The following is a 109639-nucleotide window of genomic DNA, read 5'->3' as shown; positions in this document are numbered from 1 at the left end:
ACTAATTCTAGTTCCGTAGTTATTTGTAGGTCTGTATATCTTGCAGTTTGAATGAGTGCATTTGTCTCGGTAGTCTCCGGGATCGGAAGCTATCTTACTTCTACTTGCTTGTCGGTAGATGAACAGATAATGTTCATGATTGTCCCACAGTCCGATTGTGTTCCATGAAATCTTTGGTGGCCAGAGCGTGATTTTGCGGACGGGCCCACAGAATATAAGATGACTTCAAACACTTTCGGTGTAATGTTCTCATCTTTTTGTATGAATTGAGACAGAAAAGACTTCCGGAAATTTCTCTAACGACTACGAAAACAATGTAGTAGCATATATCTTGTACAAATTTTATATTCGCGACTGTCCGATACCTTTTCCAAACAATAAAGATGCAACAAACCCGTGAAACAATTAGACTAATAATTGGCTCTGGGAGGCGTCGAACGAGGAAGTGAGCAACCAACTCAACACAAATGATGGCAGTTTTTCACACTTTAAACAGTACAAAAGCAACAGTTGATATGTCTTGAAGCCAGAAATCCATCCATAGAGCTGTAGGCAAAGAATGAGACGCACTACATAAAATGTTTTGGGTGTCAATTTGATACGGCTCAGAAAAGTCTATCCTTTACTTTTTTGTCCTCAACCCACTGAGCTTATTGCTTTTTTATTATTCCTTGCCAACCAACTCTTGCGGTTTTTGCAAGTTTTATAATGGTTTGGACCAGCCCCCGAGCACTAGTGTTAAGTCTTCAAGTGAAGAGCGGATTAATTTTGTGTAGAGGCTGAGGAAAAACACCGTTAAAAGGAGTATAAGGAGTGAAGATGAAGAGTACATTGAGGAATCTGAGTCACATTTTTTGCAATTTCTCCGAGATATGCTATGTGGAGGCTGCATACTTGTGGAACATCCCTTATCTTAAACACCTGTTTAATATATTGTTCCATATTGAGGCAACAGTTGGACACATAGGACCAGTAAGTGTGCCAAAATTAGAGTTAGCACCCGAACTCTTAAATGCATGGATCGACAACATTTTAAGAAGGAATCTTACACTTATCTTAGATAAAATCTGTTTCCGCACTAATCCTATGATAGCTTTACACTATATGAGGAACCTGAGAGAGAAGTATCGTACGTTTGTGGGTAGTCGTCTAAACACTATTTACCAGCTAGTGTCCGTAGACCAGTTGGGACACCTTGGTTCGGCAAAAATCCTACCAGCGTCAAAAGACACATAGAAAGAGTTGGACTTAAAAACCTGACATGTTTATTTATTTAAACGTATAAACATTGGTACAAAGAGGCACCAAATAAATATGCACCACATAAATCATTCGATTTGTGTGAGGGCTAGGACACTACCCGGGTGCCCAGACCGAAGGAGGTGTTTTTCATAGAAGGTCACACCCGGAGCCTTTGACCTAAAGGTCTCATCCACAAGGCAGTGGAGCAACGTAGGGTATGCAGTCACATGGTCGCCGGTGATCAATGGTCGGTTCATGCGCAGTTCATTCCACCAGGATCCTGGAGAACATGTGCACCATTTGTTTAGAACTAGGGTTTTCCAACTGCTCTAGGTGGGTCCTCCATACCCACCGACTCGGTTAAAGCGCCGGATATTTGGTTTGGTAATAAAAACCTGACTTAAGAGTTCTTCATTCCAAAGAAATAGAGTCTGTCAAATTCTTCAGTTTTTAGTGAAAAGACTGTTCAGAAAGCACGGAATTTAAAAAGCTACATGTAACGTTCATGGTCTACACGAATCGTATTACGAGTGCGGTTTCGGTTTGTCACTCAAAATGGATGAAACCAATCAAAGAGGTCTCACAGGTCAAAAGAAATACAGCCTATACAACTCATGTGGATCCGTCACTGGAGTTGGACTGTCTGACACTGAGCGAAATAGATGCAGCCGAACGTACTTTTTTACACCTGTTACTCCCCGCTGAGAAGCATAGGTCGCCCACCACCACTCTCCATTCAACTCTGTCCGGGGAAGTACTTTGCACTAGTCTCCAGTTGCTATTTACCTTTTTTATGTCTGCTTACTTTTCAGCTGCATACAGTAGCACTGTCTTAACGCTCGTATTAAAGATTGTGATTTTGATATTGGTTGACAGTTGATTTGAGTTCCATATGTTCTTAAATAGTAGGAATGTGGCCCTTGATTTGCTAATCATCTCCTTACGTCTGCATCCGATCCTCATTGTTCACCAATGATGCCTCCAAGTCGAGTGAAAGGTTCCACATCTTCCAGAGTTACCCCATCAACTGTGATTGTGTTGGTGCTCTCCGTGCTGTGCATCAGGATATTGGCTTTTTCCTTGTGTATGTTGAGGCTGAAGATGCTACAGGCATTTAGAGTTTGACAACGCTTTAACCAGTAACACCTATTATGAATCTTACCCACCATGTGAAATCAAAAGACAGAAGCGAAGACGTTCGAAGGTATATTTGATAAGCTATCCATATATCGAAGATCGACTGATCTAATCTGGCTAGCGATTGTAGGGGATGTTGAGCATGGCGTTCCCACTCGTGATCTGGTGCGGATGCATGACCGAGCGCCTTCAGCTAGGTGAGTCCATTAAAACTAATGTGGTCAGTGTAAGATCCATTTTGAATGTTTTGTGTGTTGGTGAAAATCCCTCCATGTATATACTTGTACTTTGTTCCTATTGATCACCTTAGTTGTACACTGTTGTCTTTTGATTACATTTGAATTGTTAATACTTGTATTTTTTATTATAGTTTTTGTTTTTCTTACGCATTCACTAAGTTTGTGTTTCTTCCTGAACTGCATCTGTGTTGTTTTACTTGACACTTGTTCTTGGCGGCAGCCATATTGATTAGCTCCTCCTTTTGTGTGTGTTCTATCCAGTCAGGATAGAATAATGTTCATTTGTTGTGACCGGTAATTTTCCCTCATCTTCTATCAACTTCTTCATTTATTGTAATTTAGATTTGATTGATTGAACAATTATTGGTTGAATAGCCGGGTGGTAATATTTGTTTAGGTAACGATTTACATTTAAACTTATTATGAATTATAGAACCGCTATTTACCCGATTACTTGTTTTGATTTCGACGGGAAAGAGCGCGTCTCTAAAGTACCCGGACGGCTATTCTTCTATCCAAACCGTAGTTTGGATTCTACAGTCAGCATCCGATATCGAAGACTTACAGAGCCATTTATTTTGGGGATTCATTTACCGCTACAAGGCCAACTGGTGCGTAAGCTGTTGCTACACTGATTGTTTTCATCTGCATTTGCTCGCACGTATGAGATAGGAGGGCTAGGTCACCTGTGAAGTCCAACTCTTCTAATTGATTCTGAGTTGTCCATTGTATTTATTGCCTTCCATGTGTTGTTGAGGTCTTCATAATTCAGTTGACCACCAGAAGAAAGAGGAAGGTGGAGAGTAGGCAGCATTTTCTGTTTCTGGTCATTACTTGGGATGGATCTGTCAACTATTCTCCATGAATGATTCGGAGTGTAGTTTTTCGTATGAATTCCAGGTGATGCTGACGATTTTCTCGGGTAAATCATAGTATCCAAGAAATTTCCATAAAGTCCTCTTATCTGTACTGTCAAACGCCTTTTCATAACCAAGGAAATTGATGTATAGTATCAAGTTTCATTCACTTGATTGTTGAACGATGATCCGTAGTGTCGCAATTTGATCTGTACATGAACGATCTATACGCAATTCAGCCTGTTGATCTCGAAGCTGGACGTCCACCGAGTCTTTCATCCAGTCCAGCAACAATGTTGAAAGCTTTCCCTGGTACTGACAATAGTGTGATACCTCTGCATTTCTCACATTTGTTCAGATCTTTCAATGATATTTCGATGAGGTCTTAATTCCGGTCTGCAGAAATCTATTTTTCCTCCTAAATCTTCCCGAATATGACGTGGTGCATCTTTGCAGTTACTGCTATATTTAACTTCAGTGCTTCGACTGGTATATTGTCAGGTCATGCTGCTTTTCCACTATTGATATGTGAGGTGGCCATCCCGAGGTCTGTAGGTGCTGCTTCGATATGCAGTGGATTCAATGGAGCTGACGTATTCAAGGGTTCCTTGAAATGTTTCACTTACCTGTTCCTCTGTCCCTGAATCTCAGCTTCTCAATCATGTCTAGAGAGGTCAGTAGTGAAATTATGATATACGTTTTCAACTACTTAAATATTTACAAGTAGCCTCAATAACAAAGGAATCAGATAAATGACGTGAGCACTTTTTAAAGATATGGGCAACTATCGACTCACTCTACGATGTTGGAACACTCTCTAATTTTCATGTACTTGCAAACAACTCAGTCAGCTACTTAAAGAGAAGGCCGCTGGCCAGAAAGAGGTTGTAGTTTGTGCAAAGTTACGGTAGACACACTGTTATCTGACCTGTGATCAACAAATCTCAACTGGCTACTTAAACGAATCTTCTCTGTGACTAGGAGCCTGACCTATGCGTTCAATTCTCTAGATAGTACTAAAATGCCTGTAGAACACTTGTTCTGTAAAAGGATACTTAACTGGTGGTAAAACTCATCCCTGATGGCATTCGAGCTGCGATCTGTCGTAGCATAGACGGGAATAACGAAAAGATATCGTTTTTCATGCTGGTTTATCATTACTTTGCTGGAACCTTCCAATCTAACTGCAAATAATTGACTGTTAATGGGGACTCGATTGATTAGTAATGCCTCAGCCCTAGGGTTTGGTGAGATACCAGTTAAAGCTAAACCGGACGATGTCACAGTGCCCACGGGTAAAAATACATGGAAGAAGTTTTTCGAAGCGGCAGGTGGAGAGTAAACTTGGTAGTGAGACTAAAATAAAAGAATGGAAAAGTGTGATAATAAAGAGTATTCGAATTATAGTATGAACTCGGAATCCCAGAAATAACGCAATTGGATCAAGAAGTACTAGATAAACACGAACGAATGTACTGTATTTGGAATTTGAAATCAAGCACTTAACAAGTACAAAGGCATCATGATTTCATTTATACATCACAAAACCTTTATCTCTCATACTAAGTAAAGGATTGCCTTGTGTCAGCAGATGATCAAACAACCTGGACTACCCATCCTTCTCTAAGCCCTCAGTGAGTTTACTTGGTTATCACTTCATAAAAGGGTTGATTATATGATACTTCTACAACCTAGAAGGTTATATCGGCACTTTACAAACATTAGGCATCATATACCAAGACTGCTGCATTGTCGATAGTATCAGTGGCACGAGACGTGTGATAGAAAATTACGTACAAATACGTGAAATTCACCTTGAGTTACCAGATGACGCTACTCTCCTCAGTATGGTTCTGTTTCTTCTTCCTAGGAGACGATCATTTTGGGAAGCTAGTTGTTTGCCAAAGCATTAGTGGGGAAAAATATGAGACCTGGACACTTTTATTACATCTATCTCGTATCGTACGTAAGAATATTGAAAGAGATCCTCTAACCGGATCATGTACGGTTCACCAAACGCAAAACGAAACACAGTCAAGATAATTTTACTTGGTGAGACTCATTCCGAGTGTCAAAAGCCTTACAGAAACTGTCTTCAGAGTTCAAATACATCACAGATAACAGAGAGAGAGAGAGTCATCACAGTGATAAATATCAAGATCACAGAAAAGGTCATGACAGCTCAAACAATCCAGACCGTTCTGTTGGTGCATCAGGAATGTGCAGTTAACAGCGCTCCTGATTTAAACGGACTCCTAAGAGTATAGAAAACCAATAAACCCTTCACAGGTTGTAGCGTGGTGTCGAGTTGAGATTAACTATGAACACCGCTACCACGTGCCAAGTAAATCAGAAGGCGAAGGTTGAACGTAACCAAATAAATCCATAAAATCCCCGAGAAGCCAAATATCAGAAGTCAGTTAATGGACCAAGTCGAGATATATTTTCTGGCGATCTCGTGGTATTGAAAGGATACCGAGATCGTGCCAGGATACAAGCTTGATTACAGAACGTAACCGAATTCGCGCGAAGTCACAATCAAAGTGTGTGAATAAGAATGGAAGCACAATATAGCTGTGATTAGCACAGTCAAACAAAAGCACATTAAAACAAACACTGGTACAGTTGGTTATAATAATAATTGTTTTTATTAAACCAGTCGTGTTCTCGTGATAAATGTGAGTCACTACAAGGTCGTGAGAACTGAGTAAGGAGACATAAATATTTGTATTACGTTACAGTCACAAATCCTGACTTGAAAATTCTAGTGGACGCAGGTATCTGGCTCAGCATTATTTTCATTTAAAGCATATTTATCACATTGACTAGAGTAAACATTAGAAGTGTTTTTGTGATAAGGATAAACGGCAGTTGATATGAAATCATCCGAATTGTAATCAAAATCGAGCTTATTTAGTACTCGTGCTTTGCATTGGACAAGTTTTTCACTAGGAGCACATGCATTGTGAGGATAGGTTATATATGATATGACATCAGGATTTGATTCTTCTGAAATATTTTCATGAAATTTATTAAGAATGTCACTGCAGAATAATGGATCATTAGAAAAATCACCATCCATCAAAACTACATCAGGTTTTTGATCATAATTATGTTCACTCAACATATTTTCTTCAGATTTGCAAGGAATTTCATCAGAAATATATGAATAATTAAGAAAAGCCATATCTGGTACAATGACATGAGAAATCTGATAAGTCGATTGATTAGAAACTGTTATCTCGCAAGAATTCTGAATTTCACTTAACTCTGAACGGCTATGTGACTCTACACTGTCTTTTAAAATCGTTGATAAAAATAAATGATCATTATGAATACTCGGCTCAGTGGAATCAGAATTACAAGACTTAATATTAGTTGCAGTAAGATGAACATTAGTATTATAGACTGACTGAATATGTCCAATATCACCACATTTAAAGCACTTGGAATTAAAAAATTTACATAAATTAAAAGACTGGAACTTGCCACAGGACAAACATTGACCAAACTTGAGCCCATCTTCGTGAAATGCATTGCACCTCCTCAATGAATTATCTGCATAGCCTTGAGTATGCACTGGGTTGGGATGACGTAGTAATGTAGTGGAATTTTTTATATCCTCACGAAATCTTCCTTCACCACATCCAAAATTTGTATACTTAACATAGTATTGCAGCAGTTTCTTGAGAGTTGTATAAGGAAGCGAAATGGGCTTTTCCGACAAAGCCAGAGTTCTTAATAAGCTATATGCTTCTTTTCCGATGAATGTGAGGAAATATGCCACAATATAAACATTCTCAGCATCTTCCTTGATCATAGCCCAGATTTCGAACCTTTCAAAGTAATCCTCAAAAGCACCAAAATCTGAATGTATATCCAACAAATCCATCACAGGATCCTACTCGCGACACCAATTTGGTATTTCGAATTATTTGAATTGTAGTATGAACTGAGAATCCCCGAAATAACGCAATTGAATCAAGAAGTACTAGATGAGCACAAACGAATGTATTGTATTTAGAATTCGAAATCAAGCATTCAACAAGTACAAAGAAATCATCAGTTCATTCAAACACCACGCTTCTCCTAAAGATGCCACAGTTATTCGGGGATAGATAAAGCCTTTACACGTAATACATTTAAAATCGAAGTATATCAACTTAAACAAGACAGTAGTAAGATATGAGGGGGAGGTCTGCTTCGGTATTAGTACACTTATCTTTGCGACTAAAATAACAGACCTATTCCTAAAACTGTGGATATGTAGATATATACTAGGGTTGAAGCTATCACGAGTTCACCCAATCTGCGAACGAGAACAAAGGCTCGGTGACCAAAGACCAGTAAGCTAGCTGTTTGATGAGTCCCAGCCCCGATAACTAGAGGAAGAAGTCCAAGCTTGGAATAGGGAAGTATATTCTACAAACAGCCAGAAACGAGCGATACCAACAAACACAATCCAAAACGTATATATACAGTACAAAACCGTCCTTGGGGAGAGTCACTAAATAGCATACTAAAAGACGCAACGGACCAATAGCATTTAAGGTATCCCCCAGTGGGAAATATGACATGAAAGTGACAAGAGCACTTTTGGCGCGAAAACAAAGAAATTCAAATTTTCTAAATAAAATTACAAAAATAGGTCCTTTCCTAAGTGAGTTCTGGAAATCTAACGTCCCCAACAATATATGACGACCTAATCTATGAGATTTGACGAGGAAGTCACATTATTGTTCACACTGGCTTGTCCTATCGTAAGAATCAGCAATATGATGTCAAATACTTCTGAAGAACATGTTCGAGCTGGGTAGAAAATAATATATTTGATGCAAGATGCAATAGGTTTTACATAGAGTGGCCACGCCTGCATGGCTGAGTCATGCCGATTCGGACCATTGTTCCCGCGTTCACCATGACCGACCTCCTCCAAGTGTTACATGTTGAATGCCAATCTTCTCAATAACTATATGCTCACCTTCGAGAATCGTGTGGTATGGAACCAATACCACTGCAAGGTTACGCAATTGACCGATAAACTATGCCTGCCCATAGTAGTCCTGACTGTGATTTCTCCTTACACTTATTAGCGATACTATGACTAATAGGATATGCACCTGTGTAAGGTGTGAACCAACCCAGTTTCTAGGTGACTTTAGGTAATTTAGTCTTACCATAATATGCACACTAACATCAAACCAATCAAATAGTTAATCTGTAAGACTCCGTTTATGTCGCTGGCCCTAAGAAGACTATTCGATTCCAAAACTCTTGATATTTTCATTGTTTTTTTCTTAATCTTATGTTCAAATTTTTCTAGTCAGTAAACACTTTCTGTATATCCGCTGAGAAAATCGAACCGACATGTTCTTGCTTGAGAAGTTGAGTGAACCGACATTCCTGTGGAAGTCGATTCTAGGGAAAAGCTGATGTAACAACTTAGGCCAACTGTTTAAAAGTTGGCCACAAACATCTTAGTAGTGTTAAAACATTATAGCTCAATTATTTATTCTTTCTTCATTTTGCATAGGCATTAAATTTATTATTATTTTTTATTGAATGTTGAAAAACTCTGTGTTTGAAAAAGATAACCTCGCTCACAAGCTGTTCTGTTTCACGATCTACGTAGAGACCTGTTCCCTACTGGCCTAATTCCTTCTATCGATAGATCGAGGGGTACCTACCGGCACGAAAGTTCTACTGTGTCCACGTAAGACTCAGGAGATTATCATTTTAATAAATTTGAAATCAATAAATCCAGATTCGATTACATGCTACAGTTAGTCATTATTCGTCTGCCCGATAACAAATAAGCATCTGAACACGGCTAACAAAAAAGGTGACTGTCGATCATGTAGGAAATACAGAGCTCTCAACCGTCAAACTGTTCGAGATAAGAACCCACTGTTTGACATCCAAGATTCCACGAACGGGATATAGGGTATAAAAAGATTTGTTGAAGCTGTCTTTGGAGATGTCAGATTGTGACACTAGCCATGGAAGGCATTTCTAAGATTGCCATTATCATGACTTTTGGGTTTTTAGAGTTTGCGTAGATGCCATTTGGTCTGAGAAACGTGGCATAAATAATCCAAAGGCTTGTGGACGATTTATTCCAAGGTATAGATTTCACACAAGTACAATGACAAATTATCCTGATTTGTAATCACATGAACAGCGTGTGAGAATCGTGTTAAAAAATACATGAAAACTGAATAAAGGGCGATGAAAGTGTGTTGGAAGTCGAATTTTCGAAAATTTTCGGATACAATAGACACAGAAGGCATTGCTCCAGTTAAGAGAGAGGTGGACTCCTTCAACGATATATCGTACCGATGTTTTTAACATAACATAAATATTTAATAAACGTTTATCACTGATTAATACCCGGTTGTTTACGACAATTTTAACTGTTGGAAGATGGTCCTAGAGGAAAAACAAAATTTGATCTACCTTGGTACGACAACAGCGATGCCTTGAATCGTCTCCCTTACAAATATGAAAAAACTAATATTTGGCCCTCTTCATACTTTGTCTTATCCTAGCACGAAAGCCACTACCAAGCTAATTAATGGTAGGCATATATAGAAAAACTTACAAAATGATATGCACAAGTTGATAAGAAAGTGTTTGACATGTCAGTCGTCAAAAGTGAACCGTTATATCAACTCAATATTGGGGTTTTCTCACAACCGGACCCACGTTCAATCTGTGTCTTTATAGAATTAGTAGGACCTATACCTCATTCCAATGATTTTAATTAATTATTTACAATCATATACAAATTCAAGAGGTTTTCAGTGAACATACCAATAGTTGATATTATAGCTGAGATAGGGTTTGGTGAACATTTTTGGCACATCTGTCATAAAAACAAGTGACACTGGAGCCTAATTTTAATCTGAGTTATTCAACAGCTTATCGAAATTTATAGGATCTAATAGGATATTTTTCATAGCATATCAATCTCAGGCTAATAAGGTGGTAGGAAAGTTTCATTGTCAGTCAATAGTTACCCCAATATCACAGTTAAACCGCACTGAATGGGCAGAATTTTTACTATTAGTTATATTAAGAATAAAAACATCTATCAAAACTGATTCATAGTGTTGAGTATTTGAACTGGTTTTCAGGACAACAATAAGACTTCAAGGTGAGTTTATCAATCTTTGAATTCAAGGTGAAAATCTCAATCGATCAAGTTACGCGAGGATTGTGGGTGCGCACTGCCACTGAGGAGTGCCATACTAGGACGAAACGTCCGTCCAGTGTTTCCAGGTTTTTCATGATGATCTAGCTTCAGTTGACTCATGATTTCAACTATCGAAATTTCTAAATATCTCCACAAAACCCCTTCTGATAATTAAAGAATTGACAAATAACTAAAAAAAGTATCCCCATACGTTATAAAATATGAAGCGTGTGCAAACAATTATTCATTCCAAAGTACAAAGATCTTTAACTTGATCCACAAAATTTTCCTGTATATTTTTCAATGAAATTTCATTTATTTTTCTCCCCCCACATATATATAATAGACAATTCCAGAAATCAATAAAATGGTAGCTAAATAAAATCAATCAATCAATAATTGAAGATCAATAAATCAATAATTCGAAAATCAATAAATGACTATTTCAGAAACCAATAATTTGAAAGATCAATAGATGGACAATTCAAAATATTATTATTGATTTTATCGATGATTGAATTGATGTTGTAATACTTTTTTTGTTTTGCCATAAACATTATTGACTTATTTGATCGATCAATTGTGATCCTTTTATGTTTTTGGGAATGATGCTTGAATGTTATAAGACTTTTGATTTGAAAATTACAAAAAAAATTTTGTTTTGACAGGATTTATCACTTTGTAGCGTGGGTCGAGTCGCGAATGACTATGAACACCACTACAAGAAGACTACGTGTCAGTTAACCGATAAAATCCTCCGTAAGCCAAATATCAGGAAGCATTTGATGGCTGTAGTCGAGATGTATTTGTTGGCGATCTCGTGGTATCGAAAGGATACCGAGATCGTGTCAAAGGAGTACAAGCGTGGTTACTGAGCGTAACCGAACCCATGCAAGGTCACAATCGAGAGATAATGGAGCAGTAATATAGCTGTCTTTAGCACAGTTAAACAAACGAGCACAGTAAAACAATCACTGGTACAATTGGCTATAATAATGGCTGTTTCCATTAAATCAATCGCGTTCTATTGATAAAAGTAGGTCACTACAACTTTTATATGAGTTTCTAGATCAATTTACTGATAGTTTTTAAGATCAAGAACTTGAGAAAAGATAGTTGGATCCAATCATACCATGGCTAAATGATCTAGAGGCGAGATTATAACTTATGGATAAGCCAATCAGGTAGAAGATAATAGGTCTTGAATATTGGCGAGAAATTCATTTATCCGTTTGGCTAAATAAAGTTTTGGCATTATAGCTGATATCAGTTTGTGATGAAAACCCTAAATCTAATTCCTAGCCTTTACCATCAACTGTAAATCATAATTCGAATTCTTCACACTGGTTTATAATCCTCACTTGGTTCTAGTTATTAACTAGGACCCCTACTTCGAACTTGTCACAAGATTATTTCATTCAGACATTCAGTGTGGAGCAACAAGACCAACGTAGAAGAAGTGATAGCCAGATCCCAAGAATATTATCAACAAGAAGTCGACATTTCTCTCAACGCTTCCAGTTATATCCAAGAATCAAAACTTATTTTTAAGGAAGAAAAGGTGATGTAGTGAGTCTTGTAAGAAATAGCCAAATTCAGAGGTCAATCGATGACATTCAGAAGTGACCTGAAGAATAAGCACATTTCATTGACTGAGAAATCGATTGATTCCCTAAAGAGTAGAGTAATATATGTATAAATGAGTATTTGTGCGGTATATTCGGTAACACAATACACTTTCTTGTCCACTCTTGTGCTCTCATTCAAGTATTCAACCGAGGAGGGAGGGTTGTGCTTAGTACGTTGTGTATCAGTATCAGATTTCGGACACCACCTCGTCATAATAGATAGACAGAAAAATAAGACTTTTAAAACAATATTGAGCACTATATACATATTGACACTCAAAACTTCTTCATCATTTTCATTATCTCATCCATATACGGTTGTATAACACATTTTGTAAATAAATAGCGAGACTATAATTTATGAATGAACCAATCAGATATAAGAAAACAGCTCTCGGATTTTGGCGCAAAATTCACCCCTCCGTTTGGATAAATTGAGTTTCGGCATTATAGCTGATGTCAGTTCGTGATGAAAACCCATAATCTAATTCCTAACGTTAATCATCAACTGTAAATCATAATTCTAATTTGTCACACAGGTTTATAATCCTCATTTAATCCTGGTCATTAAGTGGACACTCTCAAGGTCACTTTGACGTCCGTAAATTATAGTCTCACCGGTCTAGAGAATGTTTCGAATCATTCCTTAAGGTCACCATCTTGAGTATCGAATCAAACTGTAGTACTTATGATCACTTCACAATTTAATCTTATGAGGTTGATAACATATAAAAAAGATAAGAAATGTATGAGCTACTGACAGTTAAACATAAATACACAGTGAATAATAGACATAGTCAATAGTTGAAACCATTAATGTTTCATCCAGTACTGAAATCTAGTTTTTTGGGAGTAGTCCTCAAAATCTCATATGTATCAGTGGATTTCTCAAACGATGTCCAATTACTAATATACGAATAAGTTATCTTAATGATAATGATGATTGCTGCCTGATTTACTGAAATCAGTATTAATTTCCCAGTAAAAGATTATAGAGGTTAGACCACTGTTGAAAACCTAGGAGCATTAAACGACCAATTTCACAGTTCCTGCTTGCTGGGTTGTGGATGCACACTACTGAATTGTCTCATTCTATGGACGAAACAGTCATCCAGTGATTCTAGGTTATCAATAGTAATCTAACTTTGATCGGTTTATGATTTCAATGAAATAATAATTTCGTCACTATGAGGATTTATAGAAATTGCAGTTATTTAGTGGTTGAATTCATGAGTCAATTAAAGTTACACCACTGTGAAGAACCTATAGGCATTGAAAGGCCGTTTCATCATAGTGTAAAACTTCTCAGTACTATGCATCTACAATCCTACGTGCGAGAATGAAGATCTTGGTATTAGATGGTGGTTGGAGGTAGTCAACAGGAAACCCTGGACCCGGGTTTCGTGCTACTTGGCACTCGTCAGCAAGGTGTACCTGTAATCTTGAGGGAACTGGTGCTCCCTGGCGGATTCGATCTCGTGTCACCCAGCTTCACAGTCAGAGACGTTACCACTGAGCTATCCGAGCCGTGACTAACCTCCTGTAGGACTGAGGTGTAATCACAATTGATTGATCACTGGGTGGTGATCAATCTCATGCTTGTCTAGTCCTTCGAATCCGCCAGGGAGCACCAGTTCCCTCAAGATTACAGGTACACCTTTCTGACGAGTGCCAAGTAGCACGAAACCCGGGTCCAGGGTTTCCTGTTGACTACCTCCAACCACCATCTAATCTCAATACATAGTGCCCGCAGTGTCGAGTCACCTAGACTGGTGGCCACATTGCAACATGATCGATAGCATTCGATCTGCACTATTAAGGACTAGACAAGCATGAGATTGATCACCACCCAGTGATCAATCAATTGTGAAGATCTTGGTTTCGAACAACCTGTTCGGAATTTTAATGAAATCATAATTTTGTCTAAAGCGCTAGTTTTCGAAAGTTCAGATGTTTGAATTTATACTTATTCTTTTACATATAGACTACTACTGATTGACATCATGAACCGATTGATGTTAGACCACCTTTGGAAACCTGGAAGCACTGGATGACCCTGTCTAACATCACTATCACCATTGGATGCCGGCTCAGTGGTCCAGTAGGTTAAGCGTTCGAGTGCGAGACCAAGGGCCCAGGGTTCGAATCCCGCGAGCGAGATCATGGATGAGCGCTGCTGAGGAGTCCCACAATAGGACAAAACGGCCGTCCAGTGCTTCCAGGTCTCCAAAGGTGGTCTAACATCAATCGGTTCATGATCTCAATCAAAAACATAATAATCTCCATAACCACTATACTAGACTACTATTGTAAATCTATTTATTTGATTCATTGTTATTATAAAGTTGATTCTAATATGAATCTATAATGAAAGCAGATTCTAGACACTTGAATAATTAACTAAGTTTTATAGACAAATGAATTAACCAATCATTAAAGTGTTCTGAATGCTTATCATTCTATTCTATGTACTTAATCACATTGAAGTATATGGATAAACGTTTGACAAACTATTAAGATTGATGCATTAAGATTTAGATCTATTTACGGATCGTATCAACACAAAACTAATCAAAGTAACACTATCATCTTATTCATAATTAATGACTAATACAATTCAAAATGTATCATTATGTGTTGATAATATACAGATCCCTTCAATGATATCGGAATTATCATGGATGAATCAATCGGATTTATGTTCAGGAATAACAACTATGAAGATGACGGAGATAGCAGAAACAGCGACGACAACGATGACAACAACAACAACAACAACAACAACAACGTCATCATCGTCAACTTCATCTACATCTTGTAGTGATTATCATTTTGATGGATCACATCATTTACATATGTTATTTCGATATCCTCATAAATATATAGGAAAAATTCCAAAAAATATACCTAAATTAAAACAGAATCAAGAATCAGGTAAATACATATACTAAGATGGTGAAAAAGAGTTTTTTTTTGGTTTAATTCATTTTGGATTTTCTATGTGGTGTTTCATTCTTTGAATTGAATAGTTTGGTGTTGTGAAGCTTTCATTGTGAAGAAATTCTACCTGATGTTTGTGATGATGATGTAATCGAAGCTCTACAACTAGACTATCTAACTTAGAGAAAGAAACTCCACCAAAAAAACACACACACATCTACATTAGATTGTTCGAGGATTGGTTGAGGTTAGACATTAACATCGTTGGATACCGACCCGGCTCAGAGACCGAAGGCCCTGAGTTCGAATCTCGCGAGCTGGGATCGCGAATGCACACTGTCGCTGAGGAATCCCATAATAGGACGAAATGGCTGTCCAGTACTTCCAGGTTATCAATCAGTTAATGATCTCAATTATAAACTTAACCATCTCCACAACCCTATACTGTTAGATTGTTCAGTTCAAATAATCAATCGATTTGGAATGAAAACTTTGGTAAAAGTTTGAAATGTCAATCGATTAATCAGTTGTTATGGTTTCGACCATTATTTAGAATAATAGAGGATAAGTCATCCAAAATTGTGAATTCTATGAATGGTTGTTTTAATAAAAGAGAACAATAACTCGGTTGAATAAATATTTTGATATTTCTGGGTATAAGCGCAGTTGTTTAGAGGGAGCATCGGTTTCCGGAAGCATATAGGTATACCGTATTGTTAAATAGTGACAGATTATGAGATTTAATTTATGCTTACCATCACTCATCACTTCAATAACTTATCGTGTTTAGGGATTTATGATTCATATTAAAGTTTACTGGAATCATGAACCAATCTAAGTATGAGAACTATTTAAAGTCTGGATACACTGAAAAGCCGTTTCGTTCTAATATGAGACTACCTAACAGTAAGCAATCATGACTCTGAATCCAGGAATCAAATCCAGGACCTTTAAATTCATGAACAAACTTTTAACCTATAAACCTCTTAGCTGTTATCCAATGGTTTACAAGTATAACTTCAGTTAATCTACAATTTTGTGCAATAATTTACCATGGCTTTCGGTGGTCATATTACTCACATGCAACTCGATTGAACCCAACTAGTCATGGCTTGCCACTAGAACTTAAGGAATTTCCCTTAAAAGTTAGTCGCTAGTGTAAATATGATAACTGTTGTATGCGAAATGATGAAAATCGACCTATAATTAGATCTCTTTTTTTAACGAATTGTTGTCATTTGACATAAATTACTTATTTCTGGTTAGCGATTTTTTAGCGAGTTAGTTTTCTACGGAGTTGAGTCACTAACCCCATGTCCAACCCTCCTCCTTTATCCGGGATTGGAACCGGCAGTAGACCCAGAGTGGCTGCAGGTGGAGTCGTGACATAAATTCCTCAAAATATATATCAAATTCTATGGATATTTATTTATAATTGAATTCAAAGGATAAATAAATTTTGAAATGAAGAAATAAAATCTAATGATTGATCAGTTTTGATACATCTTGACAAGTACTGCCGGATTGGGGGGTACCTTTGTATGACATTAAAAATTGACTGATCACTTATTCTGGGATGCCCTCTAAATGGGATATCTTCAGCTTATTCTGAGATTCTTAGAACTTCCTCAAGTTCACCTATAGGCTGTCCTTACAAGTTTACTTCCGATCAAACAGTAATTCATTATGCTAAACATTGTGAATAGAAGTTAGAACATTCCTTCATTTCTAGTGTCAAAGATGATACTTGGTGATACATGATAAATAAACATTATCATAGATTTTCAGTTCTTATATAATGATGATTTGAATGATTTACAAGTGTACATCTGTTATAAGTTACAGTAGACTCGAAACATTCAAGTGGTTACAAAAGAGGTTTCAACTAACAATTGAATGCATTCTATGAATGAAGTTAAATAGTCTGTGTAATAGATTGACTTATTATCAGTGAAAGAAATAAGATTTTTATGTAATTACCTGGTCGTTCCGTCCTATTATGGAACTCCTCAGACAGTATGCATCCACAATCCCGCTCGTAGGACTCGAGCCCAGGGTCTTAGGATTACGTTTATTAACAGCTGACACTTTATAATGAAGATGATCTTCACTCACTCACTCACTCACTCACTCACTCACTCACTCACTCACTCACTCACTCACTCACTCACTCACTCACTCACTCACTCACTCACTCACTCACTCACTCACCACCACTCACTCACTCACTCACTCACTCACTCACTCACTCACTCACTCACTCACTCACTCACTCACTCACTCACTCACTCACTCACTCACTCACTCACTCACTCACTCATATACTCACTCACTCATTCACTTAATTTTTTACTTACTTACTTACTTACTTACATACGCCTGTTACACCCAATGGAACGTAGGTTGGCGAAAAACATTCTCCAGCCCACCTAGTGGTTCAGATGCTAACGGTTTATCTTTGTAGCACTTGTAATCGTTTATGGGTATCGGTCTAGTAGTTGATTAATTCGATCTCTACGACCCAGTTTACCGCTCTCGCTAGTCCATAGGGCAAGTCCTATTATCCAGGAGGCACAACGAGGACGGTGGGTCTAGCTTTACCCAATTTATTCAGTTCTATATCCTACAAAGACAGAGTTATCCATTACTTCTTGATATTCAATGATAATCTTATCAAAATCAATTATCAATGTCAAATCTACATTATTTGTTTATCTTTTCTTTATTCATATTCAGACTTAAAATATCATCAAATACAATCCAATAATGATTTACGTATAAAACTTGAACGTGAATTATCTCAAAAAGTACGTCAAGCTGTAAAAACTCCACCACGTGAACGTATTATTCGTAGACGTTTAAATGAATTTCATTATGAAATAAATAAACGTTTAAAAAATGAAGAAAAGAAAAAACAACTTGTCATACAAATGAATGATAAATTAAATTTCAACGTAACAACAAATACTACTAATACAAATATAAGTAGTTTAAATAATATGAATAATATAAATGAAATGGATTTACGTATGCATCCAGAATCATATTATCAACATTTAAATTGGTCTAAAAAATCTAATATAAACATGAATAGTCAAAGTATATTATGGAATAAAAAGTCTGGATTATCAAAGAAAGAGATAAACAATTCAACATTTGTGCCTGTTACCGAAAATAATCATGAAAATAGTTACTGTGATAATCAAATTTCTTTAGATAGTAATGAAGTGCATAAGAATGAAGTAAGAAAGCTCCTTTTTTCTAAAAAAAGATAATTTTATAGATATATTGATGAGTCAATTGAAGTTAGATCATCATGATAAACCTGGAAGTAACTGGACGGTTGTTTCGTTCTAGTATGGGACTACTCAGTAGTGCGCATCCATGATCCCGCTCAAGGGATTCAAACCCTAAGACCTTAAGTCTCACATGCGAACACTTAACCTATAGACCACTGAGCCAACCAGTATCCAACGATGTTATTGTCTAACCTCAACCAATCAACAGATTGTGAATGCGCATTGCCACTGAGGAGTCCCACACAATAGGACGAAACGGTTGTTCAGTGCTTCCAGGTCTTTAATGGTTGTCTAACATCAATCGGTTCATTGTTGATAATTCATTGAAATGAATCGCTCTTCTTTTTTTTCTCTCCTCATAGGATAAATCTGATAGTAATCAATCATCATTATACTACTTAAATAACAATTCTATTAAATCCTATTTACATGATCATCATTCATTTAATAAACCGCTCAATAATGATTCATTTATCAATTGTATATCAAATAATACTACTTATTCAAAATATCTAATACATAAATTACATAATTATAAAAATACCATTCTAAACTTAAAACAATCCTTATTACCTATTTCATCCATTCATCCATCAACTTCTAATCATTTAGAATATAATCATGAATATGATCAATTATTAAATGATACATTTACATTTGATTGGAATATAAATGAATCAAATGTTGATCGGGATCAATCTATTGATAATGATCATAATGATGATCGTAATGATGATGATCTGGATCATACTATAACTAATCATATACATAAATATTATCAAATGAGATCTAGTTATTTAACTGATGAAGATATACAATTAATACATAAATATTATGAGAAATTATATAAGAATAAGAGGATATTAGATAGAATGAATAGAAAATTAGTAAAGAATCATTTATGTACACGTCAATCTATTATGGAAAAATTTGGACGATTAACTGATGGTGAAAAACAAGTAATATGATTGTTATTTTATAGTTGAATTCATGAGTTGATTGAAGCTAGATTACTATGAAAAAAAACCCTGGAAGTAAATGGATGACCGTTTTGTTCTATTGTGGGACTCCTCAGTGATAATGCGCATCTATGATCCTGCCTCATGAGATTCGCGCGTGAGCACTTAACCGTGGAAGTACACTGTTGAGAAATCATACACTAGGACGAAACAATCGTCCAGTGCTTCCAGGTTTTCCATAGTGGTCTAGCTTCAATTGATTCATGATCTCAACTATTAAAATTACTAAAATCTGCACAGAACACCTGATAATAATTGATATTTTTAGATGTGTGTATGTGGGTGAGGGGGTGTTTTGTGAAGACTTTCAGTAATTTTTTTTAGTTGGATCCATAAGTTCATTAAAGTTATACTACTGGTAAAACGTTTTTAAACGAGAGACAAATAGATTCTGGGTTGGAATTCTACGGGTGGTATTGTAAATGTGTATCTCTGAGGAGTCCCATATTAGGATGAAACGACAGTTTAGTGCTTATAGGTTTTCCATAATGGTCTACCATTATTAAATCATTAAAATCTCCACAAAACCCCCTTTTTGATAATAATCATCATCTGTTCGCGAGTGACTGACTTCAAGAGTTATTTTCTGGAGTTCTGGTGACCAGTAAAGTTCAACAGGGTTTGTTGTGAGATAGTAACACACTGAAGACAATGGTGGACGGTGATGTAACTTATATTTGTTTATTCTTACTTAGAATATATGCGTTTTTTATTGTTATTATTATTATTTATTATTGGGCCACGTGTTACGTATGCCCGAACACCGATTACCACGACGTGCAATGCTAACGAGTGTTGGAGATGGTTGGAAGAAAGTTAGGGGCTGCCAAACCAAAACGTGGCATCATTGCTTGAAGTCACTAACTTATAGTCTGAGCCATGTTGGTAGATGCAGACTACTTGGTTGGGGTCCGCGTGACTATAGTAACCAATGGTTGGAGACTCTTGGTGACATGGCTGAGAATCGATCACAATAGCGTCGGTGTATACACTCTCTGTCTTCCCTCAAACCAAGAGATTAAAATCGCTTTATATCTTTCTTTCTACGAACGAATTCTTTCTTCCTGTATTATATCCTCATATGCAATCTTTCTTTTATATATTACCGCCTCTGAATTAACTACTTTTATGAGTCCGGTGTGTTGTGTTAATGAGGTATAGCAACTTGGACCGATGCATATATGTGCCTGGTCCTACGTTGTAGCTGACTGACTGACTGACTTGAATGAATCTAATAAGATTTTGATTTCATAATAATTATCCGATCATTATCTGTTCCATTACACATAATCTTGAATGTTTTTATATAATCTGAAATTGATCAATTACATAGAAATAATATTAAGTGATTGACAGTTTTAATGATACTTAAAGTCACTAATAACTTTAAGAATATCTATAGATGAGAGTTAGATATTTGAATATTATAAGTTTGGTATTTATAACTTCCAGTAATATTTTATTCAGATAGAATAGTTTACATAATAAGCAAAGATGGATAGTGGCTAGCAATAGAATCCAGGACACGCGTTTCATCCCATTTGGGACTCATCAGCTGGATGCAACCGCATCTTAGAGTTAACTTAAACTTCACCCGATTGAACAAGCAAGTGGCTATCAGGACTCAATGGCTAAGTGGATAACTCGATGGAGTTTGAAGCGAATAGTATTGGGTTCGAGTCCCAGAGTGAACATCAACTCTGAGATACAGGTATATTCGGCTGATGAGTCTCAATGAGGAAGAAACGCGCGTTCTGGACTTCAACGTTAGCCACTATCCATCTTTGTTTATAATGTTTGTGAATTAAGGGCAATATCGAGGCAATACTCACAGCATGCACATATATCAATAAGAGATTGTTCAATTGCAGTGCTAAACATTGATGGGAAGATTCAAGTAAGCAATACCAAGTGAGTTTACATAATATATTTAATTTAATTTATAATGGTTTGGATTGTTGCGTTGTTAAGTGACTATCTGTGAATTAGTAGCTAAGTGGTTAAAGTGTTGGTGTTTGAAGCGGTAGTTATTGGGTTCAAATCCCTGAGTTGTAGGTACATCTAAATGACGAGGTCCAAATAAGGCAAAACACAAGTTCTGTATTCCAATGTTAGATACGGAATCGACTGGTTCTACAACAAAGTAAAGCATATAGACTATCTTGGATCACTTCTTAACCAATTAGACGTGTTTTTTTGGTTATGACATCCGTTAACTAAGAGTAATATGAATAATAAACCTTTACGCATAAATTATTACGGTTTTTATCACGAAATAACATCAGATATAGTGCAGGAATGTTTTGTAGATGTGAAGTCTTCCATCCGTTTATTTACTGTTCAAAAAGTGTACAGTATCCAAGACTTTCAGATCTATTTCCTGCATATAAAAGTGTAATTTCCACAAGAGACTTCATTTTAAGAATTTGAAGTTATCCACAACTGTCTGCCATGAATACGTCAGTTTAACTCAATCCAATATGTCAGATAAAAAACTAGAATTATGAGCTTGAAAATCTTCAATGCAGCTTTCATCACCTAAATGAATGAACAGATATCCAACAGCTCTGGACACTGAAGAATGGCCCTGGTACGACCGACAGTGAGAAGAGTAAGTTCCCTCTTTTCAAATGCTCTCAAATGCCCACGTGTATACAGCCATCGATAGGGAAGTCCTACTCACTACCTTCTCGCAACATTATTGTTATTTACGAAGTTGAGAAGACAAAAAGCAAATATCCTGCGCTTTAACCGGTTTGACGGATATAGAGAATCTACCTACCTGTAATCTTGGTGATCTGTCCGTCGTGGTGTAATAATAAACTTAATCAATATTTTGTATTCACCTTACGATTAATACACCGTTGAAGTGTTATCTAGTGACGGTTATCAGAACGAATAGTATATAAAGTTTAACGATTATATTGGTATACCGACCACCATACATTCCAACAGCTGCCTTAGTAACTTAATAACGAAATCTCATCTTTGGTTGTTCTTTTTTTGTTGGTTTCTATGATATTCAACTTTAATCTTAAATGAGTTGTACTTCTTTACTTTCATTTAAAACGTTTATTATCTTTGTAATGGTCAAATGAAATTTTAAAAGTACAGTTGAAGTACTCATTAAATTATTGAACACAGTAAGGGGTTTAGACAGGTTACACAAGTTTATAAATAAGTAGACTTTAATTCAGATCAATGTGTAAATGTAAGGTGATTCAACTATGAACTCAATATGAATAGGTCAGATGCTTTTTTTGATGAGGGGCGAGGGAGTTAATTTCAATATTAGATGAGAACTTTCACTTTACTACTTGCGTAGTAAATGAGAACACAAGAGGGGACAATCAAATGTATTTGAATACAAAGTTACAGAATCTCTAATTAACATCTGAGAACTGTACAGTGAACAAAGATGGATAGTGATTAGCAGTGAGATCCAGTAAGACGAGTGTTTTGTCCTATTTAGGACGAGTCAGCTGGATGTACCTATATCTTAGAGTTGATGCTCAGTCTGGGACTCGAACCTAGTGCCGTTCACTTCAAATGACATCGTATTATCCATTTAGCTACTGAGTCCTGATATCCGCTTGCTTGTGCAATTAGGTGAAGTTTTTATAAATTCACTTGGTACTGTTTACTTCTACCTTCTTATACAGTAAAGAATTCATTTGCAAAATACCCATTAATTGTCTCAGACTTTGTTGTTTCTTCGTCTTCACACCAATCACTCTCTGTTCTCGTTCTATTTTCTTCGAACTTCTTAATCTTCTGCCGTCAGACATTTTTGCTTTCGATTAATGGGTGATACATACTACTTATATCTGTCGACATACCACATTTGTAAATGATTTGTTCGAATGACTGAATTTGTTATGTCCCGATAAGCATAATGAATGGTAACTTTTGGGATCCATTTGTGAACCAATACTATACGTATATTTTTTATTGTATAATTGTTAAGTAACTAAACTATTCATATTCGTGTTCTTCGTATTACAAGCTTTATTTTGACCTATGAACTATTATTATACAATTTACCATTCTTGAATTATGCCCCGTCTATCAATTACTATCTCCCATATTCACAGCCACCTTTGGCTAATTCTTGTACAAATGTTGTTTCCTATTTTATGGAACGAAGTGGTCTGTTTGGTTGGTATATAAACCCAGTCTGTTTGAAATAAACGATTCATATTGCAGAAGCTCCGATTGGTGTTCTGGACTTAGCTGGCTGGGCAAGGCGGAAAGCGGGACCAATAGGACTCTAGAGTGCTCGTATGGGGCTTTATGCATCATTGGTCCGATCGATAATTCACTACTCTCTAATTGGGGCGATATCATTATGTTATACATTAATAGGACACAGAACACAAATTATAACACAATTCGATACTAGAAACCTGTTAGAAAATTTTATTCTAACTAGGTATATGACTTGACTTTTGTAAGAATGAAATACACGTATTCATTCAATTGAAATACACAAGATTCTCTTAGGAAGCTGAAAAGATGATCACACAGCATAGTTCATTGATTGTTTGACAATGTGATCAATGTGAGGAATATAAGTTAAAGATTATTCATATGAATTGGTATTGTATGGTAGTTAAGTCAAGATGATATGACCTTAATATGAGAGAATGAAGGAAAGAAAAACATAATAAGATATGCTTGAGTTTCTGAGACAATTCAAGCTAGACCGCCATGACAAACCTGAAAGCACAAGATGTGCACTACTGAGGAGTCCCATACTAGGACGAAACGGCCCTTCAAGTGTTATAACTTCAAAGTACTCGATAACTGTTTGTTCCCGTTCGAAGTTTCTTCAATACTATAAATCTCGTTTTAAGATAAATGATTAGAGGATAAAATATCTTCTCTTATTAGGTAGCAAATCAACTAGGAAAGTAAATACTGAGATTGCTAACTGATTTAAATTAAACAATCATCGAAAAACTAAGAATCATTCGACACGCATTTCGTTTTATTATGTCACTGCTCAGCACAGAGAGTTCACAATTATCAGGTGTAGTTTGAGGCGTTAAATCTTTTGACCATCGAGTCGGCATTCAATAATTTATATGTCTAAATTCAATCAATTTTCAATATTGAGCAATCATCTTCCATTGTCTTTGGTCAACAACTAATTTACATCAAGGTTGGTTGAATTCCACTGCTAGAATGACCCCTCGAAATTAATTACTAATGAGCACATAAATATTCAAGACTGTTGGATTTTCATAATTTTTATTATAGTTTGATCTCAGTTAGACATTTAAACCACTGAATACTGGATCAGTGGTCTAGGGCTCGAGACCTGAAGGTCGTAGCAACGAACGTATGATAGAATGATAAGGCTGTACAGTGATTCCCTGTTTTTAGTAGTTGCCTAACTGAAATTGATTCGTGATCTTTATTACTTTCAACAGTCTCCATAAATCACCTAAGCGAGACTATAATTTATTTACAAATCAATTAGATTGAGGATAACAGAACTTGGATTTTAGCGCGAAATTTATTTATTCATTTGTCTAAATAGTGTTTTGGCACATTAGCTGATGTCAGTCAGTGATGAAAATCATAAACCCAGTTCCTAACCCTAACCACTGAATGTAAATCGTAACCCTATTTCTTCAAACTGCTTTGTAACTCTCATTTAGCCCTAGTAAGTATGTGGACATTCTCAAAGTCATCAAGGCATCACTCAAAGGTTGTCCATAAATTATAGTCTCACCGTCACCTATACTGAAAGCAATAATTATTTCCATGTAGTCTAAAGTCCCTAAGTGCCCTGGTTTGACCAAGGGTGGGAAGAGTCAGATCTCTCTCTCCAAATGCTCTCACATAGCCATGGGTATACAGCCACCGACAGGAAAATCATACTCGTGGCGGGGGTGTTATCTACGAAACTGAGAGAAAAAAAAGCGAATGTCTGGCGCCTTAACCGGGTTCATGGATAGGGAAGTTGGAAAACCCTGATTCCAAACCATTGGTGCAAATGAGCTCCTGAATCCTGAAGGAACAAATGGCGTATGAACCAATCGTTGGTCGCTGGTTCCTGATACTACTTCACTACCTTACCGATTGGACCTTTAGTCCAAAGACCCCGAGTGTGCCCCCACCCCACTTAGAAAACCACCTGCTTGGATCTGGTACCCGGAAAGTATCACAGTCCACACACAAATCAAGTGACTTGTGTGGTGCATATTTGTTCAGTGCCTCCTTTATACCAATATTTATGTGTCCTTTTTTTAATTTTTGTTTTCAATCTATACAGTTGTTTTATTTCAGTGGTACTAGAGCAGCTTATCTAATGGCTACAATTCAATCTCAATATAAATTACCTGATGGTACACAATATCGTTTAATGAATCAATCAACTAATAAACCATTAGATTATGTAATAATCAATAATTCATTTATTGATCAAACAATAAATGATTCTTCTTCTTCTTCTAAAGTTAATAATTTTAATAATGATAATACCCAGACAACAAATTGTTCATTCAATACACTTCCTACATTGATCGATTGGAATGCAGTTGTTCGTGATAGACATGGACCATTTTGGCCACAAAATTATGGACCTATCTGTCAAACATTATCTAATTTACATATAGAAACAAACAATTCGAATGATTCTAATGGTAAGATTAATTTTATAGATATCAGATTTGATGTGAATATTACTTAATTTTTGAAGACTAGGGTTGCAGACGGCCGTTTCGTCCAATTGTGGGGACCTTTCAGCATTGTAAATCCACGATCCCACTCAAGGGATTCGGATCCAAGGCCTTCAGTCTCGCGCGCAAACGCTCAACCTACTGGACCATTGAGCCGGCATCCAATGGTGTTAATGTCTGACCTCAACCAATCCACGAAATCACACGACCATCTTCCATTGTACTGAGGTAGACACCTGTTTCTACCCGACATGGATTAACTCCACTCGTCACGGTTTCTCACCAGAACTCTGAGAATTTTTTCATGAAGCTAGTCACTAGTGATCACATGGTAATTATCTGTTTAAAGGTTGTGGAAATTGTTACGTTTTTGATTGAGATCATGAACCGATTGAGACTGAAGGCCCTGGGTTCGAATCCCCCGAGCGGGATCGTGGACGCGCACTGCTAAGGAGTCCAACAATAGGACGAAATGGCTGTCCAGTGCTTCCAGGTTTTCAATGGTGGTCTAACATAAATCGGTTCATGATCTCAATCAAAAACTTAACAATCTCCACAACCCCTAAACTGATAGTTTATACATCATTATTCTTTATGGGGTTCTATAACTTGATTGATACAAAAATATTGGGTTGTTAAAACTTACGACTAGCCCGGTATGAATTATTCTAATCCAATCTTATGTACATCTAACTTAAGGTTCTGAATTTGAACGATGTTGTGACTGATCTAAGGATTACTCTCTTATAACTTAATACTGGATCACCGAAACAATAATCATGAAAACAACTGAAATGATCCACATCTATTTAACAGAATTACATGTTGATTGAAATAGGATCCAGGTTGTTACAGTACTATACAATAAAATGCTCAGTTTATAAGATTAGTTACTTCAAATACATATATATAATTGGTATCTCTAAATATTTATATGATATGATTTACAATTGAGGCTCTGAGTAACGTTGTTCCAGAATGTTTCAGGGATAATCCATTAACCGAAAGAATCAAGTGTTGTTAGCAGAAATGGATAGTTGCCAACAGTAGAATCCAGGACGCGCGTTTCGTCTTATTTGGGATTCGCCGATTGGGTGTACTTGCATTCCTCAGTTGATGTTCACTCTGGGACACAAACCCAGTACCATTCACTTAAAACGCCATCATGTTCTCCACTTAGTCACTACCTTGCGCAATCGGGTGATCAGTTGCAGTCCTAAACATCAATGTGAAAGTTCAAACAACCAATACAAAAATCAATTAAAATTTCACCCCAAAGCACAAGTTAGTAGCTATCTAGACTCAGTAGCTAAGTGGATAACGTGAATGGTACTGGGTTCGAGTCTCGGAGTGAACATCAACTGAGGAATGCAAGTACACCCAGTTGAAGAGTTCCAAATAAGACGAAACGCGCGTCCTGGATTCCACTATTAGCGATTATCCATCTATGCTTATAATGCTTTTGACTCAAGTCAATTTTGTTTACCGTTTGTTCATTAACTCATTAACCTTTTTTTATTCTCTAGTTAATAAACCAACCATTCCTGATTATACTGAAGAGATGAATCAACTAAAAAACAAGCAACCTTATTTCAAAGAAATACGAGTTATTTTCGATTCAGAATGTAGTCCTTGTTTATCAGGAACATTGAGTACATCAATATCATCTCCCTTAGATATAAAGCAGTTAGTTGAAGAGTTAACCAACGATCAACAATGGACACCGCCATGTTTAGTCTTTGAATCGAGATTTGAATCAGGAAATCTACGGCAAGTTAGACGAATGTAAGTAAAATGACAACAATGCTTTTATAAAAGAATAGAATAATTGATCTAATTAAAGTAGTTTCAAGTTCTGTTATGAAGTGAGAACAATTGTCATCTGCCGGTTGTCCAGACAATGGAAACATAATTCTTAAGGGATTTTAAAACGATACTCGATTATTAAGAAGGTTTTGATCATTTGAAAGAATGATGGTATAATCCATTGGGCAATTATTTGGGGCCAGCCTAATTCACTACCTTTTCTTAAGTTTTAGATGAGTTAGCCCTGTACGTATAAGACCTTACTAACAATGACGGAAGTCTGTATGTCAAGAAGACAGTGTATTCTTTCTAGATGAGTATATCTTGAACCTCTTCCCGCCATTGTGAAAAGGCAGAGACACTGCAGACTCTATTTTTCTAGAAGAAACAACAATTGAGGCAAGAATCATATGAATGCATTATATTTCGTAAGTTTCTTATATATTTTGATGATGAATTACTTTCATGAAGAAGCTTGAACCAGAATGAAGATCATTAAGATTCTTACTAATGAAATTTCTTTGAAACTATTGATATTGATTAAACAAATTGATGTTTTTATGAAAAAAATGAACTTCAAAAGTACATTACACTTTGAAGAATATAAGATAACTGATTTAATTACTTACCTTTCAGGTCAGTTTGTTTTTTTGCGGTAGCACAAAATGAACTCATTTTTTGTTGTTGTGAAATTCGTCAGGTCAATAAAAGGACACTAAATCTTTGTGATATTTTGTAGTTGGGTAATCTCTGTGGTGTGTGATCAATATTTTCAAGGTCAGTTATATTCACTTACTTACTTACTTACATACGCCTGTTACTTTTCGTGGAGGAGCATAGGCCGCCCACCAGCACTCTCCATTCAACCCTGTCCTGGGCAGTCCTTTCCAGCTCTTTCTAGTTGTTATTAATCCTTTTCGCATCTGTTTCTATTTCCCGACGTAATGTGTTCTTTGGCGTGAAAGAGAAAGAAATATGACATAGCTATGAAGGAGAATATAGTAAACCAGAGAGACTGGTAAAAGACAAAGAAGGCAAGCCGATCAATGAGATTCAAGATCTGAGGAACAGATAAGTAGATCAGTTTGGGAAACTCTTGAGTAGGTCAGCTCCATTGAATCCACGAGACATCGAAACAGCACACCCAAACCTTCCTATAGATGTCACTGCATCAACGATCCTAGAAATCGGGATGGTCATCAGACAAATCAAGAGTGAGAAAGCAGCAAAACCTGACAATATACGAGTCGAAGCACTGAAGTTAGACATAGAAGTAACTGCGTAGGCGCTCCACATTCTATTCAGGATGATTTTGGATAAAGAGCTAATGCCGACAGACTGAAGAGAAAGACACCTTATGGAAATACCAAGGAAAGGAGATTTGAGCGAATGTGAGAACTACACAGGCATCACACTTCTGTCAGTACCAGGAAATGTCTTCAACAGAGTGTTGCTGGATTGGTTGAAAGATTCAGTAGATTCCCGAAGTTGTCATAGATGTACATAAATGGAACAGCTGTACAAAGCTTCATTTTGTTTGATGTCAGTGGATGATGAAAACTATTCACAAATAAGCTATTTCAATGAAATTTTTCTCAAAAAAAGTTGAACTAACCAGTGGTTTCTTTGTATAAGCATCTAGAAACTTAATCTCACTACTGTGTATATCTGAAGTAGGCTATTCAGTTGAGATACGAAAAATATGAGGAATGTACAAAGCTAATTATTATTAACAAATCTTCAGTTGGTTCAAAATACACGATACTATCGGAGATCAAACAGAAGACTTCTAGTCTTTTAGTTAGGGATTAACCTAATAATCTCTGTAGCGGCATCTGACCGGTTGATGACTGGTAATTATCATGAACTGATTGAACTTAAACTTTAATATACTTACATAGTCTAATATTGAAAAGAAAAACACTTACAATTCACATCTTCTTTCTTGTTCCAGTTTATGAGAACATGTTGGGAAGATAGCATTAAGTGTTTCCATAGTAGACTTAATAGGTTGTCAACAGCTGATGAGAACCTAACGAGTTAAATCCATGAGCTCTAATTATTACTACAATGTTCTGGAACTTTCTCTCCAAAACTTTACTAATTCGAAACAAACAATTTTCATATTCTTATTGAACTCTTCACCACTTCATGATACACATATTCCTATCTAATCACCTTCGTATGTATAAGTATGTCAATATCTGTGATCTTAAAATATTTTAGTTTGTAAGTAGCTGATGAGAATCTAACGAAATAAAATGAATCCACATTATTCTGCATTAATCTTCGTTCTTGCTTTCTTTAAGACCTAATAATGTTCATGACCTGGTAAGGCTGAAAGTGGAAAGAGTTAGCTCTCCCTCAGGAAATGCTCTCATACGTCTACGCGTATACAGCTACTGACAAGGAAATCCTACTCATTGCCTTCTCGTGGCATCATTGTTGTTTAGGAAATTGAGAGGACGAAAAGTGAATGTCCGGTGCTTTAACCAGGTTGGTGGACATGGAGAGTCCACCTAGGTGAGTCGGTAAGCTCTGATTCCAATTGTTAATCGCTGGCTACCATGCGACTACATCGCTTGACGTCGCTCCACTGCCTATTGGATCGAACCATGAGATCGATGGCTCAGGATGTGACTCCCTAAGAAAACCACCTGTTTCCATCTGGGCACCCAGACATTATCCCAGCCTTTATACAATTTGAATGATTGATGTGGTGCGTATCTATTTGATGCCACTTTGTACCAATGTTTATGTATTCAAATAAATAAATAATATTCATATAAATAGACAATCTCCATGGATACTGTAGAAAAAGTTTTTTTTTTCCCATTTTTTTTCTTTCTTTTTTGAATCATTTTCTTTTTAGAGGACCATTTCATTATGAATTATTATTAAAACCGGATCTATATACAAAACGTCATGTACAATGGTATTTTTTTCGTGTACAAAATATACTTCCTGGTTTTATTTATACATTTCTTATTGTAAATTTTACAAAACCAACAAGTTTATATTCACAAGGTTAGTTGAAGAAAACAAAATGTTTTTGATAAAGTTTTATTGTTTGAACTAGATAGTTTGATTGTGGAACTTTCATCAGTTTTGTGAACGATATCATCAGGTAGAATTCTAGAAAGAACAAAACTCCATGAGAATCATTCACCTGAGCTACAAATCTTCACCATTTAAAATGTTTCCTTAATATATGATAATCTCATGAGTGAATTGATGTTAGACCACTATGAAAAACTTGAAAGCACTGGAAGGCCGTTTCTCCCGATTGTGGGACTCCTCAGCAGCACGCACTCACAATCCCGTCTCGCGAGATTCGGACCCAGGACCTATTAGTCTCACGCGTGGTCGCTTAACCTCTAGACCGCTGACTCGCTCAGTTACATAGATTAGTTGAAGTTAGACATAAACACTGCTAGATACCGGCTCAGCTTTATTTTGACTTATAGACTATTATTATGAGACTAACTATTCTCAAGTTATATCTACCCTATTGTTTTCAGTCTCCCACATTCACAGCCAGCTTTGGCTAGATCTTTTACAAATATTATTTTCTATTGTATGGTGTGATGTAGTCTGTTTGGTTTGTATATAAACCAAGTATATTTGAAATGCATGATTCATGTCATGAAGGCTGAGACTGGCGTTCTAGACTCAACTGGCAGGGCTATACAGGAGGAAGGATCGATAAGGACTTTAAACTGCTCGTACTGGTTTATGCATCTTTGGTCTAGTCGATAAGCCACTGTTCTCTAATTGGCGGTGTCATTATGTTATACATTAACACTGTAGTGAACGAGAACACAAGTGGGGATGATCGGAGGTATTTGAACACAACACCACAGAACATCTTAGTAAAACCTGAGAACCATATAGTGATTACTTAATTTGCATGACATTAATCAACTGTTTCAAACTTGACTGTTCCTTCTGAAAATATCGGTCAGTCGTCTCAGACGTCAGTGTCTCTGTATTTCCATACCAATTGCTTTCTGTTCCCCTTCTTTCCTCCTCGGTCTTCCTGAGCTTCTGCTGTCAGATATTCTATTCCTGACTGGCGTTATGCACTACTTACATCGATATAAGTAGCTCACACCACAATAGGGCACAAAGCCACAAGTTATAACAAACCTTGACAATTTTAAGAACTAGATATGGATAATGTTTACTTATTTCGCAGTAGGATATATATTACCCTTTATTGTGCTTTGAGTCTTGCCCATAAACCTAATTGGTTCACTCAAAGTCGCCAGTGTGTTTTCAGTTTCAGCTTTAGTTTTGAAAGGACTGGATGATTGTTGGCCAGTGTAAGTCATGGCAATGATTGTCTCACAGTTGGTTTAACTTTCTTTTGAAAGTATTGATAGATGAAGCTTCAATCACGTGTTGAGATAATAAATTGCACCCGTTGATGATTCGATGGGAAAGTCGATAGTCAGCTGACAGGTAACTGCTGTGGGGTCCCACAATATGACGAAACGACAGTCCAGTACTTCCAGGTTTTCCATGGTGGTCTAGCTTCAATAGACTGATGATCTCAACTATTAAAGCAACTATAATATCCAAAAAGAACCTTCTGATATTAACCAACATATGCGAAATAGTGATCGGCTTCAAGAGATATTTCCTGGAGTTCTAGTGAGAAGCAGTGACCAGTGGAGTTCAATCGGGTTTGTTGTGAGATAGCAACTCACTAAAGATAATGATTTACGGTGGCTCAGTTCCGTGGATGAGTTGAAGTTAGACATTAACATCGTTGGATACCGGCTCAGTAATTTAGAGGTTAAGCGATCGTGCGCGAGACCGATAGGTCCTGGGTTTGAATCTCGCAAGGCGGAATGGTGGATGCGCGATGCTGATGAGTTCCATAGTAGGACGAGCCGGCCGTTCAGTTGATTCCAGGTTTTCCATGGTGGTTTAGTTTTGATTGATTCATGAATTCAACTAATAATCTCTTAGATAGTTTGTACCAATTAGGTGTAACTTTTGAAGAGTATGATAGGTCTAAAATTTCGTCCAGTGTGATAATTATATTCGTTATCTTCTGTATAAACTTCGTATAGATTTTTACAGTAATCTTGTGTATCTTCTAACTTATATGATATTTATCAACTAACCATTAGGTGTAGGTATAGAATCAGTAGATCCATAAGTGTCTTTAGTTTAATGATGACATGTTTTTGGAGACATGTATCTAGGCGGTCATTAGTGTGTAATGGTTCCCATTTCTACGAATTATAAGCTGTAGGATCAAGATGTAATTAACAGAGGTCATGTCAAACATAACAAAAACAGTTGAAGAATAAATTCCACATTTTCTCATTCCTAATTATTGACCTACTCATAACAATAAATTATGGTTATCAAATGATGAATTGATTGATTCCGGACTAAGGTCAAACGTTTATTCAATATATTATTAAACTTTAAACGTTTCCTAAACTATCTAAGAGTTTATTAGTTGAGTTCATGAATCAATGAAACTAAATCACCATGGGAAACCTGGAAGCAACTGGACGGCCGTTTCGTCCTATTGTGGAACCCTTCAGCATCGCGCATCCACGATCTCGCCTCACGAGATTCGAACCCAGGACCTATTGGTCTCGCGCGCGAACTCGTAACCTCTTAGACGAAACGGCCGTCCAGTGCTTCCAGGTATTCCATGGTAGACTAGCTTTAACTGATTCATGAATTTAACTAATAGCAATTACTATAATCTCTACAAAACTCCTATTTAAAAGTTCTTTTAACAAAATGTAAGTTATTTGTCAAGGCAAGTTCATTTCATAGAATAATGAGACATAAATAACTGAATAGTTTATTTTCCCTCAAATAGGTTTACAACCTTTATTGTATTCAAAAATGAATTATCAACAAAATGGTAAGAAATGGATACGTGTTGGAAGAAATATCAAGTAAGTATGATATTTGCCTGTTTCTAAATGTATGAGGAGTTGATTAAGTATGAAGACGTTTCCATTCGGGAATTTTACATAGATTTGTTTACTATACTTACTTACTTACGTCTTCTACTCCCAATGGAGCAGAGGCTGCCGACCAGCATTCTCCAACTCACTCTATCTTGGGCCTTCCTTTCTAGTTCTATCCAATTGTTGTTCATTCTTCTTATGTCTGTCTTCATTTTTCGGCGTAATGTGTTCTTTGGTCTTCCTCTTCTCCCTTGGTATTGAGGATTCCAAGTAATGAGGGATTGCCTTATGACACAGTTGGGTGATTTCCTCAAGGTGTGTCCTATCCACTTTTGTCTTTTTGAAGGTAATTGAACCTGAGAGGTATTTCTGAAAAGTTATTATTTCCTTGTGTTGGCTTAAACAACGAACATATATTATTCCTGGTGATATATGTAATTTGCAGTTCTGTTTGTCGTATAAAATAATCTAATCACTAAAACGGTAGTTATGTACTACTGATATCGACAGATATAAGTAGTATGTATCATCCACCAATCGAAAGTGAAATGTATGGCGGCAGACGGTTAAGAAAATCGGAGGAAACAGAACGAGAACAGAGAATGATTACTGTGAAAATAAAGGAACAATGAAGCCTGAGATGATGGATTGATATTTTGCAAATGAAGAATTCATTGTACGGTCCTCAGATTTTACTAGGGGACTCTGTAAAATTGTATTCAAATACATTTGGTTTTTCCCACCTGTGTTCTCGTTCACCACAAAACGAATGTGATTAAATTGATATGAACTTCCCCGTAGTTGAAATGCTAAAAAACTGGAAGACCTCACTTTGCTACAAACCAGTTTTGACACTGATTGTAAATCATCGTAAGTACTTCTGATTGTTAATATAGAGGCGATCCAACTACACATTGGAAACCATTCATTCTTTGATAGTGAGTAGAGCGGCTGGCACTATGTCAAGCCAACATAACTTATTCTAGCTTTCAGATAGACTAATTTACTCATTCTTCTTCCGTCGCATCTTGACCTTGTTAATTATTCTCTTCGTCTCTTGTTTCGATTTAGTTCGCTTCACCTCGCTTCACTTCGATTCGATTTGACTATAAGTGAATTAGCTAACCCGTCTTCCCCGATTCCCTTCGCCTCGGTTTATTTTCCTCTTTGTTTCGTTTCTTTGATTGTCCATCTAGATCGACGATTGTCAGAAATATACTTATTCAAAATCCATTCTCGTATGTGACTTATTCAATTCCGTTATTGGCTAACAAGAGTTAAGTCGATAATCATATACGAGGATCTATAATATGTCTACTTCAATAACAATCAATCATACGATATTACTGGAGTCAGATCTGGGGCCATTAAATTAGAAGTATCCCATGATAAAATCGGCAAAAATTGGTAAATATTTATAGTCTGATACGATATTTCGACAAATCGGTTAGATTTCTATAACAGATCTGGTTGGCGTTTTTTAGTAAGGTTTTTTCTACGGGATGGGGTTGCCGACTCCATGTCCAACCCTCCTCCTTTACCCGTGCTCGGGACCGGCAGTAACTGTAGAAGAGTTACAGGGGGTTTTTTGAAACAGATGAGGTAACTGAAATAATATTTTGCTTATTGATCAAGTTTGAATCTTAACTAATTTGTTTGCAGAAGTCAGGACCGTTGACTGATTATCTGAATATATTCACAATGAATTAGATCTGTTATGTTGGGAGTATTAGAGAACTCTTTGAAAAAGTCTACAAAAGCTGAAAAAGACAGAAAGCACTTCGTCTAATTAGCCTCCAATGGAAACTTTCTACATTTCGTTACAATGTGTGATATGTTTCCAAAATCTTTTACAGTATCAAGGTCATTCGTAGACCTGTATATCCTTGTAAGCAGAGACGAGGCTCGTTACTCAACGAAATACCGAGGCAATCTGCATAGGACGTACATATGTTAATAAGAGATTGATCAGTTACAGTCGTATACATCCATTGGATGAACTATAAGTATGCTTGCTTTCTTCATTTAAGCAACATACTTCTCACCTTTTGTCATTCATTTGTGATCCAAATGTAAGAGATTTTGGGATATTAGGGAATGGTTAGAAAGTCAGTAACAAGCGTTCAAGCACCAGCTATTCAAATAAATTAAAATGTTCAACGTAAATACTATGATTATAAGATTATCGATTAGAGAATAAATAATAAGGGATTGAAATTAAGGTCATAAGTCGACCAATGATCATTCACTTCTGTGCCATAATTTTAAATATCAACTACAATATTTGAAAATCACCTAGGTAATTGGACCCCTTTCCATGCACACACATGTATACTTTATTCATTACGTAAAAAATTATAAGCTAACATCAACGCAAGCAATGATAAACACTTGTAGTCAATTAAGTAAAAGTGCACAACGTAATAAATATGTAAGTACAATATTGAGGAGCGTCGCATTTCTACAATTGAAGAACGTATGGAACTCAAAATAACTGTCTTACAACAAAAATCAAAGTGAAAATCTTCAATACGAACGTCAAGACAGTTCTACCGTACGGGGCTCAAACCTGAAGAACTACTACAACCATCATCGAAAAGGTACAAGTATTTATAAACAATTGTTTACGTAAGATATTCAATACCAGTCGAACAGATACCGTCAACAACAACCTACTATGGGGTAGAACAAACAAGCTTCCATTTGAAGAGGAAATTAGGAAAAGATATTGGAAGTGGATAGGACACACATTGTGGAAATAACCAAAGTACATCCGGAAGCAAGCCTTAACTTGAAATCGTGAAGGTAAACAGAAAAGAGGAACACCGAAGAACACGCTACATCGAGAATTGGAAGCAGACATGAGAAGTATGACTAGCGGCTAGAAAGAACTGGAAAGGATTACCCAGGACAGAGTTCAATGGAGAATGTTTACACTCAGAACTATTTTCTACATGTAAATGAATATCATATGTTCAACACATAAACTAACGCAGAATACAGTATAGACACTACGGTACTCGGACGTATGCAACCTCCACAGTCGCAAATCAAAAAACAAAAGAAGACTGGAGAAGTGTTTGTTGGGTAAAAATCAAAATGTACAGAAAATCATGGGTATTTATAGATATTAGCGTTTGTTATATCAACATCATAATTTAGCCAGTCCACAAAGAGGCATGTCCATTAGTAGCATACCACATTGATATTTTAGGAAGTTTCATTACGTTCTAATTAAATGGGAACTCTTTGGCTCATTTAGGGAATCCGGAAGCTCCGTTGTATTTCTCGGAAACTACCTTAACATAACGAAGCTTGAAGGTAATCAGTTTAATCTCTATTGTAGTGATTAATTCTCATTATTGAGTAGTTCGATACTAAAGATGAAACTACTACCCACTAGTCTCTAATATACAATTAGTTATCTAACCAAAGTCAATCCATTCTATCAATTATTATTAAACTATTCTGTCCCTACTTTGTATATTCTCTCAGATATACACGTAATACAATGAATTTATCCAATCACTTACTTGATACAAATAGTGAATATTATCAATTGGAATGGGAAATGGTTAGTTTAAATTTGGTAATATGTTTAATTGATGATACATTATTATGAAATCAATAAATTAATGAACCTCTATCAGATAATAACTCCTCCTGTAGCCCCTCTGGGGCTACTGCTGATTCCAAGCCCGGATAAAGGAGGAGGGTTGGGCATGGGGTTATCGACGCCATCCCGTAGAAAACTAACTCGCTAAAAACACGCTAACCAGAAAAAAATTATTTAAACCACCATCAGATAATAAGATAGTTTTTAGATTTGATTTCCAACATATTTAATACAACAATAATTATACCTTGTCAAACGTTTTTATATTTATTTATTTATTTAAAAACACATAAACATGAGTACAAGAAGGCACCAAATAGATATGCACCACACAAGTCACTTAATTTGTGTGCGGGCTACGATACTGCCGGGGTGCCCAAACCGAAGCAGTTGGTTTTCTTAGGGAGCCACACCCCTAGTCTATGACCTAAAGGTCTAATCCACAAGGCAGTGGAACAACATGAGGAGATGCAGTCACATGGTAGCCCGTGACCAACGATTGGTTCATACGCCATTTGTTCTCGCAGGATACTGGTGCCGATGTGCACCATTGGTTTGGGATCCGGTTAAAGTGCCGGACATTCACTTTTCGTTCCTACAGGATACTGGAGCCATTAATTTAGAATAAGAGTTTTCCAACTCCCCTGAGTGGATACTCCATGTCCAACAACCCGGTTGGAGCGCAGGACATTCTCTTTTCATTCTCTCAAGTTCGTAAACAATAATAATGCAGCGAGCAGGTAGTGAGTAGGACTTACCTGGTAGTGGCGGTATGCACGTGGCCATATGAGAGCATCTGGAGAGGGAGAGCTGACTCTTCCCACCCTCGGCCGCACCAGGGCATTTGGGGGCACCTTTTTAGTAACTATCCTATTTGAGAATAAACAAATCTTACGTAATAGGTCTAACTAGATGAAATTAGAGAAGATAATTTTGGAGCAATAAGGAATTCTTATATAAACACGTCTACCAGATGAATTCAGAGTACTTTGTGCTAGTAGATTAAAGGAGAGTTAAGCAGGTTAAAAAATTTAGTAAATTTTAGGGCAAAACTAATATTCTAGCTATTAATAAATTAAACCAATTCTGAGGACAACGGAATATTTTGCAAAGAGTTATTTTTGTCATCGTTACTTCAAAGGCATTATGTTATGCGGTTATCCTTGTCTCAGATGGTGGTTGGAGGTAGTCAAGAGAAAACCCTGGATCTAGGTTTCATGCTATTTGACACTCGTCAGCAAGGTGTACCTGTAATCATGAGGGAACCGATGCTCCCTGACTGATTCGACCCCGTTTCACCCAGCTTTACAATAAGAGACATTACCACAGAGCTATCCGGGCCGTGACTGACCTCCTGTAGGACAGGTACACCTTGCTGACGAGCACCACGTGGCAGGAAACCTAGGTCTAAGGTTTCCTGCTGACTACTTCTAATCACCATCTTATCTCAACATAGTGTACTCAATGTCAACTCACCTAGACTAGTGGCCACATTGCAACTTGGTCGATAGTATTCGATCTGCACTAAGAAGTAACTGACATACATGACATTGACACTACCTAGTGATCAATTAATTGTAAAGTTATCCTAGTGTGATATTAATCTATGCACTTCCTATCCGCGAACCCAACCAAGCTAATCGTGTGAGAAAACCAAGAGTGAATGGAAAGCTGTTATTGGATGACTGAATGGCAAATATATGTATTATTTATAAATATAGATTTATCCTCCTCGAAAAATTGAGCCATGTTTTCAAATATTAACATATCTCTCCTCAGAAAGTGAAGCCAAATCTTTGCAAATACCACGCATCCATCGATATTTCTCAGTTTCCATTTAGCCTATATTAGATTGACTTAAGCTGATATCACTGATTGAATCACTTAAAAAGTTATTTAGAACATGAATCCCCTATGCTGAAGATTTCCTGTTGATTCGCTTTGGCTAGTTTAAAGTATAGAATACTTGATTTATGACTAGGAATGGAACTTATGGCGCATACTTCGTCCTGTTTAGGGCTCATCAGATTTTTGTAACTTACAGTCTCCGAGTTTCGTACTGATATTCAATCTTGTAATACACAAATTCAAACGGCTACTCAAGTGAAAAGATTGAAAGTGAGAAAGGAGTTTATTGACTAAACTGGATCGGCATGTATGGATGCTTATATGTATATTCTTTAGACAATTAATCCATCAATGGTATCTCTCATACCTTAAAAATGCAAGCTATTTTTTGACCAACCTTATGACCAATTTCCGAATGGTCTATTACATCACAGTCCGATATACATGCATCCCAGCTAATGTACAATCTGAGACTCGAATCTAGCGCTGTTCACTCTCAATACTCAACGTGTTATCCACTGAGTCACTGAGCTCAAATCCAGCCGTTTGTATTTTCAATAATAGTCTCAAATTAAGATTGAAGAGTTACAAAATAGTCTCTAGTCGCCAATAGTTCGTTAGCTGACATTTGTCTGTGAAGAGTTTAAAACCTACATCAGCCTTCCAACTGGACCATATATTGGCGCTAAATACACCTATAGCAGACCAAAATTAATATTCACTTTGTTCCAAGTACTTTTAACTGCTTGGGTGATTGCAGTATGTTGAAATGTGATTTTTTTTAATGAATCTAATACATAAGTGTCTGAAATTATCTGTTACTGTTTAATATGTACCTGTTAGTATAACATACTACAAGAGGTTGGATAAAAAAAACAAATAAGATGAAATTTAGAACTTCGAACAAAGTCATTGATCAAGAATGCACTGTAATGTACTGTAATCATCTAATAAATGAACGTTAGAATTGTGGTGTGTTACTGATATCGACAGATATAAGTAGTATGTATCATCCACCAATCGAAAGTGAAATGTCTGGCGGCAGACGGTTAAGAAGATAAAAGGAAAAAGTACAAGAACAGAGAATGTTTACTGTGGAAATGAAGGAACAACGAAGTCTGAGACGATGGATTTATATTTTGCAAATGAAGTATTTATTGTATGGTTCTGAGATATTACTAAGTGATTCAACTGAGGAGTCCCACAAAAGGACGAAACGACCGTCCAGTGCTTCCAGGTTTTCCATGGTGGTCTAGCTTCAATAGACTCATGATTCAATGTATTATGTAATCATCAGTGTTATGTAACCTCTAAACGTTTTGATTCTATTTATCATTCAGGAATTTCCTTATGCCAATGATATTTGTTATTTGGCCTATTCCTATCCGTACACCTATACAAATTTAAAATCTGATTTGAATGAATTACTTATTAAATCAAATGAAAATGAAACATTGAATAAAACAATTAATTGTGAAGTATTATGTCAAACTAGAGCTGGCAACTCATGTTTCCTGGTTACAATTACTGATCAAAGTAAGTTTTTTTGTAGAGTGCCCTGTTGCTCTTATCAATATATGACGCATTGATAATGCCAGTTAGAGAACAGTGAATTATTAATCGGACCAATGATGCATAAAACTCGTACGAGCAATCTAGAGACCTTAGCGATCCTGCTTCCCCGCCTACCGAGCCTGTTAAGTCCAGAACACCAGTCCCCGCCTCTACTATGTGAATCATTTATTTCAAATATACTGGGTTTATACATCAGCCAAACAGACCACATCGTACCATAAACTAGGAAACAACATTTGTACAAGATCTAGCCAAAGGTGGCTGTGAGTGTAGGAGACTGTAATGAATAGACTGTGCATAAATCAAGAACGGTAAATCGTATAATAACAGTTTATAGGTCAAAATGAAGCTTATAATAAAAGAAACATGAATATATATAGATAAAATGATTGTTGAAGGTAGTCAACAGGAAACTCTGGACCCGGGTTTCCTGTTGTTTATCTCCAAACACCATCTTATCTCAACATAGTGTACGCAATGTCAACTCACCTAGACTAGTGGCCACATTGCAACTTGGTCGATAGTATTCGATCTGCACTAAGAAGTAACTGACATACATGACATTGACACCACCTAGTGATCAATCAATTATGAATATGCATAGTTTAGCGACGAAACCAATAATCAAACTTTGTCGTTTGCTTCACATGTTGTTTGTGACTAGAAAGCCACTAAAAACCAGAAAGCATTGGTCAGTAGTATCTTCGTAGTGTAGAACTCCACAGCCTTATGTATGCACTACTGCTCCATCAACTAGTCACAAAACATTCGGTCATTAGTGTGCGCTCTAAATCTTCAAACCACTGGGTTGAGATCAAACAGAACAGCCATTCATAGATCCCTAGTTTTCAGTGATTATCTAGCTACAGTCAATCGTTGATGTAAATTACGAAATCCCACAGTCTCCAAGATTTCTATATAAATTTTTGATAGGTGATACATTATGAGCACAGATAGATGATGACTATCAGTAGAACCCAGGACGGGCGTTTCTTCCTATTTGAGGCTCATCAGCTGGATGTATCTACATCCCAGAGTTGATGTTTACCTCAAGACTCGAAGCCGGTACTGTTCGCTCCAAACTCTTAAATACAAGTACATCCAACCAAAGACGACTTCCAAATAGGGCGAACCGCGTATCTTGGACTCCACTGCTCACCACTATTCACCTCTCCTTATAATACTTATGACTTATGGCAATATCGGAGTAATCTGCACAGGATGTACATATTCCAATAACCAATTGATCCATTGGAGTTGTAAACATCAATGAGAATATTCAAACAACCAATACTATTTTAACAATTGAGTTCATGAGTCAATTGAAGCTAGACCACCATGGAAAACCTGGAAGAATTGGACGGCCGTCTCGTCCTATTGTGGGACTCCTCAATAGTGTGCATCCATGACCCCATGATGGTCTAGCTTCAATTGACTTATGGTCTTAACTGTTGCAATGACTACAATCTCCACAAAACCCCCTTCTGATACCAAATACTATTTTAGTCAGTAAGCTGTTAAATATAAATGTGCTATAAATATTGTTTAAATAAATAAAAAAACTACAGAACTTTGTTTTCACAGATTGAAATCATGAGTCAGTTGAAGCTAAACCACCATTGAAAACCTGGAAGCACTGGACGGCCGTTTCGTCCTAGTATGGGACTCCTCGGCAGTGCGCATCCACGATCCCGCACCACGCGGGGCTCGAACCCAGGACCTATCAGTCTCGCGCCAGGCGCTTAACCAACCAGACCACTGAGCCGGCGTCCAATGGTGTTAATGTCTAACTTCAACCAATCCACGAGGTTGCGCCACCATATCAGCTCACTGAAGACAGTGGTATATGGTGGCGCAACTTCGTGGATTGGTTGAAGTTAGACATTAACACCATTGGGCGCCGGCTCAGTGGTCTGGTTGGTTAAGCGCCTGGCGCGAGACTGATAGGTCCTGGGTTCGAGCCCCGCGTGGTGCGGGATCGTGGATGCGCACTGCCGAGGAGTCCCATACTAGGACGAAACGGCCGTCCAGTGCTTCCAGGTTTTCAATGGTGGTTTAGCTTCAACTGACTCATGATTTCAATCTGTGAAAATTTCTAAAAAATCTCCACAAACCCCTTCTGATAAAAATTTCTTTGTTTATTTATTTCGACAAACAAATAAACAGACATACCAAATAAAGATAAATATGCAGTTGTAATCACTGCTCGTGTCCACCCTGGTGAAACCAATTCTAGTTGGATAACTAATGGATTATTGAAATTTTTAACGAGTAATCAATCAATTGTATTAACATTGAAAAAACAATATACTTTCTATATTATACCAATGTTAAATCCTGATGGAGTAATTGTTGGAAACTATAGGTAAGTTATAAGATAGATGAATGGAACGGTGAGGTTAGAATTTATGAATAAACCAATCAGAGTGACGATGATAGATTTTGAAATTTAGCGCGAAATTCACTTATCTAATTCGTAAATATTAATCGTCATTCCTCACGATGATTTATAGCTCACATTTAAGTGTAGTATGTAGTAGATGGACATTCTCAATGCCTCGTTAGCGTCGTTCAATGGTCGTTCATAAATTATAGTCTCATGGATGTAACGATTTTGGTTATGCAATTTATACAATACTTCATATAGACTCTTAGTTTTTTCACTGTTACATTGTTGATTGGGGATAAGAGTTAAGAATAGGATAGATTTTGACTGGGTAAAACTCTCAGATTATAAAAGGAGAAGGATTTGAAATTGTAACCTATCGGTTGAAAATTAATTATTGTTATTAATGAGAAATCACTATGCTGAAAGGTGTGTTAGACAAGTTATTCGATGTTGTAATGTTTTGTAAGGATCATGTCATAGTGTTAGTTATATCATCAAAGTTATATAATATACCCTTGTGAGCCAGGGTAATTCTATATTGGTTTTTAGGAGAACCAGACACCATCCAGACTTTTACGTGACAACGCAAACAGTACAGCTCAATCCCATATAACAGGAGAGCCAGAAACTACCCAGGTTTAAAATGTGTAGCCCAAATAGTAGGGCTCAATCCCGTTTCCACAAGAACCAGACACCGTCCAGGCTTAAACTTCATAACCCGAGCAGTACAGTTCAATCCCGCTTCACAGGAGAACTAGACATCATGTAGACTTTAATGTTACAATCTGAATAGTAAAGCTCAATCCTGTGGCGCAACCACACAGGTACCAAACACCATTCATGTACACATTTACGTCACATGTTTAGTTATTCCGATCAATGATCGCGTGAATCAATTGTGCACAGCAAGAACAGGCCAGAGTTGACCTATTCCGCTTACACGACAGTCAAACTCATTAATTTTAGTAATGGCAACATGCCTTACAATGTCCCAATGGCCCTTGAGAACACTGAAAAGCAACCACCAGTATGAATGAAATCGGTTAACCAGCAAACCAATTTTGCGCATGAACAGTCAGCAAAACTTGCCAAAGTAATACCGAACCATCCACAATATCAATGGCAGACCTCCAGTCTCATGTGAGACCTTCAGCTCTACATAACCACATAGCTTATACTACATACAGCACTTATGTAGGGTAGTAAACGAAAATGTCAAAATTTCTGACACACATAAAAATATTTGTTGCGGCAAATTTGAATTATAAACCAGTTCAGATATCTTTTCTCAATATGTTATTGCAATGACTTGAAATAAGACTGGTCTATCAGTGTAGTAGTTTGAATTAAATGCTGATTACCCAGTCAATCAGTTGCAATGTAGAACCTGATAAGTATGTACAGTTTATGCTGTTTGTTCAAGAGACACACCATACTGTTGTTATATCTTCAGTTACTGCCTTTAGCCATATCATTCTCCGACCGACTTAGCTGACCTAAAGGAACATATGTTCCAGCTAATATTAGCTTGGTTGAATCACTACAATAACCAACCCGACCATCACGCCATGGTAGCAAATAACATCGGAAAAATGCTGATTACTGTTTCTAATATAACAATTTACTAGCAGTTAATCAATAATTTGATGTTGTTGTGTGTATATAGTTTACACAATTAGTAAGTTAAAAGATAAAGATTTTAATTATCCATCCACCAAGGGAACAACAGCAATCCATTAGCTGAATGTAATCATTCAAATACAGATCTTACTGAAACTTGATGATAATTGTCTCCAAATACCCTGATACGGTCGAAAGCCGGGAGAGTTAGGTCTCCTTCTCGAAATATTCTCAAATGGCCGCGTGCATATAACCACTTCCAGGAAAGTCATACTCACTTCATTCTTGCGGCGGCGGTGGGGCGGTTCTAAAATCACCAGAGAATTTTTGGAAGCTTGTCACTCAGGTTAATCTGCAATCGGCAAACATTGAAACCGACCAAATTTATCAACCAATCAGAAAAATTACAGACAAACATATGATCAAAAATCAAATCAATAGAAGATAAAACCAAAATCGAGAAGTAAACAACGATAAGTTAAAGGTCAACAATAAAGAATCAACATCAAGGTCTACAGGACAAGCTATGAGACTTATGTGGAGAAATTCGAACACTCCACTTCTACTCGAAGTTCGTGATGATGATGTAGTTCAGAAGAACAATGAAAGCTCCACGACAAAACCATCTAGCTCGGAGAACAAAACTCCACCTAAACTAAACTAACGTTGTTGAAACTCCCGCCTCCTCGCAGCGGGGATGTTGTTTACGAAATTGAGAGGACAAAAAGCGAATATCCGATGCTTTAACCGGGTTAGTGGATATGGAGGATCAACCTAGGGCAGTTGGAAAACCCTCATTCCAAAACAATGGTACACATGGGTTCCAGGATCCTCAGGGAACAAATGGTGTACGAACCATTTATTGGTCACTGGCTACCATGTGATTGCGTCTCCTGACGTTGATCAACTGCCTTGTGGATCAGACTTTTAGGTCGAAGGCTTCGGGCATGGTTCCCTAAGAAAACCACTTGCTTCGGTCTAAGCACCCGAGTAGTATCACAGCCCACACACAAATCAATTGACTTGGGTGCTCAAATAAATAAATAAAGCCAAATACAGATTGGTTGGGATGAATTTATTTCAGCCATTCATTTATCGAGACAGCCGTTAAAGTCAAAAGCGATAAAGCGAAGAGAAGAAGGCAAATGCACCATCTCACTTTGTTATTAGCTTGACTCACTATTTATAGCCAAACAAAAACAAACTAATGACGTGATAAATAAAATAACCGATAAACTCGCATACTCAAATGAAAACAGTCAATATTATAAGCGGATAATTGATATGGTCAAAACATATATGGACGATGATTCCAGAAGAATAAAGTAACTGGTCTGTTCAAAAACCAGACTAATGAACACAGGCGTGATACGGTACTAGATGTTATCTATCTTTGTTTATAGAGCTTGTGACTTCAGGTAATATCGAGGCACATATGCCAACAAGTGACTAATCAATTGCATTCTTAAATAACAATGGGAATGTACAAGTAAACAACATCAAGTGAACATATGTTTAAGTTTTATAATCACTTTAGAGATAGCTTCTCTTGATTTGAGCGATCTACACACCAACTAGCTAGTAAACAACATCAATGTTTCATGGTTACCTATATTGTGGCTTAAAAGGTTTGAGTATTTTTTTTCTGGTCAGCGCTTTTTTAGCGCGTTAGTTTTCTACGAGATAGAGTCGCTAACCCCATGCCCAACCCTCATCCCTTATCCGGGCTTGGGACTGGCAGTATTCCCCGGAGGGACTCCAGATGGAGCAGTATATTTACAACTGAAGAACATCTGGAACTCAAAACAATTGTCTCTCAAGCAACATCAAAGTCACAATTTTCAACACAAATATCAAAACAGTTCTACTGTATGGAGCGGAAACTTGGAGAACTACGAAAGCTATCATCCAGAAGATACAAGTGTTTATTAACAGTTGTCTACGCAAAATACTTCAGATCCATTGGCCGGACACTATTAGCAACAACCTACTGTGGGGAAGAACAAACCAGATTCCAGCGGAGGAAGGAATTAGGAAGGAGCGCTGGAAATGGATAGGACACACATTGAGGAAAGCACCCAACTGCGTTACAAGACAAGCCCTCACATGGAATCCTCAAGGCCAAAGGAAAAGAGGAAGACCAAATAACACATTACGCCGAGAAATGGAGGTAGACATGAGAAAAATAAACAAGAATTGGATGGAACTAGAAGAGAAGGCTCAGGACAGAGTGGGTTGGAGAGTGCTGGTCGGCGGCCTATGCTCCATTAGGAGTAACAGGCGTAAGTAAGTAAGTAAGTAAGTATATTGTGGCTTAAGGTCAGTAGTAGAATAATTCTCTCATTATCTAACATTTTGAATAAATCAACAAGAGTTTCCATTATTGTAATTGATTAAAAGATACGTTTATCGGGATACCTTTTAGATATAAGCTATTAAATTGAATTGCATATTAGTTGGAATGGTTCAAATCAGTGTGGAAACTTTATTTAAAATCCTTATATAATCATTTGACAGCATTTATTTACACTGTATCTTTCTCGAATTGACTCCCCCTTCTTCTTCTATTTTTTCAAAGATGTTCACTAACAGGGAGAGATTTAAATCGTAATTATCGTCAACCAAAAAAAGATGTATTTCCAACTGTATGGACAGTGAAACAACTTGTGAAATGGTGTAAAAAAACATATAAAGTAAGTAATAAGAAAAAAAATCAATAAGGAGGTGTGTAAAAGTAATTGAATTGATGTTTTAACGGAGAAATTATTGAAGAACTTCATCGGTTAAGATGACTGAAACATGTACTACGTATGCTCAACCACTGACTGCTCCGATGTGCGATGTTTTATGGTGTAGAAATAGGTTGGAAGAAAGCTAGGAGCGACCAGATCAAAACAAATCCATGAAGTCACTGACAAGTGGACTAAGACAACTTGGTAGGTGTAGACTACCTGGTTGAGATCCATGAGATGATAGTAACTGATGGTTAGAGACCTTGAATGACATGGCTCAAAATCGTTTGCTTTGGCGCAGATGCATCCACTCTTTATGTTCTATCAAATTCTAATCTTCTGAATTCTTTATGTCCCTTGTTTTTTCTCTTTACAAATTTATTTCACTGGATTATACTCCTTGAATAACATTTTCAAACCCTAATGTTTCTGATTACTGATTATACTCTTACTACCTCTACCACTATGGGATTTGAATCGACAATTGTATCTGTGTGCTAATGTGGTATGACAACTCGAACTGATGTACGTACGTACGAAGTTCTACGTTGTTGATGACTGACTGAATTATTGAAAAAATTGACATTCTGAGAACTATTTTACAGATTATGACCGATTATATTTTTATTGTATGACTATTAGACAATTGGATTATTAAGCTTCGATATTCCCTGTGCTATACGTCTTATCATTCCTTAGTAATTATTAGTATATTATAAACCATTTGTTTCATTCTCTTTCATGTATGGCTTAATTGTGTGTTAAGTATGATTTATAATTTGGGGAACAATGTAGTCTGATGTGTCATGCTTATAAACGAATGGATATTTCAGTTATAATAACTAGGTGCATGAAATGTAATAACCTAAAAGCTTGCCTGATGTGTCCGGATTACAAATGAGGATAAAAACACATACTTTCTCGATAGATAGTTGTGACAAATTAGACCCTTTTTTGATGGAATTTTGTTCTGTGAGCTGGATGATATTTTTGTGGAGCTTTCATTGTTCTTCTGAATGACACCATCAACACAAACTTTAGAGCTTAACTCAAAGATTATTTGTACAAGTTGAAGCGCATATTTTGGTCACCAATAGCAAGTTCCATCATGATCATTTCCATTCCACATGATAACGTTTATAGCCAAGCTTCCTAGATTTGAACAATTATACAACTTAGTGAAAATTCCCATTTTGCCATTTGGTAAATAAAGAAGGAACGAATTGAACGAAGAAATTTCTTTTCAATTAGTTTTTCATCATGGCTCTACACTAATATATATACGTTTTACAATAATAATATAATACTCATCGAGTGGATACGTTACGTAATAATAATTACATAATGACATTTAAATTAACATTGATTAATTGGAAGAAAGAGGATTATTAATATTCAAAGTGATCAAGAAGTTGCTAAGTTGCGTAATGTAAGAAACAAAGAAGGAACAGAATTTTAACGGATGGTCAATAGGATGGTAGTTACGTAAGAATCAAGAGATGAATGTTGAGAAGTTATTAAGTTCAAAAGCAACCGAAATAAAATTACAAAAGTTAAAAAAAAAATGGAAGAAGTATGAAAAATAGTTCTTTTGAAGGAAATCTTAAACTGATGGCCAGGGCAGGGAAAGTGGTTGTACGAATCTCTTTTGAATGCAAAGGTCAGGTTTGTGAACATGGATTGCGATGGCTTCCGCAATGTGCAAGAGGCGCACTCGTAAACCATGTGGCAAATTAGATGGGATATTATAGATAACCTTAAAAGCTTTATTCAATTCGACTTGATGACCTGTGTCAACCAAGTGAGAGAGAATAGAACTTTTAATCACTTTTACCTGTCCTTTGTTTAACCACGACGGATGATGTTCAGTAATGCGATGACGGACTTGCCGAATTGTACGCCCAATATAACTGGCTCCACAGGAGCAGTTGAAACGATAGATACACATAGATTTGGCGAATTTAGGCAGTCTGTCCTTGTTGGCTGTTCTTATCTTGGGATCTGCATAATTAACTTTAAGGCAAAACAAATCTATATCCTATTGGCCCTCTATTCACCTATCTTGAATTATACAAACATACTGAACCACATGAAACCATACAATGAAAAGCCAAAATGTCTATGAATAAGGCAAGCTATAAGTAAGAGACTGGTAACAAGTTAGAAATATTAAGTTGTATAACAATAGTTAATACGCTAAATCAAAGATTATGATTAATGGAATAGATATAGATATAGTAGTCCAGATACTAAGCAATCATAAGTGGAACTATAATTTAAGGATGAACCAATCAGGTATAAGATAAAAGGTCTTGGATTTTCGCGCGAAATTCATTCATCCACTTGGCTAAATAGTGTTTTGGCATTTTAGCTGATGTCAGTTCATGATAAAAACCTTGAATCTAATTCCTAACGTTAATCATCAACTGTAAATCATAATTCGAATTCCTCATACACTGGTTGATAACCCTCATTTGGTACTAGTCATTAGGTAGACTTTCTTAAGGTCACTTTAGCGTCGTTCAAAGGTCGTTCATAAATTGTAGTCTCTCCTATTTAGCTAATTAAATGGAGAGCATTTATGAGTAACAAATACATTCACTGTTAGAGATCACAATGGTATTAATGTTTAATGACAAACTCATCAATTAATGTAATCCATTAAAACTAGTTACAGTATTACCAAATATCATCACTTCTATAATTATTCGTATGGAGATATATGAATATTGTGGTACTTTTTACAGTTGAAATCATTAATCGATCTAAGCTAGACCAGAATTAAAATCCTGTAATCACTGGACGGTCTAGTCTTGATCAACTCATGATTTGAACTATGAAATTACTACAATCTTCTCAAATCCCCATAGTGATAACAATCATCTTCTCAGTAAGGATTAGCTTCAACATGTAACTTTTAAGATTATAAAATGACCCACTTTTCTAAAAATTCATAATACTTCTCATATAAAGTTTAATAGTTTAATTCATGAGTCAATCATGGAAAATCTGGAAGCACTGGATAGCCATTTCGTCGTAGTATAGAACAACTCAATAGTACTCATCCACGATTCCGCGACTCAGGATTCGAACCTCAGTCTCATACTAGAACACTTAACCTTTAAACCGCTGATTTGTCATCCATTGGTGTTAATGTCTAACTTCAACTAATCCACGAAATTGCTCCTTTGTCTACCATTGTCTTCAGTAAGTTACTATTTCACAACAGACCTGGTTGAACTCCATTGGTCACGGTTCATGAATTCTGAAATCTCCACAAACCCTCCTCCATTCTGATAATAATCAAATAAAGTTATATTTTTCTTTCTATTTAAAACTAGGATGTTATTTATTGTGATATGCATGGACATAGTCGACGGAATAATATATTCATGTATGGTTGTGATCCATTATATAGACATTCTAAAATATTTAATAATACTAAGAAATCTTTACATGAAAGAATACTTCCATATATCATATCTCAACAGGTTAGTCTAATTCATGTATACTTAGATGTATCTTTTGTACATTTTACACTAATATCAATATTCAATTTTATTATGCGCCACATAAATCATTCGATTTGTATGAGGGCTGGGACACTGTCCGGGTGCCTAAATCGAAGCAAGAGGTTTTCTTAGAGGACCTAAAGGTCTGGTTCACATGGCGGTGGGTCAATCACATCGTAGCCGGTGACTAACAATAGGTTCATACGCCATTTGGTTCATATCCCATTTGTTCCCTCAGGGTACTGGAGGCAGCCTATGTGAACCATTAGTTTGAAATCAGGGTTTTTCAACTCCCCTAGGTGGATCCTCCATATCCACGAACCCAGTTTAGGCCCAGGACATTCGCTTATTGTCCTTTCAATTTCGTAAACAGCAATAATGCTGCGAGGAGTCAGTGGTTGTATAGGCGTGGCGATATGAGAGCATTTGGAGAGCGAGAGCCGAATCTTCTCACCCTCGGCCGTACCAGGGCATTTGAGGGCATCAATATTCATCGGATCCATAAATAACGCAATGAAGTATGCATACACTGACAGATCATTGAGTAGTGTAATTTGTGATTCTGTGGATTGAATTCTGTCGATACAATTATAATGTGATTATAAATTCATGTAATTTAATATCCATTGTATTCGGTTGTTAAGTAGTTGGAGACTATTGATAGGAAGCTCATGACTTAGGTCTCATGTTTGTTAAGATTCATTAGTAAAGCGTACCTAAAATTTCGAGGGAAATGATACTTCCTATGGGATTGAGTCTAGGGTGACCTACTGTCATATTAAGAGATACTACCACTGAACTAGCTGAGACAAGACCTTCTATGGGATTAAACTATTTTAATAGACTGGTCATTAGATAGTAAATAATATCATGTTTTCTGAGTGCTTGAATTTGCAGATAATCTAACACTGAGAGCTGATCTACAGAATCTGATCATCACTATGGATTAGATCAGCATGATATATTTTTACTACTCGGTGATCACTCAGTAAACTTTCCAGTCATCTTTCTAAACAAAATAATCAGGTTTGAAGTATAAATAATGGATTCTTGTGAATGATTAAAACTTAAATCTCTACAATCATAACTCTGGTTGAAATTGTGGACGATAGAACATCTGTATCTTTCATTTTATCCATTGATGAATAGCTTAATTATCAATATGGAGATTGTGAAGATTTTAGTGTTTTCAAAGTTGAATTCACGAGTCAATCTAAGCTAGGTCACCATCAAAAACTTGAATGTACCGGACGGCCGTTTTATCCTAGTATGGAACTCTTTAGTAGTGAGCATCCACGATCCCACACATGGAACTCAAACCCAAGACCTTCAGTATCACACGCGAATGTTCAACCTCTAGACAAATGAACCGGCACCCAACGGTGTTAATGTCTAGCTTCAATCAGTTCATGATCCTGCGCAAACCTTCATCCATCGCCTGAGGTGTATAACTGTCTCACACTCGACACCGAATAAACTCCATCGGTCACAGCTTCTCATTAGAACTCCAAGAAATCCATCTTGAAGCTAATCACTAGTGAGCCTATGATTATTATTGTTCCTTTGTTTCCACACCGATCATTCATTATTCTCGTTCACTTTTTCTTCGATCTTCTTAACCTTCTGTCGCTAGACATTTCACTTTCGATTGACGGGTAATACATACTATTTATATCTTTCGAAATCAGTAGTACATACCACATTATACATTTAACATTCTTTTTTTTCAGGCCACTTCGTATTTTTCATTTCCAAATTGTCGATTCACTGTTCATCCAAGTAAAGAATCTACAAGTCGGGTGGTATTTTGGAGAGAATTTGAAGTGATCAATAGTTTCACATTAGAAGCAACATTTAATGGTTCAACTTTACAAAAGTTAGTTTTTGGAAGAAAAAATCAATACTTTTTCACTATTTTTCTGGTTTTGTTATTGTCTTCCATGACATAGTTTGGAAAGAAGTGCCTAATATGATTGAAGGTTAGTATAAGGTTATCAGTTCTATAGAGATTCATATCATTTGTAGGTAGATAGTGACTTACTTCAGGTTGTTTCTATAATTTTAATGAGAATTCATAACTTGTAATGTTCAGATATGTCAATAATGAAACACTAACACCATTGGATGCCAGCTCAGTGCTCCAGTAGGTTAAGTGTTCGCGCGTGAGACTGAAAACCCTGGGTTTGAATCCCACGAACAGGATCGTAGATGCGCACTGCTGAGGAGTCCCTCAATAGGACGAACCGGCAGTCCAGTGCTTTCAGGTTACCAACGGTGGTCTAACATCAATCGACTCATGATCTCAATAAAAAAAATAATGAAACAGTTGTCACCAATAAAATTGAATGATCATCGAACTATATCATAAATTCATAGAAGTTGGGATTGTAATATGGTAAGCGTCTCTCAAGTGATCTGATGGTTCTGAGTTTGATTCCTATTAAGTTCATGATTACCCATTTTTTTAAGGAGTTCCAAAAACAGGACAAAACAACTGTCTAGTACTTTATGGTTCTCAATGGTACAATGAATGAAATCACTCTGTGACTTACTGTCTCTTAGTTACAATCATACTAAGGGATATATAATTTCCTATCATATTCCTCAAGATAATCATAAGTGATAATGATAGAATATGTCTATCTATTAAACACTATCCTGGTTTATTGCCCCCAAATGCCCTGATATGGCGGAGAGTGGGGTGGGCCTGCCCTCCCACTCGAAATGCTCTCACACGGCCACGCGTATACAGCCTCTGCCAGGGAAGTCCTACTCACTGCTTCCTCGTGGCGGGGGTGTGGTTTACGAAATTGAGAGGACGAAAAGCGAATGTCTGGCGCTTTAACCGGATCCCAAACCAATGGTGCACATGGGCTCCAGTATCCTAAGGAAACAAATAGCGTATGAACCAATCGTTGGTCACCGGCTACCATGGGAATGCATCTCCTCACGATGCTCCACTGCCTTGTGGATCAGACCTTTAGGTCAAAGGCTCGGGGTATGGCCCCCAAAGAAAACTACCTGCTTCGGTCTGGGCACCCGGGCAGTATCACAGCCCACACACACACAAATATGGTGTGGCGCATATATATTTGGTGCCCTCTTGTGCCAATATTTATGTGTTGAAATAAATAATAAATAAATTCTGGTTTATTACATCTAAACTAACATTTTGCAATAATTGATTTACAATTATTGATTAGCGTTATTATTATCGATTCATTGATTGTTCATGTTATGTAATAGTTCTCTCACTTTCTTTACTGTTACAAAATATTGTAATAAGGATCAGTATCCATACATACATACATACGCACACACACACACACAAATACACACACATATACATACCTATGCCAAGTACAATATTGGTTATAATTAACTGCCAAATTTCTTTCTTTTCAGTAATAGTTTAATGAAATTTGAAGTGGACGATTTTATGAAAATGGGTGAACTATTAGGATATTCATTATATAAATTTTATGAAGTATTATGTAATCCATTGTAAGTAAATATTGATTTTGTATCAACTATTTATTGATCGGTTCAAAGAATACATTGGATTAGGTACTTTCATTGTAGTGAGTAAATGTCACATTACTGAAGTGTACTTTTCATTAAATAGTTTAGTTCGTGTTTTGGAACTTATCTACAACTGTCTTACATTGTTAACTGATTTACATCTGTTACTCCCAATGGAGCATAGGCCGCTGACCAGAAATCTCCGAACCACTCTGTCCTGGGCCTTCCTTTCTAGCTCTATCCAAATTTTGTTCATTTTTCTCATATCTGTCTCCATTTCTCGGTGTAACGTGTTCTTTGGTCTTCCTCTTCTCCGTTGGCCTTAAGGGTTCCAAGTGATGAGAGCTTACCTTGTGACGCTTCTTCCTGATTTCTTTCTCCGCCAGAATCTGGTTTGTTCTCTCCCATAGTAAGTTGTTGTTGATAGTGTCTGACTAACAGATCTGAAGTATTTTGCATAGACAACTGTTAATAAACACTTGTATCTTCTGGATGATGACTTTCGTAGTTCTCCGAGTTTCCACTCTATACAGTAGAACTGTTTTGACATTTGTACTGAAAATTGTGACTTTGGTGTTGCTTGAGAGACAATTGTTTTGAGTTCCAGATGTTCTTCAATTATAAATATCCTACTCTTGTTTTGTCGATCCGCGCCTTCACATCTGCATCAGATCCATCGTGTTCATCAATGATACTACCCAGATATGTAAAAGTTTTTACATCCTCTAAAGCTTCTCCATCACGTGTGATTTGATTAGTGCATATCTACTCCTCCTGTAGCCTCCCTGGGGCTACTGCTGGTCCCGAGCGCGGATGAAGGAGTAAGGTTGGGCATGGGGTTAGAGACCTCATCCTGTAGAACACTAACTCGCTAAAATATGCTCACCAGAAAAAATAACTCAAATCATCTACAACTGTCTAGTATGCATATATTTAGTGTAGCGTGAATAACCACATTAAATTAAAAGAAAAGAGACATATAAGACATTAAATGAAATCTCGAATGGAAATTACATTCTAATGTACAATAATTACTTGTTAAAGGAATACAAAACAAACCTGAATTGCCGGATATGATATTCGTAGCTAAAACGGAACCGTTGCAGTTGATCTTTACTGTATTAACGATCTATTTTAATTAAACGGGTCACTATTTACAACTGATTGATCACTGGGTGGTGATCAATGTCATGTATGTTAGGTCGTTCTTAGTTTAGATTGAATCCTATCGACCAAGTTGTAATATGGTCACTAGTCTAGATGACTTGATATAGTGCATGCAATGTCAAAGAATTAAATACTACGTTATTCGATCAATATTAATTTTAAATTATTTAAATCCATTGAAGCAGAATTACTGCTGTTATCCTTCGTAGAGCATAAGCTGCTAACCAATAATCTTTAACCTACTTTGTCATGAATTGTGCTTTTTAGTTATTCTCGAGTGCTATTCATACTTTTAACGTCTACTTTCTATTCGCAATGCAATATATGTAATTTGTACTTTTGTCTTGAAGATTCTAAGTTACGGTTTACTTTATGATACAGTTTAATAATTTCCGCAGTGTGTGCCCTATTCATCTCAAGAGTCTTCTCCTAATTACTTCTTCTTCTTCTTCTTCTGGAAGCTGGTTTGTTCTTCGCCAAAGCAGGTTATTACTGATAGTGTTTGACCAATGGATCTGTAGTATTGAATAATTTTTTTCTGGTTAGCGCTTTGTTAGCGAGTTAGTTTTCTACGAGATGGGGTCGCTAACCCTATATCCAACCCTCCTCCTTTATCCGGGCTCAGGACCGGCAGTAACCCTAGAGTGGCTCCAGGTGGAGACATGACTATTAAAATAAATGGCAGAATTCTGTTGATTTTATTTCATGAATATTGAGTGATAAAAGTCATGAACTCTGGTTATGTCTATCACATAATATATTTATACATTTATTTTCAATGTATTAGAAAACTTAAAGAAACTCTAAAGAACTTAGCACAACAAACGCTTACCAATTTATGGATGACAAAAATTCCATTGACACCTGAAAATACAATATCTGAAGAACATAAAGGTAACATTTTGTGTAATCTATAAATTATATTCATAATTAAAGTATTGGGCCCCCAAACGCTCTGGTACGGCCAAGAGTGGGAAAAGTTAGTTCTCCCTCTCCAAATGCTCTCATAAGGCCATGCGTATACAACCACTGGCAGGGGAGTCCTACTCACTGCCTTCTCGTGGTATTATTGTTGCTTACAAAATTTGGGGGATGGAAAGAGAATGTCCAACGCTTTAACTGGGCTCGTGGATATGGAGGATCTACTTTCAATTTTCCCATTGATGTTTTGGACTGCAATTGATTAGTTTCTTATTGGCATATGTTCATCCTGTACGTATTGACTCGATCTTGCTTTAATTCACAAGCATTATAAGCAGAGATGTATAGTGGCTAGTAGTGGAATCCAGAATGCGCGTTTCATCCTATTTGGGACTTTTCAGCTGGATTTACCTGCATCTCCGAGTTGATGTTCACTCTGGGACTCGAACCCATAACCGTTCGCTCCACTGCTACCCACAATCTATCTTTGTTTATTATGCTCGTGAATTAAGGCTATATCGAGGCAATACGTACAGGATGAACATATGACAATAACAGACTGATCAGTTGCAGTCCTAAACATCAATGGGTAGATTCAAGTAAATAATAGCAAGTGAATTTAAACTTCACCCTATTGCACAAACCAGTGACTATCAGGACTCAGTAGCTAAGTAGATAATCCGATGGCGTTTCAAGTGAACAGTGCTAGGTTCGAGTCCCAAAGTGAACATCAACTCTGATATGCAGGTACATCCAGCTGATGAGTCCCAAATAGTACGGAACGCACATCATGGATTCCATCTTTGCTTACAATGATCTGAAGGATCTCTAAATATTTTATTAATTATCAAGTTTACTACTCGTGAGTAGTATAATCCATCTAGTAACTATCTTTTCAAGCCATAAAACAATATTACAGTTTCGAAATGAAAATTGGACAAGGATAACCAAAATAAAACGCAGTGATTTAAGTGAAATTGACATTCGATCATGTATTTTAATGGATTAATTGATAATCGAAAGATAACTGCTTCAAACTCGACTTAGCCAACAGTATTTTATTTATTTATTTGAACATATAAATATTGGTACAAAGGGACACCAAATAAATATGCACCACAGAAATCATTCGATTTGTGTGAGCTGGGATACTGCCCGGGTGCCCAAATCGAAGCAAGTGGTTTTCTTAGGGGGCCATAACTTGGAGTCTCCGACCTAAAGGTCTGATCCACAAGACAGTGGAACGTGAGGGGATGCAGCCACATGGTAGTCAGTGACCAACGATTGGTTCATACGCCATTTGTTCACTCAGGATCCTGGATCCCATGTGTACCATTGATTTGGAATGAGGATTCTCCAACTCCCCTAGATGGATCCTCCGTTCCCGCCAACCCGTTAAAGCACCGGAGATTCTCTCTTCATCCTCTTTATTTCGTAAACAACAATAATACCACGAGATGGCATTGAGTAGGATTTCTCAGTCAGTGGTTGTATACGCGTGGCCATGTGAAAGCATTTGGATAGGGAGAGTTGACTTTCCCTACTCTCGGCCGTCTTAGGGCATTTGGTGTGATATAGATACTTAATTTGAAAAATTAAGTACACCGATGACTTAGTTTAGTGGATCAGTAGCGGAATACTTAAAGGATTCGATTTTCGACAGTTTAGTTAAAGATTTGAATTTCACTTTTCCTACTTTAGTTCTAAGAATTTGTTGAGTATCATCAGTACATAAACGAAAAGCTGGACAACTGAAAGTGGAACACGCATTGTCCGTTGTTATTCATCGACGTAATTAAGACAAAGAATTATCCTGAAGTATAGAAAATATCAGAAGGGGTTTTTGTGGAGATTATAGTAATTTTAATAACTAAGATTATACGTCAATTGAAGCTAGATCACCATGGACCACCATAAACCACCAATCTCGCGAGGCGGGATCGTGGATGCGCAATGTTGAGCAGTCCCATAACAATAAAGAAAATAGTTTAGAAACTCATATAATTCAATATTATTCCTAGATAAAATCAATATGCTATCCACAGAAGTAATTAATACGACGTTAGTATTCTTAAGAATTTATACCCATGTTTCATATTACTAATAAACTACTATAAAATGTACATTACCACTGAATCATGGAAGTTGTTGTATCTTGTGATCGTCGATTAGAGGTCAGTGAATTATCGATCGGACCAAGGATGCGTAAATCACGTGCGAGCAGCCTAGAATCCTGAATGGTTCTACTTTCCGCCTAGCCCAGCCAATTAAGTCCAGAACACCAGTCTCAGCCTCTGCAATATGAATCCTTATATTTCAAACATACTGAGTTTATATACCAATCAAACAGGCCACAACGTACCAATAGAATATGAAACAACACTTGTACTGTGAATGTGGGAGGCAGTGACTAATAGACAGGGCATAATTCAAGAATGGTAGAACGTATAATAATGGTTCATAGGTCAAAATAAAGCTCATAACAAGAGGGATATGAATATGAATAGTTTAGTTATTTAACAATTATACGATAAAAATCTACGTATAGTACTGGTCCATGAAAGGATCCCAAAGTTACCATTCATTATGTTTATCGGGACCTAACAGAAGTCAAATTGTCTTAATATTTCACTCAGTCTTTGTTAGAGAATAATCATTGAATGAGCGAGTCTTGAATTGTTACAGGACTGTGTTCACTTAAGAACTGTGGATCAAAAAAGTAGTTAAGAAATTATAATTGAGAAACATTACTGGTGAAATGTAATTATTTTCTTGATCAGAGTCTCATTTTTCATGTCTGCGTCTAGAGAAGATAACTAATTTAATTACTTACACCTGTTACCCCTCATGGTGAAGTATAGGCCACCCACCAGCATTCATCATCCAACTCTATCCTGACAAATACTATCCATTTCTTTCCAGACACTATTCATCATTTTGATGTCTACTTCCAATTATCGATACAGTGTGTGTTTTTGACCTTCCTCTTTCCCGTTTCCCTTCACGATTTCAAGATACAGCTTTCCTCGTGATGCAGTTCGATAATTTCCTTAATTTATGTCCTATCCACTTACAACGTCTTTTCATAATTTCCTCTTCAAATGGAAACTGGTTTTCCCTCTCCCACAGTAGACTGTTGTTGATGGTATCCGGCAAATGGATGTTGAGTATGTTGCGTAGACAATTGTTTGCAAATACTTGTACCTTCTTGATGATGATTGTAGTAGTTCTGGAAGTTTCAACTCCGTACAGTGTAACTAGATATCTTGACGTTCGTATTGAAGATTGTTACTTTGATATTGATTGACAGACAGTTGTTTTGACTTCCATTTGTTCTTCAACTGAAGGAATGATGTCCTTAGTTTTCCAATCTTTGGCTTTACTTCAGCATCGGATCCTCTTTACTCATCAATGATAGTTCCCAGATACGTGAGAGATCCTACATCTTCCAGTTTCTCCATCAAGTGTGAATATGTTGGTGTTCTCCGTGTTAAATTTGGAAGTGTTGCTTTTTCCTTTGTATCATGTCTTAAGTGGATCTTTTCTCCGTCTAAACATCGAAAACTCCATGAACCACAGTTTATGATTAAAAACCAAATAGAATTCATCTTCAGTATAGGTTTGTGGAGACTTCTGAGTTTTGATTGAGATCATGAAACGTTCAATATTAAACGACCATTAAAAATTTGGAACCACTGGAGGTTAAGCGTTCGCACGCGAGACTGAAATTCTCTGGTTCGAATCTCGCGTGCGAGTTGCGCATTGCTGAGGAATTCCACACTAGGACGAAACGGTAGTCTAATGCTTCCATGTTTTCAATGGTGCTCTAACATTGATCGATTCATAATCTCAATCAGAATTCATCCTCTTATATTTTATGTGAATGGTTTCTTGAAGAGTATTTCATAAAAAATCGATCCTTTATAATTCAATGGTCTAGTGAGAGTACTATCGTATAACATTGCAATAGTCTGGAAGTGTCTGTTATTTTGTGAGAAGTTCCAAATTACTAATATACTAAAATATATATAACTTTCAATCTTCCACTTACATCTTCCGGTATGTTCTACTATCTAAACTATCTTCTCATCTGATCTCCAAATGTGTTTTGCCAATGAAATACTTTCAATGCACTGAAAACCTTTACAATAATTGCAAATTCAACGCGACGTTAAGCTACACATCATTTACAAACATTCTTGTGATTAGCGTCCACCACACCATTTAACCATTTGAAGTGAATAGATTACAGTTCGAATCTTAATGTGATCACTGGCGAATGAACTCAGATAAATTCAAATGACGAATATTTACTTACTTGCTTGTGAATCATCATCGATGAACAAGCAGGATCCCATGCAGACCTAAAAGTCACGATTGGCAAATCAATGGTGGCATTCCTACGGAGTTGAAGCTTACAGAACTACTACAACCATCATCAAGAAGGTACAAGTATTTATACATAGTTGTTTACGTAAGATACTGAATGTCCGTTGACTTGATACCATCAACAACAGTCTACTGTGGAAGAGGGAAAACCAGTTTCCATTGGAAGAGGAAATTATGAAAAGACTTTGTAAGTGGACAGGACAAACATTGAGGAAATCACTGAACGGAATCATGAGAAAAGTGTTGATTTGGAATCGTGAAGGGAAGCGGCAAAGAGGAGGATCGACGAACACAGTACGTCGAGTAGTGTAGTAAACATCAAAATGATGAATAGCGACTGGAAGGAACTGGATAGTATTTGTCAGGATAGAGTTGGGTGATGAGTGCTGGTGGATGGCCTAGACTCCTCCACGAGCAGTAACAGACATAAGCTATATATTTATATATACAAATCTGAATAATGCATTTTAATATCGGAATTCCGTTGTATATAACAGATTCAATTATCCATAAAAAACCTGTCCATAATGATACCTTCTTCTTCTTTCTCTTCTTCTTCTACTTCTTCTATATCATAAACAAGATAATCTATCAATCTTCAATAAGAAATCATATGATTTTATCAAATCACAATTATATACTACTAATAAGCACTTCTTTCAGTCAACTATTAATAATCATAATAATAATTATGATTCAATATTAAATTATTCATTAAATGATCCCGATCAAATTGATGATGATCAAAGTGATCATGATCAAATGAAGGATTCGTTGGAACAATTAGCTAAAGCAATACATGTATTAGAAAAATCAATAGAATTACATAATATTGAATTGAATGAAAATGAATTATGTAATACAAATGATAATGATATAAGTTGGTAAGTTTGAAAATAATTTATGTTAACTATAAAAATCCACGATCTTTCCTCGTGTAGGATTCGAACTTAGGACTTATCAGTCTTGTGAGAAAAGTGCTTCATCATTAGACCATTGAATCCTACAGTAAGATGAAATAGCCATCCAGTGATTCCAGGTATTCCATGGTGATATCTAGCTTCAATTGACTCATGATCTTAACTATTAAAATTACTATAATATTCATAAAACCGTTTTTGATAATAATTATGTTAACTATCTCAGTAAATGAACTCTGCCTGTAGGTCTTCTAGAGTTACTGCTCATTCCATGCTTGGGTAAAGAAGGAGGTTTAAGCATGAAAATGCTGACCAGATTAAACTAATTAATCTTAGTCAAGATAGGTGGTCTACTTGAATATCTGACCTACTTGTTGCTGCCATCTAGATATTATCTGTCTTCTTTTTTGTTCGAACGCATGATTATGCCTATTAGTTTCATAACCTATTCAGGTGTGTTTATGAAATGTTTACGACCCTTCGTTGTACTGTTATATCCTAGAGAAGATTAAATGACGAGTAACTTCTGAGAAGTATTCATGGACCGATGTTATACATATATTCTTATTGTATAACTATTCAGTAATTAGATTGTGTATGGCTATATTAATCTTATTATAAGCTTCATTTTAACCTATAGATTATTACTGTATGGTTTACTGTTCTTAAGTTATGCTCAGTCTATTAATTACAGTCTCCTACGTTCACAACCACTTTTGGGCTTGATCTTGTATAGACATTGTTTCCTATTTTATGGTACGATGTGGTCTGTTTGGTTGGTATATAAACCAAGTATGTTTGAAATAAATGATTCGCATAGTGTAAGCTATTATTGACGCTCTAGACTTAGTTGGACGGACTAAGCGAACAAAGGACCAATAAAGAAGGTAGGCTGGTTATACCGGCCGAACGTCATTGGTTTGACACAGTGTTGAGATTGTATAAGCCGTATTTTTGATCAACGGATAAATCACGTAATAACTAACCGAGCTTAAAGTCACAACAAATTAGCGACGGGGATTTCGCAAAAAAACACAGAATGTACAAGTTACAAAAATGTACAATCGGAGACATCGTGATGGTTGACAGTATGCATTGAAAAGAATATATACATTAATCAGATATCAATTTCTGAACTGCCAATCAATCAATATTGATCGTCAGGATCAATCAACAAGTGAGAAACGGAAACTTGTTGTAATACTTTGTACTGAGAATTCTATATTGTACCAATAACCTAATAAAGCTAGTAATAATTGAGCCTTTAGAAAATCAGTGTCACAATTCCATTATAAGCTGTGTGTTTTTTTAAAAAAAATTTCTTATTCGAAATCTCATTAGCAGTGAAATCCAGGATGCGTGTTTCGTCCTATTCGGGACTCGTCAGTCGCATATATCTGCATTTCAGAGTTGATGTTCACTCTGAGACCCAAACTCAACACCGTTCGCTTCAAACGCCATCGCGTTATCCACTTAGTTACTGAGTCCCAAAAACTGATTATTACTACTTTCAAAACATGGGGGTTTCACAATATCGTGGATTAATTACAATTTGATATTAGCACTGTTGAATACCTGCTCAGTGGTCTGGAGGTTTGATGTTCATGGGATCGTGGTCCAATCTTAAGACGAAACGACATTCGAATGCTTCTATCTTTACAATGATAGTCTAGCTAAGATTAATCCATGATTTAATCCTTCAAAACATTTTTTCAATAGGTGTTTGTGAAGATCGATAATGCATGGGGAAACATTATGTGATAAAGTACTCTGAATAACTGTACAAGATTAAACAGAAACTTTAAAGCTATGAAGTGTTTTAATAGTGTAATATTGGTAGATGGATCATTGAACTGTTGTTCACTTATTTCAGTCTAGGGAGTCAATCATTTTCACAAACTTTCACTCAGGAACTATATTGCATAGATGACTTAGAGAGCTTCTGAAAGTGACGTTGGATCATCTCTTCCAGTTATTACGTAATCAGAAAAGATGCAAAACATTAAAATACAAATAAACTTTCATCACAATTATGAAGTCTCATGATATGATTAAGAGTTAAGGTTAGGTATCATCATTATAAGTAAAGATAATAATGAATGAATATCTACTGAATTATTTCTTTGATTATATATATCAAACATGTTTAATATACCGGTATACGGGTTGCGGAGATTATTAAGTTTTTGAACGGATCGATGTTAGGCCACCATTGAAAATCTTGAAGCATTGGACGGCCGTTTCGTCCTATTGTGGGACTCTTCAGCAGTGCGCATCTTTGACAAGTTTATAAATTATGTTATAATAATTGTTTGTAATGAAAATCTACTCAGTTCCTTATGGTTTGTGTTATGATCACTAGATGAATATTTCTGAAGAGTCCAATAATAGGACGAAACAACCATTCAGTTATTTCAGGTTTTCCATAGTGATCTAGCTTTATTTAACTCATAAATTCACCTATTAAATTACTATAATATACATAAAAACACCTAATTGACTACTTATATTTATTCTTTAGCTTGATCATATTTATCGATTTCAAGAGTTTATGTAATTAAATATTGTGAAATTTTATTTTGTTTCCAATTTCGTATTGACTATTCCTTTCTCCGTATTGAATTTCGCTATGAAATTCAAAAAAAGAAACCACTATCTTAAATCTGATTGATTCGTTGGTTTAGTATAGTTCACTTATAAATGTTCTGATACGGTCGAAAGTGGAGAGAATTAGCTATCCCTCTCCAAACGCCCTCATATTTTTACGTGTATACAACCATTGACAGGAGAGTCCTACTCATTGACTTCTTACGACGTTATTGTTGTTAACGAAATTAAGAGGGTGAAAAACGAATGTCTGGCGCATTAACTAGGTTAGTGGATATGGAAGATTCATCTAGGGGAGTTAGAAAACCCTCATTCCAAACCAATAGTGCACATAGGCTTCAGGATCCTGAAGGAACAAATGGTGTACTAACCAATTATCAGTCATGTGGTTGCACCTCCTGACACTACTCCACTGCTTTGTGAATCAGATCTTTAGGTTGAAGACTCCGTGTATGACCCCCTAAGAAGACCATCTGCCTCGCTTTGGACAGTGTGGTGAATGAGAACATAAGAGGTACAACCGATTATATACTAGAATGAAACGGTTGTTCAATGCTTCCAGGTTTATAACGCTAGTCTAACATCAATTAATTTATGATCTAAATCAAATGCCGTTAATTGTTTTTTTCACTTTACTTCGATGATTCTTCACCAGTTCAAATCTATGACTCTGAATGAATCTAATAAATAATCTTAAGATATCGAATTGTAGATGGATAGATTTTTATTTTTCATCCTCAGTTTATCTGTGAAACGTCGCAACCAAAAGCATAAGTTTATTATTGAGTAGTAACCGATTATACGTTTGTCTAATCCTTAGTATTCTGTTGATTAAATTGCTTTGTGGTTACTAGTCTAGGTGATTAGATATCTCTGTGCAGTGTATTTTATACAACACATTTCGAGATAAACACCAGGACTCTTTTAACCTAGTTTCCATGTCATTTGGAACTTGTCAGTCAGCTGTGTTCACAATCTGAACAGAACTGATGATCTCCGTAGGATTAGGACTCGCTACATCTAGTGATACATTCACAGGTATTATCACTCAATCATATAGGTTCCTCGATTTTATCGGTATTATTATTTGTTAATAGTTGATATCATTGCATACGTGATAACCATTAAATGCTTACAGTTAAAAATTAAAAACATTTATTTCTGGATTGATGTAATTAGTAGGATATTTACTTACGCCTGTTACTCCTCGTGGAGAAGTATAGACCACCCACCAACACTCGCTATACAACTCTGTCCCAATCAATTATTTTCACTTATTTCCACTCGCCGTTCATCCTTTTCATATCTGCTTCCAATGCTCAACGCAATGCGTTCTTCGGTCTTCCCCTTCTCCGTTTCCATTCACGATTTCAAGTTAGGGCTTGCCTCGTGATGCAGTTTGATGATTTCCTCAATGTATGTGCTATCCACTTACAACGTCTTTTCATAATTTCCTCTTCAAATGGAAACTGGTTTTTCCTCTCCCACAGAAGCTGTTGTTGATGGTATCCAGTCAACGGACATTCAGTATCTTACGTAGACAACTGTGTATAAATACATGTACCTTCTTGATGATGATTGTAGTAGTTCTGGAAGTTTCAACTCCGTACAGTGTAACTAGATGTCATGACGTTCGTATTGAAGATTGTTACTTTGATATTGATTGACAGACAGTTGTTTTGACTTCCATTTGTTCTTCAACTGTAGGAATGCCACCATTGCTTTGCCAATCGTCACTTTTAAGCCTGCATCCGATCCTTCTTGTTTCTCAATGATGCTTCCCAGGTACATGAAAGTTTCTACATCTTCTAGAGTTTCACCATGAAGATTGATTAAGTTGGTGTTTTCCGCACTGTAAAATCTTGCTTTGAAAATCTTACTATTTTCCTTGTGTATGTTGTGGCGCAAGTTGCTGCTACACTAGTTGTCTTCATCTGCATTTGTTCATGTGTATAGGATAGAAGAGTCAGGTCGTCTGCGAATTCCAAATCTTCTAATTGATTTCGAGCTCTCCATTGCATTCCATGCTTTCCCTCAGATATCAAGGTTTTCAGAATCCAGTCGATAACTAGAAAATACAAGAAGAGAAAAAGTAGACGTCCATATCTGACATTAATCCTTTACATTATTAGGATGGACTTATTTTTTCTTGATATTTTGACAACTACTTTGTTCCATCAATGAACCTTAAATAGTTCATGTAATCAACTAATTATCCCCTTGAATGAGATGATTATTATTTTCCATTTTCCTTTTCAATTTAGTACTTCAGATTCAAATTCAGATAGTGAACCAGAAATGACAATCACTGATCAAAATTCATTAAATCAATATTACAATTTACGTGGTGATCTTATTTTAACTAATCAAATACAAACTATCCTATTAGATCAATCAAAACAATTGAAACAGTCTAATAATACTGATCATGATATCACAAGATCATATAAATTGAAGAAAAGAAAAAAGAATAAGAAAAAGAAATTACAAACACTTCATGATCGTCATCTTCGTCATCGTCTTCATCCTCGTCATCATCAATTCTCTTCTATACAAAAACAATCATACAAAAATATTTCATCGAATCAAAGTCAAAACAATGATAATTCTACTATTCATTCAAAACAATTATCATCTAATTCAACTTCATTATCACCACCACTACCGCCATCATCCTCATCGACATCATCATCATCATCATCATCATCACCTATAGAAGGAAAAGGTACATTATCTGAACAGGTAAATTATAATAAAAGATAGTCATAATTTAACAACAAAGAATAACTTGTCTAATATTATACATAAGTTGTTATGTTTATTCAATGTATTATATCATTACGATGGTTAATTATAGTCATGAGGACTAATTTATTGATCGGTTTTCTTCTGTTGATAAATGTACTTGTATGTATGTATGTATGTGAGTGTTTGTGTGTGTGGGGGGGTGAGTGGGTGAGTGAGTGGGTAGTTGGTTGCATGGGTATGTAATATGTTGTCTAGTTACTATTATCAATAGTTTAGTCAATATTAATTAAACTGATTCCAAATTGTATGTTCACCTGAGAAACAAAAAGAAATTATTATTATTATTATTATTATTATTATTATTATTATTATTATTTAATTAGAACACATATATAACCATAATTAGACGACCCATGCAGGAACATATTTATAATATGAATCAACATATGCTCAATAGTGACTGGCTTTATGTGAAAAGCAGTGACCAGTGGAGTTCAAACGGGTCTGTTGTGAGATAGTAACTCACTGATGACAATGGTGGATGTGTCGCTCAATTTCGTGGATTGGTTGAAGTTAGACATTAACATCGTTGGGTGCCGACCGGTTGAGTGGTCTAGAGGTTAAGTGTTCACGTGAGAGACTGAAAGTTCTAAGTTCGAATCTCGTGAGGCGGGATCGTGATTGCGCACTGCCGCTGAGGAATCCCACAATAGAACGAAACGGCCGTCCAGTGATTCCAGGTTTTCCGTGGTGGTCTAGCTTCAACTGACTCATGATCTAAAATAATAGAATTACTACAATCTCCAAAAAACCCCTTATGATACTTAACCATAGACAATGAAACTGCAGAGTGAATGAGGTATGGACAATCCTCACTATAATTATATAAGTCTCCAATAGTATTTTAGTCAATCCACGAAAGGTTTTGGTTCAGTGGTGTCTCTGAGCAACAATCACATTATTGGAAAGTTATGAAAACCGAAATGTACTTTAATAACGAGTTGCTATAGTCTGAATAGGTTGTTTTATTTTATATTTTTGTCTTAAAGAGACTTAAAACTTAAGATCAAAGGTAAGATGAAGAATGAATACATTTAGGCAGTTGTCACCGATTCTATGCCATGTTACTTACCGCTTCTAACTAGGTGGTCTAAACCTAACGATATAAGTCAGTCTTATATTTAATCGCTTCATGAACTGATTACACATCTTAATTTGTCCATCCTTGATAGTCTTTCAAAATCCCTTTAAAACAACCAATGTCGCACTTCTTGATAGTTATAAATAGGTATATTTGATAAATTTACCTAAAGAGATACTCACCTAAAATCTTATACGAAACCGAACTAGCGGAACTTCAAGTTTCCTGATGAGCCAAAGAATCCTAATCCAACAGACCATGGTTACAATTTCAAATAATTTATGATCACATATTTTGATAGAGTTTTGTTCTTTGAGTTGGATGATTTAATCTTCATTTAGAAGACTTCTATCTGAAGTTTGGTGCTGATGATATCGTTCAAAAGAACAATGAAAGTTCCACGACTAAACTATCCAGCTCAAAGAACAAAACTTCATCAAAATCATCCACCTCAGCTACAAATCTTCTCCACTATCTTATGATCAAATGAACATACTATAGATTTCATCAGTTAACTAATCAAGAACATCAGTATCTAGATAATTCAGATTTGATTGATACAAAGACAAGGATGGATTAGAGAAGATTTTCGCATAGTTTAAGATAGATTGATCATTTTTATGGGAAGCTACTTCATCCAATAGTCCATTCGAAATCATTCAAATCATGTCACAATTATCGATTCCTTTTTATTTCTTTTTAAACACTGAAAATCATTTTGGACTTTGATACTATCGACGATAGTCAGAACTAAGTACTTCATTGAATTAATCATAAATAATTTAACAGTTGAATCCATGAGACAATTAAACCTAGACCACCATAGAAAACCGGGAATCACTTGACGGTCGTTTCATCCTAGTATGGAACTCCTAGGCAGTGCACATCCACAATCCCACTTGCGGGACTCGAGCTTCATCTAATGAATCCATAACTATCAGAAGGGGGATTTCGTGGAGATTTTAATAATTCCAATGATTCAATCCATGAGTCAATTGAAGATAGATCACTATGGTAAACCTAAAAGCACTGGAACGGCCGTTTCGTCCTAGAATGGGACTCCTCATAAATAATTGTCAGACATGTTGCCAAAATAACAGACTATTCATACATCTTTTCAGTTTAACTCTTAATGACATTTGGATTATTGTTGCTCTGGTAAATTGAGCATCTATGACCATTTATTTTAAATTAGAGCACAAGTCAATCTTACTTGCTTACTTACTTACTCACCCACTTACATACTTACATACGCACTTACGCCTGATACTCCTCGTCGAGGAGCATAGACCACACACCAACACTCGCTATACAACTCTGTCCCGATCAATTATTTTCACTTATTTCCACTCGCCGTTCATCCTTTACATGTCTGCTCCCAATGCTCAACGCAATGCGTTCTTCGGTCTTCCCCTTCTCCGTTTCCATTCACGATTTCAAGTTAGGGCTTGCCTCGTGATGCAGTTTGATAATTTCCTCAATGTATGTCCTGTCCACTTGCAACGTCTTTTCATAATTTCCTCTTCAAATGGAATCTGGTTTAACCTCTTCCACAGTAGACTGTTGTTGATGGTATCCGGCAAATGGTTGTTGAGTATGTTGTGTAGACAATTGTTCACAAATACTTGTACCTTCTTGATGATGATTGTAATAGTTCTGGAAGTTTCAACTCCGTACATTAGAACTGGCTGTTTTGACGTTCGTATTGGAGATTGTGACCTTGATACTGGTTGATAGACAGTAGTTTTGAGTTCCATATGTTCTTTAATTCAGTTTAATTAACGTTATATTTATGTATGCCTTTTTTATACATTAGAATCATAAAGAAAAATTAAGTAGAAGGTTATATTATCTTAATAAATATACTGGACAATCAAATCATGGTATACCATGTTTTGTTGAGAAAAGATTATTTCATCGTTCATGTCAGGTAGGTCTATGTATAGTATGTAGTCAATGTCTAGTTTAAAACGTAGACATTGAATATTTTTTTTTATTTTTTTGTCTGAAAATGTTAATGCATTATTACAACCGGGTCTGTTGTGAGATGGTAACTCACCAAAGACAATGGTGGTCGGTGGCTCAATTTCGTAGATTGGTTAAAGTTAGACATTAACATCGTTGGGTGCCAGCCAGTTCAGTGGTCTAGATGTTAAGGGTTCGCTCGCGAGACTGATAGATCCTGGGTTCGAATCTCGTGAGGTGGGATCGTGATTGCGCACTGCCACTGAGGAATCCCACAATAGGTCGAAACGGCCGTCCAGTGATTCCAGGTTTTCTATGATTATCTAGCTTTAGTTGACTCATGAATCCAACTACTGAAAATTAATTAAAAATATTTATGTAAAAAGAAATTCGATAGGCTATAGATGTTATCTCAAAGCAGTGAACAGATTTGGTTATCTATCATAGCGAACAAGTTGAACTACACTAGTTGAAACGCTTTTACATTTACCATATCAAATAAGTTGATTGGATAACAGTAAAATTAAACACACAGGATGTCTAAGATTTGAGTCTTACCGTTGACTTCATTGAGTTGAGAACGTCTGGCTACTCCTTGTGTCCAATTATCGTTGTCTCTAAAAGACTAGTAGTATCCAGTGGTAATCACATGTTACCATACTTAAGTTCGGGGACATATTTTCAGGTATAGTAACAATAATTCAGTTTATATCACCATCTTGAAGCACATGTTTTGGTGGTTTGGTCACTTTTAACAAATTTCATTCGAGCTTCTTCTATGTTGGGGACTAGTTGTTAACTTTAGGATTGAGTGGAAAAAGCTGAAAGATGGTCTGCAGCAACTTGCAACATGGAAGACTCTCCCGATCTCTCATATTGTATGAGCATTTTATGTACCTAAATTAATGGTTCCTCTGGTTGTCAGAAGGGGCATCAGCCTTGTGACTTCTGAATAAACTTGGCTTTCACCATGAGGCGTCATAGTTCTTCTAAATGAAGACCTACTAACTCCCAGGGCAGAGTTTAAATGGTTTGAATTATTTTTTCTGGTTAGCGTTTTTTAGCGAGTTAGTTTTCTACGGGATGGGATCGCAAACCCCACACTCAACCCTCCTCCTTTATCTGGGCTTGAGAATGGGAGTAGCCTCAGAGGGGCTCCAGGCGGAGTTGAGAGGCGGTCAGTTTATGACATACCTTGGTGATATAAAAAGAATTTGTCTAAAGCTGGCACCAGTTGGTTCTTCAAAGTTCCCTAGTTGGGGTCCTAGAGAAGGGACAACTCAGTAGCTTGCGGCTTCATCGATCAATTGCTTCTGATTCATTGAAACTCATCACTCTCTTTGATAATTGTTATAACTTCAATGCAACGTTCCGCTATATACTACTTACAAACAATCTTGTGAGTAGCATCCACTATAGTAATATACAATAACATTTCATTTTATCCTTGTTTTATACACAAAAAATTGAAATCATTACAACATTCAACAATGTTTTTTTTAATTTAACAGCGAATTCGTACAGTTTGGGAAAATATCGACCTGACTAATGCACAAACAATACATGCTCAACGAGTAAGGAACATTTGAGGAATTTTTATTTTACTGCTATTTAAATTATCATTGTACTCGTAATATTCACAGTATTATATATATATATATAACTTCGCCTGGAACCCCTCTGGTGCTACCTTCGGTCACAAACCCGGGTAAAGGAGGAGGGTTGGGCATGGGGTTAGAGACCCCATCCCGTCGAAAACGAACTCCCTAAAAACGCTAGCGATAAATAATAATCAAAACCATATATGTATAATCCAAAATATGTAAATGGTAATCACTCAAATGATAAACTCATCTTGAGGCTTATCTTTGATTTTATGTGTACAGATTGAAATGAAATTAAAAATAAAGTACTTACAATGATGGCGTTGGTTGATGATCATAGGATAATGATTACAAATCAATTCAAGTTAAAATAACGAAGTATTGAATTATAGTTGTAAAACGATGGAGGAGATTTATAGCTCATAAAGATGATTTTGGCAGAGTTGCTTTCTCTAAGCTGAGTGATTTAATCACAATGCTTTCTTTGTCTTTTGAGATAAAATGATTAGCGTAAACTTCAGATCGAGTTCTCTCTGAACTTTATCTTGAATTCCTGCTCAGTAGTCAGAAGGTAATGTTATTGCCATAATCAGATCTCAAATTATTGGCAGAGATGGATGATGGCTAGTGGTGGAATCGAAGATGCGCATTTTTTTTTTTCATTTTTGGGACTCATCAGATAGATGTACTTGCATACCGGGGTCGATTTCCACCCCTGGACTCGAGCTCAGTACTGTTCGCTTCAAAGCCATCACGCAGTCCAGTTAGCTACTGAGTTCAGATAACCACTAGTTTGTATAATCGGTTGGAGTTTAATTCACTTTTGTATGGGTTGTTTTATTCTTTGATTGACGTTCAGGATATGTTCATCCTGTTCGAATTCCCTTGATATTATCTTGAGCCCAGCTGAGGAGTCCCAAATAGGACATACTGGATTCCACTGCTAGCCACCATCCATCTCTGCTTATAAGGCTTGTGATTTAAGGCAATGTCGAAGTAATCCTCACACGATATACATATGCCGATAAGAGATCGATCAGTTACAGTCCCAAAACATCAATCGAAAAGTCAAACAACTCAAATTATTGGTTTAAATAACATCATGAGAATATTAGTTAACTAGCTCATTTATTTATCGAATCGCAAGTTTATACACCTACATTTCAACCAGAATATCTTTATCTAAAGATTAATGGTATTAAATGGGTACCCAAATCAAAGTAGATAGACCAAACAAGAGACTCCTACTCATTAGTTAAATCCATGTAATCACTGAATCATCGCTCAATTGATACACATTAACGAATAATTTAAAATTAAAAACAAATCAGTTGTTCAGTATTCTGTAGCATACAATTTTTCATCATTTATTACCAATTCATGATGAAAATCATTGAACAGAATGGGGATTTGTGGATATTAAAGTAATTTAATAGTTGAATTCATGAGTCGATCTGAGCTAGGCCATCATCAAAAACCTAGAAATATTGAGCAGCTGTTTCACCCTAGCATGTAGCTCCTCAGCAGTGCTCATCCACGATCCTGCACGCAGGACTCGAACCCAAGACGCGCTCACGAACGCTTAACTTCAAGACCACTGAGCCGGCATCGAATCTCCACAAATCCCCATTATGATAATTATCATGTGCTCACTGGTCACTAGCTTCGAAAGGTCATTCTCAAAGTTTTTGTGAGAAACAGTGATCAGTAGAGTCCAATCTGTGTCGAGTGTGAGACAGTTATCCACCTTAGGTAATGGATGAAGGGTTTTGAAGAATCATGGACCGATTGAAGTTAGACATTAACACCGTCTGATGCCGACTGAGTTGTCTAGAGGTTAGGCGTTCGCATGCGAGCTCGAAGATCTTGGGTTCGAGTTCCACATGCGAGATCGTGGATGAGTGCTGCTGAGGATTCCCCTACTAGGTCGAGATAGCCTTTCAGTGTTTCTAGGTTTTCAATGGTGGTTTAGTTTAAATCGACCCGAGTTCAACTGTTAAAACTATTTAACTTTAAATTTACAAATCTTTATGCTAATAAAAAGTGTTTATAACAATTACAGTGATTCCTTTCTATCTCAATGTAATTATTTATTTGAACATATAATTATTGATACTAAGGGGCATCGAATACATATGCGCCACACAAGTCAATTGATTTGTGTGTGGGCTACGATATTGCCCGGTTACCCAAATCGAAGCAGATGGATTTCTTAGAGGGGGGCCACACCTGGAGCCTTCAACCTAAAGGTCTGATCCACAAGACAGTGGAGCAACGTGTGGAGATGCAGTTACATGGTAGTTGGTGACCAACGAATGGTTCATACGCCATCTGTTCACTCAGGATCCTGGAACCCTTGTGCACCATTGGTTTGGGATGAGGGTTTTCTAACTCCCCTAGATGGATCCTTCATATCCATCAACCCGGTTAAAGAACCGGATATTGGCTTAAAGTCCTCTCAATTTCGTAAAAAACAATAATGCCACGAGAAGTCAATGAGCAGGACTCCGCTGTCAGTGGTTATATTCACGTAGCCATATGAGAGCACTTGGAGAGGGAGAGTTGACATTCCCTACCCTCAACCGTACCAGGGCATATCGATTGTAGAAATGAAAATGAATTAATTAAAAAGTATTTTATAATTTCACATAAAAGATAGTTTAAAACATAGGGTCGAATAAAGATCAAGCTTAAATTGATTGTAATTAATTTAATAATAAGTCACATATCTTGGTGTTACCTTTTCCTCTGATCTCTCTTGGTCTTCTCACGTTTTATTGTTATCGAAGAAGGTTTTCCGTCTGACCTACTACATAAAGAGATTGCATGCTCTTGGGATTACTCATGATTTACTCTTACAATTTGTCAATTCTTGCATATTACCTATTATTCTTTACTGTTCTCCATTATTCTTTCCTGGGCTTTTGAGAAAAGACTTTGCTGTATTGCGGAGAGTGCTGAAGGCAGTTAGCAAAATGTGTGGTGATTCTTTCGAGGTCATAATTAATATGGTTGTGGATAGACATCTAAAGTCATGTAAACTCCTGGCAGGTGTTATTTTATCAGATACTAACCATCTCCTTCACTCTTATCTTTCTCCTTGTTTATCTTCTTCTGGTAGAACGAGACGTTATTACATTAAAATCCATGCACGCAAGCAAAAGTATAAAAGTTCTATAGTACCTTACCTAGCAAATATACTCTGTGACGAACAGGTTGTTAGAGTCAACCTGGTTAATAAACTATATTCTTAAACATGTCTTTAATTTGAAAAGTTGTACAGATCCAGATCTTTCCTATTCACCTTTTTTCTTTTCTTTTTTTGCTTTTTGTGTTTTGTTAAAGAAACTTGTTGAAATACCTCTGGCTGAGAATTCCATATTGTACCAAGGATATGATATTGAATAAAGCCATTAATAATAATAATAATAATAATAATAATAATAATAATAATAATAATAATAATAAACCGTTATAATTATGTACAGCAGTCTATTGAACTTGTTTTATTTAAGATTTCTATCACTAATCACATTTTCATTTCAATGTTAATGAAACTTGAATTAATTCAGAATAGATATGTAATAACAACATTCAATTGACTAGTGCCTAATATGATATAACGAATATCTTAAACTTGATTATTGGCCAGTAGCCTAAAAATAATGTAGATTTGTAAATGAGAGATTATATTATGGTAATTCTATTTACTAAAAGTGATCAATCAAATTTAATAGTAAATATTAACAACAGAGAAAGAACACTCCTTCTTTTCTCCGCCTGGAGTCCCTCCGGGAGCTACTGCCGGTCCCAAGCCCGGATAAAGGAAGAAGGTTGGGCATGGGGTTAGCGACCCCATCCCGTAGAAAACTAACTCGCTAAAAAACGCATAAGTAAGCAAGTATATATATATATATATATATATATATATATATATATATATATATACAATAATTTATTGATTTTGTTTATAATTACATTTGAACAGTAACAAATGATTCATATTTATTTCTATTAACTTTAATTTCAGAAATTTGTGGAACGATTTATAAACAATGTAAGTTTGAAAAATAAATTAGACCATTATGGAAAACCTGAAAGTATATACTCACTAGTGACTGTCTTCATGTAAGAAGCAGTGACTAGTGGATTTCAACCGGGTCTGTTGTGAGATAGTAGCTTACTGGAGACAATGGTGGATGTGTCACTCAATTTCGTGGATGAGTTGAAGTTAGACATTAACATCGTTGGATAACGGCCAGCTTAATGATCTATAAATTAGGCGTTCACACGCAAGACTGATAGGTCCTGTGTTCAAATCTCGTGAAGTGGAATTGTGAATGTACACTGCTGAGGAATCCCACAATAGGACGAAACGACCGTTCCGTTACTTCCAGGTTTTCCATGATGGTCTAGTTTCAATTGACTCATGAATTCAACTATTAAAATTAATATAATATCCACAAAAAAAAACCCATTCTAGTTTTTTTTTTAATGTTTTATGAGTAATATTAAGGACTGATTTTAATAAACATAAATTGAAAATCAATAATCATTAAATAGTTATTTTGTCTTAATATGAAACTCTTCATCAGTCAATATCCATGACTTCATAGAAGATGGAACACAAGATCTTTGGGATTTTCAGTGATTGCTTACGATGCTCCACTGCCTTGTGGATCAGACCTTCAGGTCGAAGGCTCGGGGTGTGGCCCCCTAAGAAAACCACCTGCTTCGGTTTGGGCACCCGGGCAGTATCACAGCCCTCACACATATCGAATGAGATTTGTGTGGCGCATATGTATTTGGTGCCTCTTTGTACCATTATCTATGTGTTGAAATAAATAATAAATAATAACAACTTGAGATGATGGAGAAGATTTGTAGCTCAAGTGGATGATTTTGATGGAGTTTTGTTCTCTGAGCTGGATGGTTTGGTCGTGGAGCTTTCATCGTTCTTCTGAACGACATCATCAGCACAAAATTCAAATAGGAGTGACAATTTAAGATGAACATTCATTATATGTTATGAATTGAAATGATATGAAATGTATAACATCTGAAATACTTCGATTAATATACAGTCAATTACAGAGAGAGAGATATAAGAGATTATTATACTAAGTAAAAGTTATAAATGACTGAAAACAATTAGAAAAGATTATCCGAGACACAATTCAATGAAGAATACGGACGGACGGCCTATTCTCCTCTACGAAGGGTAACAGGAGTAAATAATCTTTAGTTTAAGAGATTTCTTAAGACGGATCATTCATCAAAAAGAGTCCTACAACTAGAACGAAATAGCTATCTAATGCTTTGTAATAATGATGTAACTGAAATAGTTCTATGATAAAAATTATGTATATATTATATATGAAAAGTGAATTAATATGATAAAGGTATGAAATCCTATGGAGGTGACCTTCAGAAGAAGAAAAAAGTTACTTCTTCGATTCATATATATTATTTCATTATTATTATTAGTGGCTTTATTCAGTTTTTGGTACAAAACAGAGTTTTCAACACAAAGTATTTCAATAAGTTTCCCATTTCTTATTTCTCGATCCATTCTGACGATAAATATTGAGTGGTTGTCAGTTAGATGTTAGTAGTTCAGGAATCGATCTCTGAATAATGTACATTCTATTCGATATATATAGAAAGTAACTACGATGTCTCTGGATGGACTCTTTTTTTGCAACTAGTACAGAGAAAGATCGTGAACTTTTCATAAAAGCATCTGAATAGGTTGTACAATTAATTGACACAATGATCTGCTGAAATAAACAAGAAAAGACAGATAACTTGTTAAAATATCTAGATGGTAGGAACATGTAGCCCGGATATTCAAGCAGGACTATAGAATGATTTATGGAGATGTTTTCTTTTTCAACAACAACTATGAGATATTATGATCAATTTTTAGATCACTATAGTATCAATTACGCCTGTTACTCCTCGTGAAGGAGCATAGGCCACCTATCAGCACTCGCCATCCAACCCTGTCCTGGGCAATTATTTCCAGTTACTATTCATCCTTTTCATGCCTGTTTCCCATTCTCGGTACAGTATGTTCTTCTGTCTTCCACTTTTCTGTTTCCGTTCAGGATGCCAAGTTAAGGTTTGTCTCCTGATATAGTTTGGTGATTTCCATAATATAATTACTGAACTTTTATTATCGTTCTGAACAATAGCATCGTCTGTAAAACATACTACATTACTTACACCTGTTACTCCTTGTGGAGGAGCATAGGCCGCCCACCGGCACTTACCATCCAATTCTGTCCTGGACAATCCTTCCCAGTTCTTTCCAGTTGTTATTCATACTTTTAATATCTGCTTCCAATTGTCGACGCGATGTGTTCTTCAGCCTTCCACCTTTCCGTTTCCATTCACAATTCCAAGTTAGGGCTTGCCTTGCGATGCAGTTTGGTGATTTCCGTAATGTATGTCCTATCCAATTACAACCTCTTTTCCTGATTTCCTCTTCAAATGGAAACTGGTTTAACCTCTCCCACAGAAGACTGTTGCTGATGGCATCCTGATAAAGGATGTAGAGTATTTATAAATAATTGTACTTTCTTGATGATGGTTGTAGTAGTTCTGGAAGTTCCAACTCCGTAAAGTAAAACTAGCTATTTTGACGTTTGTGTTGAAGATTGTGACTTTGATACTGGTTGACAGACAGTTGTTTTGAGTCCCATATGTTCTTCAATTGTAGGAATGCGGCCCTTACTTTCCCAATATTTGCCTTTACTTCAGCCTGGGATCCTCCTTGTTCATCGATGATGCTTCCCAGATATGTGAAAGTTTCCACATTTTCCAGAGTTTCTCCATCAAGTGTGAGTGTGTTGGTGCTTTCCGTGTTGTATTTGAGGAACTTGCCTTTCCCCTTGTGCATGTTGAGGCTCACTGATGCAGAGACTGCTGCTACACTGGCTGTCTTTATCTACATTTGTTCGTGTGTATGCGATAGGAGGGTTAGGTCATCTGCGAAGTCCAAATAGTCTAATTGATTTTGAGCTGTCCATTGTATTCCGTGTTTTCCCTCAGATGTCGAGGTCTTCATAATTCAATCAACCACCAGAAGAAAAAAGAGAGTAGACAGCCTTGCCTAACTCCGGTTCTTACTTGGAATGTATCTGCCAGTTGCAAAACTTTGCAATGTAGTCCATCGTATAAGTTCCGGATAATGTTGACAACTATTCTCAGGAACTCTATAAAGTACATTTTATACAATTAAACCATCTCTAGCTTATAGAACTCAACTACATTAGAAGCAAAGACTACCTTTTTTGACCTTTTTTTCTATTACAAAAAACAAGCGGTTATCATTTGAATTCAGAAAATATCAAATCGATAATCAACCCCGCTAATTATGTATATTGAAATTTCGACCTTGGTTTTATAAGAACTAAACTGTATAATTGACTTGAAATGTAATTTTAAGAAAGATGTTGATATAAGATTATGTATCTAATGCATAAAACCGTAATGATCAATAAAAGAAAAGAAAGAAAGATGCTGTTTATGTTAGTTGTACTTTGACTTAAATGAACTTCATAACAGAAACTTTAAACACATGTTACAAGAGTTGAGTTGTTTTAAAGTCTTTTAAAAGTAATTTAATAGTTGAATTCACGAGTAAATTGAAGCTAGACCAACATGGAAAACCTGGAAGCACTAGAACGATCGTTTCGTCCTATTGTTGGACTCCTCAGCAGTGCGTACCCACGAACCCGCCTCGCGAGATTCGAACACAGGATCTATCAGTCTCGCGCGCGACCGTCTAACTTGTAGATCACTGAGCTGGCCGGTATACAACGATGTTAATGTCTAAATTCAACTAATCCACGCAATTGATTGACACATCCACCATTGTGTTTACTGAGTTACTATCTCACAGCAGACCTAGTTGAATTCCACTAGTCGCTGATTCTCACTAGAACCCCAGGAAATACCTCTTGGTGATCGTCACTAGTGAGCATATGATGACTATAATGAGAGTGTTATATCCCGACGAGGATAAAGAATGATAACTTTTGGAATCCATTTATGGATCAATACCATATGTATATTTTTATCGTATAATTGTTAAGTAACTAAACTATTCATATTCATGTCCCTCTTATCATAAGCTTTATTTTGACCTATGAACTGTTATTATACGATTCACCATTCTTGAGTTACACCCAGTCTATCAAGTACTACGTCCCACATTTACAGGGGTTTTGTGGATATTATAATAATTTAATAGTTGAATTCTTGAGTCAACTGAAGCTGGACCACCATGAAAAACCTAGTTAATCTAAGAAACTGGAATATTGTTTAATTCTAATATCATAGAAGGTTAATAGTGTCTCAACTGACTCAATGTTAACATTTTAGACTCTAAAGCTAGGTAAACTCTAGTTTGAATCCTAAAAGTAGCATTTATTCCCTGAAGATTTGAATACATTCCGTCGGTGATAACCAGATAGAAGAAAATCTAAGTCGAATTTTTTCCTGGCAACTACTTAAAATCACATAACCTTTCAATTACAGCTTCATGATAATACATAAACTTGAACAAATACGAAGGTCTGAGGAAGAACTTTGTAAATAGTCTGATGGTTGTTATGAAAATTAGATGTACTTGGATAAAAAGGTTAAATTGTTTTGATTTGTCTAAATCGATTAGGAAAGAGAAGATAATATAATAAGTGAAATGTTGTACTAATACATCAGAAAAGGAATCGGTTACAGTATGAGTCTTGAGTTTATGATTGTTTATCGTTCATCCAAGAAGGAATGATTAATGTTAAGCTTGACTTAGATACGTACCTTGATATATTGAGACCGCTACTGTAACAATCATTATTATCATTCATTTGTATTGGGTGTTTGAATCTTCCCATTGGTGATTAGGACTACAATAGTTCAATCTCTTATCGGCGTATGTACATCCTGTACAGATTGCTTCGATATTGCATTAAGTCACAAGGATTATAAACAGAGATAGATGATGGTTTATAATACTTGTGACTCAAAGTACTTCGCACAGTATACACATATCCCAATAAGAGACTGATAAATTGCAGTCCTGAATGTCAACGAAAGGTTAAAATAACTCATACAAAAATGAATAAAACTCCACCCTATTGTATGGGTCAGTGGATATCTGAACTCAATAGCTAATTTGTTAACATAATAACGTTTTAAATGGATGTTACTTGGTTCGAGTCCCATAGTGAACATCAACTCTATTATGCAAGTACATCCAGTTGATGAGTGCAAAATAGGATAAAGCAAGTGTCCTAGATTTTACTGCCTTTAACCACTGTTAACCTATTTCTAAAATATAAATTAACACAATGAGTACAAAATTATGAAATAATAGTCAATTACAAAGAGGACAGTAAACACATGTATATCAAGTAGTAGCAAGGATACAGCATAATGAATTAATAACAAGGGTTAATCATGTTTATCTAAAAGGCTGATGCAATGCCATGATTCATAGTTACATCAAAAGGGTCAAAGTGAAATGTCAGTCAGTCAGTCAGCAACAACGCAGAACTTCGTACATACGTACATCAGTTCGAGTTGCCATACCACATTAGTACAGAGATACAATGAGCCTTAAGTAATAGGCTATTTAACTCAATTATTATTATTAGTTGATTGAATCTTATCAATAGAGATTAACACTTTTCCAATTATCATTTCAGTTAGAGACAAAAATTTCCAAACTAAAGTCTACTGATAATGTAACAAATATTGATGTTTTAAAATATTTAAAACAAATACATTTGGAAGCAAAACATCAATTACAATCAATTCAAAGTCAATTAATTGATAAAAACCATCCATATAAATCAACAATGATCCATGAAACTATGACAACAATAACTAATAATATTGGAATACCATATCCTCCACCGTTACCAAATTTTACTACTACAGGTCATCATATAAAAACACATTCAGCAATAATAACTACCACTAACAACAGTACAACCAAACGAAATATGTCAATAGGAGGAGGAGGAGGAAGAATTGAAAGAAATAACAATGAATTAATTCCTCGAAGTAGATCATGCAATCTGTTTCTAAGGAATAATAATAATAATATCAATAATAATGGTAATAATAAAAACAATAAACTTCTTGAATTGCCTAAAATTATAGAGAAAAGATCAGAAAACAATATTATGTATCAATCTAGAAACAATTCTAATATCCCTGATGGTATAAACATAAAAGTTTAGTCTATATCTATATACATATATCTAATGACATTCTTCTCAATGATAGGTAAAAGTGTAATAATATCACCATGGAGTTCTTTCTCCCCCCTTTTTTTTATCTTGGTAACATATAATGCTTCAAAGAAATACAGATCTATAAATGAAGAATATTCTTTTTTTATTTTTGATAAATTCTCTTCAATTTCTACAATTCATATTATTTATATTTAATAATCCAAAGAACTTTTCAGGTTTAAGGCAAAATACATCGTCTACGCAATCATAGTATGTGAATTTAAGGTTGTAAAATAAAATAAAATATAATAGTTGGATTCATGAATCAATTAAAGTTAGATCATCAAGGGAAACCTGTAAACATTAGATGACCGCCTCGTCCAATATGGGACTCTTCAGGAGTGCATATCCACGATCCTGTCTGCTGAACTCGAAACACAGGACCTATCGGTATCACACGCGAACGCTTAATATCTAGACCACTGAGATAGCCGGTATCCAACGGAGTTAATGTCTAACTTCAACCAATCCACGAAATTACGTGATACATCTACTATTGTGTTCAGTGAGTTACTATCACACAACAGACCTGGTTGAACTCCACTGGTCACTGATTCTCACTAGAACTCCAGGAAATATCTCTTGAAGACAGTCACTAGTGAGCATATTATAATGAGGGTTTTATGAATATTATAGTAATTTAATAGTTGGAATCATAAATCAACTAAAGCTAAATCACCATAGAAAACCTGGAAGCATTGGATAACCGCTTCGTCCATGATCCTGACTGCTGAACTCGAAACACAGGACCTATCGGTCTCGCGCGTGAACGCTTAACATTTAGACCATTGAGTTGGCATTCAATAGTGTTAATGTCTAACTTCAACCAATTCACGAAATTGAGTTACCTTCCACAATTGTCATCGGTGAGTTACTATCTCACAACAGACCTGGTTGAACTTCATTGATCACAGTTTCTTTTTAAATTATTTTTAATCATATCACGTCCAGAATATCAATTTCAGACTCCGCGATATGAATCATGTATTTCAAATGTATTTGATTTATATACAAGCCAAACAGACAACATCACACCATAAAATAGAAACTAACAGTTGTACAAGAGATCAAGCCATATGTTACTGTGACTATGAGAGACTGTAACTAATGAATTGCAAAGAACTTGAGAATAGTAAATCGTATAATAGTAGTCCATAATGAAGGGAATATGAATATGAGATGGTGGAGAAGATTTGTAGCTCAAGTGGATGATTTTGATGGAGTTTTGTTCTCTGAGCTGGATGGTTTGGTCGTGGAGCTTTCATCGTTCTTCTGAACGACATCATCAGCACAAACTTCAGATAGAAGTGAAGTGTTCGAATTTCTCCATATGTGTTTCACAGCTTGTTCTGTGCACCTCGATGTTGATTGGTTGGTACAACTGCGACAAACACTACATCAGACAAAGCGGACGCCCTCTCCACCTTCGCCTACATGAACATCAATTAGCAGTCAAACGGCATGACATCTCTTCACTTATATCAATACACGTGGATAACTACAGACACTCATTCGATTGGAAAAATGTAGAAATCTTAGACAAAGGAAACTCCAAAAACACCAGAGAATTTTTAGAAGCCTGGCACTCAGGTCAATCAGCAATCAAGAAGCATATTGAAATCAATCCAATTGATCAACCAGTCAGGAAAATCATGCATAAATATAGGAACAAAAATCAAACCAATGGGAGACACAACCAAAACAAAGAAGTAAACAATGATAAATTTAAGGTCAATAAGAACCAATCAACATCGAGGTGCACAGAACAAGCTGTGAAACACATATGGAGAAATTCAAACACTTCACTTCTATCTGAAGTTTGTGCTGATGATGTCGTTCAGAAGAACGATGAAAGCTCCACGACCAAACCATCCAGCTCAGAGAACAAAACTCCATCGGAATATGAATATACATATAATAGTCACTTAATGGTCATACAATAAGGACGTACATATATTATTTTACAGTTTTATTGTAAGATATCAATTCACCATATATTTAGGTGATATAGATTGGAAATTCGTTGTTAGAATAGGAGATTATCTATAACTTAGTCGGGAATTACAGAAATATCATTTGGTTTCCGTGATACACCGGTGTTAGACACAGTGTCGTGCTGTTGGGGGTATAAGGGTGGTCATCACTTCTCAGTTGCCTGCAACATGAAAAGACATTTCTTCTTGAAGGACTGAACAGGGTCAGGGTTTGTCTGAAGGAAACGCTTGATTGACACCACTATACGACATCTTAGCTACCGAGTCATGAGTCATCTGCCTTTATTCTTGCTGCTCTACAAACAACCTGTATGGTATAGTAGTACCCAAAAAGACGAATGTTTCAACCAACAGAGCTCAATTGTATCATAATGATATGCAGCGATGTCCTTGCGGTTTGTACACTATATGTCCGATGAATGGCGTTATTTCACATTACAGATTAAAGAATTTGTTAGGTTCGAGTGTAATCCAGTGTTTGAGAGTTACATTTTTACGTTATATTGTAGTGAATCAGAACTTAGGTGGATAACCAATTAATTGTTTAGTGAGAAATTACAGTGCTTTTGTAAAATATGAAAACCATACATTAAATACATCTGCCATCAGCTGTCTCTTACAAACTAGATTGTTCCTTCATTCTTGTTGTTATTACAATTACTCCACGTTTACATTTTTGTTGTCTTCAGTTCAATCTTCTCAATCATCTGCCAGTATGCATTCCACTTTTGACTGGTGTTACATACTACTTATATCTGTCAATATAAGTAGCATACACCACAATATGACTAGTAGTAGTGTATTTAAGGAATTAGTATAACAATACAACGACATAAGATATACAGGTTTGTTCTTAAATGTACACTTATAGTACAGACAGTTATACAATTAATTATCTATTCGAGTAATCAATGTCTGGACACAATATATGAAATACTATTAGATTTTAATTGCTTGTTAGTAACCTGATGAAAAAAAGACCTAACTAAAACAATCTTTAGAGTAATTAATAATCTTTGGAACAAATTCTGACGAATTATGTAACAATCAATCAATCAATCAATCAATAATTACCAACGTAGAGCTTGGAACAGATATATGTTAGCCCATAATTACCATACTATACAGACTAGCACGATGAGATTAAATTGACAAGATTAATAGTGAGAGATTGGAATAATGTACTGGTAATGACAATCAGAAAGACTATGGAATTAATATTTCATGATGACCGGATTTATAAGTATGCATACACAAATATTGAGATGTAAGATTTAAAGAATGATAAAAAGTGAATGTATCTACACTATTATCAACAACTTTGAGTCATGTCACTTAAAGTCCGCAACCAATTATCGCGTTAACTACAACCAGATAGTTTGTAACCACTAACATGGCTCAGATCAACAGTTAGTGAGTTCGTGGACTGATGTTAAGTTTTGATTCGGTCATCTGTAGTTTTTTTAGCTTACTGGTATAACAAAAGCACGGTGTTATGCAATACTTTACTTCTATAATCTAAATACTTTTAATATCGCTTAAGGTTCGATCATGATTGACTTTTGGGGACTGTTTCGCAACTCCAGAAGTACCACGAACTTAATGTACGGTTATGAAAACGTCTGTCCAAATACAGTAGACTAAAAGCCGGTATAGATAGCTAAAGGGCTTGTGACACCCTGGTAGTTTGCACGTCAAGCATTGTTTTTATCAGACAATGAGAAGGATTAGAAACATAAGATTGCTTTATCTATGACATGGAATCATGAAATAGCTGATTATGTTTGGGTGAAAACTATTGGTTTATCATGCATGTGTCACTTACTAAGCCGAGGTAGTGACAACTGCCTTTAAGTAAAACAAAGTAAGCTATTAATTTTAACAAACTAACGCTGATTATTTTGACGCAGTTTGGAAATACAACCTTATTAATTGAACAATATTTATTTATTGTTTATCTGAACACATAAGTATTGGTACAAGGGGGCCACACCCGGAGCCTTCGACATAAAGGTCTGATCCACAAGGCAGTGGAGCAACGTCAGATGCAGTCACATGGTAGCCGGTGACCAACTATTGGTTCATACGAAACTTGTTCCTTCAGGATACTGGAGCCCATGCGCACCATTGGTTTGGAATGAGGGTTCTCCAACTGCCCTAGGTGGGTCTTTCATAGCTACCAGCCCAGTTAAAGCACCGGAACAACATAAATATGGACGGTGAAGATGTATTATTTTCACAGTAGTAATGTAGATTTTAGAATATTAGGAAAGTGAAGTTATGTGGTAAATACACTAGTGATAGTAAATAAGAAGTTCAGCACCAAGATAGAAAGAAGATTAAAATAGTTTGAGAAGCTTCACTAAATACCTTTCAACTATGAAAACTTTATATGGGTAATTATGGAATTTAAAAGCTGATGAGAAGCGATTCAAGTGACCAATACTTTAAAAGAATATGAAACCTTAAAAACCTATCGTCCTTGTAAAAGAATCAAAAATGATGTCATTAAGTCAAGTCGATAAAAGAGGTATTACTTAAATGAATATAAAATTCTCGAAACCAGATAAGCATCACTCATAAACATGTCTCAGTGACAGAACCAAACTAATTCGCTAATCTTTCCATAACCAATACTAAGTTTATCATCCTAATAACGATCAAAAAATCAATAGGGCTGTTAAACAAATCAGATAACATATCAGCTAAAGCACCGAGGTCAGACATATAGGCAACTGCAAAAGATTATCCACGTCCTATTCAGAGAGGTTTGGAAGGAAGAGCGAATGCCGACAGATTAGAAAAGAGGACATTTCATGAAGATACTAAAGAAAGATCTCAGCAATTGTAAGAACTACAGAGGCACCACACTACTATCAGCAAAGCAAGGGTAGAATTCCTACGATCGAAGAACATATGGAACTTAAGACAATTGTTAGTCGAACAACACCCAATTTAGAATTCTCAATACAAACGTCAAAACAGTCCTGTTGTACGGAGCTGAAACGTGGAAAACTACTATAATCATCAAAATAGTACAAGTATTTATGAACAATTGCCTACGCAAGATACGTCAGATCTGTTGACCAGACACCATCAGCTACAACCTAATGTGTGAGAGAAAGAATCAGCTTACAGCTGAAGAGAAAATCAAGAAATGACACTGGAAATGGACAGAACACACTGGGGAAATGATCAGACTGCACCACGAGGCAATCCCTAACTTGAAATTCCGAAGGGAAATGAGAAAGACGGAGACAAAAGAGTACAATGCGTCGAGAATGTGAAGCAGACACTAAAAGAATGAATAGCACTTGGAAGCAACTGGAAAGGAGAACCCAAGACAGAGTTCAAATTGATTTCCCTAACATTCAATCAATCCCAATCACCACACTGATCCACAGGTTGATCATACAATTCGTCCAAATCTACCTAGATTTCTTCGTATGCAACTCTTTAAAACAGCAGAAACTCTTGTCACTCATGCTAAAGCCAGAACTGTGAGTACAGAAGAAATGCGTCTTATCCTTATCTTTGATATAGTCTATTTTTCTCGTATTCGAAAACATCCTCCTGTCTCTTTAACTATTTCTTATATGTCCACGATTTTATTCATAATTATTCCTGATACAACTTCACTTCATTAACCTTCTTTATTGCCTTTAATTACTGTAACAAAAATGTTGTAGTTATCGTACTCCATTCACATTATAATCCATTGCCAACTTAATAATTTTGTACGGTTGTACAGCTTGATAATAAATTCCTTGATAAGAGATCCCTTCACTGAACTTCATGTTAATAATATTCAAATGGGAATGATATGTCTACATTTACAATTATTTACTTTTGGTATTATACAGTAAAGAACTGCCGGTCAAAAAATACCATCTGGAAACTTTTGTTCAGAAAAACTTCATACAACAAACACAAACGTGCTCATGTTTACAAACCTTTTTCTACTATCTATATGTAAAAACAATGAATACACACATAATTACTTGACTAATCAAGTCAGTCAGCAACAACGTAGGACTTCGTACGCAAATACATCAGTTCGAATTGCCATACCATATTACCAGAGAGATACAATTATCCATTCAAATCCCATAGTGGTAGAGGTAATAAAAGTACAAACAGTAATCGCGAAGATTAGATTTTGAAGATGTTAGTCAAGGAGTATAATCCAGTGAACTAAATCTGAAAAGAGAACAAGGGACATGAAGAATTCAGAAGATTAGAATTTGGGAGAACATAAAGAGTAGATGCACCTGCACCATTTTGAGCCATATCATTCATGGTCTCTAATCATCGGTCGCTATCGTCTCGCGGATCCCAATCAGACAGTTCTACACCTACCAACATGGCTCAGTTCATGGATTTGTGCCATGTTTTGATCTGGCCGTCCCTAGCTTCCTTCCAACCAATTCCTACACCTCATCAAGGCAGTCGGTGCTTGAGTATAACGTAACACATGTCTCAGCCATCTCAACTGACGAAGCTCCCTTGACTAATCAAAAGAAGAGAAACAAAACATGAAGAACACCTCATACACACATATATCTAAACACAAACTCAACCATTTATTTGACTTTAAAAGAATTATATACTGTTTGTCTATATATGCATATATTTTTTTGATATTATAAATTACATTCTTTTTTTTTTCTTATTTAACTAAAATGGTCCACATATATGTAAATGAAGTTAACACAATTGACCATATGTAAGAATATTCAAGAATCATCGGGAGAATAAACACTTTTTTTCTGAGAGAAAAAAACATTTCCCACTTGTTTTCTTTCTTTTTTTCTTCTTTCTCTACGTAACCATGTCAAAATACAGAGCTAGTACACACATTAAATCAAAAGGAAAAAAAGAAAAAGAGAAACAAATACAATTGCATATTGTCTTTTTTTCTTTAAGAAAAAACACAAAAAGAAACATATTGGACAGACAACTCAAGGAAAAGAGAAATGGAGGGTATAACAAAAAAGAGAGGGGGAGAGAAAAAACACAAACAAACAATAAAATGTAGAAGAGGATTTGATTACTGTGATGTGCGCAGTTTGTGTGATACTTTATGAAAATTAATGAAAAAGTATGCAGAACACATATACGAACTGTTCTAATAAGAAGCGAATAAAAACAAAACAATAATGAAAAGGCTTTTGACAAGTCTAAAAAGCAAAACTGTTGAATAGCAGCACACAAGTACATATAATGCAACAGTTTATGAAAACTGTGACAGCAAAAATATACTGATGAAAAATACATATTGACAGTCTCCTTTGTTTTTAAAAAAAACGCAAAGATTAGCGCATATCCTCTCTAGAAATGAAATAAGTACTACATAATGTCGATATTTAGGGTGAACAACCTGGGTCATTATCTTGACTGATTTGATTGAAGGAGTCGGTCAATAGCTGCGTTCACATCCCCAAATGTAGCGATCAATGCTGTAGAAAAAATAATAATAAATAGATTGGTTAGTTAAAAATATGCTTACGGTTAAATGTTTTCAGGACGTTAATTGTAAACTATGGTAAATGAGATAAACAACTACCCAACTGGAAATTACACTAACTGTGAAATAATAATATTATGCATGTCGAACAAAGTTATTTATTTATTTTATTTGTACACATGAACATTAGTAAAAGGAGGCACCAAATATGTATGCGCCACATAAATCATTCGATTTATGTGAGGGCTAGGATACTGCCCGGGTACCCAAACCGAAGCACGTGGTCTGCTTAGGGGGTCACACCCCGAGCCTTTGACCTAAAGGTCTACCTCACAAGACGGTGGAGCAACGTCAGATGCCGTTCCATGGTAGCTAGTGATCAACATTAGGTTCATACGCCATTTGTTTCTTTAGGATCCTGGAGCCCATGTGCACCACTGATTTGGAATCAAGGTTTTCCAACAAATATTTTGAAAGGGTACAGATCAAGATTACTGTATTAATGGTATAGCTTTCAACCAACCAGTAAAAAATATCTTTTTACCTAGACCGAAGTATTCTGTAATAAATTAGTAGAAAAAAAAGTGAAGCACACAAAAATGCATATGCATATAAATCAACTTGATCGACCGACAAAGGGTAACAGAGTCATGAATCAAAGAAAATGGCAGATTTATAAGAATAATTGGATAGTGATACTCAATTTTTTATAGATTAGTTTAATGAACCTGCAGCTTGATGATTTAACCGTCTCACCAACGCCTACTTAACTGACTTTGAGCAGAATACTAAGATAGTGTCTCAAATGTAACAAGGGTAATTTTTAGACTAAAAAAGGAAACTATGTACGTATATTATAAACCATGATAAGGAAGATCTAGTATTTACATATCGCAATATATTAAACGGTTATAAATGTCTAACCAAGAGGGTAGTAAGACAGAACTTTTATGCCTTATAAAATAAATTGATTTACAACTTTTTTTTATAAACCTACACATTGTTAATGAACAATTTACAATTACCTTGCAAATTAGCTTCTCGGTTAACAAAGCCCATATTAGCGAGAACTTCAAGTTCAGCTTGATATCGTTGTTCAGGTGGCTACAAAACAAAAAAGTAGCAAATTGTCAAAAAGATGTTAAATAAGTGCTAGGTAAATTTTATGGATGAATTCAAACGAATTGAAAATTGTAAAAGTATATCTTACAGCATTGTTTGTGGCACCCAATCCATTATTAGTGGTAGACATCATATTCAGCATACTGGATAATAGTGTGGTCAATTCAGCTTGATTAGGTGGATTGGCTGTAGTATCATTAGTACGATCGGCTGTTGTGGAGTCAGAGTTGTCTCCAGGAGCTGGAACTGTTGCCGGGGTCTCTGAAGTTGGGGTTGTACCAGATGTAACTGAACCTGGACCAGTTGGAGGTGCAGACATACCTAAACTAGTTAACACACCTGGGGCTTCTTGTTGCAGTGTCTGAAGTCCTTGTTGGATCTGCATCATAGCCTTTGGAGAAAACAAAACAGTTTAAAAATCCATTTAGTTTGTATATGTTTAGAACCAAAAATACATGATTCAAATCTGTAACAAAAAATAATGAGATTGAAGCTCAGTATATTCTTACAGAACCAATTAATCAACAGTTGACAGTTCATACTCCTAGACGCTTCAATGAACGTACGCTACAGAAGTTGGCAAACCGTGAAAATCGATAAAGTCAAATGTCAACAGCTACTTAGTAAATGTGTCAAGCAAAGTTTAGCTTATGGGACTTTGCATATTAGCATACTCGTCGGTTTTTAAATCTTGAAACATTAATACACTTGAATCACTTCCCATTTAACGAGTCTAATATTTGGTTAGGAACGTTACAGTTAGTAAATGTTTGTGTATTTACCAAAAATATTTCATCATGATCAAAAAATAGTTCTGGCCAGTTGCTTAGCTACACTTCGGGGTCACTTAGGACCGCACATGGAATAGATATCAGAAAATGTTAGGAAAAAAAGGGAAGGCTATATTTATCACATGGGTTAATTAGAGGAAATAAATATTAAAGGGAACTATATTAGTCCTCAGAAATTTACAATGTAATTAAATTAGTATGTAATGTAACTATGCTGTATTAACACCTCTACATACCATTTCACTATTCGAAAAACAATAATTGACAGATGGATAAAAAAACATGATTATTTAAGTGTAATATCTGAATATTCAATAGAATAAAATATAAAAATACTAAATTAGGTTATTCGGTATACTGTGGAAACATCTATGCTACAGAATTTCCTAATTGGTACAAAATAAAAACGTTAACCTTTCCAGTTAGGACTATTAACTCAACTATTGAGTATAAAAATCTAAGAGTTAAAATTATGACATGTAATAATTTTATTGCATTTATTCAACAGACAGATGCTTAGTAAGAATACATGTTAAGGATCTATAATTAATTCAGACTACATTTTACTCGTGCATGAAGTTAGTATTTGAGTGTATATTCTTCAAACATGAAAATTAGGAAGCATTTTTGTGTACGAATTGAGTTTAGTAATCAAACTATAAACTGCCTATTGATTCGATTGTTACAAGATGAAGTAGTAGGTGATAAAACATAAATGATGATATGACATAGAGCTGATCATAATTTAAAAGAGTGTAGTAAGGGTATTGATTTCATATTTATTCATTTAGTAATCTGTAAAGCTTATAGACGTGAGACAGTTATCCACATCTTCACTTAGATTAAGTTTAGGTAAACTTAAATTCGTTAAACATCCTTTTACTTTAAATCATGATTATGAGTAGTCCATCCTTTAAATTTCAGTTTTGAAATGTTCCGAAATGAAAAGCCATATAACTAGATATACGGTAAGTAAGCTCAATGTTATTGATTCAACTTATTAGACATTTTCAGTCAGTTAGATGGACATTTTACCCACAAAACAAGTCTATATCACATCTGGTTCATAAAATTTACCACTTTGATGGAGTGGAATGTATAGTTCTTTAACCTATTCAGCATAAAATGAAGAGAAAATGTTTACCATGTAAGAGTACCCCTATTAAGGACACCTTAATGTGTATGGTAAGGGTCAAGTATACATACATATTTATAAGACTATATTGCAGATAGAGATAAAATCCCCCAATTGTAATTAATTGGAATCTATACAAGACAGACGCTACATAATGTACCCAACATTATAAAAAGGATAAATGGACAAAAAGTCAAATCATCAAAAAATTTGTACAAACATGTGGATAACTTATGAATAAATCAACTGATATCGAGATTACAACCGACTGGTATAGATATTGTGGAATACACATATAATGGAAGATAATTGATAAGATAAACAACCGCTTTATCAGGGTATCTTCACTTATAAATACGTCACACAATATCAAAAAACCATAGTACAGTAACTTTTGGGTGTCTTAAAGAAAAGGTTTTACATGTGTTTGGAAAAAATTAGGTTGATAGAACTTAGCGAAACACATTTCAAATACTTAGCCAGCATATATCAGTGCTATGTTTTGTCCATATTAGGTCAAATATTTTTCAGGTGGCTACAATACGAAAATGATCCATTTGTAAGTGCAATACCGTAATGATGTTCCCCCCCCCAGGATTTCTGAAGGGAAAAGGAAAAGAGGAAGACCAAAGAACACATTGTGTCGGGAATTGTAAGCAGAAATGAAATGAATGAGTGGTAACTGGAAAGGATTGCTCAGGACGGAGTTGGATGGAGAATGCTGGTGAGCGGCCTATGCTCCTCCACAAGGGGTAACAGGCGTAAGCAATGATTTTTCAATACAAGCATGATAAGAGGAAAGTGGCAAATAAACCTTAGTTGACTAAAATGATTTATCAATAAACCTACATGTAAACATGTATTCCAACATTATTATTATCTGGAGAATTGATAAGCTATTTATTGAATTCTGAGTGAGAGTACAAACATGTTCGGACTATTTCAAAAAGTTTAGCTAAATGATATGGTGAGCCAATCAGAAGTGGCCAAACGAGAAAGTCAATCGATGACAAAAGCAACCTGAAGGACAAGTGCACAGCACTGGTTAGAAAATGGATTGATCTAGGGGATAGAGATGTATATATAAATGAGTATTTGTGCACATTATTGGGTAGCTCAATATGCTTTCTCGTACGCTCTTGTGTTTTCGTTCAAGTAGTCAGGTGGGAAGTTAGTATATAACATATCGTGTATCAATATCAGATTTCGGACGCCGCCCATAATAACTTATCAGTAGTTAATAGGCTTGGAATATTTTATAATCAAAGTCACTGTGATTTGAAATTTATTAGTTTACCTTCTGTTGTGCATAAGTAGCAAGTTATATATTTACGTAAAAAGTGACTTACAAATATTTTAATTTCAATAAATTATTAATTCCTTGAATTATAATAATAAATAGCAAGATTATTGGTATTTTAAATAATAAAGTCTATGTCTTACTTGGAGAGCACGAGGATTTGATAACATGTTCATAAATGATGGTTGATTGATCTGGTTAGCTAATTGTGGGAGCATTTGTCGCATTTGATCACGTACATTTGGATTAACGCTAGAAATCATTGGATTATTCATGATTAGATTTTCCATAACTGAAGGGTTTGCACTCATTGCTTCAAGCATGGCTTGCACGTATGGGACCTGCTTAGTACAATAAACGTCAAAAAGTTATTCAGTTTTAGGATTACAAATAATTCAATGGTCGTTGTTTAATAACACAGGGAAGTTACTATTATTCACTGAATAACCGGCTACAAAATCTTGAGCATTCGAGGACATTACAAGACTTTTGTTTATGAAGTGGTTCTGATAATCTTCGTCTTCCTATTACATTATCGAGTTTTACGAAGTCGTTATTAAAATAATAGTTTCTTGCATAATCAGTTTCAATTAATTATTTTGCATTTTATTTTTGTTGTACACTTTACGTACGTCATTTATAACCATTTTAGTGTAAAAAGATAAAAATTTCTTGTTAAAGTTATAATTCTAATTAATCTTGAACATCGATCTCATCACTAGGATTTTAGTCTACTGACAAAAAACGAAACAGTAAACGTTACTGTCATTTATACCGTGATAAGTAAAATAAGTTAACTTATTAACCAACTACTTGATTATGAACAATACTTTAAGTGAGAGAATTACTGATACTACTCGGTTACCTAAAATGAAGTAAGCGAAGAGGGATTCGAAACTGGAGTTTAGTGGCTGAAAGACAGACGTCTCAACCATTAACTCACCATTTATAAGACCATTATTTTAATTTCGTTTGGTAAAATTCTTGTTAATTTCCCCTCGATATGATGTGATATAGTGACATGGGTCAATGTACTTTTATGTAAAGTCCTGGATTTCACCAATAATGGAATTATAACAATTTTTATTACTCAAAAAAGTACACTAGCCAAATCAAACTTTACAGTGAGTAAGTTAAGATTGAAAAGAAGTTATGAAACTGGTGAATAAGACCAGGTCACTGGGGCAGATGAGACGATTGTATTTCTTAGATAACTTTACGATGGTCATACGTTTTAATCTCGAGAGCCTTATGGAAGGTAGAAGTATGATGTTTCCACAGGAATCTCAAACATTTAATTCCCTTAATAAAACTTGCGCTTTTACCTCAAACATTAACGAAAATACGATATAATTCCCATTGAATAACAATTACTACATATACACCCACCTGAAAAGCATTCGATACCAACTCGGGACTAGAAGATAGTTGGTTTAGCATAGTTTGCACAAAATCACTGTTGCGATTTGAATTCGCCGAACTAGGTGCTGTTGTAGTATTGTTATTTGTAGATGAGTTGTTTGTAGCTGGAGCCCAAGGATTCGGCATAGGTTCAGTGGCAGGAGCACCTTGTCGCACACCACCTAAATAATCCAGGAAAATATTTGAAATATAAAGAGTTCCTAACTAGTCATTTAACGAAACATAACAGAAAGATACCAGTTGTTTATTAACTAAATTATGAAATTTCGATCGAGCGATCAACTGACTTACAGATAAAAACATACAGCTATGCGAATGGATACATACCTGCTAAATTTGCGAAGGGATTTTGCTCCGAATTGCCATTTGACTGATTACCGCTTAAGCTGGAGCCAATGCTTGAGGCTGCATCCATTATTGGTTCTTGGATATCCCGAAATATCCGTTGCAAATGATTCATTCCTCCGGGTACCGATTCCAGATTGGAAATCGCTCGGTCATAGTTACGAACCATCTCCTGCATCATAGCCGGATTGCGGGCTATCTCCATGGACTGTCGAAGAAGATCTGGATTGTTAAGCATATGTCCTAACTCAGGATTGCGCTAAAAATAATGACGGTAGTATTAGTTCAACTGAATGAACGTTAAGAAGTAGAAAATTAGTATTTTAAGACTACTGCCCTTTACTTACTTCAATCAAATCACGCATTTGAGGATTCGCTTGAAATAAACTTCTGATGACCTCTGGATTGCTCATCAAAGATTGAACAAGAGGACTGTCTAGCATGTTGCGAAGAAGTTCGGGATTCTGCATTACTTGAGCCTGCATAGCTTGTTGCATACCGGCGAAAGTGTTCACTATGAATACAAACGATGTTTTGTTAGTTTAAATCTATCTATGAATGATAAAGTTTAAAATATCTTACATCTTTAATTTTAATTTGCAGTCTATCTGAAAGTCAAAGATATTGTCATTAATATAAATGTACTACTAAAACGAATGAGAATTGAACTCAGCGATCAGGTCTTAATTTTACTGGCAGGTGTGACATGCAAAACGTGTCGTACAACCACTTATATTTGCTTAAAAAAAACCTTGTTTTTGGTATTGTTATCTATATATGTTGATCTAAGGGTTTACGTCAATGATTTGGCTTTGTGAGTTAACAATCAACGATATCGTACAACTGCGCGTCCATTGATCAGAATCATGTTCACCGTTTTAATAAACAAAAGTACGTTTGTAACATCAAATTTTCTCCTTAACCATAAACCAGCAAGTCCTAGCTGCTAACCGAGAGCGAGTCAAAACTTCCGTTTACCACGTATCTGAGAGCGACTTCATCTGTGTTACTATTTACTAGCATTTGGCAGAGAAAAGGAGGAAAACACAATAGAGCAAACTACGGTAATGACTGTATGATTACAGCTAACTGATGGAGTTAGTTTCCGCTGTTTCTGTGCAAGCTTCAGGAAGAAAATATGTGCGCTGTAAAGACCAATCCAATCCTCATGTCATTACTTAGAAAACTGTCGAACACCATCTATTCATCATTCATTTGATTTTAACAAAATATACGAGAAACAGGAAATGGAGAATATCCTGATGAACGTGAATAAAAATAGGTTTACAAGCACAAACCTGAGTATAATGCAACAAATTAACGAAACGCGAATGTTGAAACTGTCTTGAATAGACTGATTAGACAAACGATACGTAAACATCCATTTAGTGGAGAAAATGAGAGCTCATCTCTAGTCAGTCAAGTAGCCTACATATCAGATTAATAACCAGTAACTTCATGGGTAAAAAGCTTTTACATAAGATATGGTTTGGAATAATTAGCCTTTGTGACACCCATTCAGATCATTAGTACAATACAATTGACGAACTTCGTTAGGACAAACACACAGGTCTAACCTTTCCTACAAAGGTTATCATACAAACATTCTTTCGAAAAAGCCTCGGAAGTAGTTGAAAAACTTTTTAAATCGTTATGTTTATTTATTTAAACACATAGATATTGGTACAAGGAGGCACCAAATACATAAGCGCCACATAAATCATTCGATATGTGTGAGAGCTAGGATACTGCCCGGGTGCCTAAACCGAAGCAGGTGGTTTTCTTAGGGGGCCATTCCCCGAGCCTTTGACCTAAAGGTCTGATCCACAAGGCAGTGGAGCATCGTGAGGAGATGCAGTCACATGGTAGCCAGTGACCAACGATTGGTTCATACACCATTTGTTCCTTCAGGATACTGGGGCCCATGTGCACCAATGGTTTGGAATCCGGTTAAAGCGCCGGACATTCGCTTTTCGTCCTCTCAATTTCGTAAACAACACCCGTGGTGCGAGAAGGCAGTGAGTAGGACTTCCCTGGCAGAGGCTATATACGCATGACCGTGTGAGAGCATTTCGAGAGGGAAGGCGGGCCCACCCCTCTCGGCCATACCAGGGCATTTGGTGGCTAAAGTCACACTATATATATATATATATATGTAAATTTAGTTACGATAGGAGGAATGATACCGTCCTACAATAAGAGTTTCGACCCACACTTGGTGTACTAATTATAATTATAATTTTGTTACACTTGCAAGAAATTCTGATGCATTTAACATTGAGGTTATAAATAACAAAAACACGTACATTGAAGAGACATGAAGGTGAGGAGTAATCATACAGCTACATGAACGGGTTATTTCTGAGAAAAATTGTTATCTGAGTATATGGGTAAGTCTGCTGCATGTGGAGTAAAGGTAGGTACTACTAGATTAAATATTCAGACAAGCGGACATGACACCAAAGAAAACTCGGTAAGATCAGTGTTGTATGAAACTTACCACCAGTAGCACCAGTTTGTGATGGATTACTTGGACTCCTACTTTCTCTTGGTCTATTGCCCACATCCGTTACAACTGAAGAGGTTCCTGTTGGGTTAACCTGGGAGGGCTATAATCTACTCAAACTTAGTTTTAATAAAACAAACCTGTTGTTGTTTCTGCAAGAATAAGTATTACCACAAATCGTGAACCTACCGAAATCACCAAATGGATAATAAACCCATCCTTGATTTTTAGTTGTTCAATAGTATCTTCATCTTTAAGAATCTTGCCTCCAAAAATCAGAATGAGTCTTTCTGATGGAGTCTCGAACGCTTTTGATGCTTCATCTCGAAGCTGCGATAAGATTAAGATACATTTATGGTAACGAAAAGACTACTTCTTTAACTGAACATGAACTAGGGACGGAAACTGTCTTCTCCCCTCGAGGAGCTTTGATTCGCAGACTGAAGTTTGACATCACTAATCTCCGGATTCAAGTGTAGCGCTGTCCAACACTCTCCATACAGTTATAACAATAATCGAATGAACTGTTGTTCTGTTGATGTTCTTTAGTGGTCGCACGAGTTGAAACTCTGCGATTTTATTCCTTCGACCACAATAATTGAGAATTGTAGAGATTGTATCCAAATAACACAATTCTGAACGAAATCTTACAAATAGCTGGTGTTCTCATGATATTGGATAATGTTTTGAATGTGCTCTCCTGTTGGAAGTGAACACTGTGACTTCCTCAGTCAGTGCATCGTTTCAAAAAAAGCCCAAAGATAGAAGTTTTTAGACGACCTCTAGTTTGGGTGTAAATTCCTTTAGTCGTTCATCATAAGTGACTTTCATGTCAACGAACAGGGCACTCAACATGGTCGGAGCACTAAAAAGCTTGATTTGTTACTGTACTCTTCAAATCTCAGAGCATGACTATGAAGCAAATCCAATATTCTCTGAGATCTCACAAATACACTCTTCTTCTTTAATGTCTCCCATCAACACGGCGCCCAAATACTGTGGAACTGTTCGACCAAATTTAGAAGGAAGTTCTTATACTTCATTTGCAACTGTTTTGTAACGAAACTCATCTTGGAGTTGCAGATGCGGTACATGTACATTACTAATAATAACATTAAAACTGTCACTCTTCACAAAGATCTCCGTCTAAACGGGAAAAATAGATTCACAAGAGTTGTATGCTGAGTTGTTGTAAAACATCGAACCTAAAATGAATCCAGCGTTTTATAGTAACATGTCGATCACAAAGTTTTCATAATCATAGTAAAGAGCATTCTTTTCTTTGTGGCGTCTATATGACACGACATAAAATCTGACTCAGTGTGTTTCCATGGAATTTTGCGTGTTATCTTGGTATGTATTGAAGTCGTTCAAAAACAAGCACTGAAGTTAGTAATCTCATACAACATTTTATTTTTAAAAGAGAAACGCTTATTTATCCGCATGGTAAGTTACTGCACTAAGAGGTTGAATGACACTATAATCAAGGAGATGATTCATTAAAGAATTTGAACCACAATACTGATTTTGTGCTGACATTTATCTGCTGTTAAAGATTACTAACATTTTACGATTAAAATGTATTACAGCCAGTCATATTATCTGATGAAAATAGGCTGTCTGAAACTATTTTATTCTATCCTGTATCACATAATGACAAAATGAACAGATGATAAGTTTTTCGATGAAGACAACTGGGTTTATTTGTTTGTAGGATTATGGTTTAAGCTGGTTATTTGTACTGCTTTAATAATAGACTTAGTCCTAAAATTGTAGATATATCATGATGTATGTAATGGAGAGAAAAAGCACTTCGTTGGACAGTGCTGTCATTTATTTGTTTCTTACCTTTGTTACCTACTTCTTCTGTTGCATGTTGCCAGAATATTGGTAATAAGGCTGTGCTTCATGTCAAGGGGAAAGGGAACGTTATAACCAAGCTGTGGTTGACAAGGTGACGCCGTAAGAGTCTGCGTCTGCTTCACTTGCAGTTGACACACAGTGATACCTAAAGATTTACACCTACCATAGAGAGAAATCATAAGGTTTGGTGGTGATCCTGTGAACTAATGAAGTTCCGTACGTAATCTAGAAGACTTTCGATGAATGTGTTGGATCCCGATCTAGGTTCAACTACTTGATTCAGTAAATTAATAGTGAAGCTAAGGCTGCTATTATCCATTGCGCATTACCAACATGAAGCGTTGAAGTATGAGTTCAGAAACACATCGTGGCCCATGTACTTATTGATAAGATGCTTAACATCAACTATAACTTTTTGGTTTGTGCCCCTATCAGTGTATAACGTAATGACACTGCAAATTAGAGAACAGTGGTTTATCGACTGGTCCAATGACGCATAAAACCCGTACGAGCAGTCTAGAGTCCTTATCGGTCCTTCTCCCTGCCTAGTCCTATCTGTTAAGTCCAGAACATCAATCTCAGCCTCTACGATATGAATCATGTCTTTCAAACATACTAAGTTTATATACAAACCAACCAGAAAACTTAGCACCATAAAATAGGAAATAACATTTTTACACGATTTAACCAAAAGTGGCTGTGAATGTTGGAGATAGTAATTGCTAGACTGGACATAACTCAGGAACGGTAAATGGTATAATAGTGGTTCATAGGTCAAAATAAAGCTCATAGTAAGAGGGACATGAATATGAATAGTTTATTAACAATCTTACGATAAAAAATATGTGTATAGTATTAGTCCATAAATAGATTGCAAAAGTTATCACTTAGTATTCTCGTCGGGATACAACACCATCTCTGGTATTAAGGTGACTAATCCATATAATTTAAGAAGACTATCTCGCAAGATGCAGGTTTGTAAGCTAACGCACAGGCGGATGAACTATGTATGCGATCCTAATTATACAAAGTCCATCGAGATTATATCTTTGAAACTCCCACTATATGTACAAAGATAATGGGTGAAAGTGACATGTAGAGTCCTCAAGATGGGTGGAAGGTCTTAATTTACAGACCTTTGTGAATTTGTGAAAGAGCAGTCGCATACTGATAATACCAGGTATGGATTGCTTGTCAATGGAGATTCTTTTAATCGTAACCAAAGGCAGTCGGCTGTTGTTACTAAAAGAAACCTTTATTAACATTGTAGGGCGAGAGAGTCGTTTTCCAACACGAGTGGGTCTGACGTCACTTCCTTCGTATGGCCAAACACTTAGGTTGTCATATTTATTATGTACTGAAAACCACCCCTAGACAAGTGTGAAAAGTTCAGAGACAAGGATATTAATGAAAGGACAGAGTTTGTACTGAAGAAGTTGTGTAATATCTGTCTGAAAGCGAACCATATGGCAAGAAACTGTCGAGCACCGAGGTCATGGTCCGTCGAAGGATGTGACTGGAGACACCATACCTTGTTACACTGTAGGAGGGAAGAGCAGAAAACGTGAGTAGTTATGTCCATATTAATATCCAACTATATACGGAGGAAAGTACTAAGCGTATACAGAGACAGGTGGTATTCACAATAATTCATTTATTAGTAAAAAATAGAAAAAGGGAGGCACAGACTTGTTCTTTCCTCAATAGTGGCTCAGACGCTTCTCTTGTTGCGGAAGATCTAGCTATAGGGCTGAATCTAGAGGGAGAGACAAGATGCTTTTATTGAAAACGCTAGATAGCCAATCCACACTTCACTGTAAAGAGGTTCAACTAGAAGTTTCCTCCTTAGATTCTTCATCACTCAGAATTTCGAAGGTATGAACGGTCGAGGGATTACCTATGTTACGTAGGACGGTGTCAACGATATCACAGATGACATTGTGGTTTCACTTGCGCTGTGTGAACCTCCCAAAAGTTGACAACGAAGGCGTCAAAGTACTGATGAAGTGCAATGCGCCCGAGATACATGAAATAAAAGAGAGGAGTGTGGTAAAATCTAGCAAACCGCACGCTTTAAGAACTCCTGTAGGGTCGGCGGTGTATGTACCTTGCAGAGAGATCACAAAAAAACATGGATATAACAATTTATCTATAGTCTAAAGATGAACGAGAAGCTAGATTAGGCCAGTCATACAAGATGGAATTTCAAGTGGACCGGAATCACTGTGGGTTCATGTCGGTTAAAGAACGTAAGGCCTAGGATGCTATATCCAAATCTATACAGTTAGTGAACAGGCAGTACCAAATAGCTTTATCCTGGTGTCACCAACAAAGCCTACCTGATAATAGAGCACTAGCGATGAGTAGATTAAATTCCTTGAGAAACCGGCCTATCCATGACCAGAGAGAACATAAGGAATATGTTAATGTGATGGTACAGTATGCTGAACGAGACTACGCCGAAAAGGATATAGAGAATCACTATATTCTCAGATGAAGAAAATGCTACGTCTAGGGGGTCTAATCTGACCAAGTCGGCCAGCAAGAATTTTGAATCAGTGAAGTTTGTTACAGAGGAAGATTTCATAGAAAGAAATATAGGTATTTCTTTATCTATGAAAAGAAACGAAAGAACTCTATGAATTGAATGGAATCTTCTTCTGAGGGTACAACTTCGATGCGACGCTCACAGAGAACCATTTTGTCGTATGTAGCTTCTACATTCGAACTATTCGGGTTTATAGCCCCAGTCATTTTATTGGGACTGTTGGCTCAGATATATGAGGTGCCTAAGCAAACTGTTACCTCCCACATGTCTCGTACCGGAATAGTAAAAACCTCTAGCTACTCAGATTTATTGCTTTGCTGATGTCCCAGAATCCACATGAGGCGTATGCTCTTCTTGAAGATTTCTTCCGTCAAGTTCATTGTTTTCTTCTATTAGCTAAACCAAGGCTGCCCCAGTAAAACCTTTAATCATTCTTCAAACGGAATTAACAGTTGCTGTACTGTGTGCTACAGTCGGAAAACACGTGGAACAACGACCGCGTATTTTTCTCTCTCATGTCACTTATTGGTCAAATTAATTGTAATTAGTCGTACTTCATTGTATATGAAACACAACCAAATGACTTGAGAGTAATAGATTGGCAGCGATTCACAAACTGTCTACACCAAACCAATAGAGACATTCTAAAAGTCAATAGATTCCTACGATCATGCTTCTTGTAGAAAGTTGTTAAATTATAGCACTAAACCGAGTGGTTTAACGGACCGAATTTTTCACGACAGAACGAAAGTGACTGGCCAAATTCACACGAAGAGGCGAACCATGTTTTAGCCTATTTGATTGCAGAAGAAATAAGCAAAATACCAGCAGTTAATCGTTTGAATCAACTTAGTAATTATGAGATCTGGTCCACAATGCTGAAAATATTTGCTGCATGCAAACGTTTCCTCTACACTATTAGGACGAGATTAGACAGAAGACCATTAATCTTTGGTGCATTGAGATTGGAAGATGTTGGCAGTGCGAGACATAATATAGTTAAATTGGTTCAAATTACCGTATGGTGAACAAGAACACCAATGGGGACAGTCGAATGTATTTGACACTAAATTACAGAGCATCTCAATAAAATCTGAGAACCATATAATAAATTGTTAATTTGCAAAATATCAATCCATCATATCACACTTGACTGTTCCTGTTGCCAGCATCAATCCATTGTCTCAGATTTCATCTTTCCATGCGTTTTCATACCAATTGCGCTTCGTTCCCGTTCTTTCCTCATCGGCCTTCTACTGAAATATATTCTTTGCCTGACCACTGTTATATACTACTTGTGTGGATATAAGTAATCCACACCACAACCTCATTCCCAAGAGAAATGGAGAATCAAAGGTGCACACGGCATAAAGATGAACACGACAATACATTTGAATCGCAAGTAAAACCGAGTAGAGTAGTAGATGGATCTGTCATCAATTAGGAAATGACACTTCATATTGTGTCGGTGTTGCGCGTAGGAGCCCGGTAAAGAAACTTAATCCTTTCTCAATAGACGACGTCACTCGAGTGGGGGGACGACTTCACTTGTCGTGCTTGCCTTTAGAAAGCAAACATCCGCTTATACTTCCTAGTAGTCATTTTATTACTGACTTGATCGTAATGCGCTATCATATGAAGAACGTGCATTGTGGTATTACTGACACTCTGAACAGTCCTTACGAAGAGTTCCGGATCACTAAGGCTCAGGCTACTATCTGAAGAATTCTAAAGCGGTGCTTCTAATGCAAGAGACTCAACACTACGCTAATCATGGATATAGTGTCCGTTCGAGGGAATGTTAGTTATGTCCATAACTTACCAATCAGATCTTTGCTTGAACGCCCATCGTGTCAATCTGGTCTGATTTCTGATCTGATGCATATATTACCCATGCATATTGATATTTGGTTATCCTCTTTACCTAATTGAGACTTCCATAGCATCACTTCAAACTATGACTGCATAAACATCTTGAAGGAAGTGACCCATCAGTGCAATGATGTCACATGAAAGCTCTTGGGTCAAGCAAGATTGGGTTGGGCTTGCCTGGATAACTGTATAAATATGGTAAAGCCAGCAAGATAACGTCATTCGGAGCAACCTTGCAGGTTATTGTCCGTAGGTAGTTAGATTTAAAAAGGTTCCTCTTTAGTTATCTCAATCACTAGTTGGAAACACACTTTTCGGATGTCGACTGTTGTTAGAAAAACTTCTGAATGTAGCGGTAAATAAACCCCGGAAATAAATAGTTCCTTAAGTCTTCGACTTTTTGCTGGCCTCATTAGTTTTACTGGGCACACCTTGCCTGAAGGTGCTCGGCCACGCATACGCACCAGACCGCAAATAGGTACACCGTGTACGCATCACATATAACTGGTAGCCAGCTCCGATCAAACGCTTCTTAACATATTAATAGCTTTCCAAACATATCTTTGAACCCCTACATATCTTACTTCTGATGTGACTCTGTTAACATACTTTGATTATAAAGGTGTTACATACAAAGGTGTTGTCAAACTTGTGGCATTTTTTGTGTAACTAACGAACATAAGACGCAAATACTCAGAAAAGTTCAATGGACGTAACATACTCCGTGTACGTTGCCAGTGGTCTTGCATCTATGGAGCCTGTTGCCCATCAACTGGTTATGACAACACAAAATAGCATCACCATCAAGTTAGTGTGAGTTTCTTCCTGTTTATTCTTTATTAGCTTTTTACTCTTCTGTATGCTATGTTGACTAGCAATTATCATTATTTCTCCACACGTTACCTTATGTACAACCCATATACTTCTACACTTTTCCGCCTGTTTTAATAAACAACTATCCTACATCATACCCTTCTTAACGCTTATACTCTAATTGGCAAACTATACTTTATATTATGGTCAATTAAAGCACTGCATCGATGCCTTACCCACAGTCCATAACTTGTAACTGCCTGATAAGCTTGTAAAGTGGTACTTATAGAAATAGTATTTTCCAACAGGATGTGAAACACAGAGGATTGTGTGAGGTATGACATATATCCAAAAAAGCTTAAATGAGCCCAACATCACAAAAGGAGGGAGGGTGGAGTTACTGACCAGCTAACGTTGATGTTGAGGGTGATGACTTCAATCCACCAGTGTTTGTGGGGGCAGAACATTTTGTGTGTATCAGGCTCTTTATGATTGAGAATAAGTCAGCCAATCTGTGATATAGATTGTCTTCCTACGCTCACCACTCAGACTCATGTTTCCAATATTATGCTGGATTAGCTATTCTACTAAGACAACCTATAGCATGCTAACTCGGACTTTTACACTAGGATTGAGTGGCTGGCATCGAATGGACAAAAACCAAAAGAAAGTGAAGATGGCACAGGTATTCAGTGTTTGACAACGCTTTTACCAGTAACGCCTTTTAATATAACTACAAAAGAAAAAAATAGATAATAAAAGACATGGTCGTTAGTATTCCTAACACTTCACCCTCTATATACACACTCCCTTCTAATAGACCGATTTCCTTGTACCAACCTGGACTTCCCTTCCTTCATGTGAGCTTACTCCAACTTGTTAAACATCACAACTCATTGTTCTTCATTACTACATTCTCTTATATGGAGCCTCTGACTTCATTTCACTCTAACAAGAGATAATATAAATTTAATCTAATTTACTATACCTCTGTCCGTTCTACTACACAATGTTAAGCAACGTTTAGTGTTCACATCCAAGCGCTTTGCTGCCCTTCTGTTTCTCGTTTTTCCTCTTCAGAATCTTGCTCTGACGACACAGATATAGAATTTCTGATGCCTGGAACAAACTTTACTTACGGGTCTCCTCAAGGTCATGGTTTACAGCAAGCGCTCTACGAGTCTACTTTATAACAACTATAAACTTAATAAGTTGGGAAGCATGCTGTGAGCCAACAAATGTTGTAATTTATAGATCATGCCTGTAAAAATGGCGTGTACCTGCTCATGCAGAAATATATTTTTATCATTATTATTAAAATTTCAGTGCTTCGTACATTTGCTAATTTGTTATGTCTTTATAAAGCTGTCTTATGTTTATCGAAAATTCACTGACATTAGAAAAGTATATAATCTCGGGCATATTCGTATTAGCGTATAACACGTCGGAACTTTCTTCGGTGAAATATATAAGGTGAAATCTAAACGCTAAAAGTTGGATGAATTCAGTGAAAACGCTTTAAGTAATCAGTCTTATTCAAGGTGGCTGTAACTACAATTCCTCCACAATGTGCCAAGAATTCCTTGATGAAAGCGTCACGATGAAGCTTAAAATGTAATATAGCCTCGATACAATATGATCTATAGTGAAACCTTAAGAACTCGTGCTTTCCTGCAAGTAAGTACAAAACCCACATTTTATGTTGAACACGGTTCTAATTACAAGGATTATATTTAGGATTTATACAAAATAGGCATAAAACATAAAGTATTACCAAAAAACGATTTACACAACCAAAATTTAGAACACTTCTTGTATACAAATCTCCAAAGCATCTCATAATTACCTAACGAAGATATTATTATTTACAAAGAACTCATTGGTACATGGGTTTTGTGAAGAAACTGATATGGTAAGCCATACAGAAATAGCAAAAGTAGATTGGTGGCAGTGAGAAGTGACCTGAAAGTCAAGTGCATTTCAGTGGGGTCAAAATGGGTCGATTCCAAAAGTTAGGAGTGGTATATATATATATATACATGAATATTTGCGCATTTCATTCGGTAGTCCAAATCACTTTCTCGTTCAGTTTTATGCTCTCTCCTAAGCAGTCAGTTAAGGGGTTAGCACTTAGCACAAGGTGTATTAGCATCAGATATTGGACACCGTCCGTTACAGCGTAAACCATTTCAGGTCTCATCACAAATATAAGTATACATAAGTTTCGATAATACTAACATAATATATACCATATTTTAAACAGGCTATGTGATATCTAAAAGAACACTGAGTTGACTTTCGGGAGAAAGTAGTGAAGGAAGGAAAACAAAAACGCGTAAACAACATAATAAGTACGTTTGTGAAGCAGAATAGGAATAAACAGTGGCATTGTAGTGAATAGAACACAGGCGGGGACAATCGAATGTATTTAACACAAAATTACAGGACTTGTTAGTAAAGTTTAACAAGCATAAATACGAACAAAGCGGATATTCGATATTTGCATGAAAACAAATCAGGCGAAAAAACAATACTTCAAAGGTTGCACTTCGTTTCACAGTCAATTAAACAGATACAAGACCTTGTTTTTGTAAATCACCGTTGATCGCACCGACATTTAATCGGAAACAAAACCACATTCCGGAAGGTCGCCATCAAGGTGAATTTCGGACCAGGCTTCACAGTAAAAAAGGTTCACTGAGAGTGTGTTGCACATGAATGATTTGCGAATAATGAAGAAATTTCGGCGTAAGTTTGTGAAAGTTCTGATTGTAGGATCCAAACTACGGTTTGGATGTTGAAGAATAGCCTACCGGGGACTTTAGACAGATCGTGGGATGATATGATCAAGTAAGAGGGCAAGGATGGCGAAGATTATATAATGCTATTTTTAAACCAATTTACAAAGACAAGGTTTGGTTTAATTTGCCTGATCCAGAGAGGTTCTTACTTGAGTTGTTGACATCTTTGTAGACTATATTTATTGTCAAAATGCCCCGAAACAACTTCCGAGTTCATCATGTAGTTTAATCGATCTTCCATCATTCTTGGTTTTAACAGGAGATAGCCGTAGTGTATTCGACAGTACAAGTGGTTCTGTAGTTGTAATATGATTTGCAATATTGCTGGTTACACATTATTCTTTTGATTAAGGATTGACAGTTCGGGATAAATATTCAATAACACTCAGAAGTACAAGTCAAATGTCTGCCTGGTTCATACCAAAAATAAGTTGAAGCCAAAAGATGATGTGTAACAAACTAATAGTTAAGTGTTTTCACCCATCAGCTTTCGTTTACTAGTATTGACGAATAGACGTTGACGTTTCGGGATGTCACTGCCGTTGCTAAGCCTTAAGGAGCCTGCGATAACTAAGATCAGGTCAATGGGTTTGAGTCAAATGACGTTCAGGCAAATATGTAGTGGTATTGGTTCCTGACGACTTGGTACCTGAAACTGAACAAACGATAACTGATTGCTTTGCCATTCGATTATTATTCATCTGAGTACGAAATATTATTTATATGTTAACCTATAAAACCGGTTATTCTTATGCATTTTAATGAAATTTGTTATATCTTTTAACTAAATCATTCTTTTACCATCTCGAGATGCTTTAGTCAAGCTTTTTGCAGCTAACACCAGTCATGGTTTGCATTTTTGCATGATCAGGAAGATTTATTGCACGAAACACCTTATCGGAACGTTCTAAATAGTCGTTTTAAGAATAAAAAGACCAAAAGGCTTTTTATAGTTTGCAATTTTTAGAGAAGTTTGTGGTGTTTTCTTGACGAGAAAGACATCATTGTTAAACTTAGATTTTCAGACTCTATTGCAGTTGACAAACTAATAATCGGTAGATTTGCTATCTCAAACCAA

General features: G+C 36.2%; 3 protein-coding genes across 3 annotated transcripts; 2 read left to right on the top strand and 1 right to left on the bottom strand.

The window, feature by feature from the left end:
• Positions 1-14901: 14901 nt before the first annotated feature.
• On the top strand, positions 14902-56897 carry MS3_00009443 (uncharacterized protein; the record flags this gene model as incomplete). Its single annotated transcript, XM_035734361.1, has 19 exons — positions 14902-15232; positions 17975-18480; positions 18900-19496; positions 21059-21191; positions 22754-22772; positions 23563-23709; positions 23733-23906; positions 25854-26209; positions 27772-28030; positions 30924-31078; positions 33906-33984; positions 36575-36733; positions 37495-37573; positions 40804-40999; positions 47640-47740; positions 51121-51270; positions 53022-53167; positions 54697-54795; positions 56768-56897. 19 exons carry the CDS (start codon positions 14902-14904, stop codon positions 56895-56897), a joined length of 3816 nt encoding a protein of 1271 aa, XP_035587722.1.
• Positions 56898-66315: 9418 nt separating this feature from the next.
• Positions 66316-99118, bottom strand: UBQLN4 (Ubiquilin-4). The gene is made up of 12 exons (XM_051217810.1): positions 98854-99118; positions 98805-98816; positions 98659-98767; positions 96506-96672; positions 96141-96417; positions 95781-95974; positions 94535-94732; positions 91254-91556; positions 91069-91147; positions 88578-90035; positions 70766-71024; positions 66316-67879 (listed from the first exon to the last, which is right to left on the bottom strand). The coding sequence occupies exons 4-10, from the start codon at positions 96653-96655 to the stop codon at positions 89965-89967; spliced, it is 1272 nt and encodes a 423-aa protein (XP_051064234.1). The 5' UTR covers positions 96656-96672; positions 98659-98767; positions 98805-98816; positions 98854-99118; the 3' UTR covers positions 66316-67879; positions 70766-71024; positions 88578-89964.
• On the top strand, positions 67974-83870 carry MS3_00009442 (uncharacterized protein). Its single transcript, XM_051217812.1, has 4 exons — positions 67974-70636; positions 72183-72245; positions 76306-76332; positions 81989-83870. The coding sequence occupies exon 4, from the start codon at positions 82142-82144 to the stop codon at positions 82526-82528; it is 387 nt and encodes a 128-aa protein (XP_051064235.1). The 5' UTR covers positions 67974-70636; positions 72183-72245; positions 76306-76332; positions 81989-82141; the 3' UTR covers positions 82529-83870.
• Positions 99119-109639: the final 10521 nt, after the last annotated feature.

Source organism: Schistosoma haematobium, chromosome 7 (assembly GCF_000699445.3).
Source record: "Schistosoma haematobium chromosome 7, whole genome shotgun sequence".
In the NCBI taxonomy this organism is placed as follows: Eukaryota; Metazoa; Platyhelminthes; class Trematoda; order Strigeidida; family Schistosomatidae; genus Schistosoma; species Schistosoma haematobium.
Note: the sequence above shows the minus strand (reverse complement) of the source record. Positions and strands in the feature narration are given on the sequence as shown.

Bases quoted from the DNA above. Each gene is read 5' to 3' on its own strand.
- MS3_00009442 (XM_051217812.1), top strand. From the start codon at position 82,142: ATGATCCATGAAACTATGACAACAATAACTAATAATATTGGAATACCA.
- UBQLN4 (XM_051217810.1), bottom strand. From the start codon at position 96,655: ATGCAACAAGCTATGCAGGCTCAAGTAATGCAGAATCCCGAACTTCTT. The intron at 95,975-96,140 runs GTATGTATCCAT...TGGATTATTTAG, and splicing joins TCCCTTCGCAAATTTAGCAG to GTGGTGTGCGACAAGGTGCT. The intron at 90,036-91,068 runs GTAATTGTAAAT...TTTTTTCTACAG, and splicing joins CCGAGAAGCTAATTTGCAAG to CATTGATCGCTACATTTGGG.